This window comes from Manacus vitellinus, unplaced genomic scaffold (assembly GCF_001715985.3).
Source record: "Manacus vitellinus isolate BGI_N305 unplaced genomic scaffold, ASM171598v3 scaffold_66_pilon, whole genome shotgun sequence".
NCBI lineage: Eukaryota > Metazoa > Chordata > Aves > Passeriformes > Pipridae > Manacus > Manacus vitellinus.
Window position 1 is genome coordinate 2,635,935 of NW_021940729.1, and position 142,781 is coordinate 2,778,715.

Here is a 142,781-nt window from a genome sequence, read left to right on the forward strand (position 1 = left end):
TCATCAGTTCTTGCTCTACCTACATTGCTTTGTCCAGGAAATTGGTCAGCTCCTTTCTAAAAAAAAGACTTACACTGGAGCTTGATGGGCACCATGTTTCATGTTTGCAAAAAATGTGTTCTCAGAGTTAGAAATATGATCAAATCCTTTCATCTGAATAATTCCAGCCATTCATGGACTTCTAAGCTTGTTGGAACTCTCTTTAAGTACTTGAATCTCCCTCTTCTACTTTAGGAGACCCTAAAGCCCATCAGGAGTGAACTTCACCCTTCAAGCCCTTCAGTGCATCTTTAGATATTTCCTCACACTTCCTCTTGACTTACAAACCCCTCTGAACTTACAAGCCCTTCCTAAATACACTGTAGAGCTGACCCCAAATAACATCCAGTTATTATTAACAGTGCTTACTGTTAATCATACCAATACAAAATCATATTAAACCCAAAAATCTTGGAAAAGTCATGGCAGGCTTTTATTTTTTCCTGTGGGAGGAAGGAGAGCCACTCCATTGGCAAAGTCTAATTGTCTGTCCCTCCCGAAAACATTTTCACTTTGCCTTAGTTACTGCTGGGTTTCAAACCTTTGAAACAAAAACCTCTTCAATATTATTCATAGTCAAAGCACTGGATTGATTTCTATCCTGGAGTGGTTTAAAGTACACCAGGAAAAGAGGCTGGGAAGGACAAAGGAAGGACAGGAAAGAGAATTAAAAGACCCAGAAAGAAATGGGGCATTTCAAGGATCCAAAAATTCCTGAATTCTAATAATTCTGTCTTTGCCACAGGTTAAATAGGTAAATGGGAAAAGAGGCAGGACCGCTTAATTCATAGGCTGTATACTATGGTTTACATTGGAAAAAAAGAGCAATAACTGAGAATAAACAGAACACAGCTCCTTGGGGAAACATTTGGGATTAAAGATGTGTCTACTGAAGATGCAATTCCACTGCTCCTTCAGGGAAAAGCTGGGAACACAGGGTTTCTGACACTTCCCATGAATGTCTCAATAAAGCCAAAACATTTGATATTTTATTCTTATTATTTCTGAACAAGAATGTCTGGGGAGTGAATGAATTTTCCCCTCTGCTATTAGAAAGCAGAGAGCCCTTGTGTGTATGTTTACACAGCCAAAAAGCCAATTTGTTTTGAAGCTTGAAGGTCACCATTAAGCAAAGATCATGGCCACAATATTGAGTTATATTTAGGGACAAAAAGCATGACAAAGGAACAGGGACAGTCTGTATTTTGTCAATGTCTAGGATGTTTTTAGTGCCTATTTGTTATTGCTGTGTTATGGGAAAGTCACTGAGGCATAAATTATTATTCACTACTCCATCTGCATTCAAGTTAAATGTAAAGTTTCAGATTAGCTGTGGAAAAGTCTCTATATGTTGGAAGTGATTTTCCTCCCAGGCCACCATTTGTCACTTGTCTGGGAGACAAAAGTGGGGTTGAGCTGCCACTTGACCTCGTGTTTTTCCTTCTAGGAATCCTTGACTAAGCCCAACCACGTGGGTAAAACCCTACCCAGGCTTTTAAACCCTTTCTCTGTTTATCAGTTGTACATTCATTTTAGTTTTTTGTTTTTAAAGTCAGTATCAAGCTGCCACCAGAGTTATTGATATGGCCTGAACAAGCAATTCCCACCCAATCCTGTCTTCCCAAGCCAGTTCAGCTGATGCTCTGCGTATTCCTCGGAGCCAGGAAAACCTGAGCACCTCTTCCCATCACAGCAGTGCCACAGGGGATCCTTCCTAGTTTCACATGAGGCTTCCAAGAATGCTTAGAAGTCAAGGGAAATATTCAGCTTGACTTGAATGTTTTTTCATTCCCTTTGGAACTGTGGCATGGAGATTTCAGATTGACTGAGCAAAAGAACCCCTGTGCATCTAACCCCTTTGGAGAGAACACCCAACAACTCCTCCCATGGTGGCAGCTCCATAGGGAATACTGAAGCTGACATTCCCTCAAACAGCTTTGAAAATGTCAGTAAATGGGGCTGTGTTTGTGTGTTATTTCACCACCTGACGCCCTCAAAACCTGCCTGTCCAGGTTAACATTACACTGGGCTTCTCTGGTAAGTTTTCCTCTTTTTCCTGCATTTAGACAAATACACTCTAAATCACTGCTACACAAGAGTTCTGGATAAGGCAGGAATTTTGGGTGAGGTACCTTCACTGCAACAGGGCAGACTTGTTTGATATAGCTCTACAGCTCTCCTGGCACATTCCCAGACAAAATTATCACACACACAACAGGCACTCTGAGACCTTTGGGCTTTTCATCATGATCCTTCAGGATGTGAAGTTTTAGGAAGAATATTGAGATTGAATGTGACAGCTTTCTGTGATCTTACTGTGAGTCTGCAGGTGAGATCATATCTTAAGGCTTCCTTCCACCCTGAGGTAGAGGAGGTAAAACAGCAGTGGGTTTGGATGTGCCACATGTTTATTATGCACAGAAATGCACAGTCACTCTCTCTGGTAGGACCTGCCCCTTCCCATCACTCCATAATCTGCTCCCGTGCTTCTGGGAAACTGTAAAGATACAATAAATGTCATTTATTTCCATTTGCCTTCCCTGGTTGATAACACACTGAACTGACTTCCCCACACAGACATTATTCCTGCTGCCCTCTGACTTGTACCTGTAACAAAGGTTTATGTCTGATTTTCCAGAAAATATCAGCCACTTAACCAACTTGTCCCCTCAAGGAAGCTTTTCCAGTCCAAAATATTTTGGTGCAACTAGACAACAAGCTCCAGTTTCTCTCCTGTTTCCTTGTTTGCCGTGCACAGCCCAGGACAAACAGACTCTTAGTCATCTGTGATACCATTTCCTAAATGTGGGCTGGTTCCAGCCCTTTAGCAGGATAAAAGATTGGAAAAAGCTTTGTTGGGAAGCAGAGCAAGGAAAGGCAGTAGGAAGAAGTTCAAAAGTTGAAGGCATGTCCAAAGGGAGAGAATAGAAAGGAGCCAGTAAACTCTGGCAGATTAAATGTAAAAATGCAATAAGGGTGGCCAAAAAAAAGAATGACTCACAGAAATTAACCAAACTAGTGATCCTTTTTTTTTTTAGTAGAATCACGGAATCACTGAGGTTGGAAAAGACCCCCAAGATCATTGAGTCCAACCTGTGACCCATCACCACCTTATCAACTAAACCATGGCACTGAGGGGCACATCCGCTGGAATGGAGTCACAATTCCCTTTGAAATATTTAAACACTGCAATTGCTGGTCCAAACAGTATTTTATCTTTTTTTTCCTTCCTATTTTGTAGATTATTCAGGGAACTGCTCAAAGGAGGAGGTAGAAATGTGAAATGCCCCTTGGGAGCATGTTCCAGCTCTACCTGTGACTGTGTCATCCACCCTCCATAGGTGAATTTTAAATGTTTGTGTCTTCATGGAATACAAAATTAATATTATGTTACTTATCTCATCTCTCGTAGCAACAGGAAAACTTTTAAGATGTCAGTGAAACACACACAGAGGAATTATTATCTGCCCCTAAATTCTGCTGTCAGAAAACAATGAGTACTTTATAAAAATGGGATTTCTCTAAAAATACCTTAAGAGGTCCTAATCATTGTTGTGCCAGAAATAAGCAGAAGAAAAGACCTCTTTGAGTGGTGCATTACTCATTTTTGAGAGCCTGTGGAAAGCTGACATGTTTCCTTGTTTGTCTTTGAGAAGGAACAATTCCATCAGGTAATGCAGGAGAAAATACAGTGACACTTTACACAAAGGAGTTTTAATTTTAAATAATTGAGCACTTACAATTCACTCTCTTGCTTGTTCAATAGAGCACTCAGCAATCCTAAAGCTGGAAAAGGCCATTAGGATCATCTTATCTGACCTCTCTAGAACAGAGGCGACTAAAATTCATCCCATTTCCTTCAGCAATGCAATTTTTGGTTAAAGCCTAGTTTGAGAAAGGGATCTGCTCTTGATCTAAAAACTTCTAGAAGAGAATTTGTTGTGTTCCATATTATTTCCTATGCTTAGTGCTACTCCAAGTCATATATTTTATTTTGCCTGCCTTATGTACCAAATTGGTTTGGTTTATGCCTTCCTCTAGCAAAGGGAAGGATGAGCTCATCCCTCACTTATATAAGGTTGTGTCTAATGAGATTTGAGTAGCAAAGTAGGAAGACCCAAAGTTTCAAAACTACAGAATGAGCTTAAGAAACAAGTGAAAAGGGGGAAAGCCAAGCTCTGGTAAAGCTGTTTGTGGGAAGTGTTCAGAGTAAAGGTGCTGTGATTGTAGGTCAGACCATGCCATTAGGAGGGCAGAGTTCTGTGTCTTCCCTAAAGCAAAAACCCATCAGCATTTCATGGGAATTTCAGATTTCTAGTGACTGATTAAGGAACACGCCACAGCTTTCCATATTTAAATGTATTTCAAATGTTCCTGATAAGTGCCATATTCTTTTAATTTCCCTTCCAACAGCATTTTTTGCTCATTCCTTTGTTCTAACAGCACAAGGTAGAGCAGTTAAAGGCATTTAGAAACCTGTCTTTCCTGACAGATATTTTACAGTATCAAAGCAGAGGGGTTATGAGAGATTCTGCATAGCCCTTGAAGTGTTTTGCTGCTAAAGACAAGACTTCTTGTTGAAATGTTTCCCTGAATCAAAGCCTTAATCCCCTGTACATTTAAGCCTGAGTGAGAGGTAAATGCAGTGTTGTGATCCCAGGCTTGGAGATAAACCCATGCACTAAGGAACACTGCAAATCCATCCCATCCCATGGCTCTCCAAGCAGGGCAAACCCAGGAGTGGGCTGGGAACATAAATTTTTTAATTTCCCAAAGTATGGAAGCTCCCTGATATTTCTCTCCCACTCAACTGTCCTCCTTCCCCACTTCAGCTCTTCCACAGGGGTGGGAAATCCAGTGTGTGGCCCCAGAGTGGGCAGGACATGGCTCAGGGCTGGAAGTGCTGGAGCTCATGAAGTGGCTGAGGCAGCTGTTCCACCCTGGAGAGCTCAGGACAGCCTTTCCCAGTGACACGTAGGGTAAATGGCCCTGCTCCACAAGGCTTCCCTGGGTGATCCAACACCTCTGCTGCCTTCACCATCCTCATGGAATCTTCATCACAGCATGGCCCGGGTTGGAAAGAACCCTAAAGGTCACTTAGTCCAACCCAGGGACACCTCCCACTATCCCAGGTTGCTCAGAGCCCCATCCAGCCTGGCCTTGAACATTCCCAGTGACGGGGTGGCCACAGCAGGGCTGTTTTCCCAACAAATTCCCTGCTAAGGAATGGGAAGGTGAGGCTCATTATCTCTATCTGCCAACTGCTCCAGTAATACAGCATGAAATCAGTTTTCCTCTAGAAAAATTATTATAAAATGAAAAGTCACTAAAAGATTTGCCTTTCAGAAAGAGAACAAGGATCCAGCCAACTAGGGAAGGGAGGAATTCCTTTGGCTTTGACAGAGCACAGCGTGTGTCAACTGCATTTGGATTTCTGTGTAGAAACACGTGAAACTATCATTTTTGGGTTCACATTCACTGCATGATTTTCCAACAGTCAAACACTTCAACTTTTCACAGGTTTTCAAGTACAAAGGCAGTTTCTTTTCACCACTGAGCAGAGGGAAAGCAGCAGAGTTTTTTTCTACAGCCTCAATTAAGCAGCTGCTGATGGAGGATGAGAGGACTTTTGATGTTGAGGCCTGTTCTGGCAGCAATTCTAGTCCTCACCAGTTGATTTTAGCAAATTGGAAATAAATCTGCAGGATGAGGATTTCCAGAAATGTATTTAACTGTCAATGGAATGAGCTTCCAACAGACTTTTCACCACATTGGCAGACCAACAGCAACTCCCGTGTGACTCATGTTCTCTTTCTGAAAGCACATTTTGACCCAAGAGATGTCCTCCAAAATTCAGGAGACTTACCAAAGCATGAATGAGAGCAGGATACGAACACTGCAAGTGACAACATGGCCTGGCCCTTGTAAGCAAATTCAAGCCTTAATAGGGATCTGGAAGGGTGTGAGTTGCAAAAACAATATCAAAAGAATGATGTTTATAAAGAATGATGTTTATAAAGCACCCTGGCAGTGACATGTTGCAACATAGTTGTTTTCTTTCCCTCAGAAAGGGCTCACACTCATTCCCAGAGTCATTTTCCCGGACATCTTTTGCTCCATTTCCCCACACTTCACCCCCATGCCAAAATCAATGCTTGCCAAGGATAAATTCCCAGATCTGGCAGGCCCGGAGGAGTCTCAGGAGATCATCTCATCCAACATTCTGCACTGAGGCCACTTAAAAGTACCTGGGCACCACACTGACATTTTTAATTTCACTTTAGGAAATCGATATCCCTGGGTAGTAATTCCTAACTCGTTGCCACACTTCCAGACAGACAGACTTATCTAATATCCTGCCTAAATATTTTAGGTGAAGGTGAACCTGCTTCTTTTTTGCCCATCCATAAATGGATGGCAGAAACTGTTGCCCCATTTGTGTCAATCCCCTGCAAGCTGCTGCACCATGTCTCGGCCTTCCCTTTTCAACCCAGTGCCTTCACCTTCCTTTTTGTGAGTCACATTTTCTACTCCTCTTATGATGGTTTTCTGTGCTTTTCCCTGGACTATTTCTACTCACTGCTTCCAGCAGATAAAGGGCTCCAGCTGGGAGTTCACCTCTGCTTCAGAAAGTGGAACAATTGCTATGTAAGGAGGGTTTTATTGTCACAACAAAGCTCTTCTCTTCCTCAGCAGCGTCTGATTATTGACACATACCTGGCTTGAGCTCTGTAGTGGGGATCACAGAGCGCTAGAAATGTGAGAGGATGAAAAGAGTCTCTCTAGTGAACTATACCTAGAAATCTTCAAAAGGTGTTTGTCTCACTTGTTCCTTAAAAATGTCCAACAGGAGATTTCATTGGCATCACAGGCAGTTTGTTCCAGGGCTTCGCTGTCTTCACATTTAGGTGTTAGGAGACAAAAAATGCTGCTTAACCAGCCAAAGGCAGAAATTCAAGTGGCTGGACATGATCCATTCCAGCAATCCTTGTGCGCTGTTTCTTCCATCGGTTTATAATCATTGAGGTACTTACAAAGTTATTTTTTAACAGCTGGTCCAGAACCTTCTCAGGAATCAAAGTCTATGGAGTTTCCTAAATCCTCATATCAGAATATCTGAAATACTGCTGCTATTTGCTCAGTATTTCAAATATAACCTCATCAGAGGCTCAAGCACAACAGGAGTGACATTTCCAAGATTTTCCATTGGTGAGCATTTATTTGCCAGCTGTTTTCCTCAAAGGTTTGTAACTGAATGTAATATATGCTAAAAAGCATTTTTACACCCAAATGACACTGCCTTAAATAAGACTGTGATGACAGAATCTCTCTGAGCAAAATCACCAAAATATTTGCAAGAGGACAAAAACTCCTGTTTTTTTCTTTCCTAGCTCCAATCTTGGAATTGTTTTGATTGAATTGTTGTTTGGAATTGAGTTGTTTTGATTCAGTCTTCCAAGAAAAAAGAAGCAGTTATAGAGGAGGGTAAAAAAGGCAGCGTCCTGGGTGGGACACTTGTGTGGAAGCTTCTGGCATTACAGACATTGTGGTTATAACTCTTCCTAGTTGTGGCACATGGAAAAACAATTTTGTGCCCCCACTGTACCTTCCATACATTAGAAATGTTGAGCTACATTCACACCCTTTTCCAGGAAGCAGAAAATGTTATTACCCTTTTCTTACAGCCAGGAAAACATGAAGAGGCCTTGTTCAAGGTCAAAGTGAGTCAGCAGACAGCAGAGGATGAAACTAAACTACTCTCATGTTTTAATAACTCAGACTGGTTGCTTTCCTTTTTTTCCCTCCCTTTCAGATAGTGTAATCTTATCTCCAGAGCAGAAATGCTCCTCAGAGGTCTGCAGTTGAAACACTGGTCAAGGACGAAGGGAAATCAACTTTCCCACCTTGTTTTATGCTTTGCCTACTTACATTGCCCTACATAAATATTAGGGGGGATGGTGTGACTAAGGGACAGTCACTGAAGTTAGTTCTCATGTAGAACATATTTTCTTTTAAAAATAGCCTTTTAAAATAGAAATATTCCTTACAGACCCATTTGTGAGGTGAAGAGTCCCCTGTCTCCTCTTGCTTTATTTTTTAAATGTAAACCATAAGAAAAGGAAGGAAAATCAGAACAAGATAGAAATTACCCTGAGTTCATACAGAAAACAGAATAAAAGATGTGCTGATGCAGCTGCATATGAAACACAGTTGCAGTGGCCATGTTCATTCACAGGTTTGCAGGCACGATGCACTTGAAAAGTCAGGTGTATGGAGTAAACCTTATCTAAAATGCTTTGGCTGACAGATAAGAACCTCAAGGGAGAGCTACTCCAGGAGCATTAGGCAACAAAACAACTCACAAAAGCTCTTTAAGAGGCTGGGGAACATAAAAGCAATAGCAAATCATCTGGGAAGTGGAAAAGCTTTTCCTTTTTTTTTTTTTTTTACTTACATATAATTCTACGTTGTAATATTCTGGTGTTTTTATAATCATAATCACATAATCACAAACCCAGGAAAAAACCTGCTCTTTGAAATCTCATGAGCAGAGACATCTTCAACCAGACCAGGTTGCTCAGAGCCCTAGCCAGCCTGACCTTGAACGTTTCCAGGGATGGGGCAGCCACAGCTTTTCTGAGCAACCCCTTCCAGTGTTTCATCACCCTCACTGTAAAACAATTTCTTCCTTGTATCTAATCTAAATCAACCCTATTTTCATTTAAAACCAATTACCCTTTGTCCTAAATACAAACATAGAATGTTTGTCCCTGTCTTTCTTACAAGGCCCTTTTAGGCACTGGAGCCCTGACATTTCAGAGCTGCTGTACAGTGAGGTCTCCCTGGACTTTCTCTTCTCCAGGCTGAACAATCCCAGCTCTCCCAGCCTTTCCTCACAGCAGAGCTGCTCCATCCCTCTGATCATCCTGGTGTCCCTTCTCTGGACCTGCTCCAACAGCTCTATGTCCTTCCTGTGCTGAGGAACCAGAGTTGGATGCAGCACTGCAGGGCTAGAGGGGCAGAATCCCCTCCATCCATGGTGCTTTGGCTGCAGCCCGGTCCCTGTGTCCCAGTTACCTCCCTGTAAGCTCTGGATATCAGCACTTCCCTATTTTATTGTGCTACTAGGAAGATAAATGCAATGAAATATGAAATCCTGCACTGTAAAGGGCCATGAGAGCAGCAAAGACAAAAGGAAATGAGCCACAGTTCATTCCAGGACTCCTGGGCATGGAGAGTGTGCAGGGCTGGAACCAAGGAAGGAGGTGATCCCGGGTTTAACGTGCCAGTTTAAGGTGAGCAAGCCTTCATAAAATGGCACGTTTTGTTCCCACTGGACAAATTATTTGACTTTTCTCTGCCTTTCTTTCCCTATTCCCAGTGGTGTCCTGGAAGGCTGCAGTCCCCAGGGAGGAGAGATACTGCAGCTTGACACCTTTGGGTGTTTTGGTTTTAATTCCCCGAAGAATTAAAAGTGGCTGTTGCTGTCTGATCAGTGCAAAAAGGGCTTTGCTAAAGTATTAAGGCCCTCAGGTCTCCAGGACCACAGTAACTCTGACAGAACTTTCTTCAGGTCTAAACTGAACTATTTTTGATGGAGGATTTGCACTGGCCTTACAAACAACATCCATTCTTTCCAGAATTTTCCTTAAATGCAGAGACCCAGCTGACAACAGGTTACTCAAACACCCCTCCCTCCCCCTTCCCTCCTGACCAGAACTTTGGAGATCTTTATTTGTTATTCTACCTACCGTACAAATATTATCTTTTAAACCAGCTCAAATAGGGGATTATTTCTGAATTGCTGTTCTTGTCTCTGAATTGCTGTTATTGTTGCCACTTACAAGAAATGCCACTTCCTTATGAGATGCAGTGTGAACCATGGACAAGGTTTTCCTTCTGGAAGGATCCTGCAGTATCCACTGGACAGACGTTGTGTTGGAAGACAGAGACACAGGAAAGGAAACGTTCTCCTTGTTCATTGATATCCTCTGCTCCTTGAAGACCTGATGTGGACTAATTGAAAGTCTCAGATTTCATGGGACACTTATCCTGTGCTTTTCATAAAGAGTTTTTCTTGCTCTGTTATTTTTCATTTGGGGATCAGCTCTTGTCAGGAGGAGAAATAACTTTTATAAAAAACAGAGGGTATTTTCACTTCAGTGATAACTGAAACTTGCCAGCAGGTTTTTCATCTGGGGAGTTCTCAATAGGAAAGGCTTTTGCTCCCTTTCCATGCAATGAACACACTTTATAAATCCACTAGTATTGCAAAATATGGCCTTTATTGGGAGAAAAAATGTCCCCTCTGTTTGCCTTTCCAGCCATCCATCTTTTCCAGCTCAGCTTTTATCTCGGGGAGCAAAGCCTGATATATCTCACTCTTCCAAGCAAAAAGGAGCAAACATTCCTGTGGGCCTGGATCCAAACATGCTGAAGGTAACCTGGAGCCTCCCAAACAATTCCACCAGCTTTGCAACAACCACACCAAAAATAAACATATGCAGCTTGTGTAACGAAAATAAATGAGCATCCAGGTTTGAAGCCTGTGCCAGCCCATCTGGTGGAACTCAACGAGGCAGCTGCTGTCAACTCCTTGATGATGCCAAGATAATCAGGCCATGGAACAGGGGAGAGAATCAAGCTGTGGGCATGTGCTTCTTTTGAGTGACGTTCAAAATTGGCAGGAAAGAGCATCCCATGGCTGGAATACAACTGAGCTGACTCCAGGGAGCTGAAGGTTTGACCGAGATTCCTGCTGGACAGTTCATCATGGCAATGCCATCAGCAGCTCCCTGGTGCCCAAGGGAATTACTGGAGCTGTAGAGCCACAGGAGTACATTGAAAAGAAAAACAATAAGGTTCTCATCCACTTGAGCAAGACTGGGAACTGGGCATGAAAATCCCATGGGACCTTCATCTGGAAGAGGAAAGTCAAATCCCAGCTCACAATGGCATTACAGATTCCCTTCTCACTACTGCCCAACTAAAAAGCACTCAGCATTCCTCATTTCCCGCATTTGTACTGATTCCCTGCTATTTCCCACACCAAAGAGAAGTGCTCTTCAGCAGCTGCCAGTCTCTACTGTGGAGGGGTGTCACACAGACACACAAATTGATTGGGGAGAGCTTTGAGACTGGCAAGGAAATATCAAACCCAAGTTCAGAAAACTCCTCCACTTGCTATTCCCAAAGTTTTAGCTCCAAGTGGTTTATTTCCAAATGTCTTTCTTTTGTTTCTCTGTGGCTGCAGGAAGGACTAATGCCAAAGCATTTTTACTTACAGAATTCCCATGTAAGCTGAGTAAGGAAAGCAGCACATCAGGGCATCCTGGCCCACTTCACCAGTGTGTTTCCTGCCTCTTTTCACCCAGTCCTGAGCCTGGTTGTGAAAGTGCTTGGATTTGGGAAGTTCTGCTCTCTCCACACTCCCCCCAGCTGGCCCTGAAGCCCTCGACCTGCAGAGTGAAACACGGCCTTGGCAGAAAACAGTTTGAATGGGTTAGTCTAGAATTTTAACCCCAGCTACTGTAACTCAGCATACATAGATTTTTATTTGATCTATAATCCTAAGAAAAGCCCCTTCCTATGAAGATAAGCTGTGCCGAAGTGGCTGGGAAGTAAAATAATAATAAAAAAATAACTAACCAGCCCTCAGAAATTATTCTGAGCCATCGGATTGTGCTCTCCAGCATTTGTTATGTGATGTGATGTGTTAATGGCTGGTTATTCTCATTACTGTTCTGTGAATTGACACAAGCTGTTTTCCTGCACTTAGGCTGTGCAGCCTGCTGTGTGAATGCAATTAGCAGGGGGCCTATGGATTAACTGGGGAATCAGATGGCAGCTGTGTTCCCCCTCTGGAGCAGTGGCCTAAGGAGGTGCTGCTTCTGCAGCGCTAAGTCAAGAGCCCTGTGGTGAGGGGAAGGCAGGAACAGCAAGGCAAGTGCTGCCCTCATGAACCTGCACCAGGGGAAGGCAATACAAACAAGGAGGAGGCAAAACAGAGCCACAAAGATGGAGATATTTGTTAAACAAGGATGTGCCAAGGGGGAGATGGCTCTGCAAACATGCAGGAGAGTGCTGGTGTCAAAGCAGTTTTACCTGGGCTGCTCCACTTGCTGTGGATGAAAAATGCGTTAAAATAAAAACTGACCACTGTATTGAGGAAGCCTGGGCAAGGATGATGGGTCACTCTGTACCAATAAAAGATCAAAGGAGAGAGAAAACTGTGGAAAGCTACCCCAGCACTTAATACAGAGCAGTTCTTGTCTCATGAGCCCTGACATTTCAGAGCACAGACGTTCTCTTGTTGTGTGTGAGGTAATACTGTCCTCGAGGGCAACGTCAGTGTGAATGATGTGACTGCAAGAAATACAGCACTTCACCTGATTCTGAAACCATCTGAGAACAGAAAGCCTTTTGTTTTGTTCCTTTGTCATTAGAAGCTGGAAACTAAGAGCACAAGACACACCTACATGGGATGCTGAAAAGAGGTTTTCTCTACAGCTGGAACAAAGAGCTCACAGATTTCACCTGACAATTTCCAAGGGTCTGGAGTGACAGGACAAGGGGGAATGGCTTCAAACTGACAGAGAGTAGGTTTAGAATGGATATTAGGGAGAAATTCTCTCCTGGGAGGGTGGTAAGGCCCTGGCACAGGTTGCCCAGAGAAGCTGTGGCTGCCCCATCCCTGGAAGTGTCCAAGGCCAGGTTGGATGGGGCTCTGAGCACCCTGGGCTAGTGGAAGGTGTCCCTGCCTGTGGCAGGGGGGTTGGAATGAGATAATCCTTAAGGTCCCTTCCAATCCCAGCCATTCTGGGATTCTGTGATTCCATTAAGTAGATTATTTTGTCTATAAAAAGTTCTGACCAGCAGAAGCAGCTGAGAGTGTGCTTTCCAAAAGGAATCTTCATTATTATGCCCAGGCTAAAGGATGCTGAAGATTTGACCTGTCATTAATAGTTTTCAAGGTGTGTACAATGTATCAGCTGCCAGAAACTTGGTTCAGCCATATATGGGACCAGTGTGGGTCCAAAATGTGGGTCCATCCTGACAAGAGGTGACTATGAATCACTTCCAACAGATCACTCTGAAAAAACACTGGACAAGCAGAAGCCAGGAGAAGGAGGTTTTGGAGATGAATCTGGCTCTTCTCCTGCAGCTGCCCTACGGTGGCATTCCCATTAGCTGCAGGAAAGAGAGAAACCATGTGACAGTGCATTGGATATGTTGGCAGTGATGAGGAGGGGCAAATCCTGACCCACCTGGGACAGAAGCAGCATCAGCTGTTAGAGCAGGGAGTGACTGCCACGATTAGGGGGAAATGCTGAACAACACACCCATCCTAACGTAATCCCACTGCTCCAGGGTAACCACGTGTCCTGTGAGACAACACTGAGGGAACACACAGTGGTGGCCTGCATTCACATCCCTATAAACTCAGGAAAGCAGCCCCAGCTTTTGAGGAATAACCACGATGGGCACAACAGGATAAAAGCAATCCTGTCTGCTCGTTCCCATAGAACTGCTTGCAGGCACACACGGAGCTCAGAGCTGGGAACTCAGAGACTGTTCCACATGGGTAACTCAGAGATGTGAGGCACAAGCAGCTGTGACAGCATTTTGGGCAAACCAAGTGGTAAATTGATGGCAAGTAGTGACACAAATCCAGTCAGCCCCAAAACACCCTGAGTGGGGGCCAGAGCAGAGTGAGCCACGGACTGCCATCAGCTGTGACCCCGGGCCTTCCCAAGCTGTCAGTCATCTGGGAAATCAGGGAGAGAACCATTAACCTGCATCCCCACAGCAAACCTCTTTGGATAATGCAGGTGCGGGGCCATGTCAGCACTCTGGAGGCTTTGCTGCACTTCCCTGTAGGAGAAGTAAAACCCACACACATGTCCCACATGCAGTTTGGATAAATAGTTCACAGTGCCACTGACCCCACGCGCAGATGAGTATTCCAGCAGGAAGCACTTGGGATGGCAGGGTCCTGCCAGCCATGCTTGTCTGACCTGCCTTGTCAGAGCAGGATGCAGCCCAGGGGTCTTGTCTTCCAGGCTCTGAAGTCTGGGGAGGGTGATCGGGGATAAAAACAGGGCTAAAGCTCAAGGGATTTGGTTCTAGGATTAAAGGAGGATTTAATTTGGCACTGAAACGGTTGAAAGGGGAGCCCTCTCTACCCCTGGTGGTAGGAAGTTGATGGGACTGTTCTCTTTGATTTTTGCTTTCAGGAGTTAAACACAATCAGCAAACCTTGATCTTCCCCCGGGGCTGAGATCCAGAAACTGGCTGGGATGCAGCACTTCAGATTCCAGACAGAATAAAATGTGGAAATTGGATGCAAATTATTTACTCCATTTATGATGCCACATTCTTTACTGGCATTGCAGTTTGGTAATCAGAGCAATAATTTTCAAATTACCTTTGCTCAGCATCCACTTTCTTTTATGAGCACTGAAATGCTTCCTGCTCTTAAGCAGAGAGGATTCCTAGCACTTGTCCCATTCTTCTAAATTGAAACAACTTATAAATGACTGCAGGGGCCAAATGACCTCAAGGCTGGTTTTCAAGGGCACAAATGGCAATGAAGGATTATTTCTTTCCAGACAACAGGAAATTCAACTCATGGTTTGTCTCAGACCACACAGGAAGTCTCACGTAAAGCACTGCATTAAATCCATGGCTCTCAGTTCCTGGGAAAAAGAAACAAAAACCCACTAAATCAACTTTCTTTTCCTGTGTTTCTGAAGAGCACACAAGTCCCTGAGCCCAGTAGGGTTGAGATGATAATCTGCACCTGATAAGCTGCAGCCTGGGACACCTGCTCAATATTGACTCGTTTAGGTCTCATTGTTGGCTGGAACACATGGTAAACCAGGACATCAGATACAGGCTGGGAGGAGGTGGAACATCAGAAACGTGATCTGGGAGTATCTTGGCATTTTACATACCCAGCAGGCAGGACTGTGAAGCAGAGTATGAACAGGAATCTTTCCCATTAAATCAAACATCCATTAACAAATTAACCAGACCAACAGGATAGGATAGGTCTGAGCACTTCAGAGCAGACATAGCTAGGCAGGACATCCTGAGCCTCATAGCTCCTAAGAGATGCTCAGGGAGAACAATCTCCCACAAGTTGTCCTCTATCAGAATGAGCTGAGTCAGCATGAGGAGACATCATTATTACATGATGATCATCTCTCAGTCCTTCTTTCCTGAGGTCTGCACCCTTGGAGAAAGGCAGACATGGATTATTTAACTGGTGATGCACACAGTGTGTACTGTCATCCCAGGGGCATCCATAAACAACAGCACATTTAAATGCTTATTATGTATAATGCAAGAAAAATAAAAATAAAAAAAAAACAAACCCAAAGCAATGAATCACTTCCCTGAAAGGGTTTGCTTCATCACGTGGGTGGTCATGCTGAGTTGGGACTGTCCTGACACATCTCCAGCTTAGAGTTCTCACTGCTTAGAAGAGGAATGTCTGTGAAATACCCATTCACATCAGCAATTTAAGTGCTGTCTCATTCTGTTGCTCTTTCTAATGAAGGATGTTGTGCAGGATAGGGCAAGAGAGCAGAGAGCAGTGAGATATGATGGATAAGGAGGGAGAGAGTCCCCACTGGTGCTGGAAAATCCTTGCCACTTCCAGACCTATTTGAAGGATGAGAGCCAGACCCTCAGCTCAGATCTCCTCATAACCACTTGCAGGAGCCACAGAAGCTTGCAGGTCCTATGTTTTCCTTTAAGCTTTCATTACACAACCTTTTGGAAAGCAAAAACCACCAAGAACCTATTACGTTTTAAGCTCCTTTAATTTAAAACATATTAGCTTAACAAGACCTGCAATTTGACAGGCTCTTTAACTCTTCACTAGTTACTCTACTGCTCAAATTTCCCTACAACATAGTCCTTCTCTGTATTTTTAATTAGAATGCATGCAGCAGAAGACACATGAAATGTGCAGAATCCTTTCCACTCTAAAGAACAACTTGGAAGAACAGATACCGTGGTGATAAAATACATTAACGAGAGAGAAGAGTCTGTGTGTTGCTGCCCTCAGCTCCATCACCAAAGCCATAACCCTACATGTGCACAGAAGTCATGGAAGCTTCATCCCACAAGTGATGCCAGAAGGGAACAACCCCACAGGAGGAACGGGAAGGCAGAGGTATGAAGGCCGGATCTTCAGCTTATATCTACTCACAGCCACTTGCAAGAGCCACAGAAGCTTGTAGGTGCTACATTCTCCTAAGAATTAATCCATGAGCGGAAGCATTCCCAAAATATAAGTCTATGTCATCGTAAAAAATAAGCTGGCGTAGTCTTATTGCAGCATCTTTACTCCAGGATTGCCATTGTTATTCTCCCTGCAGTCATATTTGCTCCCTGTCATCCCTGCACCATGAAACCTTTTGGTCTGGTGATCTGTTCCTAACTCTGCCCTTCCTTCCTGCTCTGGATAAGCAATGATGCCTCCAGTGACACAAACCAGCTGCATGGAACCAAGTCTGACATTACTCACGGATTCCAAATTCCCGACCTGTTGTTCCTGGAGCCTGTGCCTTTCACAGGAGGTTTATTACTCAGCCAGACAACCCTTTGCAGAATTACAACGCAGGACAGGGTAGAGATTTGTATTTGTATTTCACAATCTGCAGTTATTTGACAAACTCTCAGGGAGAGGTTGTGTTCTACTCTAACCACAGATTGTCTTATTTACAGCCAGAGTCAAACTAATCATTAGTCTGGTGAGACAACGAGGCAAACACCATTAATTATCAAGTGTGTTAACAAAATGGGTTCTACATCAGCATTCACAAAGCTGAACTTTTCCACCACGGGAAGCCTTTGCCTTTTCTTGTCTGCTTTCCTTGGACTTGCTGCTCCAGCCCACAAGGTGCCCCTCTTGTCATCATCTCACTACTGTAAAAACTCCTCCCATTTTCTGAAGGCACAGAGGGGATGAATGTGAGCAAAATCTAAACACCAGGACATAGGGAGAGATATTGCTGTGTTTTAAACACCCTCTGCACACACTGAGGTCCCACCTTAGGCTGGGTGGCTTCTTTGGGGCCGTGACAACACAGACAACCAAGAGATCAAGCTCCCACACTGGATCCAACTCTCAGGAAGTCCATCAGAGCTTCTTGTAGTGCTCAAGGACAGATTTGCAGTTGATTCAGCTGATTTTTTGAGATCAGAATTCCTGACCCTATGTGGAGCACTCAGGAATCCCAAAAACCCTGCCAAGAAGAATGAAGTGCATGGAGGACCCATGCTGGTAAACCAGAGCACTCCATAAACCAGAATAAAGCAAGGAGTTGGGAATTCACAGCCTTGCAGAAAAGGCATTGGTTTACCAGTGCCACTGTATTTTAGTGAACATTCTTCTCCCATTTAAGATTTCCTTACAAACCATGAGCCAGTGAGCCAAGAGAAGCTACAATTTTTTTTAATAAAGATAATATGAGATAACAGGGATAATAAGATCCATCTAGTCTTTTGCTTTTTCCTGATACAGATTTTTCTGGGGTCAAGGATCAGCTTTCAAACAGTGGAAACACCATGTTTTGGAGGGCTGATCAGCCCAGTCAGACTTTGTCACCTATACAATTCCTGAAGGATCTCCTCTGTCTGTTTGAATCCATCCATGAAGCACCTCCCCTGAACAGAGCACTCAAACAAGAGAAAAGTTTCCTAAGGGACCTTTCCCCCCTTACTTACTTCTGCACTGGTAAATTCCGGAGACACCTGTATTTACCTGTTTCAGGAAAGAAATATAGGAGTGGTCAATCTGCACTTCAGCCCTGAGGCATCAGCAAGGCAAAACTGGCTCTGGCTTGTTCAGTCCTGGTTCCAGAAAAACAATTAAATCGAGCCCTGAACCACCCACAAGGTGATGAAAGATGTGCTTTGCCTGCCTTGGATAAATATTTGGCCACCAGAAGTCTGTCCCAGGTGGGAGCACAGGGATTCAGGTTGCAGCCCTCTGTACTCCTCTGCAATTCCTTCTGGCTGGATTGGGAAGTTTCTTTCTTAACCTGCTGCTTTCTTGGAATCTCATTTTCCAGTGTTCACACTTTCTGCACTGCATAAACCCATTTATGGGGTGCTGGCCCACAGGGTTTGTAAGGCAGAGAGAAGAATTTCAGTTCAGTCAAAGTCATTTTCCTGTTGCACAATTCCCATGTTGCATTTGAAGCATTCCATTGATACATCAAGAGCTTTCATTGCTGACAGATGACAACTGAGGTGACATCAATAAATACAAGGCTACTCAGTCCAGCTTGGAGCTCCTTCCTAAAGACAACCTGCAAACAAGAAAGGTGTTGCGTGTTTTCATTTTAGTTTCTCTTCTGGTGTAAAAACAGATGTGAAGCTTGACTTTAGAAACACCAAGGCTTGTTTTCAGTTCTTTACTGGAGAATTCTTTTGGAACAAATTCTACTTCTTTTTGAAGGGACTTTTAAGTCTTTTGGGGATGAAGCTGAAGGAAATTTGATAAACAGTCAGGTGATAAGGAAGATGAGAAATGCAAACATTACTGAAGGGAGTGCAGAATTAAGAGTTCTAGGAAAACAATTTAATTAAAGTTGATGAGGAGGAAATACATGAAATAGTTTCAGTAAAAGGTTAGATTTTTTTATTTAATTGTCTTTCCTGCCTGGGATGGTAAATTGATCCCATTAAAAAATGTGTGCAATTTCTCAGTCTTTTCCACCTGTGAATTTTTAGGGACTTTGTGAGTCCCACAATATAACCAAACAGAGAAAGACATAAACCAGAGGGCTGGATCTGAATTCACACACTCTCCCCTTGTGAAGGAGTGTGAGACAAACTTAACTCCACCAGCACTGGGATTTTTGATAGGGAGATTTCTTTTGGTCCCCTATGCTTAATATCTCTCCTGAACTTTGAGCTTCTCTGGACAGGAAAAATTTACCTCCAATATCTGGAAATAGTCTGGAAATATCCCATGCATAAGCAGGGATATAAACAACAATAATTCAAGCCAGTGTCTATATTGTTCTCTCTGTAAACAGATAGGGAAGGGAATGAGTAGTGAAAATGTGGTCAGTAGTGTTTATTATGGAGCTGCCTTCCCTGCTCTCCATACCGTTTCCTCTCCCATCCTTCCAAAAAAAGCTGCGCTGAGGCCAAAAGTTCTCCTCCTCATGTCCAGCTTGCAGTCAGGGAAGTGTGATGAAGATCCTTTGGGTTACCTGAAGAAAATGGAGGGAATAATTTCTCTGCCTGATTGGTCTCTTTTAATACCTTACACAGACACATGTGTTTTTTCCAGATGATTCAACAAATTGATAATGTTTTGCCCTGCATTTAGGGCACAACAGCAAAAAGAAATCCCTTGAACTTTGACTAAATCTTGCCCTGTTGACCAACACAGGCTGCCATAACCAGTTTTCCTTTACACAACCTTCTTGAAAGTAAAAATCACCAACAATTCATTGCATTTCGAGCTCCATTAATTTAAAACACCTTAGCTCAACCAGACCTGCAGTTTGGCTCTTTCACTCCTCACTAGTTGTTTTACTAGTTGGTTTTCCTTACAACACAGTCCTTCTCTGTATTTTTAATTAAAATATCACCATTAAAATGCTCACAGAAGATACATGAAACTGGAATTGGGTAAATCTTGCCATGTTCTGCCACTGATGATGATGCGGATGGTGACAGCTTCCCTTAAAACATTACCTGAAAAGATCTTATTTTGGCATTAATCAGGAGTGTTTCTGAAGAGAGTGTTTTTAAGAGAGCTTAAGAAACCTGGTTAAGAGTTTTAGTGGCTCTTTTAAATACTACGACAGCTTGAACTTCTGTCAATCACTCACATTCGGAAGCTGTCTTTCTAATGACTCCCTTTCCTGGCAGATCTCCAAACTGGTTCAGAGGTGTCACTTTAGGAAGGGTGTGAAGAAATTTTCATAAGCAAAGGAGTGTGACATTTTTAATTGCGATGCATTTGTTACTTTTATTTTTGATTGCCTCCCTCATGTTAATGCACACCTGCAAACATTATTGCAGGCAAGGGCAGCTGAAATCTGTCACCTGCTTCATGGCCTTGCTCTCATGCAGCCACCCAGTCTCTGGAGGCATTGCGTGGTGCTTCAGACATCAGGGGAGGAAATTACAGCCATTTAAAACAAAACCAGGAAGTTTTACCATTAGATAAGTCAAAATTGCTGGACCAGATGTAGTAACTCTTGGAGCATGAAGCAGCTTTATCAATAGGTTACTTATGAATCATTCCTTGGTGAATGCTCTCTTTTTCAGGAGTTCTCAAGTGGTTTTTTTTGCAATTCTTCCCTATTCAAAATAGTTCTTGGACAGGGCAATAGACCAATGGCTTCTTGGATTTACTTATGCTGCATCAGGATATTTTTGACAGGCCAGCTAGTGAATGTTGTTTTTACTGGCAACAAAACCTAATCAAGTGTAGTAAAGAAATCCTGGCCTGCAGACAATTATTTATAATGTAGTGATAGTCTGTTCTCGGACAAGATTAGCTCTGTTCACGTAGCTGGGAGACTCTGAATTTCTTGCTTAAAATACTGCATGTGAACTTGCAATCAAATGAAGGATGGATATAAAAAACCAAGCCCCAAAAAAATCACAAGTGTAGTGATCACTTGGCTAAAATTAATGGTGTGGCTTCCTCTGACAAGCTGGAATAGTAGTAGGATAAAAACCCTGCTTGAAATAGGTTTTTTCTTGTGTGAGAGGAAAGCAGAGGTGGTTGCAGAGTTCAGTTTCATGAATATTTTGTAGAGGACTTTAAGGAATTATTTTAACACCTTAAGTATGTTCTATGCCTGTTTTGGCAGCAGGTGATGTCTTAAAAAAATCATCTAAAAAAGCAAAATCAGGTGAGACCAGATGAGAGCAAAACCATCCTCAAGGGTAGCCTAAAAAACACATTGACAGCAGTTCAGAACCTGCATCCTGTCACCAGAAAACCTCTAATGGTCAATAAAAGGCAATAAAAGGCCTGACTAAATCTCTGCACCATTCACTGTGCCATCAAGAGCTCCAAACTCAGACTCCAGGACATCCATGATCTCTCAGGCAGATAGTTTAACAGGAATATATTGCACTGGTCCTAGAGCTCTCCAGAAAGCTTCCAGGGGATCCAAGAAGCTGAGAATAGAGTTGAACTTCACAATATCCATGGGAATACATCGGAAAAAGGAGCATTCAGATATGCTCAGGGCTATTAGAGATTGCAGCCAACACCACTTTCGGGGAATAGCAAAGTAGCAACACCTCTTGCTGTTCATTACTGAAGAGCATTTGGGGGATTATCAGCTGCAGAAACAACTCCCAGCACCAGCTCTGAGGTTTAAATGTTTACCAGTGGATTAATAGGTTTGTAACATAGAATACAAATGCTTCGAAATGAAAAGAAGGGATTGGAACCTAAAGAAAAACCAATGTCCCTGGATCTCCTCAGTCTACTCTCCTACCTGTGACTGGTAGAAATGAAAGAGAAAAGAAAACTACTTGGAGAGGAATTGCAAAAATGACAAGCCACAGGAGAGCTGAACTCTCCTCAGCAGTGGCAGATGTGGAGGCCGTGAACTGTTTGGGTAGTCCACATGGGACATTGGGATATGTTTTTGGTGGGAGGGTGTAAAAAGACTGGAGTAGATGCCCTGGGAGGGTTTCAGGACCTATTGCAGAGTTGGTGGTAGCCCCAGTTCAAGTGTGTGTTTAGACATAATGACCTATAGAGGCCCTGCCACACAATGTTGCTGTGCTTCAGCTTCCCAGGCACAGATTCTGTGTTTGTGAGTATTCACGCTCCAACACAGCTTCCAGATATTTTCCTGAGAGCCTGCCCTCTGGGACACTGTGTAATGTAATGGGAAGCTTCTGGTGTGTTCATTCCCAACCCCACAGGTCCCAGACACTTTCTTTTTCAGACCTGTACAAAGGGGTGCATGTGATGTTATATTGAGGTCAGACTATGCTGACTTCTCTGAGGGAGGAGAAGAGGCTCCTCAGGTGCAGGAAAACAAGAGGAAAAGAGGGCAGGAATTATTTGCCTTATGGCAAACTACATGGAAAAGGATGCTGCATCCTATTTACCTCCTGCAGTAGAGCCCATGCTCAGCTTTTTCCAGGAGTGTAGCTGCTATGTAAAGGCAAAAAGCATGGAAACATGACCTGCCTTACTCATGCCCAGACAGAAAATGGCATTTCCTTTCAGCTCTGCTTTTAAGCTTAGAAATGCTGGAAATTTGGCCATGGGGTCAAGAATTGCCTTTAGCCCACCATGCCCAGCTTTGCCAAGGCTCTTTTTCCACCCTGTCTCAGCTTAGCAGGAGGGAAAGAGGAGGAGGAAGACAGACCAGGAAGAAATGATTGCACATGGCTGTGCTTCTCAGAGGAAGCTGAACAAAACTACAGTAAGCCAAGAGGAACATGGGCCTGGTGAAAATGTCCTGGAATATTCAAAGTTAATCCCAAGTGACAATTTCCCCTCCTCCATTAGCAGCTGATGGAGTTTTATCTTACTGGCAGCTGCTTTGCCACCACTGGCCATATCAAGAAAATGGGGTGTTATGTCCACAATGTGCCTGTAAGTGTGCCAAAAAGGCTCCAAACTGGAGCCCTGCCAGATCTAGCAAAAAAAAAAAAAAAATACTAACAGAAGAGACACAGAGCACTCCTTTTTGAAGACAAGTGTCTTCTGAAAGTCTTTCAAGAGTTCCTCTTTCTTCTGGAAGGATCCTTTGAGACTTTTGCCTTCATGTTTTCTCTCTGTGAGGCAATAACACCATGGCCTCCGGAGGCAGAAGCTTTATGTCGTGACTTCCAAGCCTTGTACAGAGTGTGAGCATGTTGACACTGGAGACATTGAATCTGGCTCTGAGTTCATGGTGGATATCTGACCTAGTTTGCCTGGAGACAAATCTGTTGTCACTGGATGGTTTGAAACCCACTCCAGGTTATCCACATTAAAGCTCAGTCACAGAGTACAGAGCTGAGCAGTCCAGTCTTGGTAGTGCAAGTGGAATGATACAGGATACCTGGAAAAAACAGACATAAAGCAAGCCTGCCTTAGTTGTCTCTAAGAGGCAACAAGAACGATGAGAGGAACAGGCGAAGAGGCCACTAACAAGAATCTCCTACATATGTTTGCATGTCCTCAACTTGGAAATAAAACTCCAATGAACTCTTTAGTCCCCACAACTGAACAAAACGGATTTTTCTCTGTTGCTGTTGCAATCTAAATGTTCTCACTTTGTTTATTAGTGTTGTGAACTGCTGAAATATGCAGGTTATGCCTGAGCATGATAACACTACAAAAAACTACAAGGAGCTAAAGATAGCAAAGGGGGAGTCATGTATGTGCAGCTGGCAATCCCTGACCTGTGGCTACACCAGGGAGGTAATAACATGGAAAACGGCAGAAACACCATCACATTACACCTTTGTCTCCCAGCACAAATGAAATTACTCTCTGAATTACCTTCACCTCTATATGCAAAAGAATCACAAAATGATTTGGGTTGGAAGGGACCTTAAAGATCACCCAGTTCTAACCCCTCTGTCATGGGCAGGGACATCTTCCACTAGACCAGGTTGCTCAGAGCCCCATCCAGCCTGGCCTTGAACATTTCCAAGGATGGAACATCCATAGCTTCTCTGGAAGGAGAAGGACAGGAGTCTCATTAAAGAGTAGGGATTCCTACTTACTTCAGCTGATGAAAAATTCCCAGCTAGTGGAACAACCCTAATGTATGCAATCCCTTTGGAAACAGCCTTGGAGCTACGCTTCTTCCTAAGGAATGCTACTATCCTTAAGAGAAGGAGAGAAGGGAGACAGGGGGCTGGTTAAATCTTAAGAAAACTAAAAGGGGGTTTTATCCATGCTTGTACTTTTTGTATGCGGTCCCTATGCTTTGACCCTCACAAACCCACATCAGATATTTGCCTGCTTGCTCTCCTTCCAAAGCTACTCCCTTTTATCAGCAATCCTTCTGAGTACACTGGTTTTTCCAAGAGTTTGGAACTAACTCAGGTGGTCGAGCTGTGGCCATGCATGGCTAATTAGAGTGGAAGGAGAGAAATGAGTACATTGATTAATATTCTGTTCCCTTTGGAGAAGGGGAATGACTTTGGCAGCTCCAGCTCCACCAACACTCTGTGGCAGCTCATTGCCTGTGCCTCTGAATCCCAATCATTTTTGGGCAGATCCTTGACTGTTGGCCGGGAGGGGAAGGACAGAGTTCCAGGGATTTGCTGTTTTATGATGTTTTAAAAGGCTGTTCTTTACTGGACCCCCTGTGGTGTCTCCCCACAGCTTAATTACTCGCTCTGCTTCCATTCCCATGCTCCGGAAGGATTTCATCTGACATAAGGACACTGGGAGAGATCCAGCTTTATCCAGCTGGCCCAACTGGTCCTGCTCTAATGGGCTGACTGCTCTACCCCTCTGTGACATTACACTCATTCAGAGACAGGGCCCAGAATAAGCCCGTGGGCACCAGGAGATCTTCAGTTAAGACCTCAAACATCTATTTTTCCTTTAGGGTTCTGCCTCGTCTTTATCAGACCCAACTGTTTTCCTCGTGCTGGGACAATTAATTGGATTATTTTCATTTAAAGATCCAAGCCCACGAGATAACCGGAACAGAACAGAATTGTTTTCCTTTCCCTGCTCTCCCTCATTAGCAGTCTAAACAAGTGTGAGGCTGCATTAAGTTTGTATCTATTTTGTTAGCTGGGAACCACTCTCTTCTCTTCTCCAGATGGAGCCTATGCTTGGATCATTCTATTCCATGGGGCAGTTGCGGGATATTAAAAGTGAAAAAGCTACTTATGGAATTTGTGTTTGCAATTACCTTGAGAGTGAAAAAGGAGGACAACAAAAGGAAGCCTCACAAAGAAGAAGAGCAAAAAAAGAAATTACAGCATGTTTATATGTATTTTTTTACAGTACACTTGATGTCTTCACTTGCCAGGTTTAATTACTGATTGTGGGGCAGGACACACAAATGGACAGTCAGAGACCCCATAAAATTTATGGCAGCTGAGAACCTGTTCTTCATAGTTTATCAAGACTTCACCAGCAGAACAATTTGTCTTTTCCTCGAAAATGGGTGAATTTCCTGTACCTTTATAGTGACCGTGTGAGACGAGGGGAAACTGATTCAGAGTGAGTGGGGAAAGACATCAGAAGGACATGTTTCACACACCTTGGAAATCAAGGAGAAGCTCTGTGAAGCTGTTAACAGGATGGGGAAATCAGGTGGGAATGTGTAAGGACAGACAGGTACCGCTAAGGGGATTTAGGGAACAGGGAAGGCTCTAGGGAATGGAGCTGGAAGATAGTGAGTGAAAGGACTGGAAATGTAAATCGAGAATGCAGCAGAGCAGGGATTGCATTTTAGGATGGAATTGGTCAGGTTTTCAATTATTCTGTTGAAATGGAGAGTAGTGGGGGAACAAGGTACAGGAAATTAAATAACCCAGCACCTGACAAAACCCTGAGATTTCATCACCATCATCTCCTTCTTTTCCAGACTCCTGGTTCTGTGTGTCCTGTGGAAGCTTGGCCATCCTTCCCAAACAAGAATGTCCTCTCCCTAGGCTGTTCCAGAAGTCTGTGTTCATTGGGATAACTCCTGGGACTGCAGAGGCTTCAGTACCAGGCTCTAAAATAGCTGCATTAGAGTTGAAAGACAGAGAACAGAATGTAACAGCAAAGTTACATCATTTTGTTTACATCTTGTTCCAGTTTCTTCTTTTCCTAATTTATTTTAGGAGCTTTATGTCAGAGAGAAGAGATGAACTAGAAAGGGATGTGGCAAAGCCAGGCAGGAAGCAAACATTGAGTAAGGAGACAGACTGTGTGGATAAGCCTGCAACACACAGATGATCTCCCATGTCTGGGGATAATGGGAAAATAACAATGGATTTAGGAGAGAATCTTCACTAAGAGGGAAAAAAGCATATGATCACTCCTGAAACAATGGAAGAACAGATCAAATGTATTAACTAAGACTAAAATGTCTGGAAAATATGAGTATTTTTGTTAAATATCTTATTTTGTCTCCCTGGGATTGACTGGAAAGATTGTCAGCTTCATTTTCCCCCGGAATTTTAAATACAGGACAATGTTGGCCATGCTAACCGAGGAAGAATATTGAGCTTCTTCAATAATTAAAAATAGCCATTATTAATTAGTGTGTTTGCTAACTTTTTTTGTTCCAGACTTTCCATGTTTCTTCGTTCACGGAAAAAGATCCCATACATAAATATGCCTCTTTTAAGTCCAGTAAGGATTTTCTCCAAAGAGAATCCAGGATTAATATTGTAAGAGATGACGTTGTTTAAGTGAACTCAGCTATAAATACTTTAATTGCTTTACAAAACGCATTGAATTTGTCACATCCTTAACTCCAGCATGAGGAATTTGGCATCCCTGTGCCAGGAAGAATCATGCTGTGGGTTCCAAATTGCCTGCAAAAGTCACAGCCAAGCCAGAAATTCACACTAAAAAAAAAAATACTACAACTTACATAGGAAAGAAGTGATTTAAATGGTGTTGAAAATTGGCAAAATCCCGGGTTTGGAACATTCAGGATATGAGTTGAGAGCTTGTGAGGTGACTGTAGTGATTTCCTGGATTTTGTGGAGCTGAAGGAGTTGCTTTGTTCCTTAGACTTCACATAGGGAAGTATAAATGGTTTCCCTGTGACATAGATGCTATTAATATAAGGAAAATTCTCTGAGATTTCAGGAAATATAATCTAGACCTTTCTAAGAAGGGGTGTGGACATGGAACTGGCTGTGGTTGCCCGGATGAAACAAATGCCTTCAAAAGGCACCTCATTTTAAAAACTTTATTATTACTTATTTTCTGACATTGTTTAAATTTGTAACCGTTTTTAAGAGGCACAGCAAATTATGTGCTCTGCCTTCAAATGAAGAGGTGAGGTAAGAAATGGTTAAATCCATAGTTAGTCTGCACTTTGAACAGTGAAATTCTGGTTTCTTTCCTTCCAAAAATGTTTATGCTGGTACCAAACCCAGTATCTGCATCAAAATTCTCCCAGGAAACACGTTCAGGACAAACAAAAGGAGGGGAATTTCAGTCCCATGTTCTGGGAACACAGGACGCTTGCAAGCTTTTAAGAGGAGGCTGCACAAGCATTTGGAAGAGCAAACTCTTGGAGTTACTCTTTAGACAGGTGACACCAGGCTCAGGATAGGTGGAGACTGACAGGTTTTTAAATGTGCCTTCTTCTAAATTTGCTTTTTGCCTATCAAGAAATTACATTTTTGTCCATGCTGCAGCATTTTCCAAGTATTTAATTCACTCCTGTGTCCCACTGTAATCAAGCAATTAAAGCTCTACAGGTGTGAAATCTTGTCAGAATTGTGTAATGGCATGTTAAGTACCTTAAATAAAATAATTTGCTTTTTTCCCTTTGAATTCTACCTATTAAATATCAAACCCATATACTTCTGTTATTCAGACAGATCAGGGAGTTACAAGGAAAATTTGGATTAAAAATAGTACCAACAGCAGCTAAAAAAGTCATGATAAGACACTGGAAAATCTGTGGGAATGGTTGTGATTGGTTTGCACTTATCTAGCCCTGTAGTATTTCCTGACCAAGTCTTAAGAGTTTTAGAATTTTTTTTGCTTATTTTGGTGAAATACACATGGTTTGTATTAGGAAAACCAGTGAGAAAGTAAGAAAGTCAGAAGAGATTACTAAATGTTACATTGATTAAGTAGTTAGATGCAAGCTACTTGTGAGTTAAACATTTTTAGGTTCTTTCTGGTGCTGAGAAGGAGCTTCCAGGATTAAAACCCCCTCAGAATCTTTCCAAGAGGCATCTCCAGCAAGGCTCTGACAATTCAGATTTGTTACACCAACTGACTGCAAAGAAAGAAATGTCCAAACCTTACCCAAATGTCCTTTCACTGAGAAGAGATCCCTCTTTTGAACTACAATAACCAGGACAACATTGTTTTGCTTTGCCTCTGACTTTCCCCTAAGTTTTTTGAAGTGGAATTTGACAAGAGGCATTTAGGCTTTTGCAAAGTCTATGTGTTATAAAGCCTGTGTGTAATACCTCTGTCTAATTACATAATACATGTGCATAACTATGCTAAAAAATACACATAAAATTAGGAAATTAAAACAAACTGCATCTGTTCTGCAATGGAAAGTCCACTGACATAAACACTTTTACAGCCACATAAAAAACAGAAGCATGAAATACTTGGTTTTTCATAGCTCTCCCAAGCAACAACCAGAGCTGATATTGCAATGTTGTTTCTCTTTTTAATTGTACCACTATTTAGAAAACTCTGGATCCTGACTTATGAGGAAAGTTATACGGAATTACAAGGAAAACTTAGAATGTAACCAAACCTGTAAAATAAGAGACCGGTTCTTAAATGCCAGCAATTTTTGCAGTCTTAGGGAACCATTTGTTTCCCTTTCTTTCTTGAAAATAATGAAATAAGTGGAAGCTTGCCCCACTTCCCCTCTCACACATGCACAGGACCAACAAAATACAGGAATTTTCCGCTGGCACAACAGCCTTTCAGCGCTTGCCATCTGCTGTGCTGGCAGGACCCATCAGAGGAGCACCAGCAGCAAGGCAGGAATTGGAATGTCACGTTTTGAATATTCATTGTCACAGCTGGGCCTCCTCCTCTCCCAGCCTGACTTTGCCTCCCCCAGCCTCCCCGTGGCAGCTTTGGAGCAGGGGAGCAGCCAGGAGCAAGGTGTTGGAATCAAGACTTACAACTTCCAAACACCAGGATCCTCAGTCAAAACCAGCCCCCATTCCTGCTGGGGGATCTGTCATTCCCATTTACCATTGTTACTGATAGAGAGTTTTAAGGATTTTTGCTCTGGGAAGGGGGCTTTGGTGAAATCCCACTTTTCTAGATCCGTAACCAGTTTATTTTGAATTTACTTATCACAGAGTTTCTTTTCCCCTCTTGCTAATTCTCCCTCTGGGTTATGTGTCTGTGCTTTCAGTACCTGGCAAATGGGAGTGCACCACTTCATTACCATGGGCTCCAAATGTGGAAAGGGAGTTCAGATATCCCAAAGGACAGCCAGTTCCTCCAGGAAGCACTGCTGCACCTCATTCAAGTTAAAACATGTTAATTTTAGGCTTCTTGTTATTTCAAACCTACCAAATCCAGTGCTCCTGAAAATCAGTCTCAGCAGGAAGGTACACAGTGCTCAGGGAGCTCCATGGTGAATTCTCTGGCTCTGCCTGCAGGTGAAGGAGACATGTGGATGCTCTCACAGGTCTTGAGGTTGTAAGAATTCTGCTTTAGTGCAGAGAGCTCCAAAGTTCCTTGTCTCCACATAAAGACTAATGAGGTCAAACGAATCCAATGTGTCTGCCAAGCAAGTCCTCCTCCATCAGCAACTCTCCTCAAGTCAAGGGATGACATCAAGATAAACTTTCCCTCTGTTCCACATGCTCCATGCTGTGACAGAAGCAGAAGATGGCTTGTACTTTGTCATTCTTTCAGTCTGAACTCCCAGATTTACCTTCTTTGTCTTCTGATCTTCTGCAGCTGGATTTGCATGGTGTCTGTACCACTGCATCCTTGGGATAACAGCTTTCCCTGTCACTGCTGCTGCTCTGGTTTATGCTCAGGTAGCTCTAAAACCACAGCAGGATTTAATACTCTCACTTTTGTACTTTGGCAGGGGGACAGAAGGAGGTAAATCATAGAATGATGGGATATCCTGAGGTGGAAAGGACTCATGAGGACCATGGAATTCCGGGCCCTGGCACTGCACAGGACAGCTCTAGTAATCCAAAAGCCTCTTATTATGATGGTTCCACTTAATTCTGCTTTTTTGTGTTTGAGCACCTATTGAGGCCACTTTAACTCCTGACTGTGAGACCCCTCACACCTATGAGCCCCTCGGTGAGTCCCCCACAGCCAGAGGGGACTGAGCGCCAAGGTTTCTGCTGGAGAGATGGAATCCTGGGGGGGCACTGGGAAGAGCATTGCCAGCAGGTTGAGGGGGGTGATCCTGCCCTGCTGCTCAGCCCTGTGAGGCATATCTGGAGTGCTGTGTCCAGTCCTGGGCTCCTCAGGACAGAAGGGACATGGAGCTCCTGGAGTGGGTCCAGCGGAGGCTGTGGAGATGATTCAGGGACTGGAGCATCTCCCTGGGGAGGAAAGGCTGAGGGAGCTGAGGCTGTTCAGCCTCCAGAGGAGACACTGAGAGGGGACCTCATCCATGTGTGTCAGTGTGTGCAGGGAGGGGGCAGAGGATGGACCAGGCTCTGCTCAGGGGTGCCCAGTAATGGGAGGCCACGGGCAGGAACTGATGCCAAGGGAGTTCCACCTGGACACGAGGAAGAACTTCTTTGCTGTGCAGTGACCGAGCACTGAACAGATTGCCCAGAGAGGGTGTGGAGTTTCCCTCGCTGGGAGTGGTTCCAGAGCGATCTGGACGCAACTCTGTACCGTGTGCTCTGGGATGAGGTGTGAGCAGATGAAGCACTGTGGCATCTCGGGATCCGGCTCCCGGCGCTCCCTGGACACTCCACGGGCTGTGGAAGGGGCGGGGCGGGACTGCCCTGAGGAACGGGCATGGGGGGGGCGTGGACGGAGCGGGGGCGCGGCTGCGCGCGCCGGGCGCGCGCCCAAATCGCGGCGCGCGGCGCGGCGCGGCCCAATCGAGGCGCGGGCGGGGCGCGCGCGCGCGCGCGCGGCGGCTCTCGCGAGAGCCGGCGGGTAAACAGCGTCCCGGCGGGGCCCGCCTGCCTGCCATTGAGCGCGGGGGGTGGCGCCGCGCCGCGGACTGGGCGCCAGGTGAGTGTTGAGGGGAGCCGGGACACCGAGGGCGAACCGGGAACGCTGCGCCGCTCCCGGCGGACAAGCAGCCTCGGCGCCCGGCTGCTGGAGACCGGGAATCTCCTCCGCTCTGCCTTCCCTCCTGCCTCCCCCCCGCGCCGTGAGGCAGCAGGAACAGCCATCGCCGCGGAGCCTGAGGGAGGGCGGATCAGCCTGGGGGGGGGTTCGTCCCGCTGTCTCTGAGGTGGCTCGTCCCGCTGCTCCCCACCAGGTGACTTTTGTGACTCGCCCCTGTGCCCCCGGGGGCTGAGGGGCTGCTACTGACCCGAGGCTCCTTGTATTCCTTAAATTCCTAGGACTCCTTAGGCTCCATCCCTCGGCGGGTCGGGGATCCCTCCGAGGGGGGCTCGGCGGGGCTGTGCCCCGTGGTACGGAACGTGGCTCCTCCGGGCTTAAAGGATGTGCTGCCCTCTTTAAAAATAAATAGATGGAGGGACCAAATTATCCCCCGTAATGCGCTTAGGAAAGCAAACGGGACCTTCGCGAGTTTCCACTCGGGGAAGAACAAATCCCAGGCGTTTCTCCCCACACCGAGCTAAAGGAGTTTGGGATTGGGGGCCCCTCCCTGTGGGTTTGGGGGTCCGGGTGGTGCTCTTTGTCTTTGGGGAGTTGTTATTGAATGAGAGAGAAGTGAAACGCTAAGAACTAAGAGAGGTCTCTCGGTTTTTGTTTGGTTTTAATTGACCGGGAGCGTCTCGGGTGAGAATACCAGAGTTCACACACGTGCCGCCGCTGGTTCCTCCCGCAACATCCAGACTATGAGTAAATCATCCTTGCTGGAGCTTCTCAATATAAAGCAGCGCTGAAGTTTGATTTAAAAACCAGACGAGTTTCCTGGAGGGCATTTGCTGGGGTATATTCGTGTTGTTGTTTTGCTTTTCCTTGCTCTTTGCTGGAGTTTTTGTTGCACGAGGATGCTGGGTTTGATCAGGTGCGCTAATTCAGTGTTTTGGTGGCAGCTTTTTAAAGTCACTCGAAGCACAGCGATCTTGTTTGGGAGTGTTTATAGTGCTAATAAATCTCACCAAGTTGTTGTGCCTGTTCCATGAAAGGTGGCTGGATATACAGAGAAATCTGAAAAGCTGTTTTCATTCCGTATCCTTTAGGGGTGAAAAAGAATCAGCCTTGATTTGAACTGGAATAGGAGCCCATAGGCTGCTGACCTGAGGGCTGATGAGCAGTGGCCACCCTCGTTTAGTGTGAGAAACCTGTTACTGCACCTGATAGAGTTGATGCAGTTTTACCTTCAGTGCTACATGTTTTCTGGCTCTTGTTAAAAAGTGTCTTGGACAGGGGAAGTCAGGTTTGCATCCCTCTGAAACGAACTCGTTTGTTTTTGAGGTTGTGCAAGGCATGCTGTATGTTCAATTTAAATGTTACTATTTCACAGAGCTTAAAAGAAATGCTAAAATTAAACATTTATTTCTCAAACGCTTCAGGGGAAAACAAACCCCCAAGGCAGTAGCTAAATAGAATTCAGAAGCAAATATTTACAGTGGGCAGGTGTCATGCTTTATTTCTTCCTGATTTGTTTGGGTATTTTTTTTTCTTGCAGAAAGTTAGTCTTTCTTAAAAAAACAAACAACAAACCCACGCTGTATCATTAACGTGCAGTGCACTTGGACCAGGCCCCTGTGCTGTTGGTCAGGGAATGTTCCCAGGAGAACAGAAATTTTGGGTTCCTGTGAAATGATCTGTTGTGGACCTGCTTGTGTAAGGTTTTTGATCCCCCAGGGTCTGATCCACCCCGGTGGGTTGGAATGCTATGGGATGTCACCCTGGAGTTCAGTGTATCCACAGCTTCTCGTGCACGTGGGTGTGAGGTTTGCTTCCCTGTTCTCCCTCAGGAGTTCTGTGTGGCCTCCTCTGTCTTTATGCCCCTGAAGGTTGAATGGTAGGTGGAAGTTTTTAATCATTTAAGTTCCTGCTGCAGTTGGAGATCTCTACTGAATCCTTCAGTGACCACAGGGAGCTTAGTCACTGTTTTTGTCTTCTGTGTCTGTCTTGGCAATGACTTTCTCTTATTGTCTTCTCCCTCCAAATTCAGCTTTCTCTCAGTCTGTGCTTATTCTAATTAAAATGTTCTTCTTCCCACCAAGTTTCAGCTGAGGGTTGGTTAAAAAGTGAAGCCAGTTGATAAACTCTGATATTTGTGTTCCTGGAGATTCAGGGTGGATGTGCATTGACCAGAATTGCTCCTCTGAATGCAGCATTCATCAGCACAAAGCCTGCTAAGCTGATATTAGATGGTAAATGGTTTGCTTTTAGTCCCCCTGAAAGAGGCTTTATGTGTCTTAGGGTGATGGCAGTTGACATAAATCAAACATGCAATTGTCCACAAAATAATTTAATCTCCTCTTGTTGCTCAATTCAACATCCAGCTGCACTTAGAGCAGACCTGCCACCAGTAGTAATAGCATTGCTGTGGCTGGAAAACGTGGGTTTGATGAATAACTGAAGTCTAATTCTTCAAGATGAGTTGATGCAGGATTTTTTGAAGTCTGGTGATTAAATAACATCTTTTGTTGCACAAAAAAAAGGTGTTACAGTGAGCAAAACCCAGTTTAATGTTATGGGATGTGAACTCAGGGAATAGTTACCTAATTCCCCATGTGAATTTATGTGGTGAACTGTGTTTAAGATGGGGGACTCTGTCTTGAAGGATCAAAAATTAATTGTCAAATGTAGAAGAGTAAATTTAATACTTTGATGGATAAAATCCTGTAGTCAAAAACTACAGAGTAACTTCTGGCAGTCCCACTGCTCCTGCACGAGGAAGCAACAGAAAGTTTTCCTTTAATGATGAAAACAAAATAGGAACTAGAGGGATAAAGAAATTATCAAGGAAAACTTACTTTCCTTGTCATAAATAGTTTGATCAGCATGGGAAGCATTAAAATGGGCAGCTGTCACAGTTAATACTGCCTTTTACTTGGGAAATCAGGTAATCTTGGGAGGCTTGCATTGATATCTCTCTTAGTACTCTGTAGAGATTAAAAAAGCTAAGGGAAACAGTGAATCAGGAGAGAATAATTAATCTTGAGGCTTCAAATATTTTCCGATTTCTCAGTAATTTAGGCATCAGCTTTTACTTTCTGGTTCCAAACCTACAGTTCAAACTTTATGTTGTATGTCTTCAATATTTATACCTACAAACTTCCAATTTGTTACTGACATGTGGCTTTATGAGGGTTACAACTGATTGGAATGTGAAGGAAGCAGAGACTTGGAATTGTAATGTAATAAACTGTCTTTGGGAGGCAACTCCTGTGAGGTTTTGATTGTCTAAGGAGCAGTTGACTTTATATTTTTATTGGTAAAAAGGAACAGTGGTTGATTAAAAAGGTAGCCTGGGTTTATGGGGTTTCACAAGAGTGAGAATGTCCTGAAGCAGTAAAAAGAGAGACAACTCTTCACCTTTTAGTAACAGGGAACAGACAATATTAAGTAACAATTTGTCACTAGCAGATTGTGCAAACAGATGGAGTTTATCTGAGGTGGCAGAATGAATGGGAGGGAGGAAGTAAAAGGATAAGTTGGATCTATATGGGAGAGGAAGGGTGTTTGTTGTGTTACAACTTATATTAGCTGTGTCTCTTGTGTTCCAGACTTTGAGCCTGTGGTCACTGACATGCTGGAGAGGAGCTCCAGTCTTAGCAAAGATCTTGGCATGTTGGAATTCCTTAAATTTCCTTCCACAAAAAACCCCCTTTTTGTTATCTCTGAACAGATAAAAGGTTGTGAAACCTTTTTTCTACTGTGTGTAATAAAGACAGCTATTCACAATTCTCTGGAGCGCTGAGTGTGATGTCACATTAAGTCAGGCATCTATAAAATGTGCCAAGGTGTTTTAGCAATTAAACCTCCTTGTAGTAGAACAAAACCAAGCAGACCAACACCTGGAAAACTTCAGTCAAGTGTGGACCTTACCAGAAAGTTGTACTTGGTTGAAGGCCCTTTTTATAAGTAGAATAATTCTCATGAGAAACACAGTTGGGCTTAAATTGGGTGCAGTTAAAATGAAGATATTGGGTCATGCTGAGCCACAGGAGTTACAAAGACAGGAGTGTATGGAAGGGGGAGGGAATGACTGTCATAACTTCCATTCCCATAACTGAGGGAGCAGGGAATGAAAGTCATCACTTCAGTAAGACATGACCAGCCTAAAGCAGCTTCTGAGAAGGACAGAAACAACAAAGGAAAGGGGCTTGACAGCAGCAGCTTGTTACAGGTGGGGAGCTGTGTGTGCTTGGGGGGCCTCTCCTGGTTGTCCAAGGCTCCCTATCACTGTCCGTGGTGCAGCAGAGTGAGAACACTTCACTAGGACACTTATGCTCTGCCATGAGCTTCCTTCAGGATCACTGGGAACCCCCACAAAGGGCACATGTGGCCTCTTCCCATAAAAACTGAGAAAAAAACTTTCCTTTCAGGAAATTCCCTTTTTAAAAATTAGCCAGGCAGAAACAGCAGGCGTAGACCAACAACACCAAACTCCTTTTGTCTTGCTTTTTACATTGGAAAAGTGTTTATTCCAGACTTATTTCTTAAAATTTGTTTTAATTACATTTTACAATGAGCAGTTGCATAATGTGCTCCCTGCCCTTCCCTCTTACTGGTGCCTTATAAGGGAGGGAACCAGAACGGCAGCCAAATATCAGCCCGATGATGAAAGAATTGTTCCACTTAAAATGTCACTAATTTTGAGCGTGCTGAGTCCTGTGTGAGAAGGAAAGCTTCTATTAGCAGCTCCCCAGACAATAGCATTGCCCTGCATTGTTTAAAAGGCAGTTGTTGTTTCTGAGAGTTGAAGATAACCAGATTCCTCTGCTCTGGGCTCCTTGGAGTTTGGCAGAGCAGGAAAGGAGAGCGAATTCAGTCACAAGGTAAGCATTTAGTGGGAATACCTGTTCTTTCAAACTGAATATGGAGAATGAAGCCTGTGTAGCAATAATTAAAAGTATAATTTGTTGAGCTCTAACACCTGGAAGTATGAGGGAGTTTTGTGCTCACTGTGGGGCACTGGGCAGTCTTACAGCTGGTGCAGACAGGTAAGAGCCAGCTGTTAAATCACATTCCTCTTTGGTGCAGTAATGACTGTGGGTTATCAGATATTTGTGCAGCAAATACTCTTGGTGTGACTGAGCAATTAAGTTTGAAAGGCTGAGAGAGTTGTGATTGTTCAGCCTGGAGAGGAGAAGCTTTGGGGTGACCTAATTGTGGCCTTCCAGGACCTGAAGGGAGTCCTACAGGAAAGATGGAGAAAGACTATTTCCAAGGGCCTGGAGTGACAGGACAAGGAGGAATGGCTTCAAACTGACAGAGAGCAGGTTTAGATTGGATGTTGGGAAGAAATTCTTCCCTGGGAGGGTGGGGAAGCCCTGGCACAGGTTGCCCAGAGAAGCTGTGGCTGCCCCATCCCTGGAAGTGTTCCAGGCCAGGTTGGATGGGGCTCTGAGCACCCTGGTCTAGTGGAAGGTGTCCCTGCCCATGGCAGGGCTTTGGAACAGGATGATCTTTAAGTCCCTTCCAACCCCGGCTATTCCATGCTTCTGTGGAGTGAGGTTGTCTTGTGGTGCAGACAAAACAGTTGCATGACTTGGAAAGCAGTGAAGTGCATTACAGCAAATTCTCACTTCCAGGGCAAGGTGAAAGAAAAGAATTTCATCATTTCTGGTGTCATTAACTTGCATCTTTGTCACTGAGCTTTACTGTTTTTGTTTGGGTTTGGTTTGTCCTCTGAGGAGATAAAGAGCTCAGGCTAAGCAGGTGAGTTGTTCTTTGACTGACTGGCCATATTTCACTTTTGTGAACAAAGAATGTAGATGACCATTTTATATTGAAGTGTGTTAGATGGAGGTGGATCCTCTTAGGCTTAATTATTGCATGGAGGCTCTTTCTCTGCCCTGTCTATCTTTTCAGGAAGTTTAATTTAACAGAGAAGGGGAGCTCATATAAAATATGTATTATCTGCATCTTAGCCCACTAGTACTCTGGGTATGGGGACCTCACTGCAGCAATTAGAAACTTTTCTTTGATTTTTATTTTTTTCCCCTTCTCAATTAAAAAAAAAACTAAAACAATTATGTTAAGAATACCTGGAATAATCTCCTATAAATTGCTTATTTTATGAGTCCTTCCAACTAGAAGTTGAGTGAAGTTGAAGTCAGGCACAATGGCAATAAAACTCTGTAGACCAGAGATTGTTTTGAAGTGTTTAAAAAACCCAAAGTGCAGAATACAGGGATTTATTGTCATTTATTATATGATTTTGAGAAGGAGAAGTGGAAAAACAAAACCAGTTGGTTTGGAAGGTGAAGGGAATAGAGAAGGAGATTGCTTCTTCCCCCTGCTAAATCTTTTCCCTCTCTTTTCTCCGTCTTTTTTTTTCCATGAGCCAGTGAAAAAGGGAAAAGAACCAAGTGGAATGCTTTAGATTTTTCAAGCTTTGCTGGCAAACCTTGAAAGAAATTGGAAAACCTTTTTATCTTCTTTCTTATGTTACAGGTTCTTGTCCAGTAATTGTGTTTACAGGGAACATCCATCCATTCCTTCAACAGGAGGAAACACACGGAAGTCCCTGAGCCCAGTGACCATCTCAGACATGGATGTGTTGCTGGGCTCACCACTAGTGGGCATCCAAGTGGATTTAATGCATCCCAGGTTCTCCATTCAGTCAGGACTGGTGGTGCTGATATTACTGTGGGGTGACTAAAGGAGCTTCCCCCTTGATTTTTAGGAGGCACCTGAGCACAACCTGCCACATTCCCTGCTCCCAGTCCAGGCTGAAAGCCTTGTCTGACAGCTGGGGTTCATTCATAACTCCAGAGTCTCAGGCTCACACTTGGATACCTTTAAGCCCCTTTTAATCCCAGAGGGCACCTGATCCGTGTTAACTGTTTGCTTTTGCTCACAGACCTTTAAGGCACTTTTGTAGTGGCACATGAAAAAGGAAAGAACAAATCCCTTTCAGCATTCAGGAAAAAGAGATGAACATTAAATCACCAAAAGCAGGAGAGAGAGTTTCTGTTGTCTGAACACCCACTGACCTCCAGCACTGATTGGAATTGCTGCTCACAGCTCGTCCTGCAGCCTTGGAGCCTGCCCAGAATGCTGCTGCCTTCACCTTCAGTCCTCATAGAATGCAAAACTCTGGCCTTTGTGAGGGTACAATGAAGAAGTTCCCATTGCCTGTTTGAACAAGCAAAATAACATAGTTCTACTTGATAAAATAGTCTTTGCAATCAAGGAACACTTAGGAAAAAAAAACCCCAATAGCTACACATCCATTTTTTCATGAGTATTTTATATCACTTGAAATCACAGTGCAAAGTCAAAAATGAAAAAGGAAGTAATTGTGAAGTAATTGGGGGGAAAACTGTTACACTCTAATAAAGATAAGTAGTTTTAGCTCATTTTCCCTATTCCCTTTTTGTTGAACAAGCAGCAATATTTGGAAGGCCAATTGCAGTTTTGTACAAGGTCCAGTTGCAGGCTCACATTTTAGACCCCCAGGAATGGGATGAGCAAGGGCTGCAAGAGAAGAATTTGAATGACAATTTTGGTTACACTATTTTTTGCTTAAAAGAAAAAAACAAACACAAAAACCAAAATGGAAACCTGTTAGTGTTCTTTGCATTTTTTTATCTTGTAGAAGCTCACTTTTGAAACTGGTCCTGACAGCATCTTTCTTATTTATCTGACTGTAATTTTGTCAGTGTGAGAACCACAGTGTAAATGTATTTTCTTGATTCTTTTGCCTGAGTGCTCTGAGTTGGTGGTGTCATCTTCAAAGGGCTGAGGGGATAAAAGCTTCTGTAGCCTTCCTTGGGACATTAGAGGGAGTGAATCTGCAGTTGAAGAATGTAGTTGCATGATGAGATTTTCCTCTGTCAGTGTAGAATTCAAGTACTTTCCCTCCCTCTCTTGCCTGGCAAGGCTGGATTTTGCTGCTGAGATATTGGTTAAGTCAGGCCCACCCACCTCCCTTCTTGGATCCTAAAGTGAATCCTCTCCAGACTTGTTAGACTGCAAACTAACAAACCACAGTGGGAGCAATGCAGGTTAAGCTCCATATTTGTCTTGGATGGAGAGTCCTGTCTGGAATATCTGAATTGGTGTCTTGGGTGCAGCTTCAAGGGTGGTGATCATTTCATCAGCAAATCTGATTTACAAGGTGAAATCACTTATAAAGTGGGCTCCCAGCATATCTGTACATTGAGGAAGGGAAATAGGGGCTTTTTCCTTGTGGAAAAGCTCCGTGTGTGCTTTTCCCTCCTGTTTTCCCTTCCTTGGCTAAATCAGAAATGCAAGTTGTGCTTGACCATGAATGCAGGATTTTTAAGGAAATAAAATTGAGCCAAGGCAGCTGCACTGAGTGCATTCCAATGGCTTTCCAGATTTATGGCGTCTAAATGGATATTTGCCAATGACTAATGTATGAATAAAATAAATTTCTTGCAGTTCTTGATTTCCTTTGGTACCTTAGTCAGTGTTAATTCTCAGCCAGAAGCCTCTTTTGTTGATAAATTTACAACCCATATTGAATTTGGTGGTATAATCCTAATCAACTTTGAGGGAGAATGGGCTGAGAAAGGATAATCCAACCTCGGTTGTGGGTACCTGGGCCATTTTTTGAAGTGATAACCAGAGAAACAAGATATGAATGCACTGAGATGTTTTCCCAAGTGCTTTTTCAATGTTGAAACATATGGTGCTCTTTGAGGTCCTGACCATGTTTGACCCTGTGTGCTTCACAGTTTAGCATCAGAATTCTGAGGGCTTTCATCTTTGAATGAAACACATTCTTTTTGCTCAGCTCAGCATCTCTAAATTTACTGGGCAGCACCAATCCCTAATATTAAGTGTGTTTAGATTATTATGTTGTGCCATCCAAATGCACAGAGTTCAAAGTAATTAATGTACTGATTTTTTTCCCAAAGCTGTTACTCTGAACTGTGCTTGTGACAGGTGTAGCTAAAACTACTCTGTTTTCTTAAAGAGTTTAAAATATTGTTCCTTGCTTTTCTAAATTTGCATCACTTGTTTCATGCCCCTTTCCTGGCAAGACACAGGGCAAATATACCTGATATTGAAATGAAGCTCAAGGTGAGCCTCTGTTTCTGTGCTAAATTTTGTTACAGAGCTGTGGAATGTTTGTTGGCTCCTGAAGGAAGTGCAGCTAGAATGTGGGATGGCAATATTCCTGTTAGATGCCCTCCTTTTGCATGGCTCTGGCATGTTGGAATTCCACAGGTCCTGGGTTTTTAGTACTGAGCAACTGTTGGGTTACACGTGGTACTTAAAGAAACACCTGATTAGTTCATGTTTTGTAAAAAATGCCCTGGGATGCTTCCACCAAAGGTGCTGGGTGAAAGCAATTGGTGTTTTGAAGGAATGTGCTATTTTGAGGGAGGATAATTCTTTTTCCCTACCTTGTTCAGCCCTTGGCCTTTAGAATGGTATCAACAAAGGAAGTGACTCTTACAGATGCTTTTGTGATGTGGTTCCTAATTTATCGAGGGCTGGACTCAGATCCTTTGGCTCATTTCACCTAAGCCACCAAAGAGCTTTTTCCAGTTACTGCCTGGACCAGCTCTTGGAGCTGAAAGATGCCATCCTTGAGTGCCAGCCCTGCCTCCCAAAAATCAGAACAACTTGCACTACAAATATTTCAACATGAGAACTCAGCCTTTGAAGTTTTGGCACTTGTTTGGCAAAGGATATCTCTCCAAAGATGTATCTTTAGCAAACACTATATATAGAGAGAGCTTCAGATCTTCATCTTTTTTGCTTTGTGTGGAGAATATTTTTACTGTCTGTGAGGTAAAAATGCCAAGATGCTCAAGCCACAGTTGGGTTCCAGTTGTCTGGAGTTTGGTGGGAGCTGTGCCTGTCCATGTTAGACAGTTCCAGGTCCTCCTCTGCTGGGGGATCCAGTTTTCAGGGATGAAGGGAGGAGGGATGGCACCTGTTTTGTTTGCTTCATTTGGCCTTTGGAGCATATTTGAATATAACACATATTTTAAGTGTAAAATCCATTTGCTGTAGGACTAATATTTCCTGAGGCTGGGTCTCTAAGAGTGCTTGAGAAACCTGTCACAGGCCAACAGAGGCTCTGGAGAAGCAAACTGCTAAATCCAGAGACTAATTCCAGGTATTCCCATCACAGCAAAACTTGGGAATTCCCAGGCTCCTTTTGTTTTCCTGACAGCACAGTCAAGAGTCCTTTGTTTTTCTCCAGGAGAGCGTGAAGAATGTGCTCCTTCAACAGCAACTGATCCTCTGCAGTTGCACCTCTGAAAAACCCTGGGCTCAGGTCAATTGAGCCTTGTTTTTTCATTTCCTGCTGTAATTCTGGACTTTCCCAGAGTTCCTGGCGCAATTTTTAGTGTTAAGAATAGGATTCCATAAAGCATTTTTATGTTCCTTAAGTGCACACATTTTGTTTTTCCAACGTGTATCTGTTGGAAGCTTTGCCAGGGAAGCAACTCTGACCTGATCTGACTGTAACACAAAACTCAAGGTAGGAGTCAGGACTAAGGCAGCAATCCCATGTCTCACCTCTTCCTTCAGGTTTTTGGCAGCTCCTGCAGGTTTCCCTTTGTGCCTCACATGCTGATGTGGTGCTGCAGAGTTAACTTACTTTCTTTTAATTGATTTTTTTGGTGGCTCTGATTGGTTTTGTTGTGTCTCACTTTCCCCGTTTCTGAAATCAGGTTGGAATTGTCCACATTTTTTGAGAACTGTATCTGGAGAGTATATATGGATCAACATCCCTGGAAGTGTCCAGGAAATGGTTGGATGAGGCACTTAATGCCATCATTTAGTTGACATGGTGATGTTTGGTCAAGGGTTGGACTCAATGATCTTGGAGGTCTTTTCCAACCTTTATGATTCTGTGTTACCTTGGATATATCCCCGCTACTGAATGAGTGGATTTGAAAGGGGCCTGTTCCCTACAGGCTGCTGTAGGTACTTGTTACAAGTCAGGGATCTCTGGTCCAGTCCTTCTCTTGCTCATAAACCTTCAAACTCTTCCCAGGATCGAGCCTGGCTTTATTTCCTTTCCTTTAAAGTCAGGGGTGATACAGTTGCCTACTTGCATTACCAAGATCATGTGTTTTATGTTTCAGTTTAGAAAGTACCTCAAGATCTGGGTGGAAAATACTTTAAAGGGGCAAAACATCCTTTGCTTGAAGGCTGGGAGGAAGATCCCTCACCCAGGGAAGCAGGATAAAGCTGCAGCTCCAGCTCACTGGAAGATGAAGATCCTTTCTGGCACTATTAACATGAGGAGGAATAACCCAGAGGGGAGGAAAGCAGCTTGAGGCTTGGGAGCAACCCCAGGAGACCTTTGGAGCCCTGGGCATGCTGGGAAGAGGGAGGGCACACCTTTCCTCCTGGAGGCTGCCAGCAGCTTCCCTGTGCTTTCAGGATTTGCTGGAATTTCCATAATGTATTTTGTAAAGTTTTACTCGAGGGGATGCCAAACAAAAAAGAGAAAAAAAAGCAGCCTGGCCTCCAGATCTTGTTCTACCCCTGAGTTCTCATCTTAGATCTGGGGAGAGTAATGAAATTTTTATTATGGATCTAGGCTAGGGAGGTAGGGCTCAGTATCCGTGGGGCATAATCTGGGGAGTAAAAAGTGATAGTTTTTCACAGGTCTTTCTCACTGCTTCTAAAATTTGGGATTTCACTTGGTTTTCTTTCTGTAAATGCGTGCAGTTAAAATGTGTTTTAAGGCTCTGCTGAAGCAATAATTAATCATCTGAGGAATCACAGATGTAAATGTTTTTGATTCTGTGCTAACACTACATTATTAGACTGCCTTCTCTTTATTTTTTTGGTGCTCTGTATTTCCAGGAGTGAAGAGAACAGAGCAGAGCAGCTGCTTCCCAGTGATTTGTGGAGTTGAGAGGTATTCCCTCCTTACCCTGTGTTACATCCATGTGACAAACTGCATTCCTGATATTGTGTGACTCGACCTACCGGGAAAGTGTCAAACTTTCCCAAGGTTAGCTGTTTATCAGAGCTTTAAAAGGCAGCTGATTAATGATATTTGCATATGAGCAGCAGAATGTGCAAACAATGGCTGGGGAGTCATTCCAAGGAATGCTTTCAGCTGGACTCACAGAGCAGCATTTCACTCAGGCTGCTCAGCTTGGAAACACTGTCACCAAACTTGGCCTCTTGCAGTGGGTTAATATTTCATTGTCCTTCCTATTGTTCTTCCCCATAAATTTTCCTCCTGTTTCTGAAATCTGAGATTTCAACCCTGTCCTTGGAACAGGGAAAACTATCTCATTGCTTATCTTGCCACACGCCCTCCCAAATCCACGACACACAGGCCAGTGTCTGCACTCACCAAATGGGCAGCTGAGGCAAGGCAAAGAAGTGGCCACATGTCTCATAGTTTTGGGTTAAATGATGAATTTTCAGAGTGAATTAGTATTTTTTGAATACTTAAGACCACAGTCCATCATACACATGAACTCCTCAAGCTCCTACCGTGACCTGCTGGCTCCAGGGATGATGTTTATTTTCTTGTAGGCACACCCTAAGTACATTTTTGCTTTTTTTTTCCTCTGTAGGGTTTTTTTTTGCTCATGGGGAAATAAAATAGACTCCAGATCATCTGTTCCTTAATGCAGTTTCCTGTGTTGTAGCCAAAGAGCATCCTTCCTCTGAGCATACATCATCTCAAAATATTCAGGACTTCAGCTCTTGCATCATTGGCCAGAAATTTCAGAGAGTTTTAGTTTGCAGGAAGGCTTCTCCACCTCAAGTCACCACTAGAGGTTGTGTTTGGGATACCTGAGCTGGTAACTCAGCTGGGAGACTCATTGAGTGGGATGAGAGGAGATGGATTAAGGAATGAGTGAGAAATTTGAGTGAGCCCTAAAGTGGGTGTTCCTGGTGTGTCACTGTAGATCAGGAATTGCTGTTCATCATGATCAGCCATTCCCATGAAAATCAAGTGGTTTGTGTTGTGTTGTTGCAGCTGAGTTTACCAGATTCACCTTTATTAGGAAAACTGCTGGAGTGCCTGGCCAGGACTGGAGGGATCAGCTACGTGGAGAGGAAGGGACCTGTCTTTCCAAGAAGTAATTGCAGACCTGCAGTGGCAAGTCCTTGAAGCAGTGTCTTGGCAGCAGTGTCTGTCCTTTCAGTGTGAGGGCCTTGAGCATGGGGCCCATCCCCACAAGGAAATGTTCGTGTTAAATAATATTTCTAAAGTGGAAATGACCTCATTCTTCCTATTTGGGTTTTTCTCTGGTTGCTATTTATGGGAAATAACTGGTCGTGTCCAGCTTGTCAGGCAGTTCAGGTGGCTGCCTGAAGGACTTGTTTATTTACCACTCCACCAGGCTCTGTCTTTGCACTGAGCTGGTGTTTCCTCAGGTTTCCTGCAGGGAACTCCACTTGTGTTTATCTCCACTTGACAGATAAAGGAATGGAGGCACAATGGCACTTCGTCACCTCACAGGGCACTCGGGACACCTTGAAAAGGAGCAGTGAGAGGCACTCTGCAGGAACATGAGTGGGGCTTCTCCTTGGAATGAGGTGACCTGTGTTCCATGAAGAGCCCTTCTTACTGCTGATCCTGCTCCTTTTCCCAGTCAAGAGAGTGCTTAGCCCTCAGGACATGCTCCAAGGCTGTTCTGAAGGCTTCCTTGGTGGGAAAGGTTTGCTCCTAGAGAATTTTCTGTTCTTCTTGCCATAATCCATTTTACCTTGAAAGCACAGGAAACTGGGCTTTTTAAGATTTATTTGGTTTTAATGTGAAATTTTCCCTTTCTGACGTGTTTAACATCCAGGCCCTAATATCTCAGAGAAATTTCAGCAGATCTCTTCTGCCCCTTTTCCCTTTCACTTTCTCTTGCCCCTGAATGTAGCCAGAGCTTTTCCCCACACCCTGTTTTGCCTCTCTTATCCTTTAACTAGGAAACCAGATAATAGAATTAAATATTTGAGCCTTATTTAAAGGAAAACACCACCCATTCCGAGTCCAAGAATTACCTTTCACTGGGAAATACCCCTCACAAATGTTATCATCTATCCCCTATGTGCAAGACTTTTATTTCCTTTTCCTTCCTTGCCTTTCTCTTATCTTCCTAGAAGGGTGAACATGGGATTGTGTAGGAGGGATCATAACAAAGCATTCCTGGTCACCCTTCAGCCCTGGAGGAGAAGAGCAATTGGGGCCTTAAGGAGAGGCTGCAGGAAGACTGGGATTTCACAAAGGCTCTGCCTCTGGAAGAGCTGTTTTCCTCTATAGCTAAACCTCCAAATTTCAGAGGGATAAGGCCCAAGGTGGTCTGCTTTGTGTGCCAACAGCTGTCTACTTCTCCAAAAATCACATTAAAGGAATGAGCTGTTGGAGTGGGATTTGACCAGGCAAACATCTGCTCTCCAGTGCTGCGTATGCTGACAACATGCACTACCTGCATTTAGGGATTTGTAGGGCCAGAGGGATCTGTTGTGCTCATTAACCCTGACCAGAGGCACTGCACAGGCCATGGCAGGTCATTGGTGTTCTGCAGCTCATTTAGCAATTCAGCTCCTTTGCTGGCACAGACTTATTGTGTGTAATTACTTAATTTGATTGATGGGATCTAAAAAGAGCCTGGCAAGAGTCAGGGATTCGAACACACATCAGTGGAAAAGGAAAAGCAGTCTTGGTGCTTCCTTCTCCTCCAGCATTCTTCAATGCAGAAGTCCCTCCTAGTTCCTAAAGGTCCTGCTTTCCCAGGCTCCTTGGAAAACAGAAGAGCTTTAGAGCATGCCTAAAATTTGAGAGTTTTTTGGATCAAAGCCAAAACTGTGTTGCAGTTTCATTGACACTTTTAAATAGGAGATGCATCGGAAGCTCCTTCTCTTATACTTTACTTCTGTCCTGAGTTGTGTCTCTTGGCCATGAAAGATGCAGAGAAATCCATGTTCCTTTTGGACAGTTGTACGTATTTTGGAGTGGGACATCTTTTTCGTTGGACCTGAGCAGAACTTTATCCAGCTGAGGAGGAAGCAGATTTTTGATCACTGACCTCGCTCTGTTTGTAGTTATTTCATGGTCTAAAACATCGCAGCAAAATATTTAGCTGGATTTTTTTTTTATGCCACTGAATTCAGCAGGTATTAAAACAGTGTTTTCTGATGCCTGGCTGCAAGTACCTGCTCAAAGCTGTGAAAATGCTTGAGTGCACAGGAATGCAATTACTCCAGTACATAGAAGGGCTTCCTGTTTTTAGACACTTGTGAGAGGACAAAGATTTGCAGCTCTGTGAGACTTGGGGAGAGCCAGGAGAAAGGACAGACACAAGTGAGCTGGAGCAAAGCTATGAAATCCTGTTTCACTTGGCTTTCCAGGAAGCTGCTGCTTTCTCTTGTCCCCAGGAAATTCAAATGCATCAACTCAGATTCCACGGTAAATCCTAGAAGAGAGGAATGGGACTGCGTGTCTGGTTCCCTCATCATGTCTTGTGCTTCAGGGTGTTGTCCTGAGCTGACCTCCCATGTGGAGCACTCCCTGGAGGACAGCAGTGTGTGGATACACCAGCACCTCTGTTCCCTTCCCATTCCCAGCTCTAGCCCTCCATCCTTGCTGATGGAGCAGAAGTACAACCACTCCATCCCCTTTCCTCATGAGGTGGATGAGGAGTCCTCCCTTGCAGCCACACTCAGTGAAGCAGTTTGAGAAGGTACTTCTAAACCCCAAATGATTGTCTTAAAAAGTCGAGAAAATCAAATTATTTGAAAGAACTGAGCTCGTGAAGTTTTTGATGTGTCATCAAACACTGAGTGTTCTGAGTACAGAGTGTCTCCAAATGTACTCCTAACTTTGGGACAGACTGTTGATAGAGCATGAAAAGTGTCATTTTATGGCCAAAGCTTCAGCAAGTGGAGCTGACATGGAAGTGACTTTATTAGTGGGTTCATGTTTCCAAACTTTAGATGACCAGTCTCCCATTGTTTGGGAAAGCTGGGGTTAAGGTGTTGGGATGCACTTGCTGCTTGAAGTGCATAAAAGATTAACTCTAAAAGGAAATAAATGTAGTGTATAGCTATATCTAATTTATATATATATTCCCATATATATTTTTGTGTATCCATACATAGTTTCCCCCTTTTCCTGTCAGGGAAGTGAATTTGTGTTCACTGCTTGTCGAAAGTGGCAGAGAACTGAATCCTGTCTCCGTCCATGGGAGAGCCGTGTTGAATAGCAGGAAGTCCTGGAGTGCAGTACAACTCCAATATTCAGTTTTTATTCCATATTAGGAAATATTTCCTTATCATTACTGTGGGTGTGCTGGAATGATTTCCCAGATTAGTTTCTGGGAGCCAAATTAGGATGAGGAGGTGCCGTCACTTAGTCCTCGCTTTCGGAAAACTCCCTGGGAAGGAAGGAGCAGGTTCAGCTTTGGGAAGAGTGGCCCTTGTCAGTCCAGGCAGGTGAAAGCAGCCTCACCTAAGCCATTTTAAAGGAATTAATTTCATCCTGGTTCCTCAGTCAGGGCTGTGCAGCTCCTCGTGCTGGCACAAACCATGGAGCGGCAGTGGGAGGGAAACAAACAGATGGTTTGATGGAAAACAGGATGGCTCCATTCAGTCCTGGCTCATTCCAGCTTGGAGTGTGTGCACAGCATGGCCTGGGCTGGGAGGGGCTGCTGGTGTGTCTCAGAGGGGCTTTTTGCCTTCTCTAATCAGAGCCCCAGGTTGACATTTTGGGGTATTTATAGGTGTAGGAGTCTTCTCCAAGGTATTGCTTTATTTTGAAAGCATCTTTTTTGGGTGCATTAAGGTCTTCTTAACTCTTAATTAAGAGTTTAGGGTCTCTGGGCCTCGTTGTCCTGTGCGTCTCTGTGGTGTCACCACCATCACCGTGGCTGCGGCATTTTCATCCTGGACCCTGAGTGTCTGTGAACTTCTCCTCCAGGTTTTCCCACAGCCGTGGGAATCGGAGACTGGGAGTGTCCCCTGGGTTCAGTTTAGCAAGTCATGGGGCACTTGCTGCTTTTAGCTGGGACTATAATGGGTGGCTCACCCAGACACTCCATGAGGAAAGCAGGAATGACTTAAAATGGCCAAAACATTTGAGCATCTTTTGCTTTTAAATAGCAAAGCCTGTTCTGACAGGGCTAATTTTACTCATTTCTTAGTGCTGCTTTAAATAGAACAAATATAATTCATCCTGTAGCTTTAGAGTAGCAAAACTTACTCAAACAGAATGTTGGGGAGTGTCAGTGATGTCTTGTTGCAGTTTTATTTAATTTTTCCCTCTCAGCGGGGACTGTTGTAAAAACTGGAGGGTGTCAGAGTATAGCACTGAAGAAGAAGAATCTCTATGTGAAGTATCTGCTTTATTTTATTTGTTGCTTCCTTTAGGTAGACAATTCAATAAAACAGGGGCTTGTGAATGGTGATGCTACTGAAAACATGAATTGTTTCATAATGCAATGTTTGTTTTTCTGTCTGAAACATCCTCCAGAGCAGTGCTTGCTGAACATGCTGATCTAATAACTCTGAGCTTCAGGAAGAGCAGCCAGCATCATCCTGAGGCTGGCAAGGGAATATTAGGTCAAAACCTATTGAGCTGAAGATTTTTGTAGGGTTTTTTTTTATTGATATGAGTGAACTGTGGACAAGGTTCTGTTCTGAACGTGGAAAGCTGTATTTAGTAATAACACAAGTGTTGAGATCAGGCTCCAAGACGTGACAAATACTGGCCCATAACTGACATAGATGTGAATGATGGGGTTTTCTTGCCTTGCTTCAGGATCCTGGAGCATTTTATGTGTTAATCAAAAGCTTTGGAAATGGATTTAAAGGGGGTTATAGGAAAAGGAGACAGAAAGCCAACTGTGTGCTGGGCTGCACCCAAAACAGCATGGGCAGCTTTGGGGGGGGATTCTGCCTCTCTGCCCCGCTCTGGGGAGACCCCCCCTCCTGCAGAGCTGCCTCCGGCTCTGGGGGCCCAGCACAGCAAGGACATGGAGATGTTGGATCAAGTCCAGAAGAGAGACACCAAGGTGATCAGAGGGATGGAGCAGCTCTGCTGTGAGGAAAGGCTGGGAGAGTTGGGATTGTCCAGCCTGGAGAAGAGAAGGCTTTGGGGTGACCTAATTGTGGCCTTCCAGGACCTGAAGGGAGTCCTACAGGAAAGGTGGAGAAAGACTATTTCCAAGGCCTGGAGTGACAGGACAAGGGGGAATGGCTTCAAACTGACAGAGAGCAGGTTTAGATTGGATATTAGGGAGAAATTCTTCCCTGGGAGGGTGGGGAGGCCCTGGCACAGGTTGCCCAGAGAAGCTGTGGCTGCCCCCATCCCTGGAAATGTCCAAGGCCAGGTTGGATGGGGCTCTGAGCACCCTGGTCTAGTGGAAGGTGTCCCTGCCCAGAGCAGGGAGTTAGAACTAAATGATCTTTAAGTCCCTTCCAACCCAAACCATTCCATGATTCTCTCCAGGAGGAGGTTCAGTACCTACAATTGGATGGTGAAAACATACCCAGCACAGTTGCACAGACTGTAGTGCAGAAAGTCCTTTTCCCTTGGGGCTTATCCCACAGTGTGACCACTTTTTCCTTTGGTTTCATCCTTGGAACGCTCAGCTGTTGTCCAGCATTTGTATCCTTGCTCTGTTTGTGTGTGGGCTCACACCACCCAGGGCTGTGTTTCAGAACATGTCACACCACAGCGTCCTGCTGAGCCTTGGGCTGTTTATCCCATTTATCTGTCCCTGCCCACCCTTTTGGTGTGAATCATGCTGTTATTTGTGTGTGCTGGGCTGTTTTTTTTTCATTTTTATATATATATATATCCTGTCTGTCTTTTAGAGAATTCAAATTTGGAGACAGCAGGGCTGGTGCTCGTACTCCAAGCCTTGCTGTATCCTTGCTGCTTTCTAGATAGCACTGCAATTCTTAAATACAATCCTTGTCAGCAGAGGGTTTTAGTGCCTGGCCTGGAGAGCTGCTGTGCTGTGTTGTCTGGAAGGAGCCAAGCAGCTCTCACTTCTCCCCCAGAAGAGCCCCAGCACTGAGTGATAACTGGAGTTTCTGAAGGTACCACTTAATTGAGCTCTGTGTGTTTACTTGGGAACTGGTCTGGCACCAAAAGCCTTGCTCCTTTCTGCTTTACCTTCTATTTCTTGAGAAATGCCATGTTTGTGCTTCATTTCAGGGGCAAGTTCAATGACATGCTGAAAAAAAAGGGAGTTTTCAAAGGCAGGAATATGTTCTGGTACCTGCCTTATCCAGAGGCTTTCATTGAAGAGCCGAACTCCCTTGGAATTTAAATGGGTACTTCATGAACTTTGCAGTTTTACCCTTTTTACTGTAGCAGCTTCCTGACTGCTGGGCTTTAGGGGTGTGCTTGGGTGGGTGAATGAAAATTCTTGGCAGCCTTTCTTTGACTTGATATGGTTATTTGGGTGAAGGGATTGGTGTTCCCTGTCCTGCTGGACATGTAGCTTGACATTTTAAATCCAAATGGAAGACCCAGCAACTTCATCATTTCCTGTGGGGAAAAAGGTGCTTTTCTCTCTGGGGGTTTGCTCCCAGACTGAAATATGCCCTGAGTACAGAGTAAATTTATTCCAGAGCTGTGGTATTATTATACTACACACATGGCTTTAAAAATAAGACTGGATTCTGTCTTCTCATGCCTTCCTGATCAAGAAGGGATCCCACTCTGTTTCGGGAGAGATCAGTTCTCCACGTGCTTTGACTTCTTCCATCTCTCCTCTTGGGAGCGGGTGGGATTGGAAGCCTCAGTGGCTTTGCTCTCATTAACCTGAGTCTTAATCCCAGGAAATCTGAGGAAGCCATTAATGACAGGCTGTGGGAGCTGCCAAGAAGTGCCCCAGAGAGCACATGAGCTTTGAGTTACCAGTGGTGTGGCAGAGTCTGAGGGTGGGGGGTCTTAAATGTGGAGACTCTGTCAGGAAAACGAATTGAGAGTTTGACTTGGAGCTGTTGCAACAAACGGGGGTGTAGATTGGAGTAAATGCTGCTTGGCATTTTTCTACTTCCCAGTCAGGAATGGTCTGGGAATAAAAAGGTCAGTTAGGCAACATTATTTTACTAGAAATAGGAGGACCCTTCCAACTGGACTGTTCTGTGATGGATCAGGAGAGACTTGCTCAGAGGAGTCTCTTGAACACTCCAGTAGCATTTGGCTGTTGTTCCCTGCTCCCCCTTGTCCTTCATGAACATCCTTGCTCTCCTCCCCTCTGTGCTGCTGTCCCACCTTTCTCTGGCTGCTGCACATCCACAGCTCCTCATTCCCATGCCGTAGGTTCTTGCTGCGATGCCGAGCAGGCGCGAGGAGAAAGGCTCGGGCTGGGAGTTGAGCCATCCCTGCAGGAGGCTCTGGCTCTGTTTCCAGGCCAGGAGCACATATGGAATCCCTGTTCCTGGCAGCTCCGAGCCTTGTCCCGCAGGCTGTGCCCTGCCCACTGTCTCCTGTCCATTAGATCCCTTTGATGTCTTTCTCCTCCACATTCCCAGCCCTTTAGAAAGAAAGGTCTGTGATCCTTGTCAGCCGGAGGAGTTTTGGCCAAGTGTGGCTGGTTGGATACGACCCTTCCTCGTGGGCCAGTGATGCAGCAGGAGTGGAATGGTTCCATTATGCAAGTGCCATCAATTTGGGTGAACTCAGGAGGCTTTTGAGGGCATTTCCAAGAACTCTTGGGTGGCACCTTTTCCAAGCATTCCCGTTAATGTGGTGAGGTCAGTCCAGGCTCTATGCTGTCAATAAAAGGTCCTATTTTGAAGCTTCTTCCTTCCCGCCCCTGTCCCCTCCGGCATCATTTGTTTATAAAGCTCATGTTTAAGGGCTGTGCTTGGTTACTCCCAGCTGGCTATTTAGTTTGGGATGTGGATTTGTGCCTTGTTTTGGGGGCTCCTTAGTGGAAGCAGAGAGGCAGGAGGAAAAACCTGGGGAGGTTTTCTCAACTGTGAGAAATCCCACAGGATTTTGCAGGATACCTTGCCAGGTTTGTGCTCTTTTCCCCTTACTTTGGGGAATCTGGAGAGTTTAGGACATTTCTTGGTTTCACAATTTTTTTTGGTTGTGGTTTTGGCTTGTTTTTTATTTTTCCACAGTGGCAGAAATAACTGGGGACACTCCTCTGTCTTCCTACTGTAGGAGCACAGTGAGGGGCAGCCCCACTGTGGGTAACATGATGTGCTGGTGCTGGAATTGGGGTCTCCTTTTTACAGGATTCAAATGTAAAACAAATAAGTAAAGCCCGGTGACTTTGATTTGGCAGTGCCTGAATTTGTGAGTGTTTGAAGGAGCAAACAAATCACCAGGAAATCAAAATGCAGCGTTGTTTTATCCTCCCAGGAATAAGAGACATGCAAAGGAGAAATATCCGGTGCTGGAGTGTGCCAGTTATAACTTAAGGTTAATCCATTCCAAGCCTGGCTTAGGGCTGCTCTATCCCATGCTCCAAAATTATCAGAGTACAGGTTTTTACTTTATTAGGTTGTTTCTTAAAATAACTTAATCACAGTGTGCTCTGTTTGATCTGGGTATGTCAACACAGTGTCGGCTTTGCTCTCATCCACCTCTTTTATATTTATATTTTCCCACCTATCAGGAGAAAAAAAAAGTGTCAAATTGTCCAAACAAACTCAACAGGGAGAACAGTGCTAAATTCTCCCAGCTTTTGGAGCCATATCCAGCATGGATTATGTCTTTGTGTGAAGAATGGACCCCCTTAATTTTTAGTCAAGACTATTAAGAATTGACAGATCTCATCTTTCTTTAGTGAAAGACTGAAGGGTATAAAAGATTGATTAAAAAGATTGATAAAAAAATAGAAATATTGACATAATTTTGAAGCAGCTGCAATGTCATTAAATGCCATGTTTGTATCTATATAGAGATATATATTTTTATTCTCAGAATTCTAGCATCTTCAACATACACAGCTAAAATAACATCTCCATAATAATAAAATGCCTTTATCTGTGACACAACAGCTGCATCTCTGGCAACAAATATCCTATTGTCACATCATCAAATCCAATGAAAAATCCCCAGGATGCAATCCTGTCCTTGCAGAGGGCGACAGGGAGAATCAAACCAAAAAAGCCTGTAGCAGAGTTCAGGAATCCTCCTGTCCCGCTGTGGACAGGCAAATTTCCTTCTGTGTGAAACTTCTAATCAGTTCACTTTAGAAGGTCTTAGGATCTGCTTGGATATCCTAATCCTACTTCGGGCTTTGGCTTCCTCACAATCCCCTGGTGAAGTAGAAGGATTATGTAAATAACCAACAGGAAGCCCAGTGCCTGAAGGGAGCCCACAAGGAGGATGGAGAGAGACTATTTCCAAGGGCCTGGAGGGACAAGACAAGGGGGGATGGCTTCCAACATCCAAGTTCTTTGGGATCAAGATGAAAGCTCCTGAGGAGAGCAGCCTTTCTTCTTTCCTCTTTCTTTCTCCCCAGTTTTTAAATGCCTAGTGACCACATGCAAAAACCTATAAGTGCTTTATCTACATGGGTAACATATTTACAGCTGCCTAAGGAGATTCCCCTCTGATTTGGAAAATCTAAACACAGGGAGCTCTGTAAGGCACAGAGGTGGCTGGAAAGGAAACAAGAGGAATGGCCTTGTGGTAGGGAAGGGTTTTTCTATTCTTGGTGGTTGGTTCTTGATCTATAATGCCCAACCACCCAAAAAACTGCAGCAACAGAAGTTTTCCACTTGAAATACAGCAATTCCAGTGTTTTGATGTGATGATTTCTAGAAATCCACATGTAACTTTGTTGAGCAGCTTTAAAATTCAAAGATATTTGGGAGTTGTTTTCTATCCTTGAAGCAGCTTCTCCTGTGGATTGGGATTAGGGGTTTTATCCATTTCCTTTATTCATTTTATCCTGGTCTTTTCGTAGTTTCTGGAATTGTCAGAGGGTGAGGGTTGTGACATGTCCAGCTGTGGGGTCTTCCTCTCACCTTCCCCTTTTCCTTTCTGTGCTGTGCTTCCTTTTCCTTCCCCCAGGCTGGCTCAGATCTTCCAGAGGGACATTTTCCTCATTTGTGGACAAGCTACCCCTGCATCATTCCATCATTCTTCGCTCTGATTCAGCCAACATGTTATTGTTGATTTTGCCAACATGTTATTTTTTCAGAGAGTGGGAAGCATATCTTGCTCTCTCAGGATAATTTGATAATAAAGTTCTTTAACTGGGTTTCATGTATCTGAAGAATAGTGCCTTCCCTGGGAATTCTGGAGAGTTTGGAGATGGAGAGTGGGAAAGAGGGCTGTTTTTTTTCTGGAGTGAGTAATGGTTTGCCATGCTGTGTTCTAGTACATGTTACCATGGCGATGACTGCAGGGACCACAACATCCTTTCCCATGAGCAACCACACCCGGGAGAGAGTCACAGTGGCCAAACTCACCCTGGAGAACTTCTACAGCAACCTCATCATCCAGCATGAGGAGAGGGAGACCAGGTACTGCCTCTGCTCCCTCCCACCCCTCTGCAGCTTTTCCTGCTTTTGGTGGTGCTTGTTCTTCCATCCCCGTGGGAAGTTTGAATGCGTTGGTCAGCACCACTTGAGCTACTCTGAGAGCCCAGTCCCGTCCCTGGAGCACTGAAGTGCCACTTGAGTGAAGCGTCAAAGCCCCAAGTGTGTGATTGTGATGAGTGTTGTGTCTTAGATTGTCATTAGTGTGTGAAATTATCACTCCCCTGGGAATATGTTTTTAATTGAGGGGTTTTCACTCAAGCAGCAGGGCTTCTCTCTTCATCACATTTACTCATTATTCCATGTAATGGAGTTGACTCCAGTTGGGAGAACAGACTGTCTACTGAGGGACTTTGATTTGGGGGATCCTGCTGTCCTTCCCCGAGTGCAGAAAGACACCACCAGCCTTTCAAGTCTTGGCTGCTGCCCGTGAATAACCAGCCTTTGGAAAGCTGCATCCTGTCAATGCTGTCAAAAAGTGTCCTGAGGGTGGAAAAAGAGGGGTCCAGCAGCCACATTGCCATGTGCTGACCCCCTGCCAGCTGTAGGGTATTCCCAGGCTTTGCTCCCCACTCAGAGCCTCCTAGCCTGGCATGGCACAAGTTGGAAGAGCCTTGGACTGGTGGGGGTGAAAGCTGGAGGTTTTGGAGGTAGAGCTGAGACAGAAACAGTGAAAAAGCCATTTTTATTCTGGTTTGTAATCCTAATTGATAAAACCAGCCTTAATTCAAGATATATATGAAGAAATGTAAGTCATTAGAGTGATTATTATATATTTAATGCCTAATTCTGCAAATCCAGAGGTATGTGCTTAAATTTGCTTCTCTGTTTTTGACAGCTTTGGGCACAAATGAGTAACTGGGTGGAGTGGGCTGTGAGCCTTTACATTTTCATTTGAGGCAAATTCTTTAGTGTTTGGAACATGTGAAGCAAAGGTGTTGTCTTGCTGCAGTGTTATGTTTGGGTTTTAATAAATAATCCCCTGTTTCTCCCCTTGGCAGGCAGAAGAAGCTAGAAGTGGCTATGGAAGAGGAAGGCCTTGCAGATGAGGAGGTAAAAATATTACTTAAATAACCCTAAAAACCGCTTCAAAAATAGGATTTGAGGAGCCTACAGAAACATCACCCAGCGAGACAGCAAGTTTTATTTTGTAAAGTGTTGCCCCTCTAAAAAAAATTGTTTATTAGGGAAGCTAGGAATATGCTTGAATCATCCTTCCAATAAGACTGGCTAAGGCTTTTCATGCTACCCTTAGTTCTTATGACACATGGCCACAGCATGTTTTTCAAAGATTAAAATTGTTTGCTATTATATTTGGCAAGGGGAAAAAAGGTAGGATGTGCTTAGAAAGCAAAATGCTGAACCATGTTTCCTTGATTTAAACAACAAACTGGCCCAGCTTTGCTCCGTTTGGATGTGGATGCGGATGAGGAGGGATCTCTGGTTACCATCTCACAGAGCTTTGGTCACTAAGTTGCTTTTTTGAGGTCCATTACACCATGTCTGCCCTCAGGATAGGCAGGGAAATAAGTAGGAAGAGGTGTTGGGTCATTCCTGAGGTTTTGTGGATCTTTTGGGAAACAGGAGAAGGAATGTGGGTGTGTGATGCCATCTTGTGGCTTTAAACGGTGCTGTATCCAGGCACAGAGTCTGGCAGGTGCCTGAGCACCAGAAACACCTCTCCTTTTACATTTGCCTCTCCCACTGGGATTCCAGAGAGAGAAGGGAGATTGCATATCCTGAGTTTCTGCTGTCAAATGACTTAGAAATTCCCGTGTTTCCTCAGAAAAAGCTGCGCAGGTCCCAACACGCTCGCAAGGAAACAGAGTTTCTGAGGCTGAAGAGGACCAGACTTGGCCTGGATGACTTTGAGTCTTTGAAAGTTATAGGAAGAGGAGCATTTGGGGAGGTTTGTGGCATTAAAACATTTTAATTACAGAATAAAAAGTTCCAGGTGGGGAGTTTTATTGCAGAAGAGGAGCTGTTTGTGCAGCTCTCCATAGGGGATAAGTCTGGTAATTAATTACCTGCACCAATTTCTCAAGGCCCTTGGCTTCCCATGGCTTTCCAAGTTGATGTTGCCCATGAAATGATGGATTTGCAGTTGCACAGCTCTTCATAAACCTCCTTCCTGCCATGTGTCACCTCAGTTATATCCACTCCTGAATTTCAGCTTGCACAGTCCCAGCCTGCCTGGAATTTACTATGCCTGCTCGCTTTTCCTAAAGCCACAACTTTTTGTATGCCATGTAGAAATATTCTTTTTTCCACTGTATTTTTAAATATTTAACAAAAGAACTTGTCCATGCCTGGCAATTGGGAGCCTTCCAGGAGAATTCCGTGCCAGGATGTGGTTTCTGATGCAGGGAAGACCGACTGGGTTGTATCTCCTATCACAGGTACGCCTGGTTCAGAAGAAGGACACAGGTCATATTTATGCAATGAAGATCCTAAGAAAAGCAGATATGCTGGAGAAAGAGCAGGTTTGTGGTGTACAAATCCCCTAAATTCCAAACTTAGCCTGTCTGGAAAATATTTGCCGTCTTTGAAGCCTTTGAAACCCAGTGAGGGTCTGTGGAGTTGCCACCACGGCACAAAAGAAGCAGAAATTAGGAAATAAGGTCATGGAACAGCATTTTAAAAATATTTGATTTACAACCAATTTGGAATAGTGACAAAGACTTTATTTTGCTCTGCTCATCAAGATGGACCTTATAGTACTGAATCTGTAAAACTCCATTTCAAGGGACATGTTTCTTGAGAAATAATCCCTTCCAAAGTAAAAACTCTTAAAGGTGAGATACCAACAGGTGTTTCATTGACTTTGTTTTCCTTTGTTTTGCTTTTTAAGTTGGGTTTTGTCTTGTTATGGTTCTTTGCTTTGATTTTTTTTTGTTTGGTTTGGTTTTTGCTTTGACTTTTTTAGCTAAAAGTACTTTAGCAAAGAAATCAAGGGTGGATTTCTCAAGTGAAAAGGCAGATTAAAAGTAACTTTAGTCCAAACCTTACCCATCATTTGCCTTGTATTTCACTAGAGAAACACTTCCATCTTTTCCACCAGCTTTGTCTATTCTTTCTAACAAACAAAACCAGCTTAACAAGTTGTGTTTCTAGAGATTTCTTTTGCAAAGTGGTGTGAACTGTTATTTTCAACACTGAGTTAACTTCTGTAGGTTTCTGGGGGATAATTTTTGAGGACTTTGTAGGATCTAGTAAAAAACTATGACAAATGAGTAGAAAAAGTACATGAAAATAAGGGGTTTCTGCTAAGCATCGTGAAAAATATTTTATAGGACTAGGAATATAAAATTATGTTGAAATATTTCATTGTCCTTTAATAACAGTAATTTAAAAAAATTTCAGGTGGCCCATATCCGAGCTGAAAGAGATATTTTGGTTGAAGCAGATGGAGCCTGGGTAGTGAAAATGTTTTACAGCTTTCAGGATAAAAGGAATCTTTACCTGATCATGGAGTTCTTACCTGGAGGTGAGCTGTGTGCTGTGGCTTTGGGTGGTACAGGCACTTCTTCCTTAACTTTTGGTTAAATGAAGTTCCAGGCATGTGACCATTCCTGATTTTTAGGGGAAGGGGAAAGGTTATAAAGGAGTGTTAAGTAGACTTGAATTAAATAACTATTCTACTACTTACTGCTGGAGTTATTGACAGTAAAAAGAAATTACGAAAAAGCCATTGTGCAATAAGTGTAATGTGTGTTAAAATTCACTATGTTTTTCTGGGCTGTCCAATTAAAATCCCTGTTTAGGATTTTTAACAGCTTCACACCCACTTTACTGAAAAAGTCAGTTGGGTTTGTAGGTCTTTGCAGTAACAGTTTTATAATTAGTAGCTGTAAGGCCAGTTCCAAGGTTAAATTTGGATTCTACTGGGTTTTCCTAGAGTCTGGTGATTGAAATGTTCTGGTTCCTAAACGGGGTTTTCCTCTCTCTGCTCAGGAGACATGATGACCTTGCTGATGAAGAAAGACACCTTGTCAGAGGAGGAGACACAGTTCTACATCTCTGAAACTGTGCTGGCCATAGATGCCATTCACCAACTGGGATTTATCCACAGGGATATTAAGCCAGACAACCTTCTGCTGGATGCCAAGGCATGTCCTGTGCACGTTAAACTGCCAAGATCCCAGTCTGTAGGTCACAGTGCTGCTCGGTGGGAACCAGTAGTGCCACCGCCATGATTTAGAAATGGTCACTGTACTTTCCCTGTGTGCTCTAACAAAGCAAAATCCCTCTTGGGTTTTGTTGGGAAGCCTTACAAAGCAGGACTTTTAAGGGAGAAGACTCACTTAGGGTGTCCAGATGCTCATATTCATTAAAAAGTGATCCACTTGCTTTCCTGCACCTTGAAGTAACTGGAACGTAATCAGTTGAATTCCTACAGTTCTCTGATTTTATTCCCCCTCACAACACTCTCAGACTGACCATAAAGTGAGCCCGGTTAATCATCACAAAATCCTGGAATTGTTGAGTTTGGAAAAGACCTCTAAGACCATCCAGCCCAACCATTATCACAACCTACACAAGGCTGTAAGGTTTGAGAGGTTCTATCCAGCACTGATGCCTGGCAACCTGATTAAAGCCAAAACAAGGCAAAGGAATTTTGTCCTGGAGCATTTCTCAGTCACAGTGGTATCCAGTTTCAAAACACAACCTGGCAAAGTAGCTGCCCTCAGCTATTGTAAAATTGTAGATATGACCATTTTGGGAGAAAAATAACCTGTTCGAGAGAAAACCCACTCTGCCAGTACATCAAGGTTCAGACTTTATTTGCCTGCTTGTCCTGTGAAAGTGTGTGCAGTTATTAAAACCTTTATTTTCCCAAGCACTGCCTTTCTAAATAATGTTTTCATATTCTCTGATTTTTTTTTTCTTTTAGGGTCATGTAAAGCTGTCTGATTTTGGGCTCTGCACAGGTCTAAAGAAAGCTCACAGGACAGAGTTCTACAGGAACCTCACCCACAACCCACCAAGTGACTTCTGTGAGTATAAGCTGCCCCAGTTAAACACTTAAATAGTTTGGAGCTGCAGCTGTACATGGGACACGTGTTCATGCTGGGATAAGCAAGACTGGGCAGGCTGATTGCATTTCATTGGAAAACTGGAAATGCTTGTTCCCTGGGACAGGAAAGAAATTATGATTTCTATGGTGTTCCCATATGTTTGCACATTAGATATGAATTCTTAATGTAATGTGTCTATAATTATGGTAATTTAATGTTAGTGAAGTTACAGAAATGATCTTTCAGGAGGGACATGGGATCCATGTGCCAAGGAACTGGAATCAGTGACAATCTCATGAAGCTTTTCAGAAGCTGATCTTGGATCAATCTCTAAAACTTTTAGCAAGTTCTAATTTAGAATTGCTGGTTATATGTCCTACTTACATGAGTTTCATGTGAATTGGACAGTAGTTATTCTAATGTCCCCCTTGTTTCAGTTATAACTGAATATTTGTTTCCAGACTAAAGGATTCTAAAGATACAAAAGTTATTGTTTAAGAATGCAATCTTACCCATCTTTTTTTCTCTTAATTCTCATAAATTAATTTATTATCTAATAACTATTTTTCAAATTAGCATTTCAGAATATGAACTCCAAGAGGAAAGCAGAAACATGGAAGAAGAACAGGCGACAGCTGGTGAGTTCATTAAAAAATATTTGGAGTTTTTTGCCCCAAACCCTCAAAACATAAATCATTATGTTTTGGGAGTGTGTTGGCACTGGAGTGTTGGCAGCAGCGTTATAGTGAAGAATGGTCACATAATAAAGAGAGCTTTGGCATTAACTGAACCAAAGGAAAGTGTCTGTCTCTGGGATTGCAGTTTCATCCCTGTCCATGATTTTCCCCAAGCAGCAGCTGCAAAAAAATTCAATTTTCACATTTTGTGACTTTTTATTTTGCACACTCCATTTAAAAAGTGATCTACTGCACTATTCCCAAAAGGTGTTTTGGGTTGTCTCTTCTTCCCTCATGAGACATGCTGCCTCATAGGGACTCTATTCTACAACCCTCTTCCTGCTTGGAATTAGATCCCTGAAAAAACTGCATCTCCAGGTCAGTAAAGACAGATGTGGCAGAACTGTGGGGGTAGACCAGTACAACAGAGAGAAGAAAAAGCCAAAATCAACTTGCATCAACATTTTGGAAAAGGAACCCCATTTTTGGTTTTCCGTTGGCTCAACTCTAAATGTCCCTGGTCTGTTGAATAAAATGCAGAGCTACCTAAAACTCTGACTAAAATGTCCTTCTCCTATTGCAGTGGGAATATTCCCTGGTTTCAGCACGTTTAGGAAGATGATTTCCATTTACTTGCAAGGTTCTCTGTGTTTACTCATATAAAAGAATAATATTGGCATTTTATTTACTGTGAATTTTCATACTTATTCTTGTCCATCCAAATATATGTGAATGCCCAGGAAAAGGTTTTGCAAAGTGTAAAACTGTAATGTTTTCATCTTTTAAAGAGTTTGTTCCTTTTTTTTTTCCAGGCCTATTCCACTGTTGGAACCCCAGACTATATTGCACCAGAAGTGTTTATGCAGACTGGGTACAACAAACTGTGTGACTGGTGGTCTTTGGGAGTGATTATGTATGAAATGTTAATAGGTAAGTTAAAGAACTTGAAAATTGTTCAAAGGTAACATTTGTCAATTTGTTCAAAAGAGGAAACTTTGGGGCTTGTGAGATTTGGGAGCCCTGCTGACAAAAGCAGAGGCCCGGGTCACTTTGCTCTCCTGGGAAAAACTCCTTAGTTTCCTGTTTATTTGTGCAGGGTATCCACCTTTCTGCTCAGAAACCCCACAGGAGACTTACAGGAAAGTCATGAACTGGAAAGAAACATTGGTATTTCCTCCAGAGGTGCCCATTTCGGACAAAGCCAAGGATTTAATCCTAAGGTCAGTAAGAAAAGCCCCACTTGCTCAGCCGGGGGCATCTTCCATGGGATTCAATTCCCGTTCTGCAGGAAGGAAGTTTCATGTTGGAGGGACAGTTGGTTTCTTCTGTGTCACCATCCTTGATGGATTTTTTTTCCCCCCCTTTGCCATGTGTTTCACATGAAGGAATAAGCTGGAATCATCTTGATTTGGACCATGGTATCAGGAGAAACAGAGCAGACAAGGAAAAAAGAGGGAGAAAAAAGGGATTAACACACAACTTTTCTCTTCCCAGAGGAGACTAAGAAATAACTGCTCACCAGCATTTAATGCACTGAACAGAAATTTTTGGATGCTTTGGATTTGCTCGCTTTTTCTGAAATTCCAGTTTTTAATCCATTTTAATCAGTTTGCACGGAAGTTTTTGTGAGGGGTTTAGTGACAAGGTCAGGCAGAAATGCTCCCTTGTCCTCAGAGGTTTTGAGAGGAGGGGAGGTGGGTGGGTTTTGGCTTTGGTGTTTTTTCCTCCTTTTTTTTTTTTTTCCTTTCAAAATTAATATTAGAAACTTCCACAGTTTTGTTGCAGGCAGAAGGGACTGTACTTCACAAAATTAGAATTTATTATTATTTATTATTCAAGCAATGCTGCAGTAGCACACAAAAACATAACTAATAAAACAGTGATCCTGAATCCAGTTGCAGTGATACCAACAGCTCAAATCATTTAATTATTGCTAATCCTCATTGTGTAAAACAGTTTTAGTGCATTTTCAGTATCTATTTCTCCAGTATTCTGCTCAGCCTTCCCACATGTTGTCAGCATCCTGAGTTCCTTGCCAGGGAATTCTTCCTCCTCAGTCCTGGCTGTGCTTGGGGAGTTTTTGATTATTTCAGTATATTTGTTAGTGTGTCTTGCTCATGAATTTACTCATACAATGACTACTGGCATTTATTAGTTTGTCTCCATACATGGAAAGATTTAAATTAGGGTCAAACATCTTTAGTTGGAGATAATCTACTAAAATGAGGTCAAAACACCCTGCCTATGCTGCCAAGTGTTTCCCATTTCCAAGAGGTCTCCAGAGGACTCCACACTGGGCAAGACCAAACTTTTTTGTTTGTGGGTGTCACATCATGTTACAAAGCTCTCTTTTTGTGTGAGCTCCCTCACTGTGACACCTTTTGCCACCCTCAAAAAGTCTGCAAGGGCAGCATTAAAAAAAATGTCGCACGTACAAAGGACAGCTGGGATTTAAGGAATTCCTGGGTGAGCATTGGAATTCTCACCCTCTCCTGGGTGAGATGCTTCAGAGGCTACTCCAGCCTCTGAGTAAGGAATTTAAGCCTCCATTCCAAACTAATCTTACAGGACTGGAACATGCAGCAACTTTTCACAGACCTCTAAGATGGGGATGCAAAAGTTCAGAAAAGGTGGAAGTTGTTGGCATTGTAACTGTTCTTTTGTGACTCACAATATTCTGCTTCTGTTTTTCATCTCTCCTGGATGCAACCTCCTGAAATTCTTGCTGCAGGATACTGTTGCTTCTGGTTGCATTTATTGTAACATTCCCTTTATTTTATTTCCCCTTTTTCAGGTTTTGTACTGACTCGGAAAACAGAATTGGTAGCAACGGAGTAGAGGAAATAAAAAGTCATCCCTTTTTTGAAGGAGTAGACTGGGGACATATCAGGTAATATATACACACACATTTTGGAGAGAGAATAAAAGCCATGAAAGCAAGAATTTCATGTACTATGATGTCAAGGATGATTATTTCCAATTTATCTTTGATTTTGAAAGGCAGCTGCAGGCAGTAGGTGGGTGTTCAGGCCTTGCTGACACTCATGGATCTGATCGGAGTTTAACTGCCTTGAGATGCCTCAGGTTGCTCTGGATTTAATTGTAACTGTAATAATCACAACTGTCTGAGTTCCCAGCTGGAAATGCTTGCCTTTCCCACAGGGCCGTGTCCCAGTGGGAAGGCTTTCGTGGGACATATCCCGTGGGCAGTTTCCAAACCACCTTAAAACTCTTTCCAGGGCTCCCTAACTGTGGGGCTGCTGAAGCAGGAATGTGTCAGAGCCAACCTGTTTGGGATGGGAGATGCTGGTGACAGTGGCAGGAGCAGAAGCTGCAGTGGGAAGGTGCTTGGATGAGCACTGGGATTGGAAAGCAGCACATCTGATGGCTCCAAATGCAAGCGAAATCCTGCTGGGCTGGGTAGGCTGGGCCCGTGATGGCAGTGATACCTGGGAACCAGATAAGCCTGGAATGCTCTTCCAGTTAATGGGAAAATGATGTTTTCCCCAAGCCTGCCAGGAAGATCCCAGTGCTAGATAGGGAATGAGTGAATGCCAGAAACAGGTGAGTCAGACACACCTTGATGGACCCAGGGGAACTTTTGTGCTCTGAATTAAAGGGGTGTTGTACTGTAAAAGCCTGAGTTAAACAAAACTGTAACTTGGTGTCTTTTCCTGCTATTCACTATGCTGGTATTTATTTCTGCTTGCAGGGAAAGACCAGCTGCAATCCCAATAGAAATCAAAAGTATTGATGATACTTCCAATTTTGATGAATTCCCTGAGTCTGATATTTTACAGCCAGGTGAGACTGTCACTGGAAATTCCACGTTTCCATCTCTAACAAGCCAGAAGTACTCCACAGGAGCTTTGCTTGTTGTTTATAATCATTTTTCTGATACCCTCATACTCAGACTCCACCTAGAGACTTCCTTTGAAATATAAGTGTAAACCTGGGATCCCTTAGAGTTTCTTCTTCCTTAGGACTTTGGAGTAGAAAATAAAAGAAACCCAGAAAATTTAAGAGTTCAATCAATTAGTAAAAATAGTTTGCACAGAAAGCAGTACAGTTTCCTGTCATGCAGATTCTGGTAAAACATTATGCATAAGAATTATACAAAATCTGGGTTTGTGGTTTTCTTTTTCCGAAATGGCTTTTATGTAATGGCAAGGAAATTTGTCCTTTGATGACTTTGCATTAAAATCTCCTTTTAATGCAAAACAACCTATCTCTAGTGCCTCAGTAAAGCTGTTTAAGTCCACATTTGAGTAATGCCTAGAGCATTTGTGTTGTTTTGGCACTTCAGACCCACTGGCAGTGATATTGTACTTGCAGATCCCTAAATACAAACTTTGATATTGGTGTGTTTGGCATTTTAAGTTGGAAATATTGTTACAAGGGTATAAAAGCAGAAGCCAGAGAGGTAAATGTAGAAGCCCAGCGACTGTCAGCGTGCAGGATGGCAGCCTGCACATAAATGAGGCTGTGCAAGCCTTGCTGAAGCTTTAAGCAGAGAAGAAGTCCTCGGAGAGTTAATATTCTCTTGGGAGAACTTGGATATGTCTTGTTTGTGGTGTATAAATGTGTTTGTTGTGCTTAGAGCATCATAAATGTTAAGGGTTTTGTAATCCTGTCTCCTGTGGGTGTGTGAGAGGTTTCTCTCAAGGTCTGGGAGCCTGGTGCAGTGTGTAGCCATAATAAAAAAATCCCAAAACAAACAAAAAAAACCCCTTTTCAACTTCAGAATTATATTCGGAAGCTGAAAACTAAGAATATTCAGAAAACTCAGCTCTTCTCAGACCATTGACAAAAGGCAACTGACCTGATTAAACACAGGATTTCTTCCAGGAATTTCTGCTGGGAGGGAAGTAAGAGTTCAAGGCTGTCTATATCTGTGAAAAGTCCTCTCAGGGGCAGCACTGGTTTTAACTGTTTGGGTTTTTTCCCATGTGTTTGCTTTTTGTCTCTGAATTCCAGTGCCAAACACAACGGAGCCTGACTACAAATCTAAAGACTGGGTTTTCCTCAATTACACCTACAAGAGGTTTGAAGGGCTTACTCAGCGTGGCTCCATCCCTTCCTACATGAAAGCTGGGAAGTTGTGAGGCAGGACATGAACCCCCAGAAGGAACTGAAACCACAAACCTCAGGTAGTGCATCACCAGACCTGCTTGGCATTCGTTATCAACACATTGACTCTGGTGCGCATCGACTTCACATGGAAATTCTACAGGATTAGGATTTCTGAGACTACTACAGGAATTGGTTGGCAGTGCCAGCTGGCTTGGTTTTAATTTTGTTTTGTTTTCTTTTTTCTTTTTTCTTTTTTTTTTAAATATTTGAATATTTTTGTTAACTTTATTATACAAAGGTACTGGAATAAAAGGAACGTGCATCCCTTTTCCTGCACTACCTATGTGTGGATAACGGTTAATGCTGCCTCTCTGTACTGTGGCTTTGTTTGTACTGTAAACCATCTAATCCACCCAGGAGGGAAAACATATCATTTGGTGCAGCGTTGTTTGTTGGCCTGCTCACCTGCTGGGGTTTAGATATGCAGTATGAAAAAAAAATAAAATTGCCCACATTTGCCAACTTCTCTGAGCAGGTGCTCGAGGGTTTTCCATTTGTGGTCTGCAGATACCCCATGGAATTATTTTAAATAGCAGTGTCCTACTTCTGCTCTCATTTTCCCCCCAGTCTAGGACTTTATCAGCCCATCATCCCTTCCTTTTCCCACTGTGTGTGGCAGTGGGATCTGTGGTCTGTGTAGGGGCATTTCTGATTTCAGTAGTGGTATTTCTGATGGGTATTGCTGCTCAAGGTGGTGATGCCTGCTGGCAGCTCCAGGAGAATAGAGGAATCTGAATAGAAATGAGCAAGATGTTGTTTAACAGAAGGGAAACATTCTGATATACAAAGTTTTGAAGGGATGGTAGAGTTTCTAGGACTGCATTCCTGCCTCTGCTGTATAGCACATCATCTTAGTGCTGCTCATAATTCAAGCAGCCTTTTTTCTCTGTGCAAAATGTACTCTAGAAAAGTGATCAAATTGGGGCTTTCTCTTTTTTTTTTCTCCCTAAGAAGTTCCAGGCAGAAGGAACCCTTTTCTTTCCAGAATGCTCTGGAGCAGCCTCTGCCCAACTAGGGGAAGTGGAGTGTCCCAGGAGGCTCAGACTCTCCAGTGGGCTCTGTCTCCTTGTAGTGTCTCCCTCTAATGTGGCCATGGGATGAACACCAGTGAAAGGCACCCTAAAACCTCTGCAGCCCCCTCAGATTGAAGCACAGGATGTTTGGGCATCCAGTAGGAAAGACTCCATTAGTCTGGCTTTTGCAGCAATATGAAAGTGACTGTTGGAATGCCATTAGAGAAATATCTATTGCTGTATCAGCTGTTCTGAAGGACTTGTATGCTTTGAAAACACACTGGGGGGTTTCATCTGCTGCCTAAGAGACCATTTACCAGCAAGATTTCTGTGCATCAGTGCCTTTCTGATGTGCAGGTAGCCTTTCCTGATCCAGCTGGGTTCCCTGATCCAGCTGCTGGGTTCCTCCAGGGCTTCAGTGATGCCTTTCCTCCAGTGTTTTGTCTCCCTTCAAGCATCTCATATCTGTTCTTTATACAAAAAAGCTGCAGTCTCCAGCTCATCCACGAGGAGCAGCCAGTGCCTCAGGGCCCAGAGTTTACACAGGGTTATATCAGAACATACCTAAGCTAAACTTTTGCCTCAGTGGTGGACTTAGGTGGGAACAGCTCATGGATCTCCCAGGTTTTCTCCCCAGACCTTGTGCTAATTAATGCCCGTTTACTGCTGTTGGGACAAGGTCCCTCAGAAATTCTCCAGTATGCTGAAGCTCAACCTATGGCCAACCAAAGACTGTCCAAAAACAATGACTCTCTTAAATCCACCCTCCAGACTTCATCCTGCCAGTGCCCCAACAGCTCCTGAGGCTTCTCGGGAAAGGAAATGCCTTTTCAAAGGCCTTCAGTTCAAGGCAGAGGAGCTCAGGCAGAAAACACCCGAGATGAAACTTGGCCCCAAAAGGACACTGCTATTCAAAACAATTTTTCTTGGGTTTCATTTCCAGGCTCATTCCTGGGGCACTGTGTGCACTGGAATTGGAATTCCTGCAAGCACCACCTTCCAAAAGCCCACACTGACCCTTTTAACATGACCTAAAAACAAGTCTTTGCTTGGACTTGCTAAGACAAGTTTCATGGAAACTGCAAATGCTCAGTGATACTGGTGATCTATTTTTTTTTCCTGTGGGGTTTGGGGAAGGGCAGATAAATACACACTTAATTTAAAGCTATCTATTAAACAACTATGTCTGTACATACTCACTGGTTTACAAACTCGGGCAAAAGCTCAACCCTTCTATTTGTAACACTCAAGGTAATACTACCCATTTAAAACTGCAGATGATTAATCATATCAGTGCTCACATAGGAGTTATATCCATAGGGAAACAGCCTGCAGCCTATCTAGCATAAACTCCTGTATTGTGGTAGTTGATTTTTTTAATTAATTTTTTTTAAAACATAGCATTATTTTAATCAGTAAGTCAAGTTAAACAATATTAACTGCTGCTTTTAGGATGATAGGGGTTTGGTTTTTTTAAAGGTGAAACTGTGACACTATAATGGATTAAAAAGAACAGCAGGTTATTGTACACTGGCTTTCAAAAAAAGTGGAAGTACAACATATCCTTTGTTATTTTTGTCTGATTCCTTTGGATGGTTGTGTGTTTTCCTTTGGTGAAGTTTGTCACTGTGCCATTTATTTTTCTTATTCTTGGAGTACCAAAGATCCTGAAATGGCTTGATGATTGCAACCATGTGAAAATTTATTTTCTGGGAGTCTGTTTTTGTTAAAACATGGAATTGTTGTATGCAAATCGTTAGCAGAGCTTTGCTGGGAAGTTTAACCTATTCCAGCAGGGAAAACTTGAGTGCATTGATGGAGGTGAAGGGCCTGGATCTGAATTTCCTGGAACTGGGGAGGAAGCTTGGATTGGGAGCTGCAGCTGCGCTTTTGCACTTCGTGCCATCTCCAACCAGCGGGAGTGAGTGGCCTTAGGTACAGGACATAAGCAAGGCTTGTTTGGAGTGCAGAAGGAGTTTACAAAAGGAAAACTTGCCAGCATTCAGAAATCCAGTGTTGCACTGTTGAATTTGCCTTGCTGGACAGTTACATAAGTGTTCTTTTTATAGGTCAGTTGTTAAACACCTGAGCCGTTGGATTCAGTATGGAAAACAGCCCCGGAGGGGGGAAGTTCCCCAGAGGGCAGGGATGTGGCGTCTCCTTCCCAAGAGGGGACAATCCCTCTGTGCCACAGCCAGCAGGGAATGCTGCAGTTTAGCCAGTGAATGCTTAGGAAGTGCTCTCACTTACTCAGTCCCACAGGCATTGTAACACTGTACCTTGTCCTTCCAGCACGGGATCTCACAGCAGCTCGTCCTCTGAGTCGAAATGGCAACTGCTCTATTTTTCCTAGACTGTTTCATTAGCTGTGGTTGGGAAAGTTACATAGAAGCATTATAAAAATTTATATGAGGCTTTTTACAGCATTTGAAAATAAAAGTAGCATTCTTTTTGTAAAGTTGTGGTTTGGTTTTTTTTTCCACACTGGTGCACCAGATTTCTCTTCCAGAATGGGAGACACCTAAGGAATTGAGATACTGTTTACTCAGGAAATGATTTTTAACAGAATCTTACAAATTCTATTTTAATGGGATTACCTTTTTCTTCCCTTAACTATATCTCAGAGCTACATCTCATGAGAAAACACAAGCTTAGTTCTTTATCTCCTTGCATCACTCAATTCAGTATTCCTCCAAAAAAAAAAGCACTTTAATGGCAAATACAAAGGCAGTGCCTTCAGCTCATACAAATTTCTTTAAAATCACATTTTAGTTTAGCACTTATAAAACATACTGCAAATATCTGTGCATTTTTAATCGCTTTACTCTTCTACAAAGTGTGCCTTGTACCTAAGCAAAACAATTATGCTTTGGACAATAAAAGAGCTTTTTTTGACAATCATCCAATGGAAAGAGAGGGGAGGAATATCCAAAACAATCTGTCTTGGGAATGAGGACAATAGTGGTTCCCAGCTCTGGATATATTTGAAGTTAAGGAAGTGCTTAATGTATTTGTAAATGTAAAGGGTTGTCAAGCATTGGAATGGGCTGTCCCCATCCCTGGAGGTGTTTAAGGAAAGACGGGAAGTGGCACTCAGTGCCATGGTCTAGTTGGTAAGATGGTGATCAGTCAGAAGTTGGACTCGATGATCTTGGAGGCCTTTTCCAACCTAAAGGATTCCATTTCTCTAAGGCTAAGTGATTTATCACATGTGTAGATTTTAAATATCTCAGATGTTCTGAGATGCCTGTCCCACAGCTGAAAGCAGTACCCTGTGAACCATGCTGGGTTCAGCTGCTCCAGGCTCTTCAGCACAGAATTCCAGGCTACCTAAGAAATGTCACCATCCAAAGAGCAACAGATGCACTAATACTGGGGCAGTTGGAGAGCAGGTTGGTGTGTATTACACAATGGACTTCCTGTCAGTAGTAATGTTACCAGTGCAGTGGGTGTGACAGGAGATGGATCTTTCCGATGCAGAGAGAGCTCATCTCACCTCCTCCTCCTCTTCTTCCTCCTCTTCCTCCTCCCACCACCCTCCTCAGGTTATCTGGTAGTGTCAAGGTCCCTCTTCTGGGGGGAAATGGGATATGCAGGCCTGGACCTTCTGGTGTTGAGGAGGGAAATTAAGGCAGGTTTCTCATTTCCCAGTGGAGCCAGAGCTCCCCTTGGAACAGTTTGAACCGACCCTCGGTGCCACATCCTGTTTCTGTACTAGCTGCTTTAATGTTTCTAGCGAGCCGCCATCTGCTGTGGCTTCTCCCTCCTCCAGGAATACCAGGAATACGTGCTCTCCCTACGTGCTGCCCCCAGGCAGTTCACTGCCATTGGTAGCAGCTCCTTCCCCTGCAGGTGTCTCTGCCCACCCTTCCTGCTCCAAAGACAACATCTTTGCCCTTGTCTCTACAATTCCTGCCCTGGAAACTAAAGGATGAGCGGGCGGCTTGGCAGCAGAGCGAGGCTGTGACCTTGGAGCTGTTGTGTAAAAGTGTCACTACAGCCCCTGCTCCACATTTTACAGGAGAGACTCCAGGTACAGAGAGCAAGTGTTACAGACACCCTGAGCCGAGGTAACACCTCGCTGCCTCCCAGGGATGGGGGCATGATTTGCCCCTCAGGATGGGCTGGAATACGGAGGTGATGGAGCTCCAACATGAGGCAGGTGCCAAGATATTCCCCTCAGCCATGGCTGTGGCATGTGGACTCCACAAAATAGACTGGAAATGGAAGCCCTGAGTTACAATTTATTAATTTTAATGCCAAGAGCAGCCCTGGGGAGAAGGACCTGGGGGTGCTGGTGGGTGAGAGGCTGCACATGGCCCAGCCCAGAACCCCCCCGTGTCCTGGGCTGCACCCAAAGCAGCGTGGGCAGCAGGGGAGGGGGGGATTCTGTCCCTCTGCCCCGCTCTGGGGAGACTCACCTGCAGTGCTGCCTCCAGCTCTGGAGGCCCAGCACAAGAAGGACATGGAGTTGTTGGAGCGAGTCCAGAGGAGGGACACCAAGGTGATCAGAGGGATGGAGCAGCTCTGCTGTGAGGAAAGGCTGAGAGAGTTGGGATTGTCCAGCCTGGAGAAGAGAAGGCTTTGGGGTGACCTAATTGTGGCCTTCCAGGACCTGAAGGGAGTCCTACAGGAAAGATGGAGAAAGACTATTTCCAAGGGCCTGGAGTGACAGGACAAAGGGGAATGGTTTCAAACTGACAGAAAGCAGGTTTAGATTGGATACTGGGAAGAAATTCTTCCCTGGGAGGGTGGGGAGGCCCTGGCACAGGTTGCCCAGAGAAGCTGTGGCTGCCCCATCCCTGAAGTGTCCAAGGCCAGGTTGGATGGGGCTCTGAGCATCCTGGGCCAGTGGACGGTGTCCCTGCCCGTGGCAGGGGTTGGAACGAGATGATCTTTAAAGTTCCTTCCAACCCAAACCATTCTATCATTTGAACACACCAGTGATCCCTCCAGTGTTCAGACTTCCTCAAAAACTGCAACAGCTCTGCCAGTTTTGGGCTCTTGATTTCCCTGTTCTACTTCTGACTTCAATATATCTATTTAGTGAACAATCAGATAAGAACCTCAGTGACTTTTTGATCATGAGGGGGTGAAATCACACTCATGTCAAGATTTTCAATCCAGCAACTGCCTTTGAGGTCTCATCCAACTCCCACTGACGTCAGCAGAAGATCCCTATCTAAAGGCCAAAGAAACCAGGAACAAGGATGGTCTCCAAAGGGAGCTGGTTGCTGATGCCATGCCTTGGTGTTCTTTACCAATGAGACAAAAAGATTTCACTATCTCTACAACTCAGTGGGTTGAAAATCAGGATGTGAAGAGGAGGCCTTTTGGCTTCAAACACCATGTGAGAAACTTGCACGGTACTTTTGCAGTTAAAGAGGAAAATGCTACCTATTTTTTTTATAAACAAAAGGAAACTAAAGCCTCAAGGAAGCTTTGCGAAGTGTACAACTTATTTGAATGCCTTTTTCTCAAAGGACACCGGGTGGGATCTCCCTGATCCTGACTTGGGGCTGCCTCTTGTGCACCATGGGCACATTTGAATTGCTTTTCATTCCAACAGGCCTCCTAAACAGCTTTATTTATCCTTGGGAAGATATTTGTAACAGCAGTCCTGGTTTTCAGAGACATTAGGTTCTCATTAGGTATTCAGAAAACACCAGTTTCTGCCAGGAATGAAAAGGCTATTTAAAAACTGAAGTGTGTTTTTTGTTTGTTTGTTTGTTTGTTTTAAATCAGAAATGGCACCATCAAATTGAGAGACTTTTGAGCAAGAGATTTACAAGCAAGGGAATTACTTTGTGGGCACAGACCTCACCAGCCAGGACTTCAAAATAAAGCAGGCAGTTTGGAAAATGTTAATCTTTCTTTTCTAACTTGGTTAGAAAACCCCTAAGTCATTATCCTAGTGACTCCAATACTGAGATCAGAAAGGGAGAGCAAGTAGGATTTGGATGCTCTTCTCCAGTTAAACTTGTTTTATCATGCAAGGAATTTGTTCATGATTCCCAGATCTCTATATCACTATCCCAGTTCAATTGGATTCACTGAATAACATAATCCATGCAACTCCACTTCCTGGATTGTGCCAGCACAGTTCATTGCTGACAAAGCCTGATTTTTTGGTGATGTTTTTTAATTCTTTGAAGGGCTTCTGTGCTAATTATTGAGCAGAAATAACTTTAAAGGGCTTATTTTTGTTAGTGGCTGATGACAGTATGATTATGCTATTTTTATAATTTTTGAAGCAAAAGGCACTCTGATTTTGGGAGGAACTTTTGCTTTAAAATACCAGCAGGTTTTACTAATACACAGACACAGAATTTATAGCAAAGTCAGAAAATTGCTTGTGGTGCCCTTAAAATTAATCCAGAGGCCTTCAAGCAGAATAAAATGCAAACAACGGCCTAAAATAGATTTTAAAAAAATATTATTTCTGATAACTAGCTAACCTGTTCACATGTACTCCATAAAACCACACTGGATTCAGGACACAAGGATTACTTCGAGCCTCATGTCTGAGGGGAAACCATAAACACTTGTGTTCTGGGAGAGGAGGTTATGAAAAATGTGTTTGTCTTTCCAGTGCTGAGTCACTTCACTGCTATTAAGTTTCAGAAGAAAAAAGTTGGCTGGCTCACCTTGGGCCATCACCTAAGGATGTTTGTGTGTGAAGTAACACAAGTGTCCCTAATAATGGAGAGGGACTCCCAGGTGTTCCCTCAGAACAGGAGAGTCACTCCTGGACTCTGAAATGGGTGCTCATGGAGAGAGCTTGGCCCCAGCAAACATATAAAAATTAACATCCCCTTCAGGATGGCATCCTGCCTGGATGCTCCTGGGAAACAGCTAAGACATGAATGTGACAGAAAAGCAAAAAGGAGGAACAGTATAGCCACCTTTAACTGCTCACTCCCAGGCCATTACTTAACTGCCCTGAGGTCTGATTGTTATTTTTACCCCTTTAGCAAGTCGTTGTATAAGTTGTTTGGAAAAAAAGAGGCTGTCCCTTGCTTACATAAAACATTCTGTTCCTATTTTATAGCTGAAAGCTACTCAGGAGAAAGTGCTCACCTTAAAATGGGGCAAAAATATCAAGTGTGGCCTACTCAAAATCAGTGCCTTACATAAACTGGGCTCCTGCTCTGCCAAGACTCAAGGCAAACTCTGTGCTATAAACACCAGTTACTGTCAGATGAACTGCTCAGTGAACAGGCCAATCAGCACCTGTGAATAAGAAACAAACTTAATAAATGTCTAAACTTTGTGTTAATGATTTGGCAGCACTTGATGATTATAGGAATTATGTAAGTGCCAGGTGACATGCCCTTAATTTCTGTGTTGAGTTGCAAGTTCTTCTATCATGGCACTAAAAATTACGAAATGAAATGTGACTGAGGAACAGTAACTCTGTTTCTAGTGAGTCAGTTAAAAAAAAAAACATTTTAAATGTCCTCATTAATATTCCCATATGGAGAGAGTTTGTATTTAAGAGCTGTTAGGCTATTAAGCTTGTTAAAACAGTTTTAGGGAACTATTTAAATGTTTAACTTATTGAACTTTATAACATCTTCAACTTTCTGTGGTTGCTGAGTCTCTGAAAGATTTTTGGGCTCACTTCTGAAATCTCCCTAACATCTGGGTGTCTACAAACCTGGCGGAGGGAGATCCTGTCTTCAAAACTGGGACAAAAGAGTATTTTAGCAGGACAAAACATGACATTTAAGCTTCCTGGGAACAAAGTCTTAGAAATTTTTTCAGTATCAGTTGTAGTATAGGAATAAAAGCAAATGTGCAATAATGTCAGTGATTTTCTCAAAGATGGCAACAGTTTCTAACTCCTGTTTTTTAACTCTTCCTGCTGTTTTTTATTTCATTTAGAAGGGGTAATGGCTTCTGTGCAACACTAATTCTGCAGGACCAACTGACCCCACATGATGGAGTACATACATGACTGCAATAGCAACTGGGATTACACAGAACATAAAATCCTGGGATGAAAAGTTGGATTTCCAAGGGAAAAAAGTGTCTTATGAAAAAGTGTGCATGTCTTCAGCAGCATCCCCAGCTGGGACCTAAGGTTCCCTGGCCTATTCCTGGAATATTCTGTCACATCCTAACCCTTGGGCTTAGCCACAGGCAAGATGCTGAGCTGCTGCTCCCACGCAGACAGGGAGCTCCAATGTCAGATGTGAAATGTGTTGGGAGCTTCTAGTTATAAAAGGTGGCACAAATGTGGTCCAGGAATCCTCCTCAAGATTATAGTTTAGAGTTTAGACAAGTAAATGCTGCCTAAATCTCTGAAAGCTACGAAGGAAACACATCCTTTGTTTCAGGTTTTTTCCCCAGCTCTAACTCAGGCAAGTTCCTCATTTTCCACCATAAATAAATAAATTCATAGGTGTTCAAATGGATTTGGCTCCCAGAATTTTATGAGGATTTACTTTCCTCTCATCCTTTTTCTTGTTACTTGGGAGAAGAGGATGACCTCCACCTTGCTGCAACCTCTTTTCAGGTAGCTGAGGGGACTGTTTTGGCAGACACAGATGTTTATACATAATTAAAATAAAGACAATACTGAATTGCTGTTTTAGATTGAATGATGAAAGCAGAAAAGCAAAGATTTAATGAGACTTCTATTTCAAGCTATTGGTTTTCCCAAGACAAAACATTAACTTTCCTACACAGAGAAAAGAGACATAAAAACAGCTTGTTTGTATATAGGAAGGTTTTGTTCAGGTATAATAAGCAAGAATCTTTAGCAGGACTTGAACATTTCCTTGATATTGAGGGGGGAAATATAGCTTTTTTTGTTAAGACAGTCAACAGTAAACAGGCTCTTGTAATTTTATAAATAACCACAACCACCTGTAGTAATATTGCCAGTGGTGAGATGCTTGTAAATATTACTGGAGTCCCCTCTGGACTGTTTCTACAGCTCCAGACTCATTGTGCTGTTGCATGTGACCGCCCTGTTGAAGTAAACAGCCTTTCAGAAAATGATCTTTCAAGCAATTTATTTCTGCAAGATCAGTTTTATAACCCACAGGTTTGGCTTAAACCTTTGCATGCTTGAAAATCTCTTTGACCTGGACAGGTAAGTGGCTTTCACATACATGTGCTTCCTCTCAGCATAATGAAAATAGGTAAACAATACTCTCACTTTTATTAAAATGGCATGGATCTTTCTTGTGTGTTTAGTCACATTTTCTTTAGCAAAATCAATACACTCCTCAAGGTTAACCCTATTTTTATGCTCCTTTTCACTGACAGATGTGACTGTTCTGTCCCTGCTCTGACAGATGACTCCTAGAGGCCTCTGCCAACCAAAAGTATTCCAAGATCCTGACTTGGGTATGTCAAGATTATCTTAAATCAGGGTGTTCTTTGGTGCAAGATCTTTGTACACTTTCAAACCAGTGATGTGTGTCTCTCGATTGTGTCATTATTGTTTTGTTGTGCGCCTTTTGTGGACAACATGATGGATCTGGACAGGCTGGATTGATGGGCCAAGGCCAGCAGGATGAGGTTCAAGACCCAGTGCCGGGTCCTGCCCTTGGGTCACAACAACCCCCTGCAGCTCCAGGCTGGGGCAGAGTGGCTGGAAAGTGCCCAGTGGGAAAGGCCCTGGAGTGCTGGTGATTGTCCCCCTGTGCTGGGCACTGGTGAGGCTACACCTCAAATCCTGAGTCCCGTTCTGGGCCCCTCACTACAAGGACACTGAGGGGCTGGAGTGTGTCCAAAGGAGGGCAATGGAGCTGGGGAAGGGTCTGGAGCACAGTTGTGATGAGGACCAGCTGAGGGAGCTGGGGGGGGCTCAACCTGGAGAAAAGGAGGCTCAGGGGGGACCTTTTTGTTCTCTACAACTCCCTGACAGCAGGCTGCAGCCAGGTCAAGGACCTGCTCCCAAGGAACAAGTGACAGGATGAGAGGACACAGTCTTAAGCTCCACCAGAGCACGTTTAGGTCGGACATCAGGAAGAATTTCTTCCCAGAAAGCATGCTGAGACATCCGAACGAGCTGCCCAGGGAGGTGGTGGACAGTGACTGTGCCAGGAGGTGTTTAAGGAAGGACTGTGGCGCTCTGTGTTCTAGTTGACAGAGTGGTGCTCGGTCACAGCTCGGGCTCGATTATCCTGGAACTCCTTCCCACCCCAACTGGCTCCGTGGTTCCACAAGTGCTCCTCTTCCCCTTCGCCGTCCCCTCACACCGCCCGGTCCCAGCTCTCGCGAGAGGCGGTGCGCGGGGCCGGGGCGGGGAAGATGTCGGGGCGGGGGCGCCTGAGGGCGCGCCGGGGGGAGCGGCGGGGCGGCCCTGATCCCTCCCCAGGGCCGCCGGCTCCTCCTCGCTCACCTCAGCTCAGCCCCCCCTGCATGCCGCCGGTGGGGGCCTGTGGAGCGGGGCACGGGGCCCGCCCGCCAGGCCGAGGCAGGAGCGGGGAGCGCCGAAGGCGCCGAGGAGGAGCGGCGGCGGCGGAAGGTGGGAGCGGAGTCCGCCTGAGGGGCGGACGGCGGTGGCGGCCGTGGGTGCCGTGTGTCGGGTGTGTCTGTCTGTCCGTCCCCCTCGGTGATGTGGCGCGGGCGGGTGTTGTTGTGAGGCCGGTGAGAGGCACTGTGGGGTTCCCGCCCTGTGCCCGGCGCCGCTCAGGCGCTGGTGGGGTTTTGTGTTTTAATTCTCGCCGGGCGCTGCTCTCCCGCCCAAGTTCCTTCTCAGGTAGATGTACCCGGGGCGCTCACGGGGAAACCGCGGAATCCCGGGAGTAGGGTTGGAAGGGACCCCTGGAGACCATCCAGTCCACCAGGGCAGGGTCACCTGGGGCAGGTGACACAGGGACGCGTCCAGGTGGGCTTGGAATGTCTCCAGAGAGGGAGACTCCACGACCTCCCTGGGCAGCTCTTCCAGTGCTCTGCCACCTTTAGTGTAAAGAAATTCTTCCTCATGCTGAGGTGAAACTTCTTGTGTTTTAGTTTGTGGCCATTGCTCCTCGTCCTGTCGCTGAAAAGAGCCTGGCACCATCCTCTGGCACCCGCCTGTGTGATGGTCACTCAGTGCTGTTTATTGCCATCATACGGACGTGATGTGCACTAAAAATCTCTTTGGTTTGTTTTTAACTTACTATGTAGTTCATAATTTTTGGTAATACACTTACCCTTGCGTTCCTAATACTCTAGTATGATTTTTTTTTTTTTTGGTAGGTAAACATAATTTAGTATTTTAGGTATAGTGATTCTGGCTTCTCTGTGTGTGTGTGTGACCAGGGTTTGATGTTCTTTCCTTGTTTTTAATCATAAGTTTCTGGTACTAGAAAAACCAGGCTGGTTGTAAAGCAGAACCAGCAGCTGCTCCTCCTGCCTGGAAACGAGTTCAGTGCTTTCCCTCTGCGAGGAGAAAGGAGTGTTTCGAACGGGGTTTGGAGAAACAGGAGTGAGCCGCTCCCTCTTAAGCCAGCACTGCAGTTCTGTTTAGTTAGCCCAGCTCTTCTAGGCTTAGTAGTAGTGTTTCATAAACCTCTGTTGGGTTATGGGTGTTTTAATGTATATGGGGGCCCTGGTTGTCTCAAATAAGTTGACAAGTTTCTGTCTCTGCTGCTTGGTTGTCTAAATATTTGGGTAAAATTTTGTGGCAAATAATGTAGTGTTTGAAAACAGAGTGAGGTGTTTTCCTGTAGTATTTTTGCAGTCTGTTGAATTGCTTAAATGAGGATTTGTTGTTTATGTCGTGCACATGCTGTAAGGAAAGGAAATACGTAAAATAAAGAAAACCCCAAGTGCATGGATGTTTCCATTTACAGATGGATTTGGGAAATCGATGTTTTATTGTGAAATAACCCCCCTCCTTGCTTTCTGTAGCTACCCATGTTTATACCTGTTCTTTTACTGGATTTTGAAGAAAAAAGTTTTGTGTTTGTTTGCTTTTAAGATACTTTTATCTTAATTGTTTGTGGAATTAGGTCCACACTAAGGTTGACTGCTTAATAGATTTTTTTTTTCACTTGAGTGTACATGTTGCTGTTGGTACATTTGCATATTGTGAAAAACAAACTTTAAACCGGACATTTGACAATTAGATGATTCCAAAACTCGCAAGGAAAAAAACTCGCAAAACTACTCACCATTCCTTTAGGAGTGTGTGATTGGAGGGGACTTGTGGTTTGTTTTCTATTCACTAATGAACTATGATGCATGAGGCTCCTGATTTCTCTCAGTGGGTTTTACCTGGTGTGAACCTGAAAGTGCCTGGGAAAGCAGGGTACCCTTGCAGGGCCTTCATTAGCTGGTTACTGTCTTATTATAGTTTTTAATACACTAATAGGTTTGGCCAAATATTTGGTGTTTGAAATCTGTTAAGTAAATGTGTTATTTAATGGGTCAGCTGTTACTGTTGACTGATTCTCTTCTGAGTGGTGAAAATAAGTAAAAATAGAAGCAGAGAGTAATCAGTTGCCTCTGTTATTGTTTGATTTAAATGCCTATAATTCAGCATATTATAACTTTTCCTTTCATTTGCTGATATTAAAAACAAATTCAACATTTTTTAATTTAACGTAGAAGAGTTTATTCTCTCCATAGTGTTGTTCAGAAGATTCTGAATTCTCTGTCTCTTGCTCCTGCATTACAAAATTTGGGGAAGAATAAGCTGCTTTAGACTGTACATTTCTACTGTTTTCAGAACTCCAGTGAAAATTGTTGGCCCAGCTTTCCATGAGAGATATTGTGGGCAATGATCTTGCTGTAACCAGTCTGAAGATGCTTTTCATGATCTATTTTAAAGGTCTAGAATAAATTAATTAAAAATAATACTTAATTCAACTCTCAACCCTGTTTAGAAAATATGGTTCTTTGTTTTCTACTGCAGTTCAGATCTGCAGGAGCTGTAAAGGGACATCACAGCATCTGCAACTTTCTTCCTCCTGCAGCACTGTATGTATGGAGGCTATAAGTATAGATCTGTCACTCTCTAATAAAAATCTGCAGTAAGAATTCACTGAAATAATTTTAGAAAAATAACTCCATGGTAAAATAAGGCAATTTCCATGACACAGTTATTTAACTCAATAGCTGTCCTCTCTGTGTGCTCCATGTGTAGATGGATATATCTGGAATTGCTCAGGTCATCAGAGACAAGGAATCACAGAATGGTTTGGGTTGGAAGGGACCTTAAAAATCATCCTGTTCCAACCCCCCTGCCATGGGCAGGGACACCTTCCACTAGCCCAGGTTGCTCAGAGCCCCATCCAACCTGGCCTTGGACACTTCCAGGGATGGGACAGCCACAGCTTCTCTGGGCAACCTGTGCCAGGGCCTCACTACCCTCCCAGGGAAGAATTTCTTCCCAACATCCAATCTAAACCTGCTCTCTGTCAGTGTGAAGCCATTCCCCCTTGTCCTGTCACTCCAGGCCCTTGGAAATAGTCTTTCTCCATCTTTCCTGTAGGACTCCCTTCAGGTCCTGGAAGGCCACAATTAGGTCACCCCAAAGCCTTCTCTTCTCCAGGCTGGACAATCCCAACTCTCTCAGCCTTTCCTCACAGCAGAGCTGCTCCATCCCTCCATCTTATATCTTAAAAAAAAAAAAAGGATGTTCATTATGACAGAACTCAATAAATTGCTGCTCCCTGGTTTGGTTTGCAGGGCAGTTTTGGTGTTACTGAACTGGACTCCCTTCAGGAGAAACTAGACTTTTCTTGCAGCAAGGTCAGTGCTGCTCCAGTCCCACCCCACACATCCCCCACTGATTTCCCACTGCAGATGCAGCCCAGGAGCTCCTGTGAGCACATTTCAATTTTAATAACTTATCTACTTACGCTGCAGAACCCTCCTGTGCCACTTCACAGCCACTCCAACAGAATTTTGAGTTCTTTAAACTTGTCACAGCTGAAATTTCCAGCTCAAGGTTTTTGTGTGTGCCAGGAACATACCTTTGGAAAATCCACATTTTAATAGTTTGTGGCATCTGTGATCTTAGAAATTCAATTCAAAGCAGCTTCTTTCTCCTCCTTTCCTTCTGCCAGAAAGTGTTTCAAAATAGAAAGCTGGATTAAAAATTCCTTATTCTTCAAAAGGTTGTGCCAGTGTTACCACATTATTAACCACTTTTCTCCAAGTCTCACTTATCCTCAGACTGTAAAGGGTGTCACCATAAGTTTTATAACTGTACTTATTCATGGACATTTTATTTCAAACCCACTTTGCTGCCATATCCTGATAGCTGGATTTGGATGCTGTTTTTTAAACTGGCTCAGTGAGGGTTGACTGACAGCTTTTATATCAATTTATTAATACATACATGGCTTGTATCCTTCTATGTGTCTTCTGATAATTCTAAAAAGTCAAAATAATGTTTTGGTACTAAAGCAATAATTTAGGAAACCTATGAAGAGGAAAAGGTGATCTTGCACAGGGAGGTGAGCGGGCCATGAGGTGATAGTGCATTAATTAAGGCATTAATTTTGAAAGACTGTCTTGGGCTTTGTTGCATGTGATACCAGTAGATGCTGCAGAATTGCATGATAGTTCTGTAGCCACCTTGGGTAGGATTCATCTCACTCCTTTTTGATGTCCAAGTGTGGCTATCCAAGTCTGAGCCAGTTGCTTTGGTTCTTGTGTAAAAGGTGGATACTCTTGGGCTGCATCTCATGGAACCAACTGTAGGAATCTATTTTAGATGGAGATGAATCACCCTAGAACTGTTGGATTCCATGTAGCCAACTGGAGGAATCTATTTTGGGTAGGGATGAATCACCCTGGAAATGTCTTCCCTTCAAGAGGGGTTGGAGTGTCCACTTTGGATGTGGACATAGTTGTTTGCTCAGATGAATCTCCCCTTTTATGGCTGGTGGAGTTGGGCCACAAGCTTTTTCTAATAGGTTGTGTTTGCTTAGGAACTGAAAACCTGTAAACTGTTGGTGGAGCAAACAGCTCAGGAATGTGGCATGTGATTGGAAAATGTTATTGGAAAAATGTGGAGTCTCCCAAGCCTTGTTTCTTTAAAGCATTGCATGGGATTGACACAGAGGCTTTGCTGAACACAGGAATATGTTGATTTTGTGTGTCTATATCCCACCCCAAAGAGCAGTTCCATGCAGCTCATTTGCAGTTGTTCACTTCTTTGCCAACCCCCTGGGGACTGGAATTATTATTTCTTTTCCTTGTAGAAAAACACGAGAGAGTGGGGTCTTGTATTTTGAGATGATGAGAACTGTGCATATTCATAATCATTCCTTAAATGCTTTCTTTGCCTGATTACAAAATATACTAACATTAGTGTTAAAATATACTACAATTAGTGTTAAAATAATAGGGTTTTTTTCTGATATACTTACTGGGAATGAGCTATTTTTTCCACATGGTGTGTTTGTACTTCTTGGATGGTCTTTGCTTTTTCACAGAGAGAATGATTCCAGTGGGGGGTTTCGTGTATTGTTTTCATCCGTCCTGATGTGTTCAACATGCTTTTAAAAGATTTTTGATTTTTAATATAGATAAGCTTTTAATATAGATATGCTTAATGCCGAGAGCCAAACATAGATCATAATGGACTTGTCTTTGAGGAACTATTCATTTACCATTAAATTTCAGTTGTCAGTGTGCCAGGGGCATTAACAATGGAATGAACAGTAATAAAAGTGTCATTTTTCCATGCTGGAGTTTTATTGGGCTTGCAAACCAGGCTAGTGTAAGTTATAGCCCTTGAGGTGGTAAAACACATCATCTCTGGTTGAATTAAACTGTTTCTAGTAGTTAAAAATGATTTTACAGGGAAATAATCCATCTCCCAAAGTGAGAGAGCTGGAGAAGAAATCTTTCATCTCACACTCCACGAGGTTGACCCTCTCCAGCGAGAGAGAAGGAGCACCTTGGAATTACCTGGTGTAATGATAATTATTAGAGAGCCCTCAGAGATTATTTTAAATCACCTTTAGTGACTTCTCAGAGCTGACCTGGCCTTAGGAGCTGTTTCTACCCACTTCTTGCTCAGTGAGTGGTAGGTATTAAATTCCACAGAACCACTTTTCTATTGTGCTTGGTAGTTCTGAAACTTTAAGTTGATTTCTTTATTTGTTTTTTTTTTTTTGCACTGTTTATTTTTGAGTGTTTCCTTTGTTTTGTTTTTTTTAAAATCTTAAAATATATATATAAAGAATAACAGTAATTCTGATAGTGTGATGGATAAGTTGGGAAAACTGTGGAAGAGGTACTGGATTTTGCTCCTTTAAAAGGAAGTGGCTCACAAAGGCTGGCCATCTGTGTGCACAGCAGTATTTAGGTCAGTGGGTCTGTGCTGTCCTGCTTTGTTCCAGGACGAAAGGATCTCTTGTGCTGGAGGCATTCCTGTCTTGGAGTCATGTAGGTCTCTAGTCAGTAAGTACTCTTTTATGAATATTCATCATGTAGGATTATACTTTAGGAGCTTAATGTAATAATTATAGGATGCTGTGACCTCAGTGAGTTAAAACTACTCCTCTTAAGTAAACAGTTCCTTTGGAATCATTAACAATTTTTGTTCTATAATTGTGTTAGTAACAGAAATATAAAATGAGAGACTATTAGGAAGAGGAGATTAATCATAAAAGTATTTCAAATGTCTACCATTTGTGCCCTTGTAGTATTTAGCATGTCACTTTTAATATCTTTTTATCATGTCATTTCTCTTAATATCTTTTTTATCATGACATTTCTTTTAATCTTTTGAGCATCCTTAAATTGAATATAATGTGTGTCTGAAGTAACTAAGTTTTCTTGCTGTTGCAGAAAGGCTGTTACTTATTTGTCAGGTATTTCTTGATTCTTTGAGTTTCCACCTCTTTTTTTTGAGACTTCCTGTGTGACTTAATGAGTTAAAGAGCTTTCTAAAATAAAACAGGGGCTGACTTTGTGTCATCTGACTTGACAGAGAGAGGATTAGTGGAAGACCAGGCAAGCTGTTGCTTGAGTATTAGCCTATATTCCTTTAACTCTCCAGAGTCATATTCCAGCAGCAAATGAAAACCTAGAAGGTCATTTTTATGGTGCAAGATTTGTTTACACCTGAGAGGAAAAAAAGTGTGCTTTGTATCATTCTTCTTGCACATTTTTACCTTTTACAGACAGCACAGACGCCAAAAAAAGGAGGAAGAAAACATCCATTTTTTTTCTCCCTGTTGGATTTTAAAAGTACTCACCTTGGCTTTTGCCCCCTTCTAGAAGTAGGAGATGCTCCCTTCCTTAAATGACTTCTCTCTGTCTCTCATCTGTTCTGAGCATGCGAAGCCTAAAGGAGTTCCTACTTCAAGACCCTTCCATCTTACATGACAAATATCCTGTGTAATTGTGGATTTTTATACCAGGAATGTAGCAAACTGGGATTTATTTTTTTTCTATGCAGCTTGTTCTAAGAAACATAGCTCCCTATATATTTTTTAACTTTAGTTTGAGCCGCAGTGTTTGGATATGTGAACTCATGCCACAGCTGTGATTCAGCAGGATGTCTGAGGTGCTGGGGATTTAAGGAGGGGAGTATATATATTTTATATATATGTTTTATGTTGATGGTGTTGAGATCATTACAGCACTGTGGGAAAACAATTCCCTCTTTGCTGTACTTAGGTTGGAGCAGTGCAACCTTTGTTTTCTGTGTCAGAGACCTGGAAGCCACATACAGAGACCACTCTTGTCCCAGCTGGGAATCCAAATGGATCCATGCTGATGCAGCTCCTCCTGAACATTGAGCTTTTATTCCCGTTCACAGATAATTTTCCAGTAGATGGGAGCCCATGTGTTGCCTCTGGAGTCTCCAGCCTCATGAATCCCATAACCAAGCCTGCCACCACCACTCCTTTCAATGCTCCTGTGCCTGAGATTCCCAGGAAGCGCAAAGGGAGTGATTCCGATAACCAGTGAGTAACTTTGTGTCATCTGACTTGACAGAGAGAGGATTAGTGGAAGACCAGGCAAGCTGTTGAGTATTAGCCTATATTCCTTTAACTCTCCAGAGTCATGTTCCAGCAGCAAATGAAAACCTAGGAGGTCACTTTTATGGTGTAAGATTTGTTTATACCTGAGAGGAAAAAAAAAGTGTGTCTCTCTGTGTCCCAACTTCAATTTTTACATTTTCTTCCAGATGCATTCTTTGGCAGCCCCCAGTTATTAAAACCAGTATCCTGTAATGCTGTATCCTGGCCTGAAGTGTCTGGATAATGTCTTTAATGCTGCAATTTCAATCCTACCTTTTTAATGGTCTTTTCTCCCTTTTTCTCCCTCTGCTTTGTGTGCTGGTAAACACAAGTTATTAAATTGCTTGAAATCTCCCAAGTTCATCTGGAATATTACCTTCAAGCATGAAACCAGATTGTTAATTAAGCTCTTTGATCTGGAACTGCTACTTCAGTGACCAAAGCAGCCACTGCCTTAAATGTGGGGACAGACCTGTGACCTAAAAATGGGGACTGTCCCATAATTGTGCTCAGGCTTTTTAAGTGGCTCATACTTGTTTTCTCCTGGTTTGTAGCTGCCAAACAGATGCCAGTTCACCAAAAAAGTGATCTGTTCGAAGCTGTATTAATCAGGTAGAAGCGAGGGGCACAAGCTAGATTTAATGCATTACAAATATCTCCAAACTAGTGTGCAAAACCCATCTTTAAAAAAGGTGGGGGTAGGAAGTTTACATGTATTTGTGATTATTAAAGCAATTCTCTTTAATACCTGCTTCTTCCATGTATATTCCATTGATCTACAAAATGTACCCATACTGTGGGTGTTGATGTAATTTTCAACTTGGAGATTCAAATGTGTCTTGTGGATCACTGAAAACTCCAGCAGTAATTAGTTTCTGGGGGAAAAAACAGAAACTCTCCATTCTTTTTCAGTAGCACTTGTGGATTTTTACCCATTCAGTAAAAGTGTTGGTTTATCAGTAGAGTTTCCCTGAAGTTTGAATCTCTCTGATTGAAAAAAATCATGGTCCAAGTCGAAAAACTAATCGAAAAGGTATTGGTTTATAAGAAGTACTAATTAGGTCCTAAAAACTGATGTTCTTGCTGAAAGGAATCAAGTGGGGTTTCCACTAAAATTGTTCTGTGACTTTTCTTCCTTGGGTCTCTCAAGTCATCCTGTTGTGCTCCCAACTAAATTTTGCTTACTTTATATCCTGTTTCTGCAGGGATACAGCTGAAGTTGATGGTGATCCTCAGAAAAGGTACTTTTTATGAATGAATCCATCTCTTTTGAGTGCTTATGGACATGTCACGCTTCCCTTGATAAGCTGTGTGTTTCCTTAAGGAATGCTTCATCCAAGGACAGGGCTTTGTACAGCACAAGATAATGAACAGGAGGGGGAGGTCCATCCAGTGTTAAGGGTTCCTGGTACTTCTTTCCAAGACATTTCTCCCTGCTTCCAACTTCACCAGACTTGTTAGGATGGAAGTTAAGAATCAGAACAGATGAAAAGTACCTCTTAAATAAGAAGACTGGGGAGGTGAAGGAAAGGTCTCATATCCTTACAGGGCTGGTGCATGTACACATTTATGTTTGTTTTAACATTTTCAAATGCTTTTTGAAATATAACTATGTTAAAATAATGAGGTGGCAAACCAGAGTTCAGACTGGCTGTGCAGCATTAGTAAAACCCTTTGTGTATCTGTGTTATGGGATGGTTAATGACATGGTTACTTTGTTGCAGTTTCTTTTTCTGCATCTGGATACCTTCCTTGAAAAATACATTTGTTTACAATAGCCATGCAGTGGCTTTTTTTTATGGAATAAGACTATTTCAGTTGGAAGACACCTACAGCAATCAGCCTGAGCACTTCAGGGCTGACCAAGGGTTAAATCATGTTGTTAAGGGCATTGCCCAAACTCCTCTTAAACACTGCCAGGCTCCAGGCATCCACCACCTCTCTGGAAGCCATTCCAGTGTTTCACCACTCTCTTGGGAAAAAAAAGCTCAGTAATGTTCAGTCTAAAGTCCCCTGGCACAGCTTTGAACCATTCCTACATGCCTATCCCTGGATACCAGGGAGAAGAGCTCGGCACCTCCATCTGCACTTCCCCTTCTCAGGAAGGAGGTCACCACTCGGCCTCCTTTTCTCCAAACTAGACAAACCAGGAGTCCTTGGCCACACTTCTGGATGGATTCAGGGACCTTCACAACTTCACCAAACATCTCCTTATATTTTGGGGCCCACAAGTGCACACAGTATTCCAGGGGAAGCCACACCAGTGCTGAGCACAGCAGGATAATCACCTCTTGGACCATCTGCTTATGGTGTTTGATGATCCGAGGATGTGGTTTTTTTAGAAAAAAATAATAGTTATTGCTAACTTATGTAAATCTGAACAGTTACAATGAAGAAAAGTCCCAGGGCCTTGCAACCTAAGTCCAACCTACTCCTGTGTTTGCATTTATCATATTTGTTATGTTACAGACACTATGACTGTGTGTCCTTTACAATTTTATCACATAGACTTTCCAGTCATTGCTGTATAGGAAAACATTTAATTTTTACTTTTTAAACTATAATTTAGGGCCAGTCTAGGCAAGGATTGCTTATTTCATCATCTGACAATAAGATATGAGAAATCAAAATGTGAATAGATGATCTCTCCTGTTAAATTTTAAATAAAAAAAGTAAAATCAAGCTTAGACTGAAGTTATTTGAATGTTCCAATAATGTTGTTTTCTTCAGGTTACAAATAGCCCCATAATTATGAAATATCCCCGTAATATGGTCAAACAACTCTGAATATTGGAAGTTGTATTTGGTCTCTTTCTGTTATGCATCACTTGCTACACGAGTTTTGGTTTTAGGAATTTTTGTGGGTTTGCTTTTGCCAGAACCATAGTAAATTTGTAGCATTTTATATCTTCTGAAATCTGTGGGAGGAAAGAAGTCCCTGGCATTAAATATGAAATGTAAAACTATATCTTATTTTTGTCTAGGAGTGAAGATGAAGAACATGTTAAAGTGAAAGATTTCAGGTACTGATTTACAATAGAAATATGTTTTGTTAGTAAGTAATGGGATTCACAATAGTGAAATATGAGTTTGTGAAAACTCTCAAATATTTAACAGTATACTTTTCCCTTTCCCTGCTAATTGTATAGGAATTTTCTACTAATTTTAATAAAAGTTGCTGCAGAATATCTCAGAAGGTTTAGCAAAAACAGGAGAATGAAATTTTCAAGGTGAAAATTAAATGCAGAACATTCAAGTCATATATAAAGGGAGGAGCTGATGCTTCATTTGGGTGAAATTGAGAATTGGTTTTTTTTTATTTGTCCACACCTGCAGATATTTAAAATTTATCCCACATAGAAATGGATTCAGCTAAAGCACAGCAGAGAATTCTCATCCTGGAACAAGTTTTTGTATAGGGAATTATTCAAGGTTTGCCACTGAACTTTGAATTCAGATCAGTTGAAATTCACTTGTAAGATGCATCCACAATTCAGCCAGATATTTTCAACTGTAGACAAGCCACTTTGTAAAACTAGAGCTGTTCTATAAAATTGATTTAAAAATAAGTGTTTTGTATTTTTCATGTGAGCAGAGATGTCAAGCCAGAAATCCATAATCCACTCAGCATGCTGTCAGAAGTATTATTTATATACTGTGCTAACTAATAATTGTGAAGTGTCCCTGTAATCTAAACAAAATCAATGAAACTAAAATGTTCCAAGATATATTTACAGTTTTGTTTAACTTCAAAATTCATTTTTCTTCAGAGAGTATCTCAGATTGCTATAAAAGATTATATTTAATGACTTTTGTGTTGTATTGTTCATTTTTTTTCCTTGAGTTTTGGTTCATTAGTTGGAAGAAAAAAAATAGAAGACTCTCTGGAGCTTTTCTTCCCAGTTGTGTTTTTCCAGTGTTTTTTTTCCTGCAGCTTTTCTTCATTCCCATTTGTAACTGGGAATGTAACAGAAGGCTTTTTGAGTCATCCAGTCATCACCTGAATTTCTGCACCCACCTTAATTTTTCATAACTTCTTATTGACCCTTGGAGAGGGGAAATGGCTGTATCCGTCTTCCTGAGGTTCACAGTTCAAGGAGACACAAGGTAGTACTTGATTGTTCCTACAATAAGGAAAAAGTTAGGTGAACCTCTATAGCTGAGCATAACTCCTACAATTAAATTTTTTTAAAAAAGGCTTTAGAGGGAGAAAAACTGATTTCTTGGCAGAATGACCCAGAATCAGTTGTGTGGTGGAGACATTTATTTTTTGGCGAAGTAATAAAAATAACAGACAACGAGGTCTTTAAAACTGCACTTTGTTCTTTCTCACCTTACCAGGAAAGGGAAAGTTTTCTGAGTTATTCTGGTAAATGACACAAGGCATAGCTTTTTCTTTCAGTTCCCACTACATCCCTTGTTTGTTGCTGTGCTGGGAATAAATGCTTGTGTTTGCCTTCAATCTGAGGGGTTTTTAAGGGAATGAGTTACCAGGAAGACACTGCTCATCTCTAGGTGTTGAGAGTTGAATAAAACAGATTTCAGAGAGGCTTTAGCCTGTGCTGGGACATTTGTTTTGAAAAGGAAGAGAGCAGAATGAACACCTCATCCTACACCCCATCCCATTACACAGTTACAGAGATAAGGCCAGGAAGCAGAAATGTCTCCCAGGAATTCCTAAGGACATCCAGAGTTTCCCTCTGTACAGTAGGGTGTCCAGGTAAGCCAAAGGTCACAAGAATAATTTAACTTTTATAAGTCTTCATGGTCACATATAATCAAATTCTTCCTTGACAATGTTTTTCCTCCTCAGTTTTTCCCATCATTATTGTGACCATTTCTTTCATTCAAGTGAATCCCATTCAGTTGTCCAAGTGTATGAAAATTGTTTCAGTGCAGTAGCACTTGTGGGGTGTGTTCCATGCCAAAATTGAACTGGTGAATGTTATGGGGAAAAAAAAGTCATGTGTTCTTGTCGCTGGAACAGAGAGATTTCTCTGAACAGTTTTCCTGCCCTCTGTAGGCCTTGCTTGCCATGGAAGTGACAAGTGTGTATTGTTTATACTTATAGACTGTGTGAAAATATGGGATGCTTATACTTGTTAGCTGAGTGTCTAATTATAAGGTTTGAGAACATAATATGTTTATAGAAAGAAAACCTTGAGAAACTGAAGATAATGAAACACCTGCAAATTTAGTAAAACCCTAAAAGCAGATTAATTAGAAAGAGGTTTCTATGCCAAGGATGATTTCAGATGACGTGGACAGAACATCAGGTCCAATGAACTGGAGACATGAGACTCGTGCACAGACTGAGCTATCCAATCACCTTGTTGTAAGCATGTGCCCCAAACAAACTAAACTGTATAAAAGTTAACTGATTTAAATAATAAATTTGACATATTGCTGACCATAATGGCCTGTGAGCATTATGTTCATGCCTCTCCATCAATATGTTCTATATCTCTTTTTTAAAATATTTTTTCTTCTTAGAGAGGCTCACAGTCAAACAGAGAAACGAAGGAGAGATAAAATGAATAATTTGATAGAGGAATTGTCTGCTATGATCCCTCAGTGCAACCCCATGGCCAGAAAGCTGGACAAGCTCACAGTGTTAAGGATGGCTGTGCAGCACTTAAAGTCTTTAAAAGGTGGGTTTTAGGAAACTTAATCCTTGTTCTAACAGTAGTTAAACTGTGTATCTTCTTTGATCTCAAATAAATCAAGGATAACTCATTTTACATTTCCTTACTGTATTTAGTTCTGGGTCTGTTCCTCATTTAAATCTCCATCTGTATCTTTCAGAACTTAATGTCTTCTTTTTGCTTAGTATAGCAGAAAAAAAGCCACCCTTCAGTATTTGATATTTTCTATCTTGCAGCCAAGTCATTCCTTGATTCTTTTTAAAAGTCCAGGAGTCAAAAGGAAAGTTGCAAGACAAAACATCAACAAAATGGTTGATGACTTTGATAACATTAAAGTCTTAAAAATTACATGTTAAAGAGTACCAAGAAAAAGAGTTATAAACTCCTGGTAGCCTCAGTCAGCTGGCAAAGTTAAAATAATCATGGATCTCAGGGAATGTTTAGTGTCAGGATCAACCCAGGAAATATTCTTTCCTCTCCTTTTGCTATTGCTGGGGTTTGGGATTCATATTTTTTTTCCTCCCCTAAAAAAATTATATCCAAATGCAAGTTGAATATTGCATAGTCTGTCAGCAGAACACAAGATTTTAGGGACTTGCAATTTAAACAATCATCTACAAGAAATCTTCAGCTCAAACATTTATGTTTTAACAATAGGATGTGAAAACTGGGCTTCACCCAGCACAGTTATATATATCCTCAAAACAAATGCTTTAAGAAACACAAGATGCTCTGTGGAATTATAATAAATGATGACATTTGCTGGAAAGTTCAACTGCTATTTACCTCAAAAAATATCTAGAAAAAGTTATAGAAATGCCTGTCATGGATAAAAATTCTTTATTTTGGGATGCTTGCCATGGGTACTAGAACAGCACATGCAGTGAGTCAGTCTCACTACATTTAGTGAGACATTCAGTTTAACTACAATAGTGTGTTTTTTTGATTTTTGGCAATAAAAAATGGTTACGTACTTGTACGTTTGAGATTTTTTTTAATTTTTAGAATTCCTAGAACTTTTAATTATTTTTTTTATTCAGCTGTTCTGGTCACAGAGAAAAAAATACAAAATATATAATAAGTATAACTCCTTTAAAAGTAAATTTAAAATGTAACATCTGACATTATGTCTGGGATTAATCCATTTTCCAGGTTCCAGCAGCTCCTATTCAGAAGTCAGATATAAACCTTCATTTTTAAAGGATGATGAACTCAGGCAGTTAATCCTGAGGGTAAGTGGAAGGAAACTCTCAGTTGAATGATGTCCTTATTAACTTGAATTTTGTAACAAACTTTGCCCAGATCTGTAAATGACTCCCAAGTGAAGCTGGGCTTCTCTGGGCAACCTGTTCCAGGGCCTCCCCACCCTCACAGGGAAGAATTTCTTCCCCATATCCAATTTAAACCTACTGCCTGTCAGTTTGAAGCCATTCCCCCTTGTCCTGTCCCTTGCAAATAATCCCTCTCCATCCTTCTTGTATTTAACTTTAAAAATCAGGTTTAGAAGTGTACTTTCTTGTAGTAATGTTTTAATGGCATGTTTTTAAAGACAGTATTTTTATATTTCCAGGCTGCAGATGGATTCCTGTTTGTGGTTGGATGCAACAGAGGAAAAATCCTGTTTGTCTCTGAATCAGTTTGCAAAATACTGAATTATGATCAGGTTGGTTATAGTTGACCTTCTTGCTTTGCTTTTACCTTGCATTTTCTGAGAAATTTGAAAACTTGTACATTTTTATTATTTATACCATTTCTTGGGCTTTCTTTGGTTTAAACCAGACCTGGTATATCTTTTCTTGGAATTTCTTTAAAACTTCTTCAGAATAAGGCTGAATATCCTGTAATAAAATATTTGCAGGTACACTAAGTGTTCCTGACCTGAGTAACAGCCCCAGATTTCAACTCATCCTGAAGAAAACTGCTACTCTGAGAGGATAATTGGAAGATGTCCTAATTTCTGTGTGCAAGAGATTTTCTTTTACATAGTGAAGTGATTTTCAGGTGTTTTTTTTTAGGCCAAGGAAAATTGGTAGTTCAGCAGTGGAGGTTAATTAAAGCTTTCCTTGGTGATGCCTTTATGTTTGGATGCACTGTATAACACATTATCCACAAGAACAACCTGAATGGGACTCAGCCTGTGGAATAAGGGAAATAGGAAAAATACAAAATACCCTTGATTAGTTGACCTTTAACATCATGGGCAATTACCACAAGTAATCAAGGCATGATAATTTGTTCATGATCTGTGACTTCTGTTTCACAAACAGAGGCTAAAACAGTCAGTGCTGCCATCTGGCTACTTGTATAACTTTAAACCCATTTGTGCTGCCTTCATTTTCTTCAGAAATGTGAGGATTTTCTTCATAAATGGAAGGATTTTGTTCACTAATGTAAGGATCACCAATCTGGACTCTGTTCCATACATTTATTTTTATCTTTTTTTTTTTTTTTTAAAGAAAAAAAGCAAAACTATCCTTTTCAATTGAAGTGAAATGAATCATCTTAGGGGAACAAGCGTAAAGCAGATTTCATTTTTATTTTAAACTTCTACACTGACACTTATTTTTCTGAGATAAAGTAACACGTGTGGAGGCCCAAACTGGTGTGGTTCTCATCTCTTCTGAGTTTTGTTTTGTTTTTAAAACAGGCCAGTTTAATTGGACAAAGCCTGTTTGATTATTTGCATCCAAAAGATGTTGCAAAAGTCAAGGAACAACTTTCTTCCTCGGATGTCTCCCCTCGGGAGAAGCTCGTGGATGGCAAAAGTAAGTTTATTTTTAAAGAGATGTCAGTAAATGTAGTTATTATCCAGGATAGATTAATGTATTTTTATGTGCCTGGGTGTCCTTGTGACCCATTTGAATGTGTATCTGCTGCTCAGTGCATTTGCAGTTAGAAGTTAGCCCAGAAAAGAATTGATTTTAGATCATAAGAATGACTGAGATTTGCACTGTTGAACATTTACCAAACTGTGGTCTGACCTTTTTCCTACCAGGAACACTACTTTTTTTTCTTGTATTTGCTAGGTCTTGTCAATACAAAAGACTTGATGGGATAAAATACTCCAATATCAAGAATCCCTGTCTTCTCTGAAAATGCTAAGTGTCAATCCTAATGTAACCAAACCTTCCTCTGCTTACAGTTACTTCTAATATGGAGAGCCTTATGTACTGTGCATCTCAGGGCTATTTTATAGCTGGCTTTTACAAGCATCTTTGTGCCAAAAACAAGTTGAAAATTTATTAAAATACCACTCAAAATGCCAGGAGGGGTTTAAAAAATAGTTTGGTAGCTCATTTTTAATTCTGGAATCTGTGGGACAACCGTGTTTTATTTATTATTTAAACTTAGACTTATTGCATTGTAAGGCCAAGATTTATTTAGGAGAATGTAATACTAGAAGCTACATGTTTTCTGAAGTGTTACTGTCCGATTTTGGGCTTTTTTAACTGCTTTACTGAATTTTTGTAAGCTGGCTTGCAAGTCCACACAGATTTCCAAGCTGGACCTGCTCGGCTGAATTCCGGGGCTCGCCGTTCCTTCTTCTGTCGGATAAAGTGTAGTAGGACCACAGTGAAGGAAGAGAAGGAGTGTTTGCCCAACCCAAAGAAGAAAGGTATTCAACCAGTGTAGATCAAAGGGGGGCTTTTTGTCTTGAAATTTGGTATATTTAAATTCCAAGTTAAAATTCCCAGCCACTTCTGTGACCCTTGTAGTTCTCGCTGATCTCACAAAGTAGCTGTAGAGAAGTGTAAATTGGAAAACCAGTCTAATTGTACCCTTTCTCCTCCCTGTTCCCTCCTGGAAAAGAGGGAGGGAGGGAGTTACAGTGGCTGTTTAGGAGCATGTGGTCTATGGTGGTCAAATTTTAGAAGTCTCAGGGAAATATTTGAAAGAACTGGAGCAGATCAGAAGAATGAAACTAAATAACTTTGTCTTGAAGACAACTGAGTGAATAAGGCCTGCAAACTCTACTATTTTGAAGGAAAAAAAAAGCAAGTAAACCAACTTTTTTTTCTGATTTACTTTTTGTGTTGTGTGTGAGTTTTCCTTTTTTTCCCCTTTTCATTGTAAAGTTATTTTATCAGTGTAATTCCATTCATTTTTCCAAGAATTGTAATTTAGTTCATGTTTTCGTATGCCTCTACAGTAATCTACTCTTGTCAAATTTGCAGTGAGAATTTCAATTTTAAAATGTTATTTCCAGCTTTTGTTTAATACCTTAGTCTTGATTTTTGCAAAGGTGTGCTGAAATTGTTTGATCCTGAAAAAAACCCCTCCAACTTCTCTTTTTCAAAGTAACCTCTTACTGTTGAGATACACCACACAACTGTAAAATTTAAGAGGCCCGTAATTGTAAGTAAAATAGAATTTGGTATCCCTTGATGTGTCAAATAACTCAGTGAGATAAGAATATGATTTGGATAAATGTTTGTTGGGAAGGCACCTGGGAAACTGGGACAAAGTCACAGTGGGATAACTCAGTTTCTCATTTTATGGAGTTGATAAGTGTTTTTTTTCTAGTTGAGAGGAAATCAAACCTGTGGAAAGCATAGAGATATCAGGAATGCTTTGGCATTTTTGGGGGGAAGACAGTTCCTGTAGGACATGTAAAATCATCTCTATGCCTCGATGCATATGAGAGTGTTTACATGTTATGTAGGTGACAAATGTGCTGTAATTTAAGACATGTAAAATATTTGTATTCTGAGAAAATTGTGGAATTCAGAAGCCTCAGATAAACAGAGAATAACCTGGATTGTTTTGGGTTGTTCACAATTGATTCTTTTAGCAGTTGCAGTAAGTATATGTTAAAATCATTGTGTTCACAAAGAATAAATTGATTTGGAAGCCGCAGAGGGCCTTTCCAGTGAATTTTAATTTATAATCCATATGAAACCATATAAAGACAAAGTGAGCTGTGGTTACCAGACTGTTGGTTTGCTTTTTTTTATTGTGACGCTATGTTTGAACTGCCAACACCTATAACTTATCTTCCTAAATTTTACATAGGGTTAGAAGCACTCTCTCCAGGTAAGTCAAAATTAAGTAGTACAAAATCAATTTAAAATTGCTCTGTAAAATTATCTATAGCCTTTTAGGTAAAAATAAAATGTAGTTGCTGGTCTCATGGCCAATAGAGTAAAAAAAGTAGTTTGGTTTTCTTTTTGAACAATAACTGCTTCTTAATTCATTTCTTTTTATCAGATCACAGGAAATACTGCACCATTCACTGTACTGGGTACTTGAAGAACTGGCCTCCTAATGAGGTGGGAGTAGAAGAGGAAAATGATGCAGAAAAGGACAGTAGTAACTTTAACTGCCTTGTTGCAATTGGGAGGTTACACCCTTATATTGTTCCCCAAAAGAGTGGAGAGATAAAAGTCAAAGCAACAGAATTTGTTACACGGTTTGCCATGGATGGGAAGTTTGTTTATGTAGATCAGCGGTGAGTGTTTTGTTCTTTGTGGAGAGAAAATGCCATTGACACCACTAATTAAATTTTCTGTCAGAACTGTAATTTCTTGAGCAGGACAGAATTTCTAATTAGAATTCTTGAAAAATTTTCAGAATTTTTCCTGCTGTATACAAGAAATATTTCGGTCTGAATCTATGAGTACTTGGGCTCTTGTGGTTTTTTTTTTTCCCAAACATAAAACTTAGTGTATAGAAGTGTATTGTTCTGTAGAAATGGGTTATAAAATGCACTCATGTACTTATTTATTCATAAAGAAAAATCTCAAGTTAGAGCTTCATAGCTCTGCATATGATTAAAGTAGTAGACATTTAACCAAAAGTTATTCTTAAAATCCTACTGTTTGGGACAAATATGTCTGAGTGAGGTACCAAATTATTTCATTAGAAATGAAAGCTAAGAAGTTCCTCTTTTTTGAACTTTCTGAACCAGACTTTTATTTATTGTATAGACTGAGTATATTTTATTTGTTGTATAGACTTTGCATTTTGAATTTCATTATTGCCACTGGAGATTGTGTTGCTTTCACTCATCTGTTCTTTCATCTGAAAGTGTCAGTGTAACCCTGTTCCTTGGAGTGGCAGAGCAAAATTCAATTACTGAGCGTTTTAATGACTCCTTTTGTGTGACCAGTTCTCTGACTGGCTAATTATGACCTAATCACCATAAGTATTTTTTGTGAACATGTAGTTTGTTTGTTTAAACACTGGGGTTTTTTGTCTTTCAATTACCATTTATTGCAAATGGATAATTTGCAGTGGATTGTTCTTTCAGAGCTGTACTAATGCTTTATTCCTTTTCTCAAACACTGTTTCTTTAAATATTAATTTTCTGCTTTACCTGATCCTGAAAATAACAGTTTTGCAATTGTTTGAATCCTCCGGAGTTCATGTTTTTGTTTCTCACAGTGCAACAGCAATTTTAGGTTACCTGCCCCAAGAGCTTCTAGGAACTTCTTGTTACGAGTACTGCCACCAGGATGATCACAACCATCTAGCTGAAAAACATAAAGAAGGTACAAAATAATATCATTAAAACACTAATTATGGAAGTTCACCAAGTCCTGAGCCTCCCTCCTAGTGGTCTACTTTTTAACTTTACCTTCCTAAGTATAAATATGGTGACTATAACTTTCCTTTCTTATCTAGTGCTGCAGAATAAAGAAAAAGTCTTTACAAATTCCTACAAATTTAGAGCAAAAGATGGGACTTTTGTTACTTTAAAGAGTCAGTGGTTTAGTTTCATGAATCCATGGACCAAAGAACTGGAGTACATTGTGTCAAACAACACTGTGGTATTGTAAGTAATTCCTATCAATCTCCATGTTGTTTTTTTGTCTTAATTACAATTAGCATTAGCAGAAAGCAGCCTGTTTAAGAAGCAGAACAAGGCTGGAAAATATCAGTACAAAAAGGGGCTGAGTAACCTGGACAAACATTTTTTGGCCTTTACCAGCTATTTTATCAGGCCTTTATCAGCCCTGAGTCATGGATTCAACTTTGAAAACTGTGTTGTTTCCTGGTAGGGAAAAATGAGGTGAAAGAATTTCTTCTTAGAGGAGGATCTTTTTAAGAAAAGGAGATATGAGTAAATGGACATGTCGAGTTAATTCTGCTTTTCCTCCTTGGCTTTACAAGACTTCATATGTCAGTTGACCCAATTTTAAGGGCTCCTCCACTTACCAGGTGTCAGAAGGTGGAGAAGAATAATTGATAGATACTCTCCAAATTGACAGCCTGTGGGACAGTAAATAGATGTGTTCAATTCTTCTTTTTTACTTTTAATTCTTCTTTTTCATTCTCCTTGCGATGGAGCAATAATTTGGATTGTTCCAGTGATACCGGGGGACAGAAAGGATTTTAATTCTATTAAAATCTAAGTTGCCAAGGGGGCCTTTTCCTTGTTCTGTGTCTGGTTCATGCCTTAAGTCAACATCACCCACCTATTTTGCCCACATCCTTTTTCCTCAAGAAGACAGAGAAGAGCAGTTAAGACAATCAGTGCTGGGCAACAGCCAAAGGACACTTTTGCCTGCCCTTGGAAATCTGTCTGGAGGAGGGAAGGGAGGCAGCCACTGACCTGTCCTTGTAGCACTTGTTCCTGGTTACCTGCTCTCCCTCAGAGAATTAAATTCACAGTCTTGTTCTCTTGCCATGGAAAACAGACAACCATCTTGGCTTTCTTTTTTATTTGGAGAATAAGTGGGAATTAATATTTCACCCAGAAACAGTGCAAAGGATTGAACATTGAAACGTGTAAGGAATTTCTCATTTTTACTACTTTGAGGATGTCAGGTTTTATTCTGTGTGAAGTATTTTTGAAATCAAATGTAAATATGCTGGATTTTGCCCTTGAAAAATTAGCTGATTTTTTTGTGGTTTGTTTTTGTGTGTGTGTGTGTGTTTGTTTTTTTAATGTATGTAAATCTCAGAGGTCATAAAGAGTCAGCTGAAGAAGAGGTTCTCTACAGTTCCCAGCCTGCAGAAGGCAAGTGTTGCTTCTTACAGTTATCAGACGTGCTTTTCCTGATCAGTCATTTCAGATTTACACCCTCCAGGAATTTTTTTTACTGTAGATTGCGTGCAAGGAAGGATTAATTTTTTTGAAAGCTAATTCTGGTGACAGTTTCTAGCTACTAGCATCCTAATTCATATCATTCACAGAACTATAAACAGAAGCATATTTTTGATTTCTAGCAGCCTCTATTGTAGCAAGGATTTCGTTTGGTAGGATGTTATGCTTCTGGCACAGAATTTATTCATATTTTATCCACTTTTCTGAAGGAATGCAGTTGTGCTCTGAGTTTACCTGTTGAATACAGAGCAGTACTCATAGATACATTTAGTTAATATTTTTTTGTGACAAATCAAAGGGTTTTTCTCCCTCATATGCTTTGCATTGTCCGTGAGAGAGACTGGAGGTGGCAGTAATTAAAGCTAATTTCACGACTGGAGAGCAACAGTTTTTACAAATACATTATTCACTTGGCTTTATATTGCAAAGGAGGCTCACAACACCCTCCCCCATGAATCAGTGTTTTCAAGAATTTAATTTCTGAAAATAAGAGATACAGAACAGAAACTGCTTTAAAATGAATTCTTGCTGTGCAATTAAACTGCTACAGGTTTAAAGCTTTGGGGTTTTTTTTATCTCTAGATGCTGTAAAACAGTCTTTAGTAAGTGTACCTGGAATGTCCTCTGGAACAGTCCTTGGTGCTGGAAGTATAGGAACCGAAATTGCAAATGAAATATTAGAGTTGCAAAGGTAATAAATGCTCAGCATCATCATTGGGCTTTTAAACAAAGGTGGGGAAGAGGTTTCGTATGATATGTGGGGGTTGCTCAGATTTCATTTTTATTAAGTGTATCAAATATTTTGAGACTGAGCAGTGGCATTGTGAGATACCAGTTCTAATCTAATGTAGTAATGGCAGAACACATCCCTGGTGTGGATAAACAGTTTTGTTCTGGCCATGCCATTTTCTTTGAGGAAAGGATTATTTAACTGTGACTTCCAAAGTGTTACTGTGGTGCAGCTGCTTCACATAGTGTTGAATTGGGTAGATAAACCACTTGGGAATGGGAAATGAGTTGTCTGAGAGTAGTGTTTATGTTTTTCTGGTAGGAAAACTTTCTTTGAAACACTTCCATAGCCTGTGTTGTCACGGAATGTAAACCTGTTTCCAGTTCCAACTCTTCCAGGAGTTAAGGCTTCATCAGAAGGTCCAACCACTCTTGTTAAGGTCAAATTCAGGGTGATGGTAATATCATCTCATCAGTTATCTGAGCGTTAGTTAGAATTTAAGACCTTGCTGTCTCAATTTACCTGACCAGAGCTTCATCACTGGGGAGCTCTGCTGGCTTCTGCAACACAAGGGCTGTTATTCAGTGTTTGATCAATGGGACCTGGTAAATCAACTAAATATATGCAATTTTAGGTTGCATTCTTCACCATCAGGGGAGTTAAGTCCGTCACATCTCCTGAGAAAGTCCCCTTCTCCAGCTTTACCTGTGAACTGCAGCGATGTGAGTATGGAACTGCTGTAAAAATCTAAAATTACAGGGTTAATATCAGTCACCTCTTCAGTCTGACAACCTGAAGATCAGCTCTGATTTTCTCTCACTTGTATTTTTAATCTTTATGTTCTTGAAGACCCTTTAAAAAAATCTGTGCTGTTTTGAAATGTTTAAAATTGTGACTTTGAAGGTGTTCCAGTAGTCTAAAAATTGTTAGGACATGCTGTTTTGCTAATTTTGTGGTGCTACACACACTAATAACTTTATTGTACTTATTAACCATAGCTATGGCATAATTAACATATTTTTAAGCTAACTATATTTTCTATTGTATTATGTACACTGTGTGAATAAACATTTACCTCTCCATCAGCACTTTTTGAAGGTAAATTTCTTTCCATTTAAAGACAATTTATCATCCCATTGCAATTTTCATTTCCTAACAACACTACTCTGGACTAGGGGTTGTTTTGGCTTCTTTCCTTTTCTTATGATCAGTTTCCCCTGTGTTACCACAGATTTCTCTGCCAAATATTAGTTGATTTACATATACTGAACTCTAAATCATGCAGCATCTTGTCATAAGGATAATTTCACTGTATTCATTGAAGGATTTTCTTTATTCTGTGCTTTGGTATCCCAATGTTCCCAGAATACTTTTGGAAAGCATTTCAATTTTATTAATTCCCTAGTGGAAATCAGGCAATCCAAGAAACTGTTCTGCTAAATCTCATGTGTGTGTTACATTAAAAAAATGGGGGAAAAGTAAAAAATATTATTTTTTTCTGATTGGTTTGGACTAGGATGATTTTCATCTCAGTTGTTGCTATGATCAGTATTGTGTAATGCACATAGAACATGGTAGGTATGAGTTGGGGTTTTTTTAATCTTTTAGCTGGAACATTTTGACGTTGACAAACCTGTCGCTGGGAATTTGTAATTTATTGTGGACATGGAAATTATTTTTAAATGCAGAAGATCTGCCTGTTGATGCCTGTTTTTCACTTTCTCTATTTAATTCTTCGCAATCTGACAGCAATTTATAATGTTCCTGTAATGTAATAATTGTGACTAAATTTAGGGTTTAATTCTATCCTTTTCATTCCTTCTGTTCTTTCAGGTGCCAAATAAAGAGTTGATCCAGTTATGTCCTTCAGAAACAGAAGTTCTGGAGAATTCTGAACAAACCCGGGGTGCTATTCCATTTCCCAACAATGAGCCTCTACTCAGTAAGATTGATTTCTCTTGGGGATACTTTGGGAGTTTTTTTTTCTTTCTCCTTATTAAGTTTGTACAAAAACTCAAACCCACCAACATTAGGAAAAGGGTTAATTGATTTTAGACTAAAAGGGGGCCAATTTAGGTGCTGTTTAAAAACAGTTACGTTTTGAAAGTTCATCGTGCTTCTTCTTGCTTATGCTGATGTTTTAATCGCTTTTCCAGGTGGTAATTCCCAGCTGGACTTTGATGCAATATGTGAAAATGATGACACTGCCATGACAGCTCTCATGAATTACCTGGAGGCTGATGGAGGCCTTGGGGACCCAGCTGACCTCAGTGACATCCAATGGGCTCTCTAGTGTTGCTTTTTTGGGATAAGAAGGAATGTAAAACCCGTAATGCACAACAACCACACATCCTCAGTACTGTATTATAGTTTTTTTAATGTCTCAGTTGGATTCAAACTTACTGTCTATATATATTTTTAAAGACTGAAACCTTGTTCAGAGAGACACAACTTCTGCTGCGCCTCTGGAAAAATGCAATATTTTTTTTTCATGATGAGGAAACCTTGAAATTTTAATATTGAACCATCTGTAACTGGAATGCTTAGAACACATTAGTATATTTTTACTAAGAAGCTTTAACCAAAAGGTACTGTACAATGTACAGGAATACTTATTTCTTAGTTTTAATACTTAAACTTTTATTTATTGGTTTTGTTTCGAGCAGTAGAATATTGGTTATCCATGTTACCTTCTGTAGAACCTTGTATGGTTTGAGGATATTTGTAACTATTAAATTTCATGGAAATGATGATTTGCACACACTAGAGTTGTAAAAGAAGGTGTTGTGATTCTCAAATGATGCAGTTCGTGATTCCTTGCCCTTCTCAGCAGTGCAATTTTTGCAGTCAAAAGTGAAAATAAAGAATACAGATCTGGGAACAAAGGTTGGGATTGGATCCCCAGAACAAACAGAAGAGAATGGTTTGAGAAAAACAGTCATTTTCCCAGTAACCAACATGACAAGGGTATGAGAAAAGAACACCAAACTTTTTAATTACTATTTTGTATTATTTTTAATGCATTATTAGTGCAGAGAACCTGAGACAAACAATGCCATAACTGTAATAAAGCACTCTGCTCTTCTCCCAGGTTATTTTCTAACTAGAAAAGTCTGAACAGACTGTCTTGGTTCCAGAGTGAGACTTGCACTGTCTGTTAGTGAAAAAATGTTAAATTCTAAAGCCTCTTTTATAGTCTCTATGTTTTTGGAGATAAGGAGAACTTTCTATTGCTTGAGTCTGTGACTTTTTCAAACCTCTCTGTAATACGGCCCTGTCTGTAAGTAAATGCTATGCAGGATGGTCCTTTGGGGGGCAGCTTTTGCAAATGTCACAGCAAATGACTCAAGAACATAGCACTTTATAGCTTTTATTAGAACAGTATAGCATTAATATATAAGGTGGATCCTTTTATCTCTGGGTTAGACAAATTTTTGCATAGTTTTTTCCCATTTTCTCAGTTGTTTTTGTTTTAATTCAGGTAATGAAAGGAAAGCATTTGGAGATATTTGAGATGTGCATCTTTTAATAGAGACATTTAAGCACAGGTACTACCATAAGCTCTATGGCATTTAACACCCCAGGGCAGTCTGTTCCAGGGATTTTTGGGAAGGCTAGAGTGTGGGAGCACATGGATGTGGTAAACACTAGATGTCCCCCTTGTCCTGCTGGTAACCACCACTTGAACTTGTTCCCTGGTGCTTGACAGAGGAGCTTTATATCTTATAGATATGACTTTTTTGGCACACAAGGAATTTTTTTAGTGATGTCCAGATTTGTCGGGTTGATTTTTCTTTCTTTTTTTTTTTTTTAAAGTCTATATTCCTGCTTTTGTCCTCTTTTTTTTTTTCTTTTTTCCCCCCCACAGACCTGGGGCCAAAATGATCAGTTCTCTGGCTTTATTCAAATGAACTTTTCTGGTTTTTCACACAAAATGAATTTTGGGCAAAGTGAGAAAAATAAACAGATACTTTCTAAGAACTGATAGAAATCTATTTGCATAAAGGAAATTTGAGAATTACAGGTTTTGCCATTGTAAAATGCATTTTCTTTTTTCTACACTAGAAATAAATTCTAAATAAAGCAAGAAATACAGTAGTTAATAGATAAGTGACTATATAAATAACTTAAAATTATACAGACTTTAAATAGTTTTTTTTCAAGTAGATTAGTTTAAAAATGGGGCAGCTGTTGTTACTGAAGAAGCATATTAGTTCTTTCACAAGATTTATATAAGTGTCTTTAGTCAAACCATTTTTTTGGGATTCCTGGCTTTCCCTAAAAATATAAAAACAAAACTGTAACTTTCTTTTGCAGTCAATGATCAATATTGTGGCTCTCGATTCATTTCTTAGATTCTCCCTTTACTATTTGTGAATTTTTCTGGCTTACAGAAATCTTTACAAGAAAAGGTATCACTTTGTAAATATTTTTAGTGAACTGAATAGATATTTTTGAATACAGCTGAGATAGTTTGTGCTTATTTCTGTTTGTATAATAACACAATTGTGGTAAGACATGGACAGTGTGTGTGTTCTTTGGTGCAGGTAATCAGAGGATGTGGTTAAATCAGGTCAATAAATGTTATTTTGATGCACTGCTGTTATTCTGCTAACAATTCTATCTAATACTGAAGTTAAATAACAAATAATCCTACTTTCAGATCTCAGGGTCCTTCCCTAAAAATATAAATGGGAAGACTGAACTAATTTGGTATCTCAGTGTGATATTCCCCAGCCAGGGTAACCTTGTAATCCAAACTAATGTGCGTTTTTTAGGTACTAAACCCCCCCGAGATTGCAGTTTAATTGGGCTGGCTCTGGAGAGGAGGTGCCTGCAGGCTGGACCAGGGAGAGGCTGTTGAGCACATGGATATGATCCTTAGGGAATCGTGTGGCAGGGAGGTGTGGTAAGTGATAAAGCAGGTGTCAACAGGCTCTGAAAGCCTGCTGAGTTACCAGGGTTGGACTTGAGATTTGTTACTGAGGACATAAGGAATTAAAGAAAAAAAAAACCTTGATGGGAGACGAGTTCTGACAAGCAGTTTATTATTTGGACAACCAGTTCCTGTGTTGACAGGAAAACAGGAGAGAATTCCTTTCAGAGTGTTACCAGTCAAGTTCAGTGCTGTTGTGTGGGTCTAATGCAGAGCTGAAGTCCGGGTTTCTTTCCCTTGGTGCTTTGTAGTTCTGGACTTTCTTTGGGTCTTAACTCTTTTTGGAATATTGGAAAATTTGGTTTACTCACAAGCACAAAAGGCTGAAGTCAATCATTTGAGTGATTGCTCCCAGCAGTGTGTTCCTGCTCATGAGCCAGACTGAAAGGAATATTCTTGCGTAAGTGATGCTGCTTCTCCTCAGATCTTTCTTGCTTAGTCTTTTGCTTCCTTTCTGTGGGTTGACATATGTCATGTAAATTCATAACATGTCCTGGAATCCCAGGAAGTAATCAGCAGCTGGAAAGCTTTTTGTGCCACTCAGAACTTGTCTGAAAATTATGATTCTATTCCCCATTCCTGATGAGGATTATTTTGTTCTGTGCAAATAGGGGGGTCAAGAAGATACTTGAGGTTATAGGATCTTGCAGGTTAAAAGATACAAAATTATGTTTCAGAGTAGAAGATGCAAGAAAAAAACCCAAGTGGAGTGCTGAATGAGCTGGGGAAATACATCCTTTGGGAGTAGACAGTTTTAGTGGTGCAGATCCTCTGGTCCTGTTGAGCTGCTGCCTGATCTATTAAAGGATAAGTTCACATACTTTTTATTCTTCATTTGTTTTCATGTCAAAACCTCTGCAAATAATCACACAGTCTTTGGAAATCACAGGAAGTTTTGTGGCAAAGATCTCCCCTAGCTGCTTATTCTCTTAGTCTCTGCTTAGTCTCTGCTGAGACTATCTGGGAGGTGTTTTCTTCCCTGAAATTTGCAGATTACAAGTGTACGTGACCCAACATCACTAACGTGTCCTAGAACACTCAGGGAACTTTGGCACAAGGGAAAGTCACATAATTAATGAGCTTCTGGGTTAATGTTAATGGGTAACAATGAAGTATTTAATTGTTCTTCTTGAAGGGGCTGTAAAGTGAGCAGAAACCTTTGATTTATACAAATAATTTTGATTTACCAGATCTTTAAGAATAGTCTTATTTTTTTTCTCTAAAAACAGTTGCAGTAGCAAATAATGTTTCGTTATCATTGAAGAAATGATAAATCTCTAAAAAAAAAAAAAAGGGAGGATGAAAAAGAAAAAAGAAACCAAAACAACCATGTATTTAGTTTCCTGTGGTATTTTTTATATATTTTGTATCCAAGTTCTGTCAGGAACTTGAAGTTTGCAGTACAGAAATATGTGTTTTGTATTTCAGAAGTCAGAAGTCGTTATTCCAGGGTTCTTCCACTGGCTTTGGTAGTGAGCCATGGGAAATACTCCTGTGTTGTGAGAGTTTGCAGATAAGCAGAAAAATCAAATGGAGTGAAACTCCAGAGGGAGTTGCAGGGAAAATACACGTTTTTCACCCCCAAAAAATGGACACACACACAGAGTCAGGACAACTAGTTATATAAATAATGTAAAATACAATTCTCTGCCATGCTGCAAGCAAGATGCTTGCATGAGTGGGGCTGTGGAATGCTGCTTCCCTCAGTTCCATTGGGATAAAGCACAGAAGCATGGACTGTTTGTTCTCTCTCTCCATCTTTGCTGCATTTAAACCAAATATTTACTAATTCTGGTAAGCTTTCTTATCATGGTCATTTTATGGTGTTTCAGGATTCCTGACAGCAGCCTGAGGGGAAAATAGCTCCAAGTGGATTATTTTCCTGGTTAGGCTGGTGTGCAACTGCTGCCCTTCTCAGACAGTCACTGAATAATCAAACCCATTTCAAAATTGTGGATTTTAGGTTTCCATGGATTATCTAAACAGAATTTGAAGCTTCACCTTATCAGTCTAGAAGGAATTGGGACAGTGCTGAGTGGAGCTTGTGCTGCTGGAATGACTTGTCAGGAACTGTAGTGACTGGACAAGGAGGAATGGCTTCAAACTGACAGAGAGTAGGTTTAGATTGGATATTGGGAAGAAATTCTTCCCTGGGAGGGTGGCGAGGCCCTGGCACAGGTTGCCCAGAGAAGCTGTGGCTGCCCCATCCCTGGAAGTGTCCAAGGTCAGGCTGGACAGGACTTGGAGCAACCTCGGATAGTGGAAGGTGTCCCTGCCCATGGCAGGGGGGTTGGAACTGGATGATTTTTAAGGTACCTTCCAGTCCAAACTATTCTATGATTCTTATAGGGAGCAAGTCTTCCAAATTAGGGGTTGAGACACTTCCAGTCTTGACAACTGTCCCACTGAAATACAAAGTTGTTCAGGTATTTTTAGAACAAGGAATCTGGCAGATGCAACTTAGAGTCCAGTAGTTTCCATTTTTATGACAGGAAGCTTTTCCTGGGGCAGAAGTTCTAACTTGTTCCAGTAGTCCTAATTCAGTCCATTAGACATCTCTGAATGTGGCACTTAGGGACCTAAACAACTTACCATTAAACAACTTGGGAAAAGTCTCCCAAGCCTTCAAATAGCTGTAATGGAGACTGAGCTTTTGTTTCTTCTGAAAGTTGAGCTCCACTGAGAACGAAGACCAGAATTTATAGGATTTTTATTTAGTGTGTCCCAAATGAACTTTAATGTTGTAATTGATTAACAGTAGCAAAAGCTGAGTGCAAACGTGACTCCACTGCAGTCAGTAAGAATCTTTTCCTTCAGTGTGGCCAAGATCAATATTAAGAATAATTGCAAGGTGACTGTTGAAACTGAAGTTCTAGTCTGAAAAATGGGCTGGGTATAAATCCTCCCTGCAGACAGGCTGTATTTTTTTATTTTGTTCTTCCTCTGCAGTTGCCATTACGCTGATTTATGGGCATTTTGATCTATAAATCAATACATATTTAATTAGCACAGGCTGCAAATGATTGTATCACTTATAGACACATGAATGCATCTCTTAATAAGCCCAAACTTAGCTTTTTAGGAACTGATAAATTTAAGTCATGTCCACCTGTTAATAGCTAAGAAACAAAGCACCATCAGCACACCAGTGAGTCCCAGAAATAATCTAGTTACAGTAGCAAAGCCCATAAGACAAACCTTAATTGGCTTGTCTTCCATCGGATCCAGCTTGGGATTCTCCACACAGCACTCTGAGTGTGATGTAAACACAGCCTAAAAGCTTAATCTGGCAGATATTTTAACCCAAGTAGGTTTCTTCACTTGTCTAGCTCTGTTTAGAATTATCCATGTGTTTAAATAAATATTTGCACTTGGAGTGTACAAGGTAGAATTAAACTCCACAATTAAATTGCTTTTCTGGTTGGTGGTTAAGTGGAGGCTCATGGCAGCACAGCCACTGGAATTCTGCACTGGAAGGAAAAAAGAGGCAAAATAAGAAAAACAGGCAAAAAAATTAATCATTTTTTAACAAATGTTGGCAGCATCTTAATTGGATTGAAATATTTGTAAAATTATAGTGAAAAATTAAATAGAAGTGATCTGCACCTCAATTTTACACCTAATTTGATTTTTAGTGCAACAGTTTCAGCTGAAATATTTCTCAAAGAAACACATAGAATTAGAAAAATATTAATAACATTTTCTTGAGAATATATGTCAGTAGACACTAATGAATTGCTGAGTTCTTCTTACATCAGAGACAACACTTGGGAGTTCAAGCTGAAATTCCAGGACAAATGTTAATGATGAGCTGAGCAGAGCTCTTACAGTGGAAATAGGAAACTTGGCTGAAGAGCAAAGCCTGGATAAACAGGTGAATTCAGCCATCCTTTAGCTTAAGCAAAGCCACACAGAAACAGCTGCAAACTTTACTGAGCAGATGTGACTTCCCTTTTGTCACCTTGGAACATCACTTCCAAGTTTTTAACTTTGCCTGTTGGTTCTCAATGCTACTCTTAAGCTTGCTTTGAATTTTTAGCAATTAACTTCCTAAAGCCGACAAACTGAAATGAGAATGTCTTCTAGTCCTGCCTGTTGAAACTGGGTGTGTAGGGGAATAAGGGAAGGATTCCTGGGGCCAGGAGACCGAAGAAGGGATCACACTTGTGTTCCCAAGAAGGAATGAGTCTCTCCTGAAATAACATTACTCAAGGTGAAAACTGATCATTCACTAGTCAAATTGGGGTTTTTTTCCCAAAAGGTGAGATCTTTATGTACACGCGAATTGTAAGGAAAACTAAGACTAATTGTGGGTTGGGATTTGACTGACAAATCTGAGTGTAGCTCTGCACGTTCCTCCAGCCTTTCTGTGGGAAAGCAGTGAGTTTAGTACTCTTGCTTGGCTTGTATTTTCCAAGTGTGTAATAGAGTGAGGTGCTGCCTCTGGCTGCACTTCCATGAGAAGTGAGGGCCCACTCCTCTCAGGCTTCAGAATTCCCTGTGTTTTTCCATATGCAGCAAGTCTTGGTGTAAAGATGGCTCCAGGTAAAAACATACACACTCAACAAGACTGATGCTTTCATATTTGGGTGTCATGTGCTACCCCCAGTCTCACCATGTGTTGTAATGGGGGTAACTCAGTGTCTCACTTCATCTGCCTTCTGAAATAAAGGAGGATTCCAATAGGATTTTACTTAGTCTTCATAATGAGAAACCTGGAGTGAGACCGACTTAATCTACAGAATCTCATTATCCGGGTTTGCATTTGGGGTTATTTGTCAGTGCTGTGGCAGAATTACATCCCTTAAATGAGTTTAATGCTGAGAAGAGGAATTAGACCATCCAATCTGAAATCCTGCTAAGACATCATGGGTGTCCCTGCTGTTTGGAGCTCACCAAATCCCAATTCTGTGGGGTTTTTATCTGTAGTTTTAGGAAGGGAGGTCTTTTTTTTTCTTAATCTTTTGCTAATGCTAAAATAATCTGTATTAATGATGTTACCAATGAAGTTTGTCTACTCTAAGGACTGGTGCAATGTAGACTAAATGTGATACTTGTAGATATAAGTTTGCATAGGTTTAGATACTGTGCAACTTCAAACATTACCCCCAAACCTCCATTTTAGTGTTTTTACTGAAGTAGAAACTTGGATATAGACATTGTCCAAGTTCGTGTTAAAAGACCCTAGTCCATGGATTTTTTCATGCTGTGCTCTTGGCACACCTCAGCCTGGATGCAGAGATACTTCCTGAGCCTGAGAGGATCCATTAAATTCCCCCTCAGTTCCCTTGGCTGGTTTGCCAAGTTTCCAGACCGAGGTTATAGCGTTGCAACGTTGGTTTGTAGTATGGAAATGCTCATCCCTCAGGTACTGGAGTAGCCCTACTTTTGACCCTGATTCCTGTAGTAAATTTGTAGTAGAGGTGTTTGTAATTCCTGGTCCTGAGAGCCTCCAGGTGAAGGGTGATCCCTGCCACTGGTGCTTGTGAGAGCAGGCAGGAGAGAGAAAATGTTGAGCTGGGACAAAACAAGCTTGGAAGGGTTTTATTCTATCTTCCCTCACATACACAAGGATACTGAAGTCAACAATTGTGCATTTTAAACAACCAGCCTGGTTCTTGGGATCTCTGTGTTTGGTTTTGCAGCTTTGCTCCAGGCAACCTTTGGACTTCCCTTGATACTGTTGTCTCTGTTTCCCACCTGGGAAAACATGGCTCAAAGCACTCCACACTTCAAAGGCAGGGAATAACCGCTTTACTGTTACAGTAAGAACAGTCATAAAGTGCACAAGGCAGAGGGAAGGCTTCTCCTACCTGGGAAGGCTGCACAGATGGAGAGTTAATAATTACCAAATGTCATTATTGCCAAGCTGAGGCCGTGTCTGTGAGCAATGCGCAGAGCAGACAATTAATGCTATAAGGAAATCAGTGTTGTAGCTTGGACTGGAGCTCAGGTACAGGATGGAAAATTCCTGCCAATTCGCTAATGAATTAGCGCACCGTTAGGATAAAACCAAGATGAGGAATATCAGAGAATTCAAGGCCTGGGGAAGTTTGTTGCCTCCTGCTCTTGGCTCTCCTTGCCTGATAAGGAATGCTGCTGCAGCCTTGAAGTGATGATTTTGTTGGGAGTTCTTCTTGAAAAGCAGAATAAGCACCATGAGCCAAACTTGAGTTTGAGAAGCTGAACTTGCAAGCAGCGACACCACTTTTTCAGCTTGATTAATTAAAATTTAATCAATAGCTGGGACACAGCTGCTGACTAGAAAACCAGCATATGGAGCTGATCTGTGAGTGTCTGAAGAAAATAAGAACTTGTGCTCACATTAGCCTTCCACTGCTGTTACATCAATAGCTGTTTATATTTAAATCTCATCAGATTGACAGTGAGTCTGAGTTCTTACTGTGACTTAACTTTGGAAGGTTTTTGGAGAAAATGGCATGTGCTATCTATAGGATTTCCTGCCTCACAATAGCCCACCCAGCTGCCTTCTCTATAGCTGAGCTGAGTATTCCTCCCCAAGTACTGATGCACAGAAGTTCTGCACTGCAGCACACTGTCAATGGCAGCTGTAGATTTGCTATTTCTCCAGTGGAAATGGATATTATTCCCTAAGGCTGAGAGAGGTTTGAAATCCCTGAGAGAAGGTTGTGTATAGGGATACCTGAATCCACACTTTTCTCAGTCAGATGTAACTAACCTCTGGTTTGCTTCTGCCCTTGGTGATCACAGGATGGTTGGGGTTGGAAGGGACCTCTGGAGATCACCTGTTCCAACCCCCCTGCTCAGGCAGGGTCACCGGGAGCAGGTTGCACAGGATCACACCCAGGAGAGTTTTGAATCTCTCTAGAGAAGGAGAGGTTCCTTCCTCTCTGGGCAGCCTTTTCCAGTGCTCTGCCACCCTCACAGTACTTTTCCTTCACTTCCTCTGTTCCAGTTTGTGCCCATTGCCCCTTGTCTTGTCACTGGAGAACACTGGAAGGAGTCTGGCTGCATCTTGTTGAGACCCAGTGGAAAGAATTTCATCCCATCCTCTTGACATTCACTTTTAAGATATTTCTGTGTATTGGTAGGATCCCCTCTCAGTTGTTTCTCCTCCATTTTTCATCATCAGATATCACTGCCAGGTTAACTGCTTCGAGATTTATCTTGGATTAAGGGATTCTATAAAAAAAATAAAAATCCCACCTTTAGTTTAAAGAGATTCCCAAAATCAAGACTTGCAGTGCCTTGTTCACTGACAGTTACTGAGCTGAGCAGTGCTGCCCTTGGAAGAGTCACCCAGAACATTCCTACCGCAGAGAGAACACAGATGAGGCTGGATAGTGGTCCTGATTACCAGAGAGTAGATGGGAACAGAAGATTCCCCATCTTGTGTGTGTATCAGAGGCTGGGAATGTGCAAGGAACCCCAGTGGCTCATAGTGGGATCCTCTCTGGATCCTGCACCAGCTCCCTGGCTTGCAGAGCCCCCCAAAATCACAGCAATGGCATTGTCTTTCTCAGCATTTGGCCTGGGATGTCACCAAGGGCAATCTTGGGTTTAACTGACAGATAGAGATGACCAAGGAGACAGGTAAATCCCCCCTGAGTACACCAGTGCACATACAGCAGGATGTTATTCCAGCTTGGGTTCACAAACATCCCCTTCAGCCCTGACTGCTCTGGTGGGTAATGCTTCTCTTTAAATATCATTCTGTGCTGGTTTGACATTTCCCCCTCCTGCAACTACAGAGCTTGTCCGGAGGGCTGCAGGGGCTGTTTTGTGAAGTGGGAGCATCCAAGCAGAGAGGCAGACCTGCTGCAGGGCACCCACAAATGAGTGATACCAGCCCTCTCCAAACACCGTGCAGATGGAAATTCCAGCTGTCATGGAGATGGACTTGCTGCTTCTGTGCCCTCACAGTATTTATCTCACCAAGGTGGAGGCACAGCTCTGTGGTGTCCTGCAAGAGCAATCTCCAGTCGTATTATTCTTGTCTTTCTCCTCCAACCCTTGCTGTGACCTGTTGTAGGTTCTTGCCTTCTGTTTGAAATGACATGAGCAGCTTCTGACGGTCAACAGGTCACACACAGCAAGGGATGGAGGAGAAAGACAAGGATATGACTGGAGGTTGCTGACATGTCTCCTGGCACCTCTTCTTGCTGAGATTCATTTGGGGCTTTGTTCAAAGCAACACTGTCCTCACCCCTTCCATCTTCCTCCTCATCCTGCCCCGTGGAGGAGCTGCCGCCTCCTGTGAGGGGACAATGGGACACCAGGCTCTGGAGTCTCGCTCAGCCATTTTCACAACTCTTTATTGATGCTGGAAGTTCAGATCATTATTTACAGAGGTTACTTCCCGCTGTGACACTCCAAAAGCTACCGGTAGGCCTGGCACAACACTCAGCCTGGCTGTTTCCCCAAGGGAAGCAAACTCCAAGTTAAATCAGTCTGGAGTTCTGAGGCACAGAAGCCATGTGAGCTCTGAGCAGAATGAGGACTTGCTTCTGACACCCCCTTTTTGGATATGCTGTGGCTACCTTTGGCTTGGATGGCACAAATTTTTTACAACTGCCCAAAACTCTTGTTGGTTGAAATCACTGCGGGCCCGTGTCAGTCTCCCAGTTCTTTGATGTGTCTCCCAGCTTGCTAATACAGGAGCAATGAGCTGCATCATTTCCATGAAAAGCAGGAGTGCAGCTTGCCCTAATGTCCTCCTACGTGTAAAATACAACATGTTTAATTTAAAAATACCCACACACACTCAGTGCAGCTTTGGGAGCTGAGGGCCTAAGCTGAGAACTGCAGCCCATGGGGATCCTGGGGGCTGAGGGACACGAAAGGCCTGAGATTTGTAAGTCTTTTTTTTTTCAACATACTTGATCATAAGAAATGCAGCATAGTTTGTCCTGTCTTACTGAAACATTGCCATCATCTCTCGTGTTTGCAGGAGAGGGGGAGTTCAGTTTGTCCCCTGTAGGGACATGTGAATGTATCCCATGTTTATTTACTATATCCAGCTAACCAAACAGGCCATTACAACTGTGCTGTCCACAGACAACACTCAGCATTGTATATTTTTCATAAAACTTAACTGATTTAGGCAGATTGCAGCTACTGAATCTGAGTGCTTGCTGCTCATCAGTGTCCCTCAAAAAGAGGCGGCCCTTCCATTCCTCGCTTTTATTCCCAGCTTTTTGTGTTTAGTTCTCTGTTAGTGTCTTGGTTTTAAACTTACTACTATTTCTGTTTCAGATTATTCAGCTCGTTCAGCTCCAATATCCTTTCTGCACATGTAGAAAAATCCCTTTTATCAAAAGCTGGTTCACTTCAGCCAATTCTTGTTCCAGATGTTGAGATGGTAATTCCATTAGTTTGGCTGATTTTATGTTGTTTAAGACATTTATGATTTTCACCTTGAATTTTATGTCATTCATTTTAAGAAGTATATATTCAACTTATGTTTAATAGTATAAGAATAGTATAAGAAAAGAATGTCATGCTTTATTATACATAGGCTTATGTTTTAAGTAAGCTATTGAATTATTAGTGAATCCAGCTTAAGTGTTTACTTATGTACATGTAGAAGTATAGACATATACTTTAAAAGAACACAAGATTTTTAAATATCATCCAGTCTAAAGCCCTGATTTCCAAACATTAAGGGGGACTTTAGTGTTTGCAGAACACTTGCCAAAAGATAATGGTTACTTCTGACTTTCATTTTATTTTAAAAGTGAAAATATCATTTCTTGGATACCTGAGACAGACTGAAACTTCTTTTGAATCTTCCTTGTGTGTGTTTTGTGTGTGAATTAAAGGCATCATATCTGAATTTCCTGACAGTTTTTGTTTGAATTTTAAGGTGCTTTATGTACAAAAATAGCAGTACTGTATGTAGGTACACAAGAAGTAATCTGAGTAAGGAAACTGGAGAATAAATTATTTGGGAATGCTCAAATAGTTCTTTACAGAAGCTGAGATTAGAAGAAATATCCACATATGTTAAGAAGATAACTTTGATCACTTAAATTTGAGACTGTTTTAAAGAAAAAGTATTTATTATAGGAATCACAGGCACTTTTATAGAAGGTGAACAAAGCTTTTCTGGGAAACTGAACCAGCTCTGGGAGGTTTTGATGAATCCTGCATCCCTGTTACCTGAATTAAAGGAGAGCTGTCTCTTTAAAGATATTCTCAGAAGTTTTTGGCACAAAGACAAAGCCCCCCAACAGGAGGCTGCTGCAGGATCCCTCGTGCCTGTGCATTAGCAAATTGGGTATTAATGAGCTGATAGGGCTCCTAAAACCGTTTTGCAGGACGGCATTTGGCCAAGCAGAAGTGACAGCCGTGACAGCCGCAGGTATTTCCATGCAGCCAAGCTGCCAGAGGAGGTGTGCCTTCCATCTTCAGCAGGATTACGCTCAGGATGTAATTAATCTCTCAGATGCAGTTCACTTATCTGCCTTTGCATTGTTTTGCTATGCTCACCTGCTTTTCACACCTCACTTTTTCTTTAGCACATGTTTAACCTTTCATGGTTCACAACCCAGCCTGTTGTTCCTGCAGCTGTGGTGGATTCAGCCTGTCCATCTTGTCCCTGGAAAGGAGCTGCTGGGACTGCAGGACACCCAAAATGAATGCAGAAGGTACAGCTCACCAAGACAGAGCAACCTCTTGTTTGTCTCATCTTTAGATGGTCCTCAAATCGTTTATTTTAGGTAAATAACGTAATTATTTTTAATTCTATAGGCTATTCTAAACTATTTGTGTCAGCCATACTCACTCAGACATGACTTAAAATCCCTATGTCTCTTTTTGCACTTAACACAAAAAGACAGAGCTCACAAGTGAAGTGGAGAATCAAGATCATTTTGATGTTTTTCCTAACCTAAAAAATAGGTAACTTCCATGAATGAAACCTTTATTTTCTGCATTCCTAAAGCGTAAAATCTCTGGAGAGAAAGAGAGAGAGAGAGAGAGAGAGAGAGAGAGAGAGAGAAAGGGAGATTAAAATGGGTAGTAGCTAAATTGAAGATCCTCATCTCCTTGTGCTCCCTCAGAGCTGTATTTCCCATGTTTCTCCCTTCTTTCAGAACTAAATAATCCCTGTTTTATGGTTGTCTGTCACTTTGCTGGGAGCAGGGCAAGTGACTGATACAGTCAGACAGCTTGGTGACTGCCCTAGTCAGCCCCTAAGACTTAGCTGATCACTTCTTGTTTCTCCGGAGCAGATCATCTCAGTAATTTCCAGTGATTAACTTCCTTAAGTCCTGCCACCTGACAGCTGCCCTTCCCACTCCTGTGGACACCGGGATTGACTCAGCCGAGGAGCCTGAGTTTCCCACCTCAGTGAGTCACAGCAAAACGCATTCCCAGAGAGGTCAGCCCGGGAACAAGTGATGTGCACAGGGCTGTTGGAAATGGGAAGCAAGCGCAATTCCTGCTCCCTCCTGGGCAGGATGCCGTCGCCTTCCTCCGCGGCCCTCTCAGCCGGAATATTTAAGGAATGTGTGAAAGGGTGCTGTTTTCCTGCTCCCGAAGGCCGGTAAAGCCCGAGCCTGGGCTGAGCCAGCTTTGACACTGACTCATTGTGTTGAGCTGGAGTGAGTGACAGCAGTTATGTCTCCAGCGTGCCGGGCAGAGATATCCCCAGGGCTGGCACCACTCCACGGCTCCTCCTGCCAGCTCCGCGGTGGGAATGCAGCTCCCCGGCTGCTCTGCGACATGGAAATGCATCCCCTCGCATGGTGGTTTGCTCAGGAACTCTGTACCGTGTCACACTGTGAACTGAGAAACACCCCGCACTTCCTCGCCCCTTGTCTTCATTGATGCTAAAGAGAGAGTAACTTCTGTGTGGTAGATGCAGTGTTGGAGAGTCTCTTCAGAAAGGCACTTTATGGTTCTTCTAGTGCTTTTGGGAGTGCCTGTAAGCCTGGTTCTCCAAATCTTCGTTCGCAAAGCCTAGCCATGAACCTATGAACCTAAGCTTGGTTCTATCAGGAAATATAAAAAGACTTGTCTTCAGGAGCACTGGTGGGTTTTCATTGTGATCTAGAAGTTGTTGGTGACAAGAATGAACCAAGAGATGTGCTTAGGTACCTGAGAAACTGAGGAAAAAAATTGAGGGAAAAAATTCACACATTTCCCCAGGCAATGGGACGTGAAAGTTGAAAGGAACAAAAGTAATATGAGCTCAGAATCAGTGGGATATGAAAAGGGAGAGTTATCCCAGTGGCTGGGGACCAAAGCTTAGGTGTAGGGTGTCACCACTAGGTGAACGTTTTGTCCTGTGTCTGAAGATAAACACTTTGAAGATCCAAAGAGCTTCTCTCCAGCTCCGTCATCTTTCCTGACTATCCCAGAAAGCAGCTCCTGAGTGTAAGTAACAATCGTCTGCTGATACAGAAATGGAGAGAATGCTGTGGAAAGTACATGCACGTGAACCTAATGAGTGTTTCAGCCCCTTTAAGGTACATTTATACCTAAATTAGGGAGTGAGAGACCTCCAGGGATAGGAAAAAAACATTCAGTAGGCCTGCAGAAATTTAAGAATGTGAAACCTTGGAAGTGTAATCTCTTTTCCTGCTTTTAATGACAGCAATTGTTCAAAATAACAGAAAGACAAAGCCCATATGGAACACTCAGTCTTTCCAAGCAGCTACTCTATTGCCACTGAACATGTAGGGATACCTCAAGTCAAGCCCAGTGTGATTCTTGCTCATGTCAGGAGGTTTTCTCCTGCTCACATTTTACACAAAACATGCAGCACCTTCCAGTTTGTAATACTACTTTTTGTGATTTCCAGACACACGCTGACACATCACTGAGGTTCACCCCAGTGTTCAGGCTGGAGAGGTTTCTGCAGTTAATTACTTCTTCACCCTCATGGGTGTGTGAAGTTTTATGGGAAGCTTTCTTGTACTCTTGAAAAAGAACTAGAGCTTGCCTTTTCTTGTTTTTCAGGGGTTAACTGCACAAAGCTCCAGATAAAATACACAAGACTGATCATCTGAAACTGGGGACCTGAAACAATCCCAAGCACTGGAGCAGATTGGTAAATTCTTAAATGGCCTTCTGCTTTTTAAGGGGTTTAAACCAGAAACTTGAGGGAGAAATGCTGATGAAAAGCAGCAGCCCTTCCATCAGTTCAGCAGCATGTTCAGTGTGCAGGGCTTTTCTTAGTGTTTTCAAACACTGTGGGAAGACCCAGGAATGGGACAACCGAGGTCAGAAGTTTGGCTGTTTTCAGGGGGTACAGTTTGGGGGCATTTTGTACTTCAGCTGCTGTGGATTAAGTGAATCCTTTGGGCACTGAATCTCTCCTCTCCTTTTTAGGAATGGATTGGAGGGGAATTTAAACATGAGAGGAAGGTTCAATTATGGGTTTGACAGCTAGAAACTGTTCGTGCAGTGCTTTGTCCTGGGACTGAACATCGTGTCATAGCGAAGCTCAAAGCTCTGGCTAAAACAATTTGCTTTGTTGAGTATTTAACTATCAGGATACTTCAGGTAGCTGAAAGCCAGGACAGCTTTGACAGCCCAGCTACAATAGGTGGTCAGAAGAGCAAACATTTCCAACAGTAAAACCGGGCTGTTGCAGAGAGAGCGAATTCCAGCTCCCTCAAGTGAAATAAGCTGCCTGGACAGAAGTGCCGCTTTTTCTGCTCATCCCTCCATCTGCACAAGGTGCTTGTGCTGGCACAGCTCTGCCTTCCAGGATCTTACCACAGCTCTGACTGACACAACTATGCCGGGAGAGTCGGGACTGGAGACCTGACCTGAAAACACCCTGGCTCAGCCCCAGGGTTAATTCCCATCTGGGAGTAAAGACAGCAACTCACAGAATCCACCTTCTGAGCTGCCTTGAAATGAAAGCCGTGCACAGCCTGGGCATGAGACCATTGCCCTTTGGGAAGGAGATCCCTCGGCTCTTTCAGCTGTTGTATTTTGGGGAGGGGGTTTGGTCTAAAGGAAAAGTTCTGGGGCCCAACAAGGTACTGAAGTTTGAAAAAAATAAATTGGCTGTGATGTACACAGCCCTGTATTTCAGGGCTCTGCCCATGAGCTAGCACTGAATCATAGAATGGTTTGGATTGGAAGGGACCTCAAGGATCATCTAGTTCCAACCTCCCTGCCATGGGTAGGGACACCTTCCACTAGCCCAGGTTGCTCAGAGCCCCATCTAACCTGGCCTTTGACACTTCCAGCAATGGGGCAGCCACAGCTTCTCTGGGCAACCTGTGCCAGGGCCTCCCCACCCTCCCAGGGAAGGATTTTTTCCTAATATCCAATCCAAACATTTAGGCATTGGGCTAATGACAGTGTGCTGCTAAAACAAGATGACTTCCAGAAGAAGTTGCAACCTGGATCACTACAAGGCATTAACACTGCCAATAAACTGAGGTGAGTCCCTAAACTGTGTGCTGTGAGACAGCAATGCTTGTGAGAATGTAGCAAGGATAACTGCATTAAACACTGCACGATGCTTATCCTCAGCAGTGAGGCACTCCAGATTTAATGAGTGCTGCACGTTGCTGTTTTGAAAGGAGTTTTGCCTCAGAGTCGCTGCCAGTGGGATGAATGGTCCTGCCCGTGCCTCCACCCAACACCCAGACACCCATTTAGTGCCAGGGACCTTGGAGCGTGTCAGCTCATCCCAGTGACCCAGCTGGAAATTAACTGCTCTGCCACACTGCACCCCCAGCTGTACCACAGTGTGAGTGTGGGGGAGACATGGAGATCAGGAGAGATCTGTGAGATCCTGTCAGAGCAGTGAAAATCATGTAAGAAAGTGCACACTGCTCCTTTGAAATGCCTCTGACAGCTCCCGAAATACTGGGCTTAATGCCACTTATTGATTTGTAACCACGGAGACGGTGCATGTTCCCATTGCAAAGTGAGGGAAAAGCTCTTTTCCTTCACCTCCTCCAGCACTGAACAATCCTGGAAAATACTCCTTGTAACCTCTGGAAGCCCTCACAGGAGGGAGGAGCGAGTTGTTTGCCTTCTTAGAGGCTGCTTCGTTTTCACAAAGGTGGGGAAAATCAACCATTTCTTGCAAATCAGCCTGGAGCAAAAAGGGCTAAGCTATTCTGGGAGATGAGAGATAAGCACGCCAGAAAGCCTTATCAGAGATTTGTCTTAACTTGCAAAGGTATTTTCTTTGATGAAAGAATACAAACAGTTGTTTGAAATGTTCTGTCTGCTCAGATTTGTTTTCAGAGATCTTACATGAAGCCCCTCTGCATTAAATTCTTTAATAAGGATCTTCACTTTCTGAATTAAAAATTAAAGTGTAAAAAAAAAGGTATCAACAGGACAGTCAATTCAAAAAAGGCTGAAAAATATTGGATCAATATTTGTCCCAAGTCCAAGTCCAGCCATTTCCAGAGGGAGTGGAGTGCTGGATGTGGGATCCCTGTGATTCAGCCTGGTGGGACCTAGAGTGTGATCAGCACTTGCCCATCAGCTGACAGCAAACTGTGAACATTTGCTGGAGAACTGATGAAGGTTTGAGGAAAATGGGCAGAAAGACCAATTGTAAAGCATCTAAACCATAGTTAGGCACCACAGCTTTGAAACAGAGGTTCTAGAAATAGAAGATACCAAAGCAAAACAGGTTATTTTTAAATTGCCTTTCTTTTCTCATAGTCTAAAACTCAGCTCTGCTGTTTAAGCTGAGACACACTGGAACTGTGTGGCCAGTGTGACAGGCTGGTAACTTACCAGAAAACAGTGTTTTGGGTAGACTTGCCGTCTTTGGAAACCATGCTTAAAAAGCAAATGCTTAAAAAGCAAATGGTGCCTTCCTGTTTTTGTTGTGAATTCCAAATGTTTATTTCCAACATGTCACCATTTTGAGGGAAACTTCCTCTTCTTTAGAAGTCATGGTCAGAGAAAGAGCACAAGCAAATCATTTCCCCCCCACATGTAAAGCCTTAAGAGTTTTCTCTAACCCAGCTTTTGGAGAGGGGATGGGGGGAAGAGCTCTGAAATGAAAAGTTTTGGGTCAACTCAAAACAAAATTAGGAGTTAGTTGGCTGGACCTGGCCACCAAGCCGAGCCCCAAGGCCCACTACTCCTGTGACTCTGCTCCTGGAGGAGCAGCACCTCGGGCCTCTGGAGACCTTTCTGCCATGGCAAAGCCAAGGCTGGTTTTTGGGGCAGGCTATCTATGGACTGTGAGTCCCTAAACTGTATGAAATGAGACAGTAACACTTGTGAGAATGCTTGTGATCACACAGGCCGTGAGAATGGCTTTGGAATGGGCGCTGGAATGGGCTGCCCAGGGAGATGGTGGAGTCGCCGTCGCTGGAGCTGCTCAAGAAGAGACTGGACGTGGCACTCAGTGCCGTGGTCTGGTAGACGAGGTGGTGTTGGGTCACAGGTTGGACTCGATGATCTCAGAAGTCTTTTCCAACCTTGTCGATTTTCCCGATTCTGCGCGAATGCTTGCGATCACACCGGCTGCTCCACCCCAGCGAAGAGCCCTTCACCCCTCCCCGGGCCCCGGGGGCGGTCCTGGGCGATCCTGGGCTGTCCGGGGCGGTGCCGGAGAGTGCGGGCGTGGCGTTTTGTCGGAAGCGGGCGCGGGCGGGGGACGTGGCGGGGCGCTTGCCCGGGAGCCGGCGGAGGCGCGGCCCCCCCGGAGGGTTCTGTGGGGTCTGTGCGCAGGTAAGGGGCTCTCCGGGGGGTTCCCGGGACCGAGCGACAACTTGGCGTCCCGGCGGGAAGAGCTCCCGCCGTGCCCTGCCCCTCCCCTGCTCCTCCTCTCCAGCCGCCATGGCCCGGGTCCCACCGGGAGCGGGGACCGGGAGCCGCCCCGAGCCTGGCGGGACGGGCACGGCCGCGGGGGCCGAAAACCAGCCGGCCCTCCGTCCTCAACCTCCGTGAGGAGGAGGGAAGGAGAAGCGTTTTCGGCACTCCCGACCTTCTGTGCCTTATTTATGTGCTGGAAGTGACACAACTCTTAGGGAAGTTTTGGGAAGAGGTGGGCAGGCTCCGGCTTTAGTCTTTTCAGGCGCTAGTGCTGTTAAACTGCGGTTAAAGAGTTTTATCTAGAACTAGCAAATGTGTTCTGATTTAAGGCCTGGGGTTCTTACATCCTGTAATTATTTTCTTTTCCCTAGGTCTGTTTCTGTTAGATCTGTAAATTTCGGAAAGCTGGAATAGCTGTGGTAGCTCACACTCTGGCTGACGTGCAGCTATGGCTCTAAAAAGTTGCTTTGCACCTATCTAGTCGTTTCTGTGGGGGGGAAGCGAGCTTTTGGTGTTGAACGCTGTAGTGTAACACGTGTGTGCTCTCTGGTGCGAGTACAGAAACACCGAGGAGGTGTTTCGGGCTCGGGCTTGGCTGTGCCTGAGCCTTCAGAGACTCTGCTGGCTCCTTGTTCTGGCCCGAGCACAGATACTACCACCAGCACCATGTGTGAGCTCTGGCGTGTATTGCAGTGGCAGCACATTGAGCAATACAAGTGTCGCCGCATTCCAAAAAGTAAACAGCAAAAATGGGTCACACAGTGAGGATATTCTCCGGGCTTACACGATCGAGCACCCGAGAGGAAGAAGTTACAGTGTGTTAACTCCGGATTTATTGCCTCTCTTAAAGGTAGTAGCTATAGCTGGAGGATTTACTTTTGTGAAGGACATAAGTAGAGGTTTCAGTAAAACCAGAGGCAGCATGGCAGCTTGGTTTGAGAGGCATTCTGGAAAGGAGAACAGCTGAAATCTGCTTAAACTCTCTTTTCCAAAGGCAGCAAAGATTTTGGCCTCTTCACTTCTTTACATCAGTAAAAAATTAGGAGCCAGAGTGCTCCTTAGTTTAGCTTGGTACCTGTCCCAGGGGAGTTTTGGCAACAGGATTTAGCCCAGTTCTTTGAAAAGCTGTATCAGAGAGATCAGCTCCTAGAAGTGAAAATGCCAGTCAGTGGCGTGTTGCTAAATTAAGATCCACATTCGTGTGTCAAGAGTGTGAAGTTGATGTTTGCGTCCTCCCCGAAGGCAGTGGGAGCTCCACCTGTTTGCCTGGCTGTGGAGTGGGCTCCTTGGGAGCGGGATCCCTCTTCAGCATCTCCTGCCTTTGAGCAAGGTGCCCTGGGATTTGATCCATTTGTGGGATCTGGGCTTAAGAGTTCTGCTGAGGAATATTTAAGCTGATGTGTCCTGTGCATATGTGTCTGCAGCAGATCCATGCTCTGGAAGAATATTGGTGAGTAAGGTTTCTGCTTGTCCCTGCCACGCAGGGTGGAGCGCCTAGAAACCAGGGATGTCACAGGGGGCAGGGAACCGTGCTGAATATCATCTTTTTTTCCCTACTTGGAGGCAAGTCCTGTTCCTGTTTGGAGTTGTGCTGCCTGCGCAGTGTGAAACACCTCAGGAAGGAGTGGGGCGCTGATGTAGATGTCTGTGGGGGTGTGTGGGGAGGCTTTGCCTGTGACCCGTGGCAACAATGTGAGGATAATTGTTAACATTCCTGAAATTACAGCCATTCCCAGGAGACTGAGGTTCCCAGGTGGTGCTGCCAACCTGTCTGGTCCCATTGCTCACCGGTGATGAGCAGGACACATTCTGGTCCCTGCTCAGTGCTCAGGTCAGGGTGGCCTGACAGGCAGTGCTGCGTGTGAAGAGGTGCATGGGGTGCAGTGCCCTTCAGGAGGTTTCGTGTCTCTTGGATCCATCCAAGTGGGGTTTTTCTGATGTTTCTCTTTCATCGCTTGAAGGGACACTTTCAATGAAGTGGAAATCCTTCCCCTGCAGAGGTTTAAAACCAACCAAAGTTTATTCATTTTCTTGACAGTGGTGTGATTGCATCAAAATAGACCTTGGGCTTACTCAGGACTGAGTAGTGTTGCTGTAAACTCATTTGAATAACTGACTAATTTTCTTTGTTGTGCTTTGCATTGTGTGTTTTCTGTGGAGAGGTGGCCAGATGCCAAATCCAGTACAGATGTTCCAAAAATGTATCCCTGGCTTCTGGGATGGCACAAGAGGAGTGCAAAATAAACCCTAAATGTCTCTGACTGGGAAGTCCACTGGTTTACAGAGAAAGTAAAAGCTCAAATATTAGGCAGGATTTAGGGAGGTAATAGAGCATCCTGGAACTTCCTGTGGTGTTAGAGGTGGTCAGGAAAGCCCCCTTCCCACTGCTGAATTTGCATGCCCTTTCTTAAGGAGGTACTGGTAACCTCTGCCTCAACTTGTGCATGGTGATGCACAGGTTAGGTTAGTGTACCCGAGACAGCTTCTTCTCATTCTTGCCTTGGCTATTTTCAGGCTTCAAAGCAAAACTGAAGTGATATCGCTGCTTTAAAGCTGTACAATTATGATCTGACCTATATCTGTGTGGCCAAACCACATCTGTAAACTTACAGATGCAAGGAATGGGTTTATTGAGAAGTTCAAGCAGGTTTTGTTGTGTTCACTCCTCATTTGGGGTGTGTGCCCACAGCTGTGCATTAAAAACACCTAAAACCACTTAATACCCTCATAAATAAAACCACTTAGTACCTTCCTGTACTTAGGCTGAACAGTGAGCCCCTTCCCCCATTTCTAATTGTGAGATCCCATTAGTGACTTTGGTCTTGGATCCAGCCCAGGAGAGGTGAACTATGTTGTGCTGCTCTTTATGCCCAGACATTTATTTAGCATTTAGTACAAATTCTCACCCTGTCCTGCTGTGCTGTAAATTTGTTGGGTGTCCAGAGCCTACATGGTGTAATTGCAGTGTCTCCTGAGCAGAGGGCCTGTGCCTGGACTTCCTTCTTGGTCAGGCTTTGCATTTGCGCTGCTTTTTTAGTTTGAGTAGGGCTAGGTATCAACCCTCCCTGTGTCTTGGTAGGAAAGTGACTCTTGGTGCTGAAAATCTGCGTGCTGACAGGCGACCTGTGAATGGGGAAAGGATGGTTGTTCAATGACAGCTGCAGAAATAGCTCTTTGGAGATGTCTGGTTTGCAGCCATTAACCTTTGCATCACGTAGGAAAGGCTCCAGTGCTATTCCTGAGAGATCACATCTCTTGCCCAGTGTTTGGAAAAGCCAGCATCTAGTTTGTGTTCAGGTAAGGGTACTCCCTTTTCCTTTGCTCTGCATCGTTGACCAGTGCAGGCTGTGTCAAAGAGCAGGACGGGGGCCACTTCAGCAGCTTCTGGCTTGTGGTGTTGAAGGGAAGATAAAAGTAACAAGTGTGACTTTAAGGAGCCATTTGCGTACATTTTGATAATAATCACTCTTCCAGTAGGCACCTCTGGCATGAATAAAATCTCCTCCTCCAATGGCACCTGCAAGCAGAAGGCTCCCAGATCAAGTTTGGTTTGTATTTGCATCTCTCTTTATAGGCTTTTTCCTATATATTAGTGAAAAATCTGAAGGCTGACTTGAGCGGGCTGTTTCAGCATCTGAGCTCTGAAGTGGAGAATTTCTGTGCTGCCAGACAGCTGCCTGATTGTGTCTCACATGGTAAAAACCTGATAACCACTGGCATGAATCAGCACATTTTAAACAGTTCTGGTGGCTCCAAATGTGATGGATTTGGGAGAACAACTTTTCTTTCTTGCTGTGTAATAGACATGTCAAAATAGGGGACAATGGTAATGGTCTGGTCTTGCATAGACTAACCCAGGCCATGGGGAGTATTAAATGGGAAAAAGAACACACAGACCCTTTGGAGCTTGATCTCCATGTTTTTGGACATTGTGAGGTTGGCAGTAGAAGGTGTCTGTAGGATCAAGTTAAAGTTCTGTAGAGCGTAATGCTGATAATTAATATCTGTCTTGAAGAGCAGGTGAGAAAGCCATCTTTGTTGTAAAAACACCCTGAGCTGCTCCTGTGTTTCTGAAAATAATTATCTCATGTGGTTGTAGCACTTGTGATCTTGGGTTCTGTCTCCTTACACTGTTGTAAAAATCCCTCTTGCCATATGGAAACTGCCAGAGTCTGTTCTCTGCTAGGCTTGGATCAGGTAGGGAGGTGGTTTGATGTCTGTGCTTCCCATGGTGCTCATCCTTTTTGCTCTCCTTCCTGCACTGGAAACATCTCTGATCGACTTTTATTAAGTGGGAGGTGGATTCAAGTGCTGGCTTTGTTGTAGTATCCCCCGTCCTGCTTCCAAACCAGGATTAAGCAAAGGAAAATATTTCTTTACTCTTAATTTAAGTCTCTGGGAAGTTGGTTTTGCTTCAGAGCAGACTTGAAAAGGCTTGTCAGTTGGATCTTGGAGCCACCAGCATTTTTTTTCTCCTCCACTTAACCGAAGCTGGTTTCATTTGTGACAGCACTTTTAATTTGTTATGTTTGCAAAGGAAACATCGGGGAAGGTTCAGAAATGCATATTTATGTTTCTTGGCTAAGCTGAAATTGGCTCTAAGAACTTGGGTTTGGAAGTTTTAGAAAGAAAGGTTGGATTTTTTTTTATATATTGCATGTTTTTTGTTTTTTTTCTTCTTGTGCAAAAAGAGGTTAGAATGGCTTACCTTCGTCTACACCTTCCCTTGGATGTGAAACATGTAACTAAAAGGTCCTAACTAGGACTATCCTCTCAGAGGTTTCCACACTCACCCTGGAGGAATGGAAGCAGTATTGAAGATGTGGTTACACAGACAGATGGGTGTTATATGAAGCAGTAGCAGTCTGTCATAGGTGCAAACACTTCTGCAGCAACAGCATTTTGCTCTCCCTCCACTTGTAGTATAACTTGAGAGTGTCCTTTTGGTGAGCAGTCCTAGGGCTGTGAATGCAGTGTGGAGACGAGATGATCTGAGATTTGTTGTCAGGGTGGCGCCAGTAAACTTCCTGCAGCTCAGTGAGAGAGATAATTCTGCAGGGTTCTGGCTCCATTGTTGGGACTGGGTCTAAGGTGAATTTAAGAAAAATGTTCTGGTTGAACAGGCCTTCTTTTCTTGTTTTATCCAAGGGGAAATACCTGCTCAGAGCTTGTTCTGTTGTTCTCATTACTGAGACCTAAATCCGTAATGATTTGCAGGTCCTTATCTGTGTGTCACAGGATTTCCCAGGTTGATATCTCAGGTTTCAGGCTCTTAAAATCTGCAGATGCAGAAGTGTTTGATCATAAAGGGTCAATGAGGTGAGGTCTCTCTGCATCATTTGGGGCATCGTGGGATAATCAGCTGCCAAGGACCAGCCTTGCTCAGCTCACACAGGCTCGTGGGCTGCTCTTGGAAGGATGGGGAAGTGCAGGATTGTTTGACCAAGGCTATAATGCCTGAGGAGGGTGGAGAGGAGGCACTGGTGACCTGAAAGGCCTGTCAGGGATGAGATAACCTGCTTGGAGGGAGAGTGGAACATCTTGCACCCCAGCATGATGATTGCAAGAGTGGAGTCCCACCATGTCTCCAGAGAGCTTTGTGTTGGAGCCAAACCACAGCATGGCCTCGGGAGAGGGCCTCCTTTTGTGCAGTGGTAGCTGGGAATGTTTTTCCTTTTGGACCTGGTTGGAAGTCTATGGGGTTATATTTACCTCTGTGGGATATATTTACCTCCTTACTTGCAGAAGCACTAAAGCAGGACCTGAAGTTCAAGTCTGCCTCCTGCAAGGAGCCTCCGTGCCATTGTCTCCATCTGAAATCTGTTTCCAATTTCTCCAGTACCTTGTGGTGCTTGAAACTCCCCCTTCCTTCCCCGCTCTTCCAAGGAATTTTGCAAAGAAATCAATAGCTGTCTAGTTATGACAGCAAAATGAGTGAAAAAGGCTGTAACGTCTCCATAGCTACCTAAAAAGTACTTGTGAAATGCCTGTGGAAGAGAGTGCCCTGGAATTATCCCATGCATTCCTTGCATGCAGACTGGAAATCGTTTGCATTAGTTAAGTAATCTCTGCACGCCTGTCCGGTGAGCAATGTTTGGTTACTGCAATAAATTTTGATTCCTCAACCCCTGTGAAGCTGAAAAAAATGGATTTGTTTTACATAGAAAACTAACTGACCTGAACTCTCAGTGGATGAGCTGTTTGCGAGCGGCCTAGCTTAATCCAACTTGTTTTTCTCCTTGTGTTTCATGTAGCATCTGAAAAGAGACAGCTTGTGGCAAATTAGCCAGGGTGAGACTACAAAAAGATTGAATTATTCCTGTTTGAACAGTTCCCAGCATGTGAGCACTTACTGCTTGGCTTGTACATCATCTGTATCTTGAGCTGGCTTGTCAGAGCTGCTGTGGCTGAGGTGAAAGTAAATAACCTCCAACTGGAAATCTTGCCTTTGCTGTAAATGAGAATTTATTCATTCATCAGTGAAAATACCATGAACAAAAAAGGTGGTTGATGTGTGTTTGAGTTCCTTGCAACAGTGGCTCTCTGTGAAGAGAAACTCTCTGCCATCTGTGCTGTGTTGTGCTAAAAAGTCATTTTGCTCCTGGTGGAACCTGGTGCTGGGGTGGAGATGCAGTTGTCAGGACATCTGCGAGGTGTGTCCATGCCTTGTGCTGCTCCCCTCACTCTGGGCCGTGGCACTGGAATAACAGGAGGCAGAGTTTGGCCTGCCTTGTTTGGGCAGGGCTGAGCTGGTTGTGAGAAGTGCAGAAGGAGCTGGAACAAGAAGCTGTTTCTGGAGGGATTTGCCTTGATACACTGATGTAACTCAGCACCTCTGTCAGAGGAAACTGCAGTTTTGAGAACCTCAATAGTAAAGCTCTTGGAGAGTGTCCGCAGGAAGGACACAAAGGTGGTGAATGAAGGGCCTGGAGGAGCCACATGAGGAGCAGCTGAGGGCACTTGGTGTGTTCAGCTGGAGAAGGGAAGACTGAGGGAAGACTTCACAGCATCTGCAGCTTCTTCATGAGGGGAAGAGGAGGGGCAGGCACTGGTCTCTGCTCTGTGGTGACCAGTGGCAGGACCCGAGGGAACGGCCGGAGCTGTGTCAGGGAAGGTTTAGGTTGGATCTCAGGAAAAGGTTCTTCCTTAGAGAGTGGTTGGGCATTGAACAGGCTCCCCAGGGCAGTGGTCACAGCCCAGGGCTGACAGAGCTCAAGGAGTTTGGAGAATGCTCTCAGGACCTTGGTGGGATTCTTGGGGCTGTACTGTGCAGGGCCAGGAGTTGGACTCAGTGATCTTTGTGGGTCTCTTCCAACCCAGCATATTCTGGGATTAAAGTGAGTAGGGAAGCTACAGCATATGTGGCAATAGTTCAGGATTGGCTACCCAGTTGTTTAGGACAGTGTATCCAGCTGGACTGCTGCTGCTAAATCAGAATTTGGCTGTGATACTGCAGTTAATTCCTCTTCTTACTGAACGTTCTGTATGATTTCCCTATGTCTGTGGTAATTAGGCCTGGCTTTACTGTTGCACGTGGTGAGGAACAGCATTTCCATTCCTTAGATCCAGCTGTGTTCATATAGCTCCTGCAGAGTGTGCTTTTAGGATCAAACCAGGGGGTCTGTCTCTGTTTTCCTGTGTTAAAAGGAAGAAATTGGGACCCTACTGCCTTTCTGTTTGAGCCTCATTGGGTTTGTTGCCTCCCTTTGCCCTGAGACGTTGAGCCATTTGTGGGTGAGATGTTACTTGCTGTAAGCAGAGAGGAATAACAGTGCAGTGCATAAAATACCTACTGGAGGCAATGAAAGTATCATTTTTTCTAGTGAGGTCTCAGCTTTGCGTTGTCCGACTTGCCATGTTTTTCTGGGAAGACAGAGGTTGATGGGGAGTGAGACCCAAGTGGAGATGCCTTTGCTGACATCCCTTTTATCTTGGCAAGCTGTAGGGAGAAGGCTGGTGAAGGGAGGAGGACATCCTGGCACGGAAGGGATGGTGGGGTCTCTGCTGCTGCACTCCTTTGTTGTGAAAGTGAGGGGCAAGGAAACAGTTCCCTGGGGGGCATAGGGGGACTGGACTGGGTTTGTTGGGTGGTGAGAGCTCCTCCAGAGCTGCTGCAGAGCAGGTGGCCCTGCTGGCTTGAGGAGTTAGTGCTGCCACCCTCCAAGTGCATGTCCCTGCCCTCTGTACTGTAGCCATGCTCCCATGGGAACACAGGGAAATTCGGAGTTATTTGTGGTGTCCTTTCTTTAATCCCTCCTGTCTGGCTTGTGCTGCAAAGCTCTGAGGCAGAGGCTTTCCTCCCGTATCTAGAGCCTCATGCCTGGATCTGGTTGATGTTTATACAGGAGCGTGAGGGCAGCCAGAGGTTCTCTGGGTTCTGATAGAAACCATACATGAAATCAGTCCAGATTAAACTGGTAGTTGTTCCGTGATAAACAGGAGGTTACAGCACAGACTCAACATATTGCATAGCTTTGAGACTGTGAAAAATGAGAAGTGAATCCTCCCCTAAAAGTTGGCTGTCCTTGGATGAGGCTGAGGAGGTTTTGAGACAAGCTAGGACACTGAGCTCGCTGTGTAGGCGTTTGCGGGAAATGAGGCAGATTTGAGGGAGAGGGCTGTGGGTATAGGGAGGCAGAGGCATGTTGGAGATGAAGTAAAGTAGCTAAAAAACCATGGGTCTGCGCAGGGTGAATCTGTGGTTCTGGGCCTGCACGCTCCTCTCTGTGGAGGAGGGAGAGGTCAGGTTATGTATCCTGCTAATGGACCAAACTGGAGCTGACTCACCTCAGTGGTGGGATTCTGCACACCATTCCAATATTCCAGCTTCCTCATGCTCCACAGTGACTGAGCACATGGCAGGGATGTGGAAAGCAGGGGAAAACAAACTGGACAGGGCAGCCTTTGAGTGGGTGGGCGACAGCCCTGTTCTTCCTGCAGAGCCTCTTGTGGGGCTCAGGGAATGCTGGAGGTTGGTTGAGGACCAGACTCTCAGTGGGAAGCTTGGCATTCCCCAGGGCGGTGGCAAAATGTGTTGCTCTGCCCTCATCCCCTTTTCCCAGTTTTGGGGTGAGGGTATGCTGCGCTTCCCATCAGGGATGGCATTAAGGGGCCATTGAAGGCTGAGATGATTTTCCCTGGATGGAGTAAGTCAGCTCGCAGAGGCTTTGCTGGCTGGTGTCTTTGGAGTGGGCACATTTCTCCCAGTGAGAACAAAAATGGTACAGAAGTGTGTGCTCTGGGAGGTGCGCTGGGGTCACAGAGCAGGGCAGGCAGGATATGGACCAGTCTCATTTTACAGACCGGTTTACTCTGGGCTTGACCTGTGATGCTCTGGAGGGTTTGCAATGCCACCTGCTTCTCCTAGGGCTGGGAGTGGAGAGAGATGGATGCTGCCTGGGAGTCTCAAACTGCAGTTCTTTTCCAAGGGAAAGCAGTGCCTGCGTGGTCTGGCTGCCTCTCCTGCCCACATGGAGATCATGTTGGTCTGGTGGATGTAAATGGACCTGCAGAGCTGGACCCCCAGATGTCCGAGGAGGGGCAGCTTCCAGGTGGGAATAGTCCTGGTGGTGAGGAAGGAGCTTCTTTAACTCTGTGCTTTTGGGTCTCTCCTTTCCGTGGGCTGTATACTCGGCACTTGGATCATATTAACTGCTTGTGTTTGGATTTCCAGAGAAGAGGCTTTCCCTCAATGCACATCTGTGGAGCTGGATGCAGATGGTAAAGGTTCATGTCCAGCTGTGTGTGCACAGAGGGGGGAGAGGTTATTTTGGCATCTGCAGAGGCAGCTTACTAAAAATAGCCCAAAGCTCATGAACCCAGCAGCAGGAGTAGTTGTCCCAAAAGTCTTTCTTGCTGCATTTTTGGGTGTTTTTTTTCCCTTAAGGGATATTTGTTTGGAATATGCTCCGTGTCTCAGCATTTGCACAAAAACCAGTTGTGCTCCTGCTGGAGCTGCTGCTGGGTGGATGGAGCCGGACTGAGCTCTGTTTGTAACGCCACCACTCATTCCCCTGAGGCTGGGATAAGTTGCCTTCCATGTTTTCACTGCTTTCTTGCTATCAGGACTTCTGTCTGGCTCCCTGGAGTGCTTGTGCTGTTCGAGGGCAGACCGTGTGCCCTGAGCAGGAGCGACACTTCCAGAAAAGACACTGGCAAGCAAGTGGCACATGGAGAGGTTGGGATGTCAAAGCAAGGCCCTTCCTGTGGTTTGGGCTGCTGACTCTGGCTGTGTTTCATGTGTTTGGAAGGGGCAACTCCTCACACACATGTTGTAGCTCTTGCCCATGAGCTGCTTTGTTGTTTCAGGCCCTTTTCCTTCACAGGGCTGGGGCCCTGGGCAGTGCAGAACTGCCTTCATTTTAGGAAAGCAGAATAAAGCAGCTCAGTGTTAACTTGCTGATCACAGAGCTGATCCTGGCTGCAGGTTATATTATCTGGTGCCCAGAGACGTCCAGATTTTAAAACTGGATTTTCACAACTCAGCCTGTGAACAGGGTTGAGTGTGTGCTTGGCTCTGCTCTCATAACTGTTTGCTGTCATTGACTGCACGGCTGCAATAGTAGGAGGTGGTGTTACATTTCTGGACAAGGCTTTGTACAAGACTTGCTGTCAAAACAGCTTGATAAACTGCCTGCTGTAACACAGAATGGTGGGCTGTTGTTTTGCAAATTGAATTGCTGGGAAGCTCTTATGATTATTAAAAGATACTTTGTGTTAATTTGATTTCCTGTAGAAGACACGAGCTGTGTAATTCAGAGAAACAAAGCAAGCGCTCAGTCAAGGTAAAAGCAAAATTTCCCTGCCTGTGCATATGCAATACTTAAAGATTTCCATGGGCATCATGTGCAGGGATGAAGTAAAACAAATACATAAAACACCTCTACTTTAAAATTTGTCAATTTTGAAGAAAGCTGGGAAACTGAGTAATGAAACTCAGGCAAAGCAGGAATGGGGAAAACATCAATTTAATATCTTCTCTGAGTGATGAGAGGCAGGAATCTCTATCCCCCTATTGTATTTTGAATGAGTTTAAGAGCGCTTTCCAGATGGATTCAGCAGTGGTTTTGGGAGCAGAAGGGCTATTATGTGGGATTTCTGACTGTGTTCCAGCTCAGGGGATCTCAGTTCAGGGTGAAATGCCCCCTTGCTCTAGGCAAGCATAACTGTTGCCTCTTCCTCCTGCTCCACAGGGACCAGCAGTCTCTCTCCTCCTGATTTTTTCATGCTGATGTCCTTCAGGTCTGAGTTAAGCTCACAGACTCTTGAATGAGTTGAGCTTAAGTGATCCAGGGCATCCTTTGGAGGAAGGATGCTGCTTTGGATAGCAGTAGCTGTGCTCACAGGATGCCAAGGGGCCTGAAAGCTCTGCTTTATTTATATATATAGCACTAAACTTTTAAAACAAATAGATACACATAACTATATATACAAATGTTTTGTTGCTTTCTGAGTTTGACCGCAGGAGTTGTGTTGAAAATAGTGGGAAAAACTTGGAGGACTTCACGATCCCTGAGCGTTGCCTGCCTGCACTAGAGTTTAGATATTGCCTGAATATGCTTAATCAAACATTTGCCTGTGTCTCCTGCCAATTCAATTAAAGTGCTGTGCTCGAATTAAAGATGTAGCTGGGAGGGCAAGTTAGGGACAGTACTTGAGTTAATCTTTCAATGTAGACAAACTCTGCTAATTAGTGTGTTTATCTAAGTCCTGCAGGAGTTTAGAATTCCTGGTGTGCTATTCCCTTTCCCTGTGCTTGCCCTCCTGCTGCAATGCTGTTCAAAGTCCGTCTCGCCTCAGAAGTGACTCTCCTTATCAAGAGATGTTCCTGGGGCTGTGTGTGCTTTATAAAAAAGATTGTGCGGATAGATGCTGGTGTCGTTTCTAAATGCTTTTCCTTGCAAGAAGCAGGATGATTCACTGTAGTTCATCATGAACTGAATTTACCACTTAGCAATATTTCTCTTACAAAGACCCAACCTGGCTGGTGCTGGCAGCAAGGTCGTTTTGTGTGTGTGTATCTAGTTGGTGTTTTATTAACTGTGTATTGTTAAAGAGCTTTTCTGGCTCCTGTTGCTGCTGCAGACTGCTTCAGAGGAGTCGCGGAATCACAGACTGGTTTGGATTGGAAGGGACCTTAAAGATTGTGGTGTTCCAACCCCCTGCCATGGGCAGGGACACCTTCCACTATCCCCAGGTTGCTCAGAGCCCCATCCAACCTGGCCTTGGACACTTCCAGGGATGGGGCAGCCACAGCTTCTCTGGGCAACCTGTGCCAGGGCCTCGCCACCCTCCCAGGGAAGAATTTTTTCCTAATATCCAATCTAAACCTGCTCTCTGTCAGTGTGAAGCCATTCCCCCTTGTCCTGTTGCTCCATGCCCTTGTCACAAGTCCCTCTCCATCTCTTTTTTAGCCCCTTCAGATACTGGAAGGAGCTATAAGGTCTCTCTGGAGCCCTCATTTCTCCAGGCTGAACAACCCCCAGTTCTCAGAGTCCTGAGAGGAACTTGCTGCCCTGCAGGAGCCTGAGCTGTGCCATTTGCAGGACGGCTCTGAAATCTGCAGTCCTTGCTCTTGCACCCACAGCATCTTTATCTTTCCCTGTGTCCCAGTGGGATGGCTGCTGAGCCGAGTGCTCTGTGTGGGCAGTGTGGATGTACTGAGCTGTTCCAAGGCTGTGACCTTCCCCGTGTTCCCAAACTGAGCGCTCCAAGTCACAGGAAGTACAGCTGCATTGCTTGGAATCTCCTCACTTCTTGAAAAGGATTTCCTGGGAACAAAGGCTCTCATTGCTCTGTTTCTTCGATTTGATTTTGTTTTTTTTTTTTCTTTTTCTGTCTGCTAATAATCTTGGCTTCTTGTTCACTGTGTTTTCTGTTTTCTCCCTTTTAAAAAAGTCTGAGGAAATAATGCTTTCTGTATCTTTTTTATTTCTGAACTGAGTTTGCTCTGGTATCTGTAGGGCAAATAAATCTCCTTTTTGCTTCTTCCTGGAGCTAAGAATGCCTTTCATTTGAGAGAAACTATAAATCTAAAATTACAAAAATTACAGTTTGACCTTTATTAGTTAGGAAAACAGTGATGTAATGAGATGGCTACTGGGAAGGTTGATTGCAGCTGTTTGGGGGAGCAAAGAGCTTCTGAATCTGTGGGTACATGTATGTCTGGATCATGCTCCCTCGGGGTTGGGGACTAGACTGTATCTTCTCAACTCTGACTCTAAAGGACCTGTGAGTGACATGAAAGGACTTGGAGAACATTAAAATTGGTGCTATAACTTTGTGAGAAGTGCCCTTTGAGTCAAACCTGGCTCCTTCATGCTCAGAGAGATGCTGAGTTTTGGCCTGGGTTTGCAAACTCCCCTGCTGATCTTCTGCGGTTCAGCCTTCAAAAATATATCTCGGACTCTTGTGTGTTTTATCTGTACTAAGAAAGGTTATTTTTAACTCTGGATCAACATCCATGTGTGAAGGCTCAAAGATTACCTGTGGATTTACTAGAGCCAACTTCACAGTGTTGGATTTGCATAGTCTTACGAGGTACAATTTTAATTAAGAGTAATAGAGCCCTTGGATACGAAAACCTTAATTGCTAATACAGCACAATAAAGTTTCTCAGTACCAAGCTAGTAATTACACAGAATTCCTTGCAGTATGGAAAGACTCTGGAAACACAGAAGTGTAGAGTTATGTAGAAGGAGTTTTTTGCAAATACCAACTGTCTGAATTGTTCTACTCTTAAAAAAAAACCAGTTCTCTCTCTTTTTGACTTAACTAGTACCATTTTAGCTGTTCAGAGTCTGTGATGCAGCTCAGTCCTTTGCTTGGGGTGGGTGGTTTTAAACAGCTAAAGCCTTGAGGTTTGTGTGACATGAAGTACTGCAAGCCAGTCGTTCATTTTCTCTTCCTTGGTGAGTGTTTGCAGAAATTTCGAGGGCTCAAAAAGGACTTGGACTCATCAGGAAGCAAAATAACAGTTTGGTGTTCCTGTTGGATTACAGGGAAAGCTGGATACAAATCTGTATTCCCTGTTTTTCACCCACTTGTAGGGAGTGATAGCCAGTGCAGGGCAATGGTTATTTCAGCAGTGACCTTTTCAGCATCCAACATATTTATTGCCCCCAAAAATAATGCTCATTCTACATGGATACAGCTTCCCCTGCTCTGAGTGGAGACTTGAATTCTTCAGTGCTTCAGTGATGGTGTGGGGTTTTTTTTAAGAGGTTCATTTCTTTTGGCAAAAAATGTGAAGCAAAATCAAAGATGTAAAGCTTCTTGAATTACTCATCTTTTCCACACAGAACCTGATGAAACATAAGGTTTGTCTGAGACATTTTCTAATGACCAAATGCATCTGGCTTCAGGCTGAACATCTGAGGGAAACTTTTGGGAAGAAGAGCTATGGAATAAACAGCAAATGAAATCACTTCACAGCTCTCTGTTGTATTACCAGGGGAGGAGGAGAGTGATTACTTCTTGGCAAATTAGGCTGCATGAAAGAATTCTATATAAAGATTATAGATGTCCTAATGAGTAATAATCAATGGTGCAAAGCAGGAAGGGGAAATTACATTGTCACCAGCTGCATTGCTGCCCTGGCTGTGAGCATTACTGTGCTTTACCAAGCCCAGCAGGACCTGCAGGAAGCTCATAGTAATTCACCTTGCTGCATGTGATCCCTCAGCCTGCAGGTCCCCAGCTTGCATAAAGAGAGGGAAACAAATCCTGGATTAAAACAGAACCTGGTGGTGTGTGTTGGCAGCCTTGTGCTTGAGCTGTCTCTCTCTGCAGAAGAGAACTGGCTTCTCCGTGTGACAAAATGTTCAGTGCTGCACACACAGCTTGTGCAAATCTTCCCAATCTGTCCTTCTCCTCCCTGCACTTTATTTCTTGTGTTCTTCTGGTTCGTCTACATCATACTCTTCTGTGGTCCTCCCTTAGGGTTGTCTTGACCTGCAGAGCCCCAGATTTAGGAGAGGATGGAAGTTGGACATCTGCTAGACCTGGTCTTTGCTGGGCTTAGAGATGTGCTGTGTGCCTAAGGAATATACAGGATAGTAAACAAGGAATGACTGGGAAGTGAAGGCTGTGCTGGTGCTCAGTAGCTGGGGGTTTTCATGGAAATCAAAGTAAAATGGCCTTTGCCTCTTTTTGGGACAGTACTCCTGTTCCTGAGCACTTAAGGCAGCCACTGGGCAACACTGGAGTACAAATTCAGGACAACTTACCTGTACTCTTATTTCTTCCCTTGTACTGTACCCCATAAACCCCAATGTTTTTGCAAGTGATGACTTGCCGTATGGATAAAGCAGGAGCTGTTTGTTTTTTTACTGTTTGGTCAAGTATGAAAGGCTATTTCTTCCCCTCATAAGTTTATAGGATTCTTAGGGGATATTTCAGGACAAAAGGAACTGAGACTGAAGAGGGTTAGTTCCCCACTTTTCATGGTGGAAAGTAAACAGTTTAAGTGATGTTGAAGTCTTCTCGTTGTCTCCCCAATGTTACACAGCAGTAAAAAATCTGTTTTGCCAAACTGCTGGATTCTAGGAATGCCTATATGGGGGATGTTTAATACGGACATCCTTGTACAGGATGTGTGCTGCTTCTGATATTAACTGTCCCTGGTGGGAAAGATGGTTATTAGATGATTTCTAAATGAAGATCTAACACAACACGTACTTAAGGGTGCACTTGTTTGCCCTCAGCATCTTGGAAGTAGTTCTTTCCCATCCGACTTTCCTTTTGGAGTCTGAGACAAATTTGCCTCTTTCCTTAAAAAAGCCAAACTACCGCCCTCCCACAAAACAAACCAACCCATGAAATATGAAATATTTATTTCCATTTTGTGGGAAATATGAAACTGGCGTTCTCTGAGCTGTTTTCTGCTTGGCTGCTGTGGTAGTTGCTCTTGTCCCAAATTCCAGCTTTAAGACAGAGTCCATTTGTGGATTCAGCAGTATCCAGCAGTATTTGTGGGTATCTGAAGATGAAATGTGTCTTGTGAACAATTAGCCCAGGATGTGATAGGAGAAGGGTGTGTTGTGAGCTTCCTAGGGGGTGGAAGGAGGCAGGGAAAGGATGTTATCCTGCTTGTAGGTATGGAGTTGGTGAAGACCTGCTACCAGCTATGGATGCATTCCAGCTTCAGCTCAGTTGGTTAAATGTTTACTGTGGTGCTAAAAATGCCATGGTTGTGGGTTCAATCCCTGTATGGGCCTTTCAGTTAAGAGTTGGACTTGATGATCCTTGTGGGTCCCTTCCAACTCAGAATATTCTGTGATCCCTCAGGTGGCAGAACTCACAAACCCTCGTTCTTTACAGTTTTTCTTCCCCTATGTGAATTGGCTTTCTCTGCAGCATCCTTCTATTTGGACCCCTCCATTTTCCCTGTCATTGTCTCCAAATTATCTTCTCCTCTTTTTGGCTTGGTCCATGGTTTCTCTGCAGTCTCTTGTGTTGTTCCCACAGGAGTCAACACTTGCACTGGGTGGCCATGTATAGATGCTGATGGAGCATCTTCTGGGCCAACCAAAGCAGGGAATTGCTGAGTTCTTGTAGCAGTTTGATCTGTGTGAGGCTGATTTGGATGTGTCTCCTCTACCTGCATCATAATTTCTCCCAAAGATGTAGGAATGTGACACCTCTTTGGATCTCTTCATCTTCTGCCAAATGTGATCAGAACTGAGTAGCGAGTTGAAAATTTAATAGAGTGAAGACTGACAGACAACACTACTACATAAACTTAATTTCCTTCAGAAATCCAGGCCAAAAATATGTGCTGAGGGTTTTATTCTGCAATCATGTGCTTTAAAATTGTGTGGAGCAATGTGATTAGCAGAAATGGTGTTTTCAGGATTATTTGCAGTGCATATGAAAGCACAACAGCTGAATCCTGTTGTGTGCATGTATATTAGCACATGACCAGCTTAAAAGGACTGAAACAACTGAAGTGTCTGCGTGGAAAAATAGCAGAATACATGTATAAAACTTAACTTGTGAAACTGGGAAAGCATCTGGTTATGTTGATCATAATTTCCAGGGTTTTTAATTCTAATCTTTTGGCTGCCTCTCCTTAACAGCAACAAAAAGGTGTCATTTTATTCCTTTTCCTGGTGAGTGCGTTTGGGTTTTGCTGCTTTAAAAGCTTCCGCTTCACTTCCCAGCTCTGGAAACACAAGAGTTTGGGTGCATGTGCCTCAATAATAGGATTTTGCAAGTTTGTGGTGTTGGAGCTCTTTAAGTTCCTTTAACTGTGAAGGAGGAGAATACTGACAACACCAGTGCTGTCAGATTTGTGAATTCTCTCATATCTGATTCCATAGACTTCTTATCACAGGGCTTCAATAACATAGGTGTTGGGGGCAGGAGATTTTCAGTTAAATTCATAAAGTAATTTTCCACGTCTTCCAGTCACTTCTACATCTTCCCTCAGCTGATGTCTGCATTTTCACAGATGATAAACCTGTTGCTTTGCCTTGTAGAATTAAAACAAAGCAGAAACTGCATGAAATGGCACTCCAGTTCAGAGATGGACACGGTGATTAATATAAAATTAGTCATAAATTAGTCATAATTTTTTTCCTTGTGTAAATCATGTCTAGTTTCACTTAAAGTCTGATAAGTTAGTGTTTTGAAAGCTTTTCTTTAAACCTTCTTGCATCTTGGTCTTACAAGTATTTCACTGAATGGTCTGTCTGGTGTTATTCTTCTCTGACTCAGGGGATTATTTATTATATTTTATTATGCTTCCAGAAAGTGTTGTTTTGCTGTTGGCTGTGTTGTCTGTATCCCCCAGTGCTGGGATGTTGATTCAGCGAGGTCTATGCTTGTACATTGTTCAGATGTGCTGCTTTGGAGTAGGAAATGTTGTTGTCTGAGCTATCAGCTGCTTGGGTCGCTGGAGTTAATGATGTGATTAGTTTTGCTCGGTTCCCTTCAGTTTTCACTTTATGTTTCTGTGTGTGCCAGATGCTCCGGGTTTGGATTGAAACTTGGGATTTTTTTTAAGCTCAAGGCTGGCACTTGCAAGTGGTTTAGTAAGACCCCAAACCAGATTGGCTTGTTAACGTGGATGCTCTGTGATTCTTGTCTGTGTCAACATGTCTGCGGACTTCTAGAGACCAAAAATAAAGATAAGGGCTAAAGCATCTGTGTTTTCCCTTTTTGTCTGATTCGTCTGAGTGCAGCCAGCCTGTCCCCTGATAAATAAGAGATGTGCTACGTGGTCTGAGGCAGCTGAAAAATGTATCCAGGGTGATTGGAAGGTGAAATATGACATGTTGGCTGGTAATCCTTGGCGTGGGTGAATGATTTATACAGATGTGGAGAAATCATTCAGGCTGCAGCCCTGATTACTCCCATTCAGATTCAAACCAGCCTTTGCCCAAAGGCCTTTTACAAAAAATTGTGCCATTAGTGGTACCAAAATAAAAGGCTTTTTCCATGGAAAACCAGTATAGCTCCCCAAATCATTCAAACTATTAGTGTTTCTTCATTGCTCTGCTCCTTGGCTTGAAATCCTCCTCCCGCCTCTCCAAGGCAAGATAACTCGACACAATCAATGACATCCTTGGAAGTGTGTATGTTATTAATTTTCCTTAATAATTTTTTTGAGTCAAGTTCTATCTAGCAGCTGTTGATTTACTCTTTAGAGAGAGAAAAAAAATATAAAGGATAAATGGTCTTTAACTTCTATGAATCTGGGGGAAGCTGGATAATGAGGTGCGTGCCTCAACAAGGAGGTGTGTGTGCGTGGGAGCCTCCATGTGCACCCATGGCTCGGCCAAGCTGCTCCAAGCGTGGCTGGGATTTTGGGTAGAGGTGTCTCAGCTGGAGGTGGAAGGTGCTGGGAAAAAGCTGAGCACTTGTATCACCCTGAGTAGGGTGTGTGGCAGACAGGGGAAGCACAGGGAGGCTTCTTGCCACCTTTACTCCTGACTGTCAAAGAGATCCAAGTGATCTCTTCTGGTGGGAGATACTCAGATACAAACTTCTTTGAGCCCTGTTGCCTGTGTAATTTTCTTTCAAACACGTAGGAAGAATGTCATAGTAGCTTTTTAATTGAAGCACAAACACGCAGACATGAGGCAAGTGTGTGGGAAGCGGCAGTAATTTGAACTGTGCTGTGACTACTCGGGTCCTGTGTTAGAGTCATTTTTTTAGCTTTAAGTGGAGAGGAGGGGCTCTTGTCAGATCTTGTGTCTCAGAGCCCTGCTTTGTTTGATCAGAAATGATTAGGCAAAGCAGATTTTATTTTTATCTAGTAAAGAGCAGACATGAATTAGATTATTTGCTTGCAGTACTCGTGCATTCTTCTGAAAATATTCCTGTAGTCACAAAGCAAAGAAATAGTGCTGCAGCTTCCTTGTTAAGCTGTGCCCCTGAACATGGTGCAACATGTGAATTTTTCAGGTCTTTGAGCATATGGTTGTGTTCTGTATAAGTTCACACAGTGTGTAATTACGTGCAGTTGTGCTTCTTGAATTTGAAAAAGCAGTGGGTGGCTATGGCAGAAAACCTTTGATTCGCAAGGTAAAATATCATTGCTGAACATGCAAGATTGTAGGATTGGGATCTGTGTTTTTCTTCCTGGTTAAGAAATTAGAGTTTGGAAAGGAAAAAAAAAATCATGTTGTTCAGCTTTCTTTCCTGGAGATACTGGAAGGATTCCTCCAGGGCATTTATATATTGCGATGCTCTCTGTATGAAAGCAAAAACCTGCTTAACTCTCACCTGGTTTGCCTAGTCCTGTTCTTCTGAAATGATCATTTCTAAAAATGAATGTGGTTTTCTGGGAGATTGTTTTCTTGATACTGGAATAGAACTTGGATTGAACTCAGTGGAGAGCTTGGCTGTTGCTGGGGAGGCTGGAGAGCCCCTGTCCCTCCCTCCCAGGCTGTGCCCTCTGGTCTGGGCTGTGTGGCACATCCATGTGTGATGTAAGAGCAGCTGTTCCCTCAGTTGCTGTTCTGGGATGATAATTTACTCTTCCAGTTAAACCAGAAAAGCCCCACCCTTTCCCAGAAGTCCCAACAAGTCCCAGTTTTCACTCATCGCCCCTGAACTGCAGACTTTCCCTGGGGGCTGTTGGCCTTCCTGGCATCCTAATGCTGAAGCCTTCTGGATCTTCATGTCCCGTGCCCTGTTCAGGCAGGGGAAATGCTGGGATGAACATCACAGGCAATCCTAGAGGTGAGGGTGTGCAAGAGAGTGTTTTTAGCTCTGGGGTTAGGGGGTGTCTGATTGGGGGAGTGTTGTGGTTTAACCTCATCTGGCAACTGAGCCCCAGGAAGTCCCTTGTTCACTCCTTTCCTTGTGGAGTGGGGGAGAGAATCAGAAGGGTAAAAGTGAGAAAGCTTATGGGTTGAGATAGAGACAGTTTACTGGGGAAAGCAACCACAAAGCAAAACAAGGAATTCGTTCCCCACTTCCCATGGGCAGGCAGGTGTTCAGCCATCCCAAAGGACAGCAGGGCTCCAGCACATGTAATGGTTATTTGGGAAGACAAATGCCATCACCCTGAACATCCTCCTGTCCTCCTTTCCCCTCCAGCTTTATATGCTGAGCATGGTGCCATATGGTATGGAATTTGTCAGTTGGGATCAGCTGTGTCCCCTCCCAATGCCCTCTGTACCCCCAGCCCCCTCACTGGTGGGGTGGGTGAGGAGCAGGAAAGGCCTTGGCTCTGTGTGAACCCTGCTCAGCAAGAACTAAAACATCCCTGTGTTATCCGCATGTTCCCAGCACAAATCCCAAACACAGCCCCATACCAGCTACTGTGATGAAAATTAACTCTGTCCCAGCCAAAACCAACCCAGGAAGTTCATTACTCAAAATGAAACGGAGTTTGAGGAAGGAGGGAAGAGGGGCAGTGGGAAATGCAGACCACTTCCCTAGCAACCTTGGAAACAAACTGAATCCTTGTGTTGCCAGGATCCGAGGCAGTCAGTTGCCTTTTGAGAAAGGCATGGAAGTGTTCCCTTCCCCTTGGACAGCGAGCTTGCCCAAGGTGTGGGCCGAGTGTGTGTAACTCTGACTCGGGGGAGGAGGAAATGACTAAACTTTCTGTGAAACCACAGAAACAAAGAACATCTTTGATTTACCCAAACAGTGATGGCACAGAGGCTTGGGAATAGCTGGTGGTGCCACTCTTGCTGGGAATAGCAAGTCCATTGGAGACTGGCCCTTGTGGCGAGTGTGAGTCGCACAGGACTTAAAATAACACCATTAACTAACTTTTTTCCCCTGGCTTTGCAGTTCCATCCGTGACATTCTGCAGTGCCCTTTATAGAAACCTCAAATATTTTTTTTTTCCCCCACCTTCCACATTTTGTCTCTTTTTTCCATCTCACAGATGTTTTTTCCCTGCCTGGCACAGGGCTCAGTACACAATTATTCTGTTACAATAGCCTGGAGCCCCAGTCCTGTGACACAGGCTCGTATGTCCTCATGTGAGTTGTGTTCTATGTAATTTTTTTCATATCCTGGTGGTTTTGTTCAGTCTAGTTTAAAAAAACTGCTCTGAGAAGGAATGAGCACCCAAGCATTTGCGTGCCCTGAGACCATTACAGCTTTTTAGTATCTAGCCCTGAAAATGCTATTTTTGGGGCTTTTTTTGTATTCATCTCCCAGTCATGCTCTGTCTGAATTCTCTCTCTTCCAGTTTACACCCTCTGGATATTTGGAGTTTGTTGACCAAGTCAACGACTGGTTGGTATCTCTTTATTCCTAGATTTCTTCCTAGATTTTTGAGCTGATTCTTTGCTTTTTGGTTGTGTTACTTGCTTGGCTTTTAAACTTCTGTCAGTTTACCAGCCATATTTCACTGATTTTTGTATTTGTATTTTGTATTGCACTTGTATTTAAGTTACTGATTCTTAAGCCTCTTCTAATGGGAGCCCGTGTAACTGCGAAGATTTGGAAGTTTTTACTTCTTGGTCTGGAGTTTTATTCCCTAAACTTCTCTTTTGGATTTCAAATTCGAAGTTTACCCAGAACCTTCCCCTGGAACGATTTTGTCAAGCTTCCTATACCAAATAGCTCTTATTTTGTGCACAGTCTGTAGATGGGAGTATCCATAAGTAAAACTTTCTGTCAAACCCCAGTAACAGAGAACATCTTTGGTTAACCAAAACAGTCGTAGTAAAGGGACTCAGGAAGAGCTGTGGGGTTGGTTCAGTGCTGTGGGCTGCTCTGATTTCCACTGGCTTCGCTTCACACCCTGATTTTTAGATGTTCAACACCTTGGGGTGTTCGGTTGGGGTTTTTTGGAGGTTGCAGTGGTGAGAAGGAAGCCTTGCCAGGCATCATTCACCTTCTTTGTTTTGTGTTATACATGTGTGATCATCTGGGGAGGTGGAGTGCAGGCACAGGCCAACTGTGTAATGTAGAGATACTGAGAAATAATGTTGCTGGGAATTATTTGGAATAAACAAGCTAATTTCCTCTTTGTACATCAGTTGTCATCCTTTAATC

At 43.0% G+C, this 142,781-nt stretch overlaps 3 protein-coding genes across 10 annotated transcripts in view; all 3 read left to right on the plus strand.

Moving 5' to 3' along the window:
• Positions 1 to 30,843: 30,843 nt before the first annotated feature.
• On the plus strand, positions 30,844 to 68,723 carry STK38L (serine/threonine kinase 38 like). The gene is made up of 15 exons (XM_018083682.2): positions 30,844 to 30,904; positions 42,809 to 42,863; positions 54,265 to 54,409; positions 55,426 to 55,477; positions 56,211 to 56,333; positions 56,824 to 56,907; positions 57,788 to 57,911; positions 58,379 to 58,533; positions 59,319 to 59,421; positions 60,019 to 60,080; positions 60,932 to 61,049; positions 61,216 to 61,339; positions 62,914 to 63,009; positions 63,832 to 63,923; positions 65,097 to 68,723. The coding sequence occupies exons 3-15, from the start codon at positions 54,276 to 54,278 to the stop codon at positions 65,222 to 65,224; spliced, it is 1,395 nt and encodes a 464-aa protein (XP_017939171.1). The 5' UTR covers positions 30,844 to 30,904; positions 42,809 to 42,863; positions 54,265 to 54,275; the 3' UTR covers positions 65,225 to 68,723.
• Positions 68,724 to 76,601: 7,878 nt separating this feature from the next.
• On the plus strand, positions 76,602 to 103,226 carry ARNTL2 (aryl hydrocarbon receptor nuclear translocator like 2). Of its 3 annotated transcripts, none has more exons than XM_018083677.2 (17): positions 76,602 to 76,751; positions 84,000 to 84,147; positions 85,410 to 85,445; positions 87,189 to 87,227; positions 89,698 to 89,855; positions 91,002 to 91,081; positions 91,420 to 91,512; positions 92,497 to 92,614; positions 93,322 to 93,465; positions 95,058 to 95,298; positions 96,234 to 96,340; positions 96,474 to 96,624; positions 97,757 to 97,812; positions 98,482 to 98,590; positions 99,264 to 99,351; positions 100,463 to 100,571; positions 100,786 to 103,226. In XM_018083677.2, the coding sequence occupies exons 1-17, from the start codon at positions 76,646 to 76,648 to the stop codon at positions 100,920 to 100,922; spliced, it is 1,920 nt and encodes a 639-aa protein (XP_017939166.2). In that variant the 5' UTR covers positions 76,602 to 76,645; the 3' UTR covers positions 100,923 to 103,226. The 3 variants fall into 3 exon arrangements, with proteins under 3 accessions (XP_017939166.2, XP_017939167.1, XP_017939168.1); XM_018083679.2 differs by lacking the exon at positions 76,602 to 76,751 and adding an exon at positions 82,616 to 82,633; XM_018083678.2 differs by lacking the exon at positions 100,786 to 103,226 and having other exon boundaries at positions 76,674 to 76,751; positions 98,482 to 98,501; positions 100,463 to 100,573.
• A 16,926-nt stretch (positions 103,227 to 120,152) lies between these two features.
• PPFIBP1 (PPFIA binding protein 1) overlaps positions 120,153 to 142,781 on the plus strand; it is a 101,299-nt gene continuing 78,670 nt past the window's right edge. For all 6 annotated transcript variants that reach the window (XM_018083656.2, XM_018083658.2, XM_018083655.2 and 3 more), the window contains exon 1: positions 120,153 to 120,224. The gene's annotated coding sequence lies outside the window, so the exon portion shown is untranslated. The remainder of the gene's footprint in view (positions 120,225 to 142,781) is intronic.

Bases quoted from the DNA above. Each gene is read 5' to 3' on its own strand.
- ARNTL2 (XM_018083677.2), top strand. From the start codon at position 76,646: ATGCCGCCGGTGGGGGCCTGTGGAGCGGGGCACGGGGCCCGCCCGCCA. The intron at 76,752-83,999 runs GTGGGAGCGGAG...TCCCGTTCACAG, and splicing joins AGGAGCGGCGGCGGCGGAAG to ATAATTTTCCAGTAGATGGG. The intron at 97,813-98,481 runs GCAAGTGTTGCT...TTTTATCTCTAG, and splicing joins CAGTTCCCAGCCTGCAGAAG to ATGCTGTAAAACAGTCTTTA.
- STK38L (XM_018083682.2), top strand. From the start codon at position 54,276: ATGGCGATGACTGCAGGGACCACAACATCCTTTCCCATGAGCAACCAC. The intron at 57,912-58,378 runs GTGAGCTGTGTG...CTCTCTGCTCAG, and splicing joins CATGGAGTTCTTACCTGGAG to GAGACATGATGACCTTGCTG. The intron at 58,534-59,318 runs GCATGTCCTGTG...TTTTTCTTTTAG, and splicing joins ACCTTCTGCTGGATGCCAAG to GGTCATGTAAAGCTGTCTGA.